Below are 101,262 nucleotides of genomic sequence, written 5' to 3'. Positions count from 1 at the left end.
AAACAGTACTTAGATCAGGAAAAAAATTTTTATTGAATCCAAGACAAATTACAGTTGTTGGTATAAAAAAATATATATATTGTCACTAAATGAAGTAGACATTTATCTCATTTAAACCATTTAATTGTTTTTTCTTGGATAACTTTAAAGTTGAAGGGTCAGAAGTTAAACATTTAATCAGAGTATCAGAACAAATTCAAAGACTTCAATATTACAAAGGAATTTGCAAAACAATCTTTGTTTACAAAACAATCTTTTTACAAAAGAATTTGTATACAATCTTTCTTTACAAAACAATCTTTTTACAAAAGAATTTGTATACAATCTTTCTTTACAAAACAATCTTTTTACAAAAGAATTTGTATACAATCTTTCTTTACAAAACAATCTTTTTACAAAAGAATTTGTAAAACAATCTTTGTTTACAAAACAATCTTTTTACAAAAAATTTACAAAATCTTTCCTGTGTCAACAATGTTACAGAGTAAGATATCAAAGTTATAGGAGACATCAAAGACAAATGTTTCCATTACAGTGAGTAGATATCAACTTGCTCAAGTTATTGAAAAACATTGAAATAGCTTCATAGGAGCATATCACTCAAACAAATCAATTTAAAGGAATTGCCAACAAACAAAAAGATGACATTTTAATAAAGTGATTAACTTCAAATTTATAAATTATTTCAATAAAATTTTTTAAAGGATTTGCACAAATAGTTGTAAATTAATCAAATTTTGCATGATTATTTCTCAGTCATTAATAAAGTTATTACATAACTCCTGCTTAGAAAAAAAATAATAAGGGGTCAGAAAAAGTTGTGCAATATTTGTACAATCCTTTACCCAACTTTCCAATGTCTTGTGGGGGGGGGGGGGGGGGGGGGGACTAAATATCATCTTAAATTCTTAACTTTCAAAAAAATTAAAAAAATGTTAACAAACTTACTTAATAGGTCCATGTACCATACCATCTTTCAGCATTTCACAAGTATCTAAATATTTAAAAAATATCATTCATGTCTTGAGAAAACAAATACCTTATATACTAAGATATAAGTCAATTTAGTGCATCAGTCATCTATTTTTAACTGAAAAGAGTAAGCAATGCTTTATAACTGAATTAGATAAGTATGTAAGTTGACTTGTTGTATAAGTCCAGGAAATGAAAGATTTGAAAACATTTATCCAATAAATACTCTTATCCTTTTTGGTTACACTCAAGACATTTGTAGTATAGATTAAATTATTTTAAATTTCCGGTCCTACAAATTAAACAATTGGCAGGCTGCAGAATGTTGCATTTGCTTCCTGTAGCTTCTTTTTATATGAAAGAATAAAAGAAATAAGAATAATGAAGAACTAAGAATATAGAAGAGCTCTGCTAACGCATAACTTTTTAAACAATTATGTAAACTCTTACACAGAATTTGTCAGGATCAAAAAATAGCATTTTCTTTCTGTAGCTCTATCACAAAAAAAGTATTTAAAGTTTTTTTTTTTTTAACAATTTCATTATACTACAGTTTTATTTCCATATGCTTTTCCCATATTGAAAAGCATGCTGTAATTTAATTATGTGGTTTACTGTTTAAGCTACATAGTTTAAAAAAGTAGAGTAAACCATTTTTTATGTGGTTTGCTCTTTACTTCTTTAAACTATGTAGCTTACTCTTTAACTAAACAAAACAGATTATTAGAAATTTTCTGATGTTAATTGAGCCATGGTATTTAGAAACTAATTTGCTTTAGTCATGCTTTTTGGAAGCTAACCTTTAAAAAATCTTTGCCCAACTGGTCCATATTTCTCTTTTGCTAAAATTTTTCTTGATCACTTGTGCATATCATATCTGATTAACACATGTGAATGATAACAAAACCCCTTTTGATTATTAGTCAACCCTGCGATGATACAGTGTTGCAATGTTGTAATTTTAAAAAATTCAGCTTCTTATTAGACTTGCAGCACTTTTTATCGGTTTCAGAAATAACAAAAATGCATTTTTTTTTTTTACTTGAAATTGTTGGTATTTTTTTTGGTAAAAGGCAAACTTTAATAAAAAAAAAATCAGAATTTCCATTTTCCATTTCCATTTCTATTCAGCCTGACGGTTTTGATAAACTTTGATATATCAAAAAATTTTTATTTGAATAATTGAAGTAATTGGGTTTTCAAAAAGTATGAAAACTGTGTTTTTATTGGTGCAATTATGATAGATGGTCATCTGACTAACGGTTTTGATAAACTTTGATATATCAAAAAATTTTTATTTGAATAATTGAAGTAATTGGGTTTTCAAAAAGTATGAAAACTGTGTTTTTATTGGTGCAATTATGATAGATGGTCATCTGACTAACGGTAAACTTTGATATATCAAAAAAATTTTCTTTGAATAATTGAAGTGGTTTGGATAATTGAAGTGTGACAAAGGGCAAAAACAGTAAGTATCTCAGATGAGCCCACTTTATGGGGTGAGACAGCTTGACTTAATTATTTTTTAATTTTGGAAAATTTATCTTTTTAATAGATATCGTGAAAGTACATAGCAAGATCACTTTTTTTCTATTCATAATTTGAATTTTTAAATTATTATTAAGATTGAAGTTGAGATCTGTATCATTTCACCCCAAATCTCAAAGCTTGTTTTTAAAGAGTATGTAGTATAAAAAAATTTAAGGATATTATATCATAACAACAAAAGCTAATATAGAAAAATCAAGTTTACAAGTAAAACAAGAAATAGAAATATCAAATAAATATAGAAACATTTCAAGCATTTCTTACCATACAACAATGAATCATATTGATTGACCAGCAACCTATAATATCCCTCCATAAAACTGCAAAAAGATTCACATTCTTCTTCAGATTCACAGAATAGAATCTAAATGAATTTGCCAAATGTAAAAAAACTTGAAAAAATACTTGAAACTGAACCACAAAGGATTGAGAATTAGACATTATGGATAGTGCTAAATATCATTTGATTGATATTTAATTTTGATTTTTAAAAAATAAGAGTTTTTAAATGTGTTTATGGTGTTTAGCTTGATGGCTATTTGATGCTTTTTTAAAAATTCTTTTAATAACTGCTTAAAAATGCTGAGAAAAATTGAATAAAAAGCATAAGAAATTCCAAACTTTAATAGTAAGAATGTAAAACTTTACTATATAACAAGGTTGATACCAAAATCCTTATATTTTGATTTTATTTGACTCTAAAAATCTCAAACTTATGTTGTCACAAATATGCCATGTTTTTAAAATTTTATCTTATGTTTTCAGGTGGCAGGAGAAAATAAAACATTTTAAGTTAAACAATTTAAATCAAAACCCAACAAGAAGAATTTTAAACCATATTATATATATATAAATTATACAAATAAAATATAAAAAACCTAACTAAAAGACCCTTGCTCATACACTAAATTGAATTTCTCAATAATGTAAATTAAGAAATCCTTAAAGAAGGATTCACCATAACTCAGAATACTTTTAATACTTGTTGATTTTTTAATGACCTTATGCAAAGTCATGACCTTATGATAGTCAAACTACAAAAAATATAATTGATGATTATGAGCCTAGATACTAGGCCGGTATATAGGGATTGTAATCTATATAATATCTAAAGCAAACATAATTTAACAGTAATTTATTTACACTGCTGACTCATATTAATTAATGGTTGATTATCTTTATCATTAAATTTGTTGAAAATTTATTTATACTTTAACAGTTTTTATGCTGTCAGTGTTTTTTATTACCAATTTATTCTTAACTTGATATTTCTTGGAAGAATTTTATATCCATGCACCAGCTTAGCCCAAGAGCATATTTATTTGCATTTCTGAAAGTATCAACTATTATTTTTTACACTTTTCACATTTCTAAAAGAATTAACTATTATTCTTTTATACTTTCAATCAAACTCTCTATTCCATTCATTCTTTTACCCCCAAATTGGAATTGTTTTCAAATGAAAGAAAATAATATTTTCTATCTGCTTTTATATTTATCATTGCAACATCATTTCACAAAAATATAACATTCATGATGATATATAAAATGAGCTTCTCAGCCCAGCATTTAACTATTCATTTCAAAATTTACTATTTCTAGAAACTTATTTCATTATTTGTTGTTTTATCTTTTACCTCAACTCGTTCATTTCGTCTAAGAATTTTAAGTTCCCTTCCTTTTCCATTAACATAATCCAGGACTTTAACACCACAAATTTCACTGTAAGGTGATTGCCATATGCATGACTATAAAAAACATTAACAAGTCATATTCAATTGAAATAAAAAAGTTTATGGAAATTATTTTATTTATACTTTTATTTTCAATTGAGAAAACTCAAAGTTAAAACAATAACAGTTTTAATTCTCAAAACGCATTTATAATTACAATTAGTTATCCACAAACAACTTTTTTTTACCCGGACATTAGATACAGTAAACTTGCAACAAATATTCGTTGGAGTTAAAAATATTTCTCTTTTAATAACTTTATCACCTTCATACTAAACCAAAAATTTAGCATTGTAAATGTTCAATATAAGATATTAACATTATACTCAATTAAGATCTAAATTTTAAAAGTGAAAAAGCAACTAAAAGCATATTTTGAAATTATACTTCATCGAGACAAATTAAATAAAAAGCGAACCTTTAATCCAATGATCAAATTTTTAATAATATTTATCTACATTTACTTCTTTGTTTACCTTTATCATACAAAAAAGCTCTTCTCTGTAATGTTCTAAGTGTTCAATTTCAATAATAAAATCATTCCCAGGGTCAGAAACATTTTTAAAACCTTCCAAAGATCTTTCAATTTTCTGCTTGCATTTAGAAATATCACGATCAACACCTCGGTTAGGATATTTTCGCAAGATACCATCAATGTTAAAGAGGTCTCTTAAAAACATTTTTAAAATATGAACAACTTTACATTTAAATTCTAAGTGCATCACTAACTTAAACAATAGAGATAGCAATAATCGTTTGAATAATGGTAGCAAGTTGTAAAAATATTTTTTATAAAATTTTTTCATATAATTAGCTTGAATATGTGGTGCACAGTGCAGGCTCCAAAATGGGACAAACCTAAACCATAAATACTTCCTTTTTATTTAGAAACACTCATAAATAACTTTTGCTCCGAATAAATCAATTGACTGGGATTTCTGTAACATATGATAAATAATAAGTTGGTGGCATTTAAGTAGTAAAAATCATAAAATCAAGAAATTATTACTTACTTTTTTTTATTTTTCAACAGATCTTTTAAAGGAACAAAAGTTTCTTGGTGGACAATGTACATTTCTAAGATAACCATTCTTAATAAGTCAGCCTCATTTTTACTTTCCACCAAATTAGCATAAACTCCATTTTTAAAATCATAGCGACACTAAATAGAAACAAAATTAAAAAATGAAGAAAAAACATAGTACAAATATTTTCTAAAACTACCTGTTATACAACCAGGTTACATTGGGTTGAAAAAAGAACCCCTTTTTTTTTCAGAAAAAAATAAAACATTTTTACACAAATAATGAATTTTATTCAAATATATATTTTCAGAATTCTAAGCTCATAGAATTCTGGTCTTTATTAGTAGAAATAGATGGTAATCTGATGGTGTATAACCAGAGCTTAATGGTGGATGTGGCATCCCAACCAAGCTGCAATAATACTTCATGAGTTACCAAGATATATGTGGTTTATGATTGCTTGCTCCATTTTTATTAGCTGTTGACAGTAAACTACAGAACTGATTACTTGGTTCTTTGGAAGCAGTTAAAATAAACAGCACTTAGTAATCCTATGATTTTTTTGATGCAAACTTTGCTATGGTTTATAATGAATTATTATGATATGACCATGTTTATTTGAATTGATGCTATTGAAGACCTTTTGATTTGATCGCATTAGAAATGTGCATCTGAAGTATTGCTTTGATGCATTAAAAGAATCTGTTTCTATTCATTTGGAATCCAAATATCAAGTTTTTAAAAAGTTTTTCAACTTTTTAACAAGACTTGTTAATAAAAGCTTGGTATTTGAATTTTAAATAAATAGATGAGTTGGCCATTTTAAATAAATTTTCAATTCCTGAAGGAGTAAACTTAACCATTCTACGATCTCTCATACAGTTATATGATTATCAAAATCAATTACAGATTTGGTTTAGTCATTATCATCTTTGGTAGATCAACTAGATTGTTGGTCATCTTTGAATGAAAAATCTTCAGAGCAGAAAAATTTAAAGAAATTCTGACACATAGCATTTCTTAAGCAATCAACATCATGACTTCATGTATCTTTTAGTGAGCCTCAGTAGCTTGTTTATCTTTACAGTATTAAAAAAGCAAAAAATATCAAAAATGTTCATTTATGCACTAAGGTTGACACATTCTTTTTTACACTCAAACTACCAGCTATAATGTAAGCAGCTTTAACAAAATTATGCACAAAAATCTTAAATAAGCTAACAACTATCAAATATTAAAAGTAAAAACGATCAAACATCAGAAGAAAAAAATTATATTGACAAATCTTATTACTAAACTTTCTTTCCAACTTTCATAACTAAAAAAATTTAATGTGTGCAGCTTCATCTTTTTCTATACTAAATTAATGGTAGATAAACCATGATCAAATATAAACTGGATTTTGATATTTTGACCAAAATAAATTTAAAGTTAAAAAAAAAAAGAAAAAAAAAGAAAACCAGTCAAGAGCTAAGAATATATATCTTTACATATATAATATTTAATCAGAAAAACCATATCAATGAGTTTTTTATGTTTAGTTGAATTGAAGAAACAATATTAGAAAAGATATTGTGAAAAGTTAAACATAAATTAGTATTCTTGAGTAAAAAAAACTATATTTATTTTTACTTGCATTGTTATATTGTTTGAAAATGTAAAATAGAGTTATAAAAAAAAGTATTAATAAAAATTCTTACTTGCATCAAGTAATACTGATAAGCGCTAACATCTTCACTTTGACGTAAACTTGAAACATTTAGAACTTTAAACTGCAATCGCAAAAAATATTTTAACCTCCTATCTAAATTTTGAACTTTTTTAGTTTGAATAATCCATTTTGGTGCAGATTTCACATAGGTTTTCAAGCCGAAAAATATTGCATTACACGGATGAATCTCACGAAGCCTGCATGCCTCTTTTATCAAGTCCTAAAAAATATGTCTTTAATATGGTTTCTACAAATTGACATAGAAAGAAAATGATAATCACAACATGTAGTTACTCAATAATTTGAGATTTTTGATTATGAAAATTTTGTCTTCATGAAACATTACTTATGAGAACAGCTATTGATTGCAATGTATTAGATTTTCAAAACTTTTGAATTAAATTTGGTTTGTGAAAACATTTTTAAATATTAAATCTGAACACCAATATCTGAAAAAAATATGATAGACAACAAAATCATTATGGTGAATTGACTGTATTTTAAAGCTGTACATAATGAGCTACAACCAAGTCAGTAAAAATATCGATGAGTTAAACATGTCTGAAAAAAAAGTAAAAGAAAATAATGCTCACTGTAACCAGTAGCTCTCTGGGCTTAATAAAAGATCTTAGAGAAGCTAAGTCTAATTGTTTTGATATTCCATCTATAAAGTGAATTTCCAACTTGTCTGGTGTTTCTTCTACAGTAGTTTTTTTTCGAGGAAGAAGATTTCGTAACCGATCATGAATAAAATTACCCGAATTATTATTACTGCTCATGTTTACTTCTTACCGCAAACTATTGTCTTTATTTTGATAAAATGACCATTAATTCAGCATTCATTTTCCAAGAATAATTGTAGATCTCCTTTCTGAGATTTCAGCAAAATGGACTTATGGGTAAAATTGTGAGTAAAGGTGGATTTCCACGGAAGAAATTTTACGTAGAAATTTTTTAAATTTGATTTCGATTTCGATTTCGGTTTTGGTTCGATTTTTTTTTACTCGATTTTTTTCGAAATCGATATTTCGATTTTCATTTAGGTTTAGATATTTAACTCATTAAGACTACTCAAGTGAGTATTGAAGGCAATAAACCAGCAATGATAATTTAAAAAGAAAGAAAAAAAGACAGGCGTGATTGAGAAGTAAAAATATCTTGATTGGCTAAGTAGATTCCATTTCTCAGTATTTACATTCTTGGTATTTCGGTTTTCCAAGACTCGTTTAAACATGCAGTTTTATATAATTTTACAAAGCTACAATAGTTTATTGACAGAAAGAGTTTTTGAATATATTTAACCATATTTAACTATGATAGGGTTACTCTTTTTTTTTAAGCGTTTTTGAAAGTTAGGAAGCTGACCTACTTTAGACCGTTTTTACGGAATTAAAAAGCTAAAACGTTGGCACCTTATCTTCTCTTTATCTTATTTTATCTCTTTATCTTATTATGCTAAGTACGTCCACCAAAAAAGTTGCATGAAAAGTAAATATCCCTGATCTCACTGAGCGTTTAATTACTTTTAAATTAACTATGCTTGACTCGAAAGCACCATGGACGTATAAGAGATGGACGTGCGAACCATGCTCGTTGTGCATTGTTACAAATCTTTCGTTTTAAACAATAGAAATTTAATTCTGTTAAAGTCTTTCTGTTTCGTCGAAAATTTTTGGTCTCATCTAACCAGTCACATCAACTTTTCTTTTCAGTTATTAAAGATAACAGTAATAGAACCAAGTTTTAAGCTTAATTTTATATAGATAGACATTCTTCATTTTTTAGGAAATAACGCTGATGATGATATAGATATTGAGATTATTTACTTAACTACTTTAGTGTATGTATAACTAGAGATATAATAAATAACACAAAATATCAACTAGTTTTGTAGCTACCTAGAGCACATTGGTTTCATGTCCAGGGAACTACTCCATCAAAAAAATAATTTGTCACAGTTTTAAAGAATTTAGCATAGCCAAATTATGGCAAACCACAACAATAACTAAGTATTTAATATTAACATAATATGATTTACCAGCTATATATAAACTAATTTTTATTTGACAAAAACAAAGGGCTTATTATGTGCTTTTTATGACAAATGAAATAATATATGAAATATGAAAAACGAAAGCATGAAATATCTGGCCGCATTTTGCAAGATAATTATAAATTTGAATAACTTTTTAAAAGGAATAATTTTTTAAATTTGAATAACTTTAAAAACCCCATTAGAAAATACACCAACTAAAAAACAATGCATAGCGGAGTATATATTATGGTGCTTATAGAGTAGTCGAGGCAAAAAATTGCGAAATATTGGAAAAATTACTAAAAAAATACACAAAATTAAGGCGGTGAATGAAGGACCAAGGAGTTGAATATAACCAGATTTTGATAAAAAATTTTATTTAAACTTTTTTTACATTTCGCTATACTTTTTTAGTCATTTTAAAATTAACCTTACAGGTCTATTAGGCCGGGTGAATAAAAATGAACAATTGCTTTTACTCAGTAATTGGTCAGCTTTACGTGAATTAAAACTTCAGCAGTTTTCCTCATATTTTTATTCAATTAAAGGTAAGCAATTTACTCAGTAATTGCTCAATTTTACGTGAATAAAAACTTAAGGAAAGTTGTTATTCACGTAAAGCTGACTAATTACTGAGTAAAAGCAATTGCTCATTTTTATTCACCCGGCCTACTTTATCATTAACAGACTTTGTTTACACAAAAAATGTTCCCAAATTTTCAAATTTTCATCTCGAAAAAATTATAAAATCTGTTCGAGCCGACAACTAATTTCCTTTACCTTGGTGTAATTTGTTTAGTAATTTGTCTACACGTGAAGTAGTTACTTTATCCTGAACAGTCTTGTTAAACAAATGTTATAAAAATTTTAACTAATATCACGTGATCAGAGTTTCTGTTTTAAACCTGTCGGCAGCTATTTTAATAGATTTTTTGTTGACGGGTGAAAATTTAGAGTTTGTCGGAAACTCGCATGCTTGCTAATTTTCGCGGTCTCTTTGATGTTAAACAATGAGTTGCACATCCATCTCTTATACGTCTATGAAAGCACCAATTTTCCTTAAACACCGGACGGTAAAGGAAACAAAAATATTAAAGCAAAAAAAGAGCTCTTTTATGACAGTTAAATTCTGCGGCGTTTTAGTAAAGTACCAGATCTTGCAAACAGATTTTCAATAGTCTTTAACAAACCTGAAAATTTTAAGCTTAAGAATTTCATACCTGAAGAAATTGATGTAAATTGAGAACTAAAAGACTGCATTAGCAAAAATTTTTGGCAAACAACTGTTCATATTTTCATCAAAATTGTAAAGAATTTAACTTGAAACATGGGAAAATGATCTTTATTATAAAAATATTCAAAACTTTTTGAAAAGATCAGCTTGTATTACTGAAAATCTTGATAGAGATGTTAAGTTAGAGATTAGCTTGTTCAAGGAGCTGGAACTGGTCAAACTACTTACAAAATAAGATTTAAAAATAAAATCTTTATGTAGAATATCTTTTTTGAAAAATAAAACTAATTATCAACATAAATAACTTTGATAACTAAAAGATTTTTTTTTTATCACGTTTTTTAGATTTTATAATAGCAAATTTTATAATAGCTAGTTAATATTAATTCTGTTCAACTTTCCTAAATATCGCTGTGTTACTGTAGCTCTCATTTTTACAGGGAGTTATTAGATTTTGCATAATTTATTAAAAATAATTAAATGCTCAGAGGTATCATGGAGATTTTTTTTTTTTTTTAAATTTCTTTTGTAACTTTATTAAATAATTTAATGGAATAGGAAAGTGAGGTTCAAATATTTTAATTTTTCTACACCTAAAATGGAATGGTATAGCCCACATATTCAACAGTATTAGTCTGCCTTGACAAGGCAATTTTTTTGAGTAAGCAATTCAAGGTTGAGTATGTTGCTTCTAAAAATTAATGTTTATAGTCATAGGATGCTACTGTTTTATTAAGTATCCCAGCAATTGCTGTATCAGACACGTCAGTTTCTAACTCAAATCGTTCATTCTCATTATTAGATCACATGACCTAATACTCGATATTTTTCTTGAGAGAAATAAATACTTTAATACATGAAGAGTCTAAACGAAGTATTTAAATTTTGACTAATGAGGCAACCTTCTTAGAAAAATTAGAAACCCAACGTGAATAGTAAGAGAACCAACTCAATGTTCGCTTCAGGGATTTTGCATCAACAGGTATAAGTAGTTCCCGAAATATGAGAAATTGCTCAGCGCCTGGTATGTATGTATGTATGTATGTATGTATGTATGTATGTATGTATGTATGTATGTATGTATGTATGTATGTATGTATGTATGTATGTATGTATGTATGTATGTATGTATGTATGTATGTATGTATGTATGTATGTATGACAACAAATATGTACCATATATATATATATATATATATATATATATATATATATATATATATATATATATATATATATATATATATATATATGGTACATATTTGTTGATAACTGACTTCGTAATCGAGAAGATTTAGAGATTTTTTTGAAAACTCATTTTTAGTTGTTGTAAGTTAAATTTTTCGTTTTAGCAGCTAAAAGGAAGCAGCTGTAGTTAAGTTTTTCTTGTGTCACAAATTGTCAAATTAATAAGATAACCAAAAGCAACTTTTAATTTTCTTTAGCAATAAAGTTATCCTATGTCCTAAACTGTGTCCTAAACTGTTACTTCGTTTGTTACACCAAACGGCATACGTTGTAATTTAGGAATGTTTACAAACTTTTTTGTCTTCAGCATTGTAATTACTATAGGTTTACAGTCAAGTGTAAGGTTTTCCAACAAGTTCAGAGGCTCTACACTTACTGTAGCAAGTCCAACCAAAGGAGGCTCTCTCACTCCACTAAAATTTAAGTGTTAAATTTCGGTGCTGAGACTGAAAATCAATATCTGGAATAATATCAGCGCACAAATTCGTCCATAACACGGAGTCTTATATTGGAGAAATTATTAAACTTACGCCTTCGTAACATGAATTTCGTAAAAATGTAAAACTGATCATAGTGCAAAAATATCTACTTGATTAAAAAGAAAAGTACAAATTCTTTAATTAATTATGCTGACTTTTGTTTTTTAAAAACATAAAATATTATTATCAAGTTAAGCATCGGTTTTTTTTCATGAAGTTCGAAAAGTACGTATGCAATACGTAAATATGAGGAGGTAAAATAATACAAGAAAGTTTATGTAAATGTGATCTGCACGAGGTAAAATAGAGTTTTGAAAGAAAAAGTCACAAGTCAGATAAACCCTCTACACGCCCCATGTGCAAGAAGTAAATGACGTCATTACTTTTTTTGTATATGTGTGTTTTGTTTTGAAATTAAAAAAAAAAATACTTTCAGATAACTTTTGATCTTTTTAATCAAAAATGTTTTTGAAGTTATTTGTATTTTTGTTTATACTGATTATTTCTTGCGAGACTGTAGATATTCTACGAACACGACCAGCCGTCGTTGCTGTTGGGACTGATTGGAACAGTGAAGTTTTGGCATTTCTTGCTTCAGATGGATTGCTTTATTGGACTGACGTTAAAAGGAAAGATGTTTTCAGTGAGACAAATTGGTAAACAGAAATACCGTAAATTATTTTACGCATACATTTATCAGGGAGTCATTTGTTTGCACCTTTTTTAGGAGATATATTGAGCTTCCTTCTGGTTTAAAGATTTGCTCAAATCCATTAGCGGTAATTACAAATCAGAGCGAGATTCTGTTGTTCATTCATGCCAATAATGGACAAGTGTACTATGCTCCTTTTGATCAATCATTTTCAAATAAACCGAAATGGATCAGCATCAATAATGATTTGCCTTTTGATGAAGGTAAAGCTTGTATAAAATCTAGTTGTTAATGTATTGCAATTTTGTACACCCAAGTTTTACTGATTAGTAAATAACTACATCCTTTTAGTAATAAAGTATTTTATTTCTACATGTAAATGAAAGCAACCTTTTATATTTAAATTTAAAATACCACATTTATAATTCAAAAATTTCTTTTTTCAAAGTTTTAGTTCTTTATTGGTTTAAGCCTTCAAATTTATATATTTATACAAATATATCTGATGAAAAGTAAGTTTTAATTGTTAAAACTATTTTAGATAAATTCTTACTAAAGTTTTGCTTATCTAAATTTCAATAATAGTCTTGTGAATCATATTCATCTACAAATCTATAATTTGCTCAGTCTAAAATATATTACATTGGTTTTAGGTAATGAAAAAACCAAAGTCAATTTATCCAAGCTGGAAATTCTTTTAACTTGTAATTTGTGAATTTTAAATTTTATATTTACATTTTATATTTATATTTCAATACGAGTAATCCTATTGAAATATAAAAAAATCTCAGCTCCTCAGATCTTATAAGTAAAATCAAGAGTAAATTCAATTTATTCATGTAACAATTGAAGAATTACTGCTATCCTCTGAAAAATATTCTTTCTGGGATTTTTAAGAACATGTACAAAATATTTTTTTTTTAAGAACATGTACAAAATATTGTTAATTCTTTCTTCTAGCATTAAATATTTTTGAAGGCTTTTGCATTAATTTTTATAGAATAATGTTACTCAATATATAAAAGTTAAATTTATGTATTATTATGTTAAAAAATTTTAACATAATGATACTTAAATTTAAGCTTTTGGGTAGAGAAACTTAACTTCAGGGCCAACTTTCTTTTTGTTCATTTCAGTTATAATGCACGTCCACTAATTAAAGACTACTGCCACATAACCTCTTAAAATGATCTTGTTGAAATACACCTTGTTGTTTTTTAAGTTTGTGGATTATTGTCTGTATTACGCTTCTATACCCCAATCTTGTTATCCCAAATATCTATAAACTGATAAAACCAACTGAAGTTGTTACATCATTGTACCTTTCTTGTTGTTCTTCAAGTTGCAATTGTGAGTTTAATCCTTTATCTAAACGAAGTAAACACCTTTTTATTTTCTCAGTACAAAATTTAAACATGGATTCTAATCTAAGTATTTGATTTTGGTACGGTCATTTCAAACTTTCTTGCACTGTCAACTATTTTGCAAATGAAATTCTGCTATTGATTGTTCAAATGAACTCTTTATAAACTATATAATTGCTAACATTTAAAACATAGTTTTTATATAAAAATAAAGCAGTATGTGTTTTTCAGTTATTAAATATTTATCACACCTAATTATAAAAGGACTTCTTAAAGTGTAGCATGATTTTTTTTTTCTTCTAAAGAGTCTATAAACCAAGTTTAACACTTATTTAGAATTCAAATTTAACACTTTAATTAGAATTCTATTTGCAAGTTTTTTTTTTAGTAATTTTTTAAGAAATGTAGTTTATCTTTGAAATTATAGTTCTATATGTTTCTGGTGTTTTTCCAGTTAGAGGTTTTATGACAAGGAAGATAATAAGAAACTAAAAATATTAAAGTAAAAGAAAATATTTTACATGAGGGTGTTTTGAGATATTTAACCTGGAAGTTGGGTTATAAAAAATTAGCAGTTTTCCTAATTTTTAACCTTGTTTCCTTCATATTTCTTTAATCTAAGTGCATTTTAGAATTCTGCATCAAAAAAAATTCTAAATGCATATTTTTACACTTTTGCGATTGTTATTTCTCATTTTATTAAGAGATTGAGTTGAAAAAAGTCTTGTGAGCATCAGGTCATTTTTGGAATGGTAAAAGAAGTTTAAAGAAAGTCTGATAACATATGGTTCAAAATTTCCAAAATTTTGTGTGCTTTTATGTGGATTTACACCAATATTAGCAGATTTTTTTTTTTTTTTTTTTTTTTTCAGTTTTTGCAATTGTTTTTCTTTGTGCAATATCAATATTTTGAATCTCTTGTTTCTTTGAAGTTAATAAATTTGATTTTATGTTTCTACTTGATACGTTGTTGATTGAAAATTTATTTAAGTTAAAATAATACCTCTACATTGATGATTTTACTTAGTTGGTATTTTCCATATTTAAAACATGTACCAGTTTAGTTGAATAGGTTCCTAAAATTTCATCATTCCATTTGACAGTCTCTTTAAAAGATGTGAATATATCAAAGCCATTGTCACTTTCCTTAACATTTTCATCAGTTTCAATTGATCACATTTTAATTCAATAAACTTTTGCTTAAGATTATGTCAATTTATAGTACCATTGCACTGTTGCATAATAATATATTATATATATATATATATATATATATATATATATATATATATATATATATATATATATATATATATATATATATATATATATATATATATATAATATATATTATTATTGCATAGTAATATATTTTTACTACTAGTTTTATTAAACATTTATGTTAGAGAATAATACAAATTATTTTAGGAACTGTATGTGCTGCTGGGGATACAATCTCAGTTTTTCCTTTTAACAATGGATTGCAAATATTTGGACGCTCAATTGGCAATGCATCACATCTCTATACCTCAATGATTTTTAATGGAAAATTATCTCCTTGGCAAAGGATTGGGGATCGCTCTCCTATACTGCTAACAGATGCTGCTGTTGCATGGAATTCTTTCACAAATGTTTGTAATAGAACTTATACTAATCTTTTTAATAAAACCTATATGTTACTTTACCTATATGTTACTATATATATATATATATATATTATTTAAGCTTAGCATTTTTATGTATTACATAATCAGGAAGACAATAATAAGATGTTTATAAGAATTTAAATGTCTAGTATAGGAATAGGTTTAGTGCTATCGAGTATGGCATATGTTTTGCAACTTCTTTTTTTTTTTTTTTTTTTTTTTTTTTGCAATATCACTTGATTGCAATAATGAAATTAAATAAAACTATTTCATGTAGTATATACATTTGTATTAAAAATAGCATGCATTTATTTAACATCATTTACTAATTAATTTAAGAAAAAAGTGAAAATGAAAGATCTTTAAAAGTTGGCTTTTTCCCACTATGAGGAAGGGAAAAAAGCTTCAGAAATCGCAAAGTTATTAGCAAATAAAGCTCATTGTTCAACTATATTTCACCGGGTTGACTGTTATCAGCAATCTGGCTCATATCTTTTATTAGAATTGTTTGCTAAGTTGATAAAAACTGAAAAACTAAAAAAACTGACAGATCCCAGGTGAATCTGAAACAGATCTAGTGAACAGTAGATCCTAATGAATAGAACTTGAAATCACAGATTGTTTGAAAGATATATCTAGGCTAATAGAATATTGAAAACAATATTCAGAAATTAAGAAGTTTTGTTTTTTATGGTCAAATCAAAACCATTTGTTTTTTACTTATTTTTTTTAACCCTTTAAATATATTTGTGGTTTGTTTGAGTAAATTTTATTATCTTTAAAGTTAATTTAATCACAAATTTAAAACAAAAGTTTTGCATGGTTGTATAGTCCTTGTGCTGAGTTAACCATTTGTGAATTGACAAATGGATTTTATAAAGAAAATATTTTATAGCACTAACATAAGTGCAATTTAAGAAGATATTCTGAATTAGCACTAGTAAAAATCTTAGTATGCACAATAGTTTTATTTGGAAAATTGAGACACTATATAATTACTTTAATTGTTTGTTCCCTCAAATTAAAAGGTTATTTAACACAAGAGTTTATAGACAATGAGATGAAGATGAAGATGCTGCATTCAAGCAATGGCAGAGTACTGACCATACAACACTAGTATTACAAAGATTGTCACTCAATGAGCTCATTGATTTTTTATGCAACAGAATTGACAACCTTACCACACGCTCCTATACAGCTTAAACAAAAAGTAGCTACCTGAAAAACTGTAAAAAAAAAATAAATAGAAAGAATGTTTATTTTGCTGAAAATTATTAATATGTTTTCCTGGATGAAGTTCAAATACACCACTGGAGCAAAAGTTAAAGCTCACTTTACCCCTTTGATCGCTGGCATCTTCAATAGGAGACAGCAGTTTAGTCAGATATTTTCATTAACAAAACCGGATTAAAGGGTTAAGAATGTATTTTGCTGTATAGTTAGTCTTTTACATTAAAATTGTGCAAATAAAAATTTATTTTATTGTCTATTGCTTTTAGTCATCGTGGCTAAAACTGTTCCTTTCAATAATACAAATAAATATAATTATTAAACAATTATCACATATAAAAAAGTATCTGTTCTCTAAGTACTAACAAAATCACCTTTTTAAATTTTAGTTCTAATCCAAAGGTCTAAAAAAAAAAAAAATTGGGGAAGGGGGTGGTTTAAATAGTATTTGAAAGAAATACAATTTTTACAAAACAAAAGCAAAAAAAAGCTTTTATTCACTAACTCCTCAAAATTTATTATCATATATCTGCTTCAAAATCTGAAAAACTAAAAAAAAAATTTTGACAAAAATATGCTTCATTAATCAGATTCTAATGGGTATTTACTGATTAAATTGGCATAGCTGCTGTAAAAATATCTTTTCAAATTACAATTTTTATACCAAAAGGCCAAGCTGACATGATAAGCATGCTGACTTTGTGTATGACCAAGAGTAAATATGTCTCTCTTTACATTGATTATTGTACAGTTGATGATTGTTTAAGCTTTCTGCAGTATGCATAAATTTATATCTAAGAATTTTTAGATTTCTTGCTTTTGCAGATGCAGTTAGAAAGATATTTAAAATTAAAGAATGGAGATATTATAAAGTAGCATATGCATTTTGTCTAGATGTTTGAGGCTTTTATTGTTGCAACTGATGGTTACATTTATCGAAGCTGGCAGTTGTCAATGTATAAGTGGTCATCCTGGGATCAGACAGGATTTTTTGCACCTTCCACACATTTTGCTCCAGTTGTACATGGTATGGCAACAAATATGTTTAATGGTAGGTTGAATTTGTTTGTGCATGGAAATGATGACATGTTATATCATATCTGGCAGACAACTTGTGACAAAGTTCCTAATCCTTGGGGATGGTGTACTTGGAGTACATGGAAGCAAATAGGAAGTAAAATGCCCCAAACGCCTAATCTTAATACATTAAGTATTGCAAACAATTTGCATTTAGGTATTGAGGTGAGTGTTAAACCAATATTTTTTTAACTATGTTGAAAGTTTTTAATTATGTTGAAAGTTTTTAATTATGTTCAAAGTTTTTAGTTATGTTGAAAGTTTTTAATTATGTTCAAAGTTTTTAATTATGTTCAAAGTTTTTATCTATGTTGAAAGTGATCTTAAAAAGAAATTTGTTGTTGCTGTTTTAATTTTAAATAGATATTTTTATCTGGAGTTGATGGTAAGCTTTACAAACTTTGGCAGAAAGAAAGAGATGGTGTATGGAATGGTTGGCAGTTGATTGATGCTCAAGTTGAATATAAATTGGCCTCTCTTTCTCAGATTATTAATGATGGATCTGGATGGTGGTGTGCTTATGCTGTGAGTCATTTGTATTTTAAATTAGTTGTAACTGTTTAATTTATAATATTTGTATCATATGTTTAATTTTTTTTTTTTTTTTTGGCTCATAGGTTGATTATAATAGAAATTTAGTTAAAATTCAGCAAAATCGTTCATTATCACTTTCAGCTGACTCAGTTATATCAGGAACAAGCTTTTATTTATCCTGGGATATGCCTGATGATGAAGTTACTAGCAATGATTGGATTGGTATGATTTAGTTAAAATTTTGTAAATATAAATTGGATCAAAATTGTCTCTGAGATAAGTTTAGCTAATATATTAAGGGATTATTTTGGCAGAATACAAGTCATTTCTAAAAATACTTTTCCATAAAACATGTCTAACGCTATATACTATTTTGATAATATGTTAATATTTTAACCAGAAAATGGAAAGCTAATAAAATTTCGCAAGAAAGATAGTTTTTTGCTCTGTATTTTACAATTTATAGATTTTATTTTGAAAACAATCGGAAAGTTGTCCATTTTAGAAAAATTGAATTGAGGTTCTTTGTGTCATTTGTGATTTGCAATGTCAAAAAAAGATGAAGAGTTAGATTACTAATTAGAATCATAGAGAATTTTTTTTTTAAGGTTTTTTTTGTTTTTTTTTATTGTTTTAGGCGTTTTTGACTTTTTATTGTTTTAGGCGTTTTTTTGACAAATACGAGCAATCAACTTTACTTGGATTATGTATATGTTGGAGGTGGTCAAAATCCTTCCTCAAAAGCAATAGCTCATGGAGAAATAAATATTACAACATATCTTCCTGATGGTGTTTATGACATCAGATACTTGTGTGTATATTGTGCTGTTTTTCATCCTTGTTTTTATTGTCTTTAAAAAAACTACTGATATATTGTTTAATGCAAGTTAGGTTGTTGTTGTTTTTTTTTTGTTTTTTTTTCATATAAACAGCATTAGCTAGTTTTAAAATTTCCCGAATTTTCAACATTACAGAATCGATAAACGGTTCGTAGCTGCTCTCGGGATTTCAATATCGGTCAAACAAGATTCTGTAGATATAGAGTGGGTTAAAATATTCCGTGGTATTTTCACTGGCCTAAACCTAAAAAATGTGAACGTCAGCGTTTGTGTAAAAGATGCACAAGAAATAGAGTCAAATTTTCTTGGTATGTTTTGTCTTACCACAGGTATTATTGGTGAAGAAGATTAATCGGTGCAAGATTTAATTTTTTTTATTCCTAGCTGCGTTTGAGCTGTTTGAAGAAAAATCCATATTTGGTGGCCTACAGAAATTGGGTGAGGCAGTCGGTGTTGTTGTAAAAGGGATGAGTGATTGTGGTGTTGAGCAAAACATCATAAGTCGAGTTTCGATTTTTGTGCAAGATTTAATTTCATGTGTTAACAGTAAATAATTTTTTTTTTTTTTTTTTAATATATAAATTTCTTTTAAATTCGATGTATGTCTGTTTTTAATTCCATCTTAGTACTCCATATGAGTTGCACTAGTATAAGTATATTTTTAGAGGGTTCATGTGCTCATTTTGTCATTGATATCGGAACGGAAATACTGGTGCTGTATGAAAATTCATACGAGATTTACGGAGATATCAAAGCATCGATTAATGCGTTCAAAGTAAAAGCTTATGAGCAAGGTAAGTTGATGTCAAGTTAAGTTGATGTCAAGTTAAATCTTTGAAATTATGCTTTTAATTGTTCTTTTGAAGCCTTTTTTTTTTTTTTTCAAAAATTCTGCTATGTTTTACCTTTATTTAGGGGGTGTTAATGTTGGTCGTATTATAAAAGCGTGCATTGATTTGCCTCGATAATCAAAATATATTTTCTCCGAGTATTTTTCAGATTTAACATTTTAAATTTTTTTGTTGTTGTTTTGTCTATGTGTAAAATTAATTTAGAAAATTTAAATATATATTACATCAGTTTTTATTACTTGTTTATATTATAACAAAATCACTTTACAGTTTTGCGTAAATTTTTCTTACTATTGTTAATTTCTTCTTATTTTTCTATTATTTTATCGTTCTTTTTGTTCTGAAGACAATGATTATGGAAACCGCGCCTGTCTTGAATACTAGAGTACGTTTAAACAGTCTTGTTAAGTTTGACTTTAACGTGCTAAAGCTTACTGAAGTCTTTTTCTTCGATTGGTTTAAAAAAAAGGTTTCCAGAACAGCTACTTTACCATAAAGCTATTGATTTTTATGTGACGTCATACAGCCCGTTTAGAAATATCTTTTTTTATGACCAACGTAGAAATTAAATGCAACTTCTTGGGCTGTTTGGGTTTGGAGTAAAGTACGATGGAAATTTGAATAAATGACTCAGATTAATTAGGGCCATTCAATAAAAATTCTTTCCTTTGACTACAGGTTATTGTAATCTTCATCAAAACCTTTTTTTGTAGCTTCTTACTTTTTGCAAGACGCAGCAAAAGTAAGAAGCTACCCAAAAAAGAACACAAAGAAAAAGTCAAAAAAAATGGCGTGCTTTGCGCGTTTCTTTATGATTCTTTATGTTTCTTGGAATTTTAGTTTACATTACCAAACTACCCCTAAGATATCTTATCAATAGGCTTTTTATCACTTTTTTTTATTTGCAATTGAGAAATGGTAAAATATTCTTTTGGGATATAAAATAAATATAGTAGATTTAGAAACTTTTTTTCGTGAGATAATATACATTATTTCATTTATGATTTGTATATTAAAATAGAGTTGATTTTCGTAAATAAACAATATACTTACATTTATGCTTCAATCAAGAATGTCGTGAAAAAAAACGTTCATGAAGTTATTTTTCTAAATAAGTTTTAAAACAAGGGTAAGATGGCAGTTTGTACATAGTGAGTTTGTATAGGTAATTTATATGGTGAAGTTCACGATGTGTAGCTTTTCTATTTATGAATAATGATTTTAAGCTTCCGCTACAAAGCATTCTCTTTTTGTTTTTTTTTGTTTTTTTCCTTGCGAGTGTATACTAGGGATCGCCGGTTACAGTATACGGTATAGTAACTTTACGGTATACTTTACGGTATACTTGGTATACTAAAATTTAGTATACAGATTAGTATACCTGTTTACTTTTATTTGTGAAATATTTTTGGACTGGCTTTAAAATTATATTTTCTTAATGAATTAAATTACTGCATCATGTCTATTATTTGACTAAACATGATTAAAGTGTTTTTTTTTATTCAATTTTTGTTTCTTAGATTTATTTAATAAAAACTTTAATTTGTTTAGTTGTTATATTTTTATACCAGGCTGTTTGTGCTGCTCTTCACCCTTTTAAGATTTAAGATTGTTTATTCTACAGATTTCTCTAATCTGAAATAAATAGTAATAATAGTAATCGAAAAAAAAAAAAGTAAAAAGTTTTGTTTACGTTAAACTTTACAGTATACTTTACGGTATACTGTACGGTATACTTTACGGTAGACTGTACACTAAATCTTTAGTATACCGTATACTGGCGATCCCTAGTGTATACAGAGTAAAATTTCCAATCACTTTAATTGGTTACAAAGTTCCAATCACTTTAGTTGGTTACAAATAGCAAGTTAAAACGGGTAAATTAGAAAATTTTGCTTTATCTAGTTTATTTAGCAATCAATTGTAAAGTTTTACACTTCTTAGAATCTGGCAAGAAAAATTTCAGAGACCTGTAAATTTCAGGTTTTCAAGTCTTAGAAGCGTGTTTAATAGATCAACGCCGAGCCTTCAAGAAAAAAAACAAGTTGTTCGGTAAAATAGTAAGGCATATTTTTCCGATCTTAGGTGTGCAAAATCTCTGCTCTGAGATTGTCTGCATGACACTGGCATGAGTATTTACCTACCTAATACATACCTACCCACTAGGTAATTGGGTGTATGATGCATTTTAAAGAAAACTTTCAACGTAATATAGTTACCAAAATTCGATTTGTATTAGCTTTGGTAGTTGTACACATCTTACCTTCTTACACCGAAAGAATATTATCCTCGATATCATCAGAGGTTGGAGCTGGGAATTATACAGTTTATAAACTTGAAGAGCCAGGAGATGTTACTATAATTTTACAGTCTATTCTTGGAGACGCTGATTTATATGTTTCTGAATCTGAGAGCAAGGCAAATTTTCTAAACTTTGATTTATCATCAACAACATGTGGAGTTGACATGGTAGGTATTCCACATTATTTTTCTAGACCAACGTTTATAGCAGTATATGGACATATTCACTCTCCTTTATCTAAATATAAATTGACAGCTGTTATGAACTACAGTTCTTGGGGTGATTTTCATGTAGAGTCAACTTCGTCTGATTTTTCTGAGATACAACATGAAACATCAGAGTTTAATTCAAATGAAGATTTTAATGACAAAAAGATAGACAATAGTTGGAGTTTTTCTAGTATTTTGTGGGGTATTCTGGAAACTTTTTTTAAAATTCTTTTAGAAGTGATGTTGTAAGAACATGTTTCTATAAATTTGATTAAACTTATAAAAATTAGAATAAGCTAGATTTTCCTATGTTTTTGTGCTAAGTTTTATAGTTTTATTTATTTTGATTAAAGCTCTCTAAAAATGTCTCATTTTTGTATGTGCAAGTTTTGTGTATTATCATTATTGGCTGTTTCATATTTAAATGTCAAACAGATCCAGAGACATTAAATTATTTATTTCAGTCATACAAACAGTATTATCTTTACTATTAATCTTAAATTGACAATTAGTTGATTGAAATTATGTAAATTCTTAAAACTATATTATCAATCTCACAGGTAGCTAGCATAGCTATTTAGGTTAGCAAAGATATGTAGTAAGTATACATATCGTAAGTTTTGCCTTATTCTTTCGATTATATTCAGAGTTCATCCTGTTATTAAATGTTTTACTAAATTCTATTTGATATAAAGTAAACAAGATCAAAGTCATTTTGTTTTCTCTACATCAATTTTTACAGTAATATTGAGTCTTGTCTGTTTCTTAAAAGAAGGTCACTTTGTTCAGTAAAGGAACTAGTATTTTTAATTTCTAATGTTAACATGGCTGGTATTTTTTTAAATTTTGCATGGCTATAAAAGTTTGATACTACAGAAAAAGTTGTAAAAACCCAATTGTTACTCTGATAATAAATCAGCTAAAGTTAATTTTAGTAATGTTACAGTTGGTATGCAAGTGATGTTCAAACAAAAAGTTTAATCCAACTCCCAGTGGAATGAACATTTTGTTTGAACATCACTTAAGTACTCTTTGTAACATTACCTATGAGTATATCATACTGTAAGTGTTTTTATGAAGTGAGATCTAGATTGGATAATCCGACTATCAACTTTTGTAAAAGATTTTTTTATTTTTTTACTGATTTGCATGATTTTTGACTGTATATGCACAGTTTTTTACTCGCCCTCTGTGGTATAAGATGTTTATGGTAGCAATGTTTTAGTGATTCACTATGTTAATATTATGTATACTACTTATTTATATATCTCAGCTAAGGCTGTACCATGATTTTTCCCTAACTTATAAAGACCCTACTATTTGATCTAAGTGATCAGTTTTTATTCCAAAGTACAACCCTTGGTTTTATCTTGGATCACTAAAGTAAATTTTAAGCTTGCTAATTAGGACAATTGGTCCTAATTTTAATTGATTGATTAACATTAAATGTATTTCTAAAGTTGTTTGCTGACACCATAGGTCTCTTCTACTTTTCATCTCTAGCAGCAACCTTCATATCATTGACATCTTGTTACTTTTTACACCTAGAGTACATCTTCCCATTTGAAAATTTTTACAATAATTCTTAATAAATTTTTTTTAGCTTTGCTTAAGCGCTAAAACTAAAACTGGTCTAAAATACTTTGCATAAATTATAAAAACGTCATGAGAATTTAGAATTTCCAACAATTTAATAAAAATCATTTAGGCTCCGAAAGTATTTTTGACCCGTTATGCTTTTTAGTTTCAATTAAATGAGTTTTTGATTTTAGTTATCACGATGAGCTATTTCATGTGACTGTTTGGATTTTTGCTGATCATATATTTTAAAGAGCAGAAGTTTTAATTTTTTTAAATTGCCAATATAATAACTAACGCAGTTAAACTATTTATCATCAAAATATGTTTGTTCACATATATCTCTAACCCATTCCTTTTTAACGTGCTTAGACTCCTAATTGGACAGTATTGAGCAAGGAATTAACTGACAAAAACGTGAAAGTAGAAAAATAAGGTTAAAAATTTAAGCATAAAATAAATCTGTTTTTGTAAACAGAATTGACAGGTTACCATAGATACAGTACTCTGGCATTGCGTTAGGTTTTTAATAAAAGGCACTAATCCTTTATTCTTCGGGTCTGGGAACCTGAAAGACCTGAAAGATAGAAGAAGAATATTATTACCTCTGTTTTTGCCTCCGATTTGCCTTAAAGAATGGGTTCTTGCATTATATACCCTTAACTCTTTTGAAATATTTTTTGGTTGGGGAGGATGGGTAGGAGTGAATGATTGATCCCTTAGCTAAGTAATTAAGGTTATCCAATTTTTTATTAGATGTCAGTGCTGGTGTCTGTGTTAACGGTGTATTTTACTGTTTTCTGTTCAAAAGTAAAATTTCCGTACTTTTTGAGAGTGCTTTAAAGAACATGCTGGCTATTTGAAGACATCGAAACTAACTAACAATATATTAACTAGGAAAAACTGTTATGCATAAACCGCGTACTTATTGTGCATCTAATATTTAATCCAGTTGGGGAGGATTGAGCCGTTCCTTTTCGGGTAGGACTTAATCGCGGCTTTTAAATTTAAAAAAATTTTGTCTTCTGCATAAAAACATTACTAAGTTTGAGGAAACTCGTATGTAACTTTAAAGTAAAGTTTATTTTTGCTCAGTGTTTTAATGTCTCGAGTGCATAGGAGAACAACATTAAAAGTAAAAAACTTCCAGTAAAGATATGAAAGAAGTTTTAATTTTAATTCAAAAAGGAAAAAGTATTAAAAAAACAGTAAAGACTTCAAATGTCCCATATGCAACGTTTCGTCGTATTGGAAAAAAAGCGTTGGTTGATGAAAGTATAAGACTGACTCAGAAATATTTATTTATATATATCTATATATTATTTAACTATTTTTTTATATATAGTTATACAACTTTTGATTATCTTAATATATACAAATTAATTTTTGCCATTTCAGTTGTTTGCTTTGTTGTTACATTAGAAGCACAGAATATGAGCAAATTATTTTTCTTGTAGTTTATACCTTTTGTTTATTACATTAAATGAGTTTGAGATGACGTTAAAACTTGTTAAATTATCACTTAATAATGCTATGCTTAAAGATAAAGTGTTTGCTACTTACCTAATTTTCAATTAATTAGTTTAGACAATACCTAATTTTAATTTTCTGGTAAAAAAAGCTAATGGTTCACTCCTATAATTTGCATGGTTCACTCCCCTCATGTATTATTGTTTAAGTCTGTAAAAATTCGGAGATATTTTGATATTTCTTTTATTACTATTAGAAACCCAATAAACTAAGCTGCCCCAGTCTCCATATCCTTTAGTTTTTTTCACTTTTTTGTTTCATTGGTATAACTGTTTAAAAAAAGAAGTGGTTCACTCCTACCCATTCTCCCCTATTATTTCAGCCATCTACTGGGCTTGATCAATTAGATTTGAAATGTAAATAAAAATTGCATTCGAATGATAATCGCTTGTCTAAGTTTTTCTTCACTAGTTCAATCATCTTCATTCCGACCAGAACTTTTTCTCGCTTATCTATTACCCAATCTTATCTTAATTTACACAAAGCATTAAATGGTTTAACTGTAATTTAGTCTTTTGAAGTTGTAGTAGAATTAAGTGCTGTTCCACTTCCTTTAAGCTGTTTCTGTGTTTTGGTAAGCTTTTTTTGGTATAGTTGTACGCGATCAATTCTATTGACGTACGCAAAAACGGGAGTATTAATTTTCAATTTGAGTAATCTATCAAAACTAGCTATGGACACTGCAGTCGTTAACAAAAGTTAGCCGAGCGATTCGTAGATTTAGAAAATCATTTCGTTTTAGTTTTTCCTTGCGAAATGTGGAACTTGGCAAAAAAAGTCTTGGATGTAAATTTGAACCCCGTGCAATAACAAATATTGGATTTACTAGTGTTTACAAAAACAAATAAGACAAACTACCTCGCGTATTTAGAAATATACTGAATATATCATATGCCTATTTGGCGCCCGGCTTGGGTACCCTTTCCGACCTTACACGGCTTGGGTACTCTATCAACGCTGCTAATTTTACAATCTTAACTTAAAGAAATTGTGGCTTTGAATAGGAAAAAGAGGTGCGACTAAGACTGTGTTTGAATCGGTTTTTAAAATATCAAACAAGATGAACTGAATATAATAAAAAGGAAGTGTCTTTAAAAGATTTTAAAATTTCAAAACTTCAAAATTATTTTCTTTTCTTTTTTTTTTTTTTTTTTTTTTTTTTTTTTCATGTTAAAATTTGATTAGTAAATGATTGCAGACGGATTCTCTTAATAATATGTTCAGGGATTTTTTTGTGCATAATTTTCATAATTATCAAGCATAATTTTCATTAAAGAAAATTAAAAAAATAATTTTTAAAATTAAATTCATAACTCCAGGTAAAGAGAGTTGAAAATTTAAAACAATTTTAGACTGAGAAATGCATTTTGCAAAGAATATAAAATAAAATGATTTTTTCCTTTTCAAATTATTAACTTTATTACTCATTAACATTTATTGTTGATTAAATGTTAGTATTATATTTTAAAGTTGATGTAGTTTTGTTGGGCCTGCTTCTAACATTATAAATACTTTTGTTTTAAGTTGTTTGTAAACAGCTTCTAAAAACCTACCCGCCTACCAAATCAACCAAAAATTTTTAAGGAAAAACAGTAAAATGAGAAATAATATTTACACCAATATTTTAAAACTCCTTGAGTCAAAAAGCAAGAGAGAGAGAATATTGTTTTTTAAAATCCCTTGACATTTATAAAACCACTTTATTTCGCCGTTAATACAAAATAGCTCTTGAATGAATTAATCCAAAAAATGACACTTTAAAAGAGTGGAGTTGAAAGTAATGGCAAAAGTCACAAGAAAGATCAATATTTGTAGATGGCAGTGTCATTTCAAGATCTTTAACGTGACTCTTTTGACTAGTTAAAGAAGGAGTAGCGTTATGACATTCCGAATTCCAAAAAAACTACTGAAGAACAAGTTTGATTTCGGTTTTAAGAAGGTTTTAAAAACAATTGGTCTTTTTTTTCTAATCGGTTTCTATCAATCAAGACAGTAGACCGTTATTTTATTAGTTGCTACCTAAGAGTTCTATATCGTACTTATTAAAGCATTTTGAAATCAAAATCAAATCTTTTTTTTGCACTTTATCATCAGTTTGTGGTGATGTTTCTGTTAAAAAAATTAACGGTCGATTTATTTTTTGCTTCACTAAAAAAAAATGAGATAAAACTTTTAAATAAGTTTTATAGAATATATCGATTGAATATATCAATTTAAAATATCGATAGAATAAATCGATTTAAAATATCGATAACAGAATTTACTGATGCAAGCGTAAGATTTTATCGGCAAATGTTGGTGCGGCAGTAACTAAATGAATCTTTAAAAAATGCTTTAAGGTTGTGGTGTTGTGGGTTGTGATTAATCAAACCTTTCTATATCTAAGTTATATTATTAATTGTGTTTATGCATAACGCTGATGTTCGTGAAAAAATTTCATTCAAAATTAGTTTCACAAAACATAAATTTATGTTTCACTGAGAAAATGGATTAACGCCGATACACCAAAAATGATCTTAACGTTTTAAATTTTTTACGTAAAAACCATGGCTTAATACATATCATATATATTAATACATATATGTTATGGATATATATGATAAGTATGAAATATTGCATACAAAACTATCAAAAAAAATTTTTTTTCAAACTTTAAAAAAAGCTTCCTACAGAAAATCATTTTTTATTGATATCTAAAACTTCCACCATTCTACTTTTATGCAATTAACGAATGTAAACCCGTGCAAAAGTAATTAGCACAAGTTTTCACTAGAAGTGTTTCTCCTTCAAATACAATTGGTTTTCACCTATCATCTACGCATGCGTGCACTTTATTATCTTAATTTCCTTATTATTAACTTCGTTTTAACCAAAAACTTTTTCTTTAATTTAATGATTGACAGAAACATTTGCTTAATTCTGTTTACTAAAATGTTTTTCTTTCTTTTGCGAAATGACGTATACTTCAAAACGAGGCAGACGTAGTTTAAATATACATTCGAAAAAGTAAAAACATTGTAGTTAAACAGGTTCCGCCCACGACGGATTGCAGGCGAAACATGTTAATATGCCTTGTTCTGTTTCAGAGGTGTTATCGTTGATCTGTATTCTTTTGGATGAATTTTATTTTGTAAGGTTCTCCTTTAAATTGATAATAAGAAAAAAAGATTTTCCACTACAGCCATCACTAAATTGACTTGTTTCTGGTATCTTTTCGGCTTCCCCAAAATAAATCCCATATACGCCTCTGATTGCATATATTATTCTGTAAGAACCGAAACCCCCTAATCGTAACCTACAAAGGCATATTAGTTCTTAAAAATTATTATCTCAACCTATTTTTATTTTACTGTTTGCCTAAAGCAAACAATTATAGTAATCTCGTCCATATTTATTTGCACAACTGTGCTCATTAAAAATTTCGTTCACGTTCTACATTATTATTCATATCAGTTTTCTTTAAATGCCATTAATTCTTACTTTAAGAGCATTTAATCATTGATAACAACTTTTGAACCAATTTTACCTACATGCGCTCAAGTCAATATAAAACACAAAAGTAAAGCAGCGATATATTTAGTAAACAACATCGACTGTTTAAGCGCTTTAATGCTATGGATTAAGTCGAGAAGAACTGGCGTTGGGTACGTCAATGTGTAAAACAGTTTTATTGAGAAAGGTCAACTTTTTAAAAGGTTTTTTTTTTTTTTTTTCTTCAACAATAAGTTGATACTAGAGAGACTCGTTGAACATTGAATTGTTTCTTCAATTTAACATGGATTTCCAGTCGTAACAAAATCTTATAATTAAGATCGACGCAATTTTTATGTCATTAATGCAGAATGTATGAGTTTGATCATTCTTGCATTTTGTACAAATCACATGAAAATAGCTTTGAATTTCTCATCCGACGATTTCTTTAACTCCCTAGATAATGCTTTCAGGTTTTTAAAGCATCCAATGAAAATATATTAAAGCGGATGGCAAACATTTCTGCGATAATCCTCTGAATCTTTAAACTTTTTGACAAGTATTTTATGTTTGCATTTCCGATCATATCATTTTTGTATAAACTGCGATTAAGCAGATCTTTTAAGCAGGTTCAACTTTACAATCTGTATTTTATGGCATTTTTTTTTGTCTCAGATATTGTCTTGAGCAATTGTCAAGTAAAGAAGAAGAATCAATAAATTGAACATTTAGTGGTGCGTCGTATGGAATGCGAAAACCTACGGATGAGACTAAGCTTGTAGTTTTCTTTATTTTCATGCATCATGTTGTTTTATTAGTTATAGTAAGATTACGAGAAGGAGCTGCAAAGCCAAGTAGTTGAACATAAAACTCTTTTTTTTTATCGATTTCTTTTTTTAAGCTGTTTTAACTGGTAAGAAAATTGAAGCAACGTTTTTTAAAGCTGGAATGCTAACAAGTGTCAAAAAGCCACCTGAAACTTTTACATTATTTTTTTTTCAATACACATTACTTGACAGTACTTACATGAGCCAGCAATATTTTGCTTACTGACAGCAGTACGCATGCGTTAACTGAGAAAGCAAACAATTGACACTGTTTGCCAAGCTCAACAAAAAAAGAAAGTGTCAAACACATGAATGTTTTCAACATTTGATGGTAAACTTTATTATTAGAAAATGTTATTTAATTATAATCAGACTCTGGAACATACTTTACTTTCGGCTGGCTTCCTATCCGGAGTATACAGCTTTGGTTTTGTAATGGGCGTATTCGGCAATATGCTAGTATTGCTCGCCACTTTAAGATACAAAAACCTTCAAATTTCTACAAACCTATTTGTTTGCAACCTATGTATTAGCGACATTTTGATATTGATCTCTGGGATACCTGTGTTTGTACTCTACGAAGGAAACAGCTTTATTGGGAAAATTAGATGCATGTTTTTGAAACCGATACTGAGAGTTCTTATGATGGCAAACGTTTTGACCTTGGTTACCATTGCTTTTGAAAGATATTTTGTCATATTGCGCAAAAAAATAGCATCAAAAATTACTTTTAAAATATCAATTTTGATTTGTATATTCGTTAATTTACTCGCGGTCTTGTTAGGACTACCGAACCTATTTTTATCGCGTGGGAACAAAATTAATTTTTGCGTTCAAGAATTAACAGAAAATTCAACGATAGTCTACGTATTAGTTGTTTTCCTTCTTCAATACATCTCTCCTTTAGTAATAATGTCATTCTTGTATATACAAATATGGTACACGGTGAGGTCAAAAAATAGGAAATCCATAAAGTTTTTTAACCGAAATCGAAAAACATCTGCAAAAAGCAACGCAATGCTTTTGGAAGAAAACAACCTTATCGGCACACAAAAAAGATCCAATTACGTTGATTCAAATGATTTTAAGAAATCACACCCAAGAATTACAGCTAAAAGAAGAAGCATTTCGCTGTCCAACTTTAATGAAAGAAGACCAATCGAAAGTGCAAAGCATTTTTCGCTGAAAGACGTTCGGTCATCACTTTTTAATTTAGAAGAATCTAGTGATAATAATTACAGCTCCAAAACCATGAAGACTTTAAAAAAAACATCGAGTATAAACCGAAGAAAAAGTAGTTCAACGCTTTATCGGGCATCTAGTGTGATGGTGCAAGAGGGGCGAAGCAAAAGCATGGAGAACAATTGGTTTGAAACCAAAGAAATCAGTCGGTCTGCGAGCAGCAGAAGTTTATCTAGAAGCGATTCAGAATTTAAAAGAAAATACAGCGGAAGACGAATAAGTGCCTGGTATGATAACAGTTTTCGTATGCCGATATCAAGAATGAGACATAGTTTGACCTCGCTTATTGCCGGAGCTGACTTGAATGAAATCTCAGAAACCTTTGCAGTTGTCAGGTTTAAGCAAACTTTAAAAACCTTAAAAGTTTTTGGTATACTTTTAGCTGTCTTTTTTGTCTGCATGCTTCCACATCACATCAGCGAGATTTTAATTGCCTTCCACATTCATGTAAACCCACTTGTGCATTATATTTGCAAAGGTCTTGTTTACTGCAATGCCTCGATAAACCCGTGGTTATACGGGGGTTTGAACGATTATTTCCAATTTGCATTCAAAAGTTTATTGACAAAAAAAAAGAAATGCAAGAAAATAGAAAAAAAGAAAAGCTTTTTAAGCAATTCACGTTCACCACTGCAGATTGAAAAGGAGGAACCTGCAACAAAGGTTCAACGTATACTGAGTCATATCTTCTCAAAATGTCTACCTAACGAATGCACTAACAATAATGTTGCTATCACTTCACCTGCTTTTACTGATAATACTTCACCAGCTTCTTTGGATAACACTCAGAAAGTTGTAAGTAAGAAAATTAGCTGCAGTCAAGTTGAGATTAACGTAATTCCAATTTGCGCGCCAATCATCATTGTGACGTGTTACGATGACGACATAAATTCACCTTTTGTTTAGTAGTATTTATTTTCAGGAACATTTAAAGATCAAAGTGAAATAAAAGATTAGCTCTATATTATTTGTAAAGTATGTATTGTAATATTTATCTTTTTTTGGTTTAGGGCACGTTTTTTTTTAGTTGTACTTTTGAATGGCGCGCAGTACTTAACACAGCTTTCCACTTGTATACGTAACGTTTAACGTAGCAAAATCAATTCAATTACACCGATTTTAATACCCTTTTTCATGGAGATTTTCACTGTGTGCTGTTGTTTAACAAACGTGTGCAACAATACCATGTATAGAAATAAATCATTGATATATAGATGGTGTAGTGCACAAATGTGCTAAGTATAAAAGCGATGTTTTTGAGAAATTCAAATTTGAAGTTTAACATAAAGTCAACGGACTTGCTGTACTTATAACAAACGCTAAATCCGTTTACACATTCAAACAAAGTTGGTTTTTAAGTAGAAAAAAAACATTGAAAGAATTTTTTGAAGTTATAATGGACACGCTGATACTCACTACTAAATCCAATACCATTCCCTGGAATTTTTCTTTCATGCGGTGTAGGGGCTGTTATATGTAATACAGGGGTAACCTCGATACCAAGGTTTCTATTGACTTGAAAATATTTCTTCCTCAAATTAGAATCCGTTCGTCAGATCAACCTCAAAATTTTTTTCACAGTGAAAACACAAAAAAAAAAAAAGGTTTTCGGCTTAAACGTTTTCACTGACGTCATCAAAAAAATCCTTTAAGTAAGTCATAAAGCAGACGAATGTCATTTGGCATAAACGTGCACAGTTTCAGCAAATCTTTTTTTTCGCTTTTATCAATACCAAAGGATTTGTTAAATGGTTGAAAAACAATAGTCTTTCAATTCATGTTTCTTCGCTTTATCTGAATTAAAAAATAAAATTAAGTTGACACTTGTTGTACTTCTGTCATATTGATAAAAGGCCCTAATGAATAACAAAATTATCCTAATGGATAAAGTATCTTGTAGTTTTTAAACGCAATTGTCTTGTACTTTCGACAAGTATAGTTGGTTTTCTGCTTAAAGGCTTATTTTAGAAAAAAGAAACTTAAAAAAAAAATTTTTAAGGATCTAACAAGGAGTTAAAAAATGTTTTATTTTTGCAATGATGTTGTAAATTATGTTGTAAATATATCCTAATAATAATACAATGTACAATTTTGTTTCTAGTAGTATTTAATCTAGAATATATCAGGATTTCATAAAATTATTTAAGCCTCCGAATTAATACAAGCATAGGTTTGGGTAAATCTGGGAACTTCAAAATGGCTGAAGCTCCCCCTTTTCCTCGCTTATGTTTTTGTTTTTTTTCTTTGTCTGAGTTAAAAAAATTGTTCTATACACGTGGGTGTTTCTAACTTCTCGATGGACTTCAAGAAATTACATAAAAAATTGAAATGAAATTTTGCAAGGTGTAATAAAGTACGCGTATAATAAAGTACGCGTATTAAAAAGTACGCGTGTTAAAAAGTAGGAGTATAACACAAGCCAACAAAAAAAACTTTCTCTAATGCATCATATATTTAATAAAATATTTTACATATTTTTTAACGCTGATTTATAATCTAAGCTTGATTTTTGTCGATATGCTCCTTTTTTTTTTCTGCAATATTTTATTTATAAGTTTTTTTATAATCAGCTTTTTCATGAGCATTTTCATTCAAAAATTACATAAAAAAGGTAACCCTATTATTGTTTTTTTTTAGATCAAATATATAATATGATTGTTTCCTCAAATAGACATAAGTACAAACACAAATTTGCATAATAGCAATATTTTTGGTTCTTTCCCAATTGGTCATTCTGTTTATTTGCAAGAGACTTACCATGACATTAACATGGCGCTTAACTTGATTAAATATCCGGCGCTAAACTTGATTAAATATGTTGTATAAGATTTTTACTCCGACATATTTTTACTCCCCAGAAAAAGTCTCATAATAAATCTTTACTGTCATTATGAGACTTTAACTCCCCATTAAAATTAAAATAAGGTAAAATTTTTTAAAACTGATTGTTACTTACAACTTCAAAGTGGATTCCAGTTAATTTGTCTAGAAATATAGATTACTCGTTTAACTTATTCAGCCTTAAACTGCATGGGTAAGTCCTTTTATATTAGCTGCATACTTGGATGTGTACCTCCATATATAAATCCAATTGTCTCCGCGTCAGTTGCCCGTATCGCATCATCAAGTATTCTAATTTCACAAAAATAAATCTCCACTGCCATTTTTTGCCAATTGTTTCCTTGTGTATTTCGTTGCACTTGTGACTAATAACTTTATCTCTTATTGACTTGTGTTCATAATCATCACGAGCGATGATGAAAGAAGCTACTCTATAAAAAGCAGTTTTTATCTCCTTTAGTGCTATGGAATCGTCTAGACAAAGAGTTATACTGAAACGTTCTACGGAGAGATTCCAAACTTTTCTGCACATGGTTTTCACGTATTAAAATATGCACATTTTGCAACTTGAAATATTTACACTGATTCTATGTTTGGTAATGTCATCTGCGTTGCTTGATTCATCATCTTTAATGTAATCAGCATTTGAAAATTTATCATTAATTTCTTGTTGAATGTTATCATGATTTACGGTTTTCTCTTTGTATAAGTAAAAAAAAACGTGCCATTTAAAATCTCATGTAACACCAAAACACAATTGGATTGTTTGCGTAGATCTAAAAATGACTTTCTCCATGGTCAGCAGAAAGTTTTTATTAAATATCCATGTTATCACTGTGCATGTGGGACAATCGATGCATAAAGTGTCCCATTCGCGACATTTTCGCAGTGAGCATGATAAAAATTAAGAATGAACCGATGGCAGAAAAGGTTTTTCCACAACTGCATCTTAAACTTGGCTTTATTACCAATTTGTTAAAAAACTAAAGACTGAAAGTGTTTGTTTTCTGTGCATAGTTACAACAGTTGCCAGGTTTGTAATAAAGAAAAAAAGCAGGAGTTTTTGACGGGCCACGAAATACTTATAAATAATAGAACAATGGATAGAAAGGAGAAAAAAGATTGGCTGTCGTTGTGGCTGTTGTAAAAAACTTTCATCGAAATAAAAAAAAGCAGAAAACTTTACAGATTTAGTTGTCCGAAGGTTGAAAGTCTTTTGTGATCTTGGATGCAAAATGACTATAAAGTTTTATTTTATAAACAGTTATCTTGACAAATTTTCTAAAAAAACTTACAGATCTGAGTGGAAGTCAAGGAGAGCGGTTTATCTAGGTGGAAGACTGTTAACGAGAACGTCGGGGCAAACACATGGCAGATTACTGTTGGAGCATCAATCGAGATGACTCAGGAAATGTTTCGAACGAAATAGCTACAGGTTAAGGTTTTTTCCCGATTGAGTATTTATGAATAAACGATATTGTCAGCAATCCTTTCCAAAACTAAAGTTTACAGTTTTTTTTAAAAAAAAATATACAAAAATTTGGAGACTGATAGGATTATGTTTATGCTCCAGTGTTCATTTTAAACATAGAAGTAATTTTTTTTTATTTATTTGTTATCTATTTTCCTTAAAATTTCGTAAAAAAAAACAAAGCCTTTTAAAACATATTCTAGCATTTCCAAATATCAAAAATAATGCAATAAATATTTTTGTTGGCCTGTGTAATTATATACAGTATTCTGTATATATTCATGTATATATTACTGTGTAATTATATACATGTAATTATATATAGAGTCTGGAGTCATAGCATGCCATGACATGAGCAATCAGCTGACAGGTGACAGCACACAGGCAGAATTTCGTTGACAAGTGCCATTTTGCAGCGGACAAAACAAGTACAACTTTTTTGGTTTGTTTCATTTTCTTAAGTCTGGTCCGTGTCAACGTCACGGAAGTTTTTTAATAATTAAAGGAAGTATCCAGAAGTTTCCAGAAGCATACAGAAGCTTCCAGAAGTTTCAAGAAGAAGCATCTGGAAGCATCCAGTAGCATCCAGAAATATTTATCATTTTTATGACTTCAAGTGCAAAAATGGCTCCCGACAGTCTTGGATTGGAACTAAGAAAGAAAATTATTGGCGATTACGTAAGTGGAATGTCACAAAAAAGTATTTGTGATAAATATCGCGTGAAAAAATGGACCGTATCAAGACTATGTTCCAAATATCGTTCTACGGGGATTTTGGCAGTAGATAACAAAGGTGGAAGACCGCGTTCCACCACTTCTAAAGAGGATTCTATGATCGTCAGATCCGTCAAGAAGGATCCTTGGATATCATCAGTCGAGATACAAAATCAATTAGAGCTGCCTGTATCGGATCGAACAATCAGACAACGTGCTGTTGAAGCCGGATTGTTTTCTCGAAGCCCTGCAAAGAAACCGCTGATTTCACTAAAAAACCAGAAGAAAAGACTCCTGTTTGCTACATCTCATATTGACTGAAATGTGAAGAAATGGCGAACTGTCCTGTTCAGTGATGAATCGAAGTTCAACATCATTGGGAGCGATGGCATTTGCCGTGTACGTCGACCGGCCGGAAAACGCCTCGATTTACGTTACTGCCATAAGACCGTGAAGCATGGTAGAGACAATATAATGGTCTGGGGGTGTTTTTCTGCTAACGGTCTAGGTCCAATAAATCGAAACGACGGAATAATGGACCGTTTCATGTATAAAAATATCCTGAAAGATGTTATGTTACCTCATGCTGAATGGACTATGCCAATAAAATGGGTTTTTCAGCAAGACAACGATCCGAAACACTCTGCAAAAGTAGTCAAGCAGTGGTTTCAAGACAACCACCTATCGGTGATAGATTAGCCGCCTCAATCTCCGGATCTCAACTCTATCGAGAACCTGTGGGAGATCGTCAACCGCAGAATTAATCGTGAAGGTGTTCGTAATAAGGATCAACTGTTTGAACAAATCCGAAAGGCCTGGGCAGCGATTCCACAAAGTTTCGTTGATCACCTGATCGAATCTATGCCTCGAAGATGCAAGGCTGTGATCGACAACAAAGGATTCGCCACGAAATACTGATAGCGAAATACAGCTTGGTCAACATTTTGTCGAGTTGCACTTGTTTTGTCCAGAAGGAAATCAACTTTTTTTAATACTTTTGATTAATTTATTAATTTTCGTGTACAAATAATGAACTTTGTGATGAATAAAACTTGAAGAACTTTTGTCTCTAAACAGTTACATAGTTATTTCTCTAAATTGAAAAAATGCAGCACTTTTATATAAAGAAACTAAATTAGCATTATTTGGTTGCAAATGTTTTGTCCAATACTGTATATGTACTTTTATCTATGAATTACTGTACACATGCTCAACTGCAAAAAACATTATAGGTAGCATATCTGAGTTGGAGGCCTCCTAAAGGTTTATCTTTCACACAGGCGAGTTGGACTGAAAAACGCAGGTGAGCGCCTTACCGAGTTCAAATTTTCGTACTCCATTTGTAATAGCTGTTGTCATTCTGCGTGTACAACATTTAAAAATCTTGCATATTGAAAATATGAAGTTTATAAATGGCAAAAACTAGCCGTAATCATATTACATTTATTTTTTTTTTAATTCCTTTTAAACAAATAAATTTTTAATATATATAAAATACAATTTTGAAAACAATTAAAACGAGGCTTTTTGTTGCATATCCACTTTATGTTTTAAAACTGCATTGATGAGAAGTACTGCCTAGATATAGTAAAAAAAAAATATTTTTTAAAATTTTATTAATGATTTTATAGTTGGTAATTCAAAAAGAAAGAGAGATTTTTTTTTTTGTGCCTCATTTTTTCAACGCATTAAAATATCTCCTAAAACAACCTTGCTTTTCGTTTCCAATCCTCACTTCAACACAATCATATTAGGCCAAACTTTGAATTCCATTCGTCAAATTTACTTAAGTTTTGCGCTGAAATGCTGGGTCGAATAGTTTTCATCGCAGAAATAAAATCAGAAAGCTTTAATCCACGCATCTAAAACAAATCAATTTTCCCTACAAACAACAAATAATCACATCATGAGGTTATAAAACCTTTTGCCAGCCTACATAATGAACGAATGACTGGCGCCAATTAGAAGTATAAAGTCATTTATATAGTCTTTTATATATATTACAAATTGAGGCAAAATAAAACAAAAAATTATTATATGGTATTTACTATATAAAGCATTTTACTAAAATCATTAACAAGTTACAATTACGCCACATGATTCATGGAAAGTTCATGGAAAAGTTTTAAAATTGATTTCATGAAAACTTGAACTCCCTGAAAATAGCCTTATTTTCAAGATTTTACTTTTTCGAGATAATATAAATGTAAACTCAATCAACCAATATATCGTATGATAAATAATATATACCAGTATGAGTTTGGTACAAGAAAATTGTCAATTTAAAAAAAAAAAAATTTTGATGTATTTGGAAAAAGTGGGCTAAAATTAGAGTTCAGAGCAAAAATCGTTTTTTAAAAATTATATTGTTTACTTTCTGAACTTTTACATTGTAAACAAAAAAAATTACGTATAATTACGTAATTCTATTTACGTAAATCAATTACGTAAATCAATTACGTAAATCAATTACGTAAATCAATTTACGTAAAATTGCTTACAATAAAGATATCAAAAAAATCTTTTTTTTTTATTTGCTAAGTTTTTTTAGTATTTTATTTATTTTGTAATTTACTTTAGTTTATATACTTTCATAGTTTAATTACTTATCAACTGAAAATAAAAAATCTGATGGCAAATGTAGCTTTCTAACAAACAATATTTCATGATGACAAATTTTTTTATGATGACAATGTTGCAACATTGTCATCATAAAAAAATTTGTCATCATGAAATATTGTTTGTTAGAAACATTATTTGATTGGATGCAACATGTTGCATGCAATCAAATAATGTTTCATGATGACAAATAATGTAGTCTGCTGACATATATGCTTTATTTTTATGTAAATTATAATACTTTTATGTAATATAATAATATTTCCTGTCATATTACATACTTTACTATAATGCTTTTAAATACCTTCTGTTAAGATTAAATTGTGCTTATAAATTATTTCAGCAACATGTAACAATATAATTTTAAAAAACAGAAATAAAAAAAACCTTTGCAGGATCAACAGTCTTTAGCTGTTCCATCTTCAACTCTATAAGCATAAAAGTTTTAGAAAAAAATGTTGAACAAAAAAAAAACATTAAAAGTGAATCATCTCTTCTCTACCAAATCTCTATCAAAAAACATTAAAAGTGAATCATCTCTTCTCTACCAAATCAAAAAAACTCTTGAAGTGAAACTTTTCACTAAATTAAATTTAACTTATAGCATATGGAACAAACCTCTAACAGGCATCAGTGCTGCATCCCTTGCTAATGCTGCTATATCACTGCCAGTGTATTGCTCAGTTAACCTATAGCAAGAAAACCCACATGCAGATAATTAAACTTAAAAACAATTTAATTTAAAAGCAATTGAGAAACTTTTTATTTTGCATTAGTACCTTGCCAACTTATCATAATCTTCTTCAGAGAGACAACAGTTAGACTCTTTTGACAACAGTTTTTTAAGAATATCTCTTCGTGTCTGAAATAAAAAAATTATTTAGTACTTTAATAAACAGATAATGACTTTAACATCGATTCTTTATCTCAATTAATATATGAGTTAATACTGGTAATATATACTTGACTTTAGAAGACTTAAGAATCCATATAAATTAATCAAAAGAAGTTTTATCTGGGTCACTTCTTTAAGAGTTAATACTCTTTCATAAGCTAGTTCAGAAGCAATCTATCAATAGTAAAATGATAGAATGGTTGCCAGATAATGAAACAGTCATCATAAACTTAACGAAGTGTTCATTAAAACCTCCAGGATATTTCAAACTTACAATGATGTCTGGCAATGGAACTTGCACACGTTTTACAAACCGCCTTTAAAAAAAATTAACAAAGAGCTTTAATATGCCATAAACCTAATTACATATTATTAATGTAAATTTGGAATAGTTATTATAATTTGTAAAAATCAATATACTAAAAAAAAATATTTCAAGATATGCTAAGTATTGTTCCTAAAGAACAAACCAAAAAAATATATATATATTTTTGAAAAGTAATTTCAATTGAATAATCTAAAGAAAAGGATGCTGATTTCTGATTTTAAAAATCTCAAAAATTTTAAATGTTTACAAATGCACAACAAACTGTTTTGCACTTGCATCATTTTGGGATCACTGTCTTTAAAATTACTTTCAAATCTTTTTAAAAAAAAATTTTGATTTTTTTTTAATTCTTGTTCAAAATGTTATAATGAAAAATAAACTGGAAAGTTTAACAGAAGCAAAATTTTAAATCAAACAACTTTTAAAAGTCCTTTTAAATTAAAACATGCTACCTTAATGCAGCATCATCAAGCTCCCAAGGTCTGTTTGTTGCTCCCATTATTAAAATTCTTTCGTTAGATTCACTTATAACCTAAAACAGTTTTTTTTCACTTAACATTTATTAAAATATATATTATAAAAAAAGTACTTATTAGAATATCATATCTTAAGTTACTTAATAAAGTTACCCAGGGTACAAAAGTAAAAATAAAATGGAGAAAAATTAAAAAAAAAAAAAAAAAGCAGCATACAGCAAATTTTAAAAACACTTTAATAAATTAAAAACTGTAAAAATTCCATCAGTCTTTATCAAAGTGTCACAGTTTATATTTGCAGTTGGTACCAATAATTTTATTGGTTCTAATCAAAATCTAACAAAGAGGAATCCTGTATACAATGTGAGATAGAACAATACCCCATCAAAGCCAACAAGGAACTCTGTTTTTATTCTTCTAGTTGCTTCATTTTCATTTTCTTTTCTCTCACACAACAATGAATCAACTTCATCTAAATGACAAAATTAAAAGATAAAAACAAACAACAACTTAATATTTAGTCTCAGTTTTATAAACAATTGGGTTGGTTTTAAAACATCCCCTATATTTGAGTTATGTAGAACACATAAGAACTGCTCAGGGATGATAGTTCTTCCTGCATGCAACATTTTAATTTTAGTAGATTATAAGCTTTGATTAATGCTCAAAAAAGCATCAGCAGCCTAGTGCTTGTAAAAGAATTGCAATTTTTTATTTAACCATGGAACTTGCTGCCATAAAGAATGATCATATTAGTACAATCTCAAAGGGAGCATAAGTTTATCACAATCATTGTGATTAATAATAATAGTTTAAACTAAATAAAAAGGAGTCAAGATGACTTTTAATGAACAGCCACTGTTTCTAAGGGTAGATATTTGATATGTTAACTTGGTCAAGTAACTCTTATTTCTAAGCTCAATTAAAAAGTCTTTATTCAAAAGTTTTTATTTAAAACAGAAACTAATAGTAAAAAGCAATGATAATAAGAAAAAAAGTTAATAAAACTTTATTAATGATACTAATAATTTTATATTATTAATCAATTTAATAAAAATAGTATGATTACCAATAAAAACAATAGATGGCTGCAATTCTCTAGCTACAGCAAACATAGTCTTGACCATTTTTTCCCCTTCACCAACCTATATATCAAAATGAACAATTGTTTTATAACTTCAGAAATTCATTGTTACTAACAACTGTAAACAGTTTTTAGTGATCAAAACAATGAAATTAAATTTCTTAAATATTTTAGAATATAATTTTCAATGTTTTATTTTGAATTTATAAGTTTCTCTACAATATAAATTTTATGTAACTTTTACAACCTTTCAAAACAAAAACAGTAAAAACTTTATGGTTTTTACATTTCGTTAGAATATATTCAACTTCAATTGATTTTAATGCGAGTTTTGGATTTCATTTTAAAAAATTTTTCAAAGTTCTGCTCTTTTCTTTTTAAATGAAACTCAAAACTTGCAGCAAATTTTTCTGCCCTGTAATGGTGTTAAAATAAAGTGTGTGTTCTTCATCAACCAACCAGATTATTTATTTAATTTTGCAATTTAAGACAAAAAATTTTAAGATAAAATAAATAAAAAGAAACACTTTTTTTTTACCCATTTTGATGTTAAGGACGCAGCACTAATATTAAAAAAAGTAGCTTTTGCTTGTGTTGCAACTGCTTTTGCTAAAAGGGTTTTTCCATTCCCTGGTGGACCAAAAAGAAGTAAACCACGAGCAGGAGCCCGTAAACCAGTAAACAGCTGAAGACAGAAAAAATCTACTAGTAAATACTACCTGTTTACAAACTAAAATGTAATATAAATAACTTTTGAAAAATAAAGTTGAAAAAAACCCTCATGGTTTCAGGTAATTTTTTTAAAAATAATCCTGAACCTTAGATTCTTACAACTCAAGATTGATTTATCAAGATTATAAGACAAAATAAAATTAGAGGTATCATGGATATATTTGCAATATAATTTCAATAAACAGAAATTTACCTCAGGTCTTAAAGCAGGTAGGATAACTATTTCATACAAAATTTGTTTTGCATTCTCCATTCCTCCTAAAGTTATACAAAATAAGAAATAAACCATCTTTTTTTATTATTTTTCAAATGATATTTCAAAAGTTGGATAGAAACTTCAAAAACATAGCAACTAAATTATATTTTTACAATAAAAAAAAACAATAAACAACCTATGTCATCAAAAGATACCCCTCTGCCCCTAAAAAGAAAGAATAAAAAAAGAAAAAATACTAAACTTAGTACTTGAATATTGTATTATAAGTGTATTACAGATTGTTTTAGAAGCAAAAAGTTTCTTTAAACAAAGACAACTGTGCTAAAGATACCAAAAGAACAAGAGATGAATATAAATAGGTAAAGTTAAATAGGTAAAGTTAAATAAGTAAAAACGTCAAAATACAACTTTTATGTTTAAAATATAAATTACCTTTCAACAATTTCATTCAGTATAAGATTTGCATGTTTACTATCAATATTTTTAAGATGGGATATTCTTTTTGCTTGATTTGAAAACACTTGCTCAGGAGTATTTTTATTAGCCACTTGGTAAGTCTGAAAATTATATATATATATATATATATATATATATATATATATATATATATATATATATATATATATATATATATATATATATATATATATATATATATATATATATATATATATATATCAAAGTATTTCAAGTGACTTTTTTTAAATATTTATATACTGATATAGTTTTTCATTTAAATCTTTTTGTGCTCCCATATATATGAAAAATTGTAGGTCATTAAAATATTTAGGGATCCCTAAAAAGTCATAAATATAGTATAAAGTTATGTTAACTAATGCAAGTTTGAGTTTTCTAAGTAGCAGATTGACAAACAGATTGTCAAGATTCCTGCTGTATTCTTTTCAGATACTTGTCATTCTTTCTTGAATTACATTTCATCAATCCAATATGCTAGGTATGAAAATCTTTAATTTTTTGAACAATAATAAGTCACAACTTTCAAACCAAACCTGGTTTGAAAGTTGTGACTTTAGTCAGAAGGACACCAGTTCATCATATATTCACTGTGCACTCTTAGAAATTGTTAATATTTGTAGTAAAATATTTTGGTTGATACTAACTATAGAGTAGCAATAAAAAAATTCAGAGTTTTAAAATGATACTTTTGATATATTTAATATCTCACTTATTTCTATATTCCATTAAAACTATTACTAATATTTGAAGTCAATAAAATATTTGTTAATAAATAAACAAATATTTTACCTGCAAAGTCATTTTTGACAAACTCAAAGACTGCCACAATAACTAACAACTTCACCATCCTATTTAACCAGAACCATATTGACATGTCACTTCTAAGTATTTATAAAAAATAAACTCTGAAATGAAACAAAATTATCATTATTACTGATGATTTATCATTATTACTGATGATTTATTTAACAACTTTAATCGTCTAGCTCAGTGTTTTGTTTATGTAGAGTTTATTGTTTTACAAAATAATTTGCATATTAAAAATTAATAATTTTGTTAGATTTCGGTCTTAGTTGCTATGAAAATCAAATTTGCATGAACAAAAGTGTAATATTCTTAGTAGTTACTGTAAAAACATTTTCTAGTAGCACTAAAAAAGTTGTAATGTTTGTTAATAAGTAATGTTTTAATTTAGAAATACTAAATTATCCCAACTTTAAATAACTTCAGGACGAGGAACCCTAAAGATTTTTTAAATGACCTAAAAGTTTTCTTTATGGCACTATAAAGACACATTTAAGACTAACTCCTTCAGTATCTTTGAAAGCAAAATTTAAACAGGATTTTTATTTAATGTCTGATATACAACCATCTAAGAAATATACTGTAGTGCCTTGTGGTATTATGCATCCAAGCATTTGGGAAGTAATGCTACACCATATTCAAAACACTGGTATCAATGCATGCAGTAAAGCTTAGTGTTTTAGGCTATTTTGTTGACTAAATAATTAAATCATTGCAGGAAATAAAATTATAAAGAAATTTCTCACTGATTTTTTAATCTTGTTCTGGAAATCCGATGTTTTTCTAGGTCTATTATCAGATATTTTAGGAAAATCATTTGCTTGCACAATATTTTTCTGTGATGACACTTTACTTCCATTTTGATATGATTTTTCTTTGTTCTCTGATTTATCTGTCAACGGTTTAGAAGCCATTTCTCCAATATTTTTAGCTAAAGTAGTTTTAAATACTAAAAAGTTAACCTAGCTAAGAGTTAAAAAAGTAAATAAAAGATTATCTCTTCATAGTGTCTATTAGTTCAATGTACTATCAAGTCAAAAAAAAAAAATTATCTAGACTTTTTTTAAGGAAAATAATAGCACAGACACCAAAATATTATTTCTAAATTTTGAGCCCAATACAACATAACTGAGAGATTGATTGTAAATTAAATTAAAAAAAGAAATACTCAACACCTACTTAAATAAATAACAGCCTTACTTAACTCCTGTATTCTTCCTTGAGCATGAGCAAGATTACTGGACATTTTTTCTTGGAGCCTCCTAGCTCGATCAAAATCAGAACCTAATTATTAACTGTAAAGATAGAGTAAACATGTAGCACAAGAAGAAAATACAGCAAATTACTAATTACAAAAATAAAAGTGAAGAATTTTTCAAAATTACCTGAACCAATTAAAGAAATCTCTATTCCTTTTTCTAATTCTTGCACACCTTTTGTATATTCATCTAATGCTCTTTTGGCATCTTCAGCACAGTTATCTTTGTAAAAAGAAACTTTTGCTTCTAAAACAATCTGTAGTGCATATTATAGTACAATATTCAAGTACTAGAAATTTAGGGCATTGTTAATTGATTGTAAATAGAGTTCAAGAGCAGGAAAGTCTCAAAGCACTTTTAATTGATTGTAAAATAAAAGCTGTAGTCTTGAGATAAAATACCTTCACATTCATCAATCTGCAAAGCATTTGATAGGTACGCATAAGCTTGCTTGTGATGCTTACGAACACTTGCAATACAATTTGGTATACTTGAGTTTTCTTTTTCCATCTTAACTTTTAACTTTAAATTCAAGAAAAAACTAAAGGAACTAAATTGAGGAAATGAAGCTCTTAAATTTAGCAAGTAAGCATCTTAATTTCCAGTTTCCAAAAAATTAATTAATTAAAAGTATAGCTAGAGTGATTTTGAGTTTCTGATTCTAGAAGTTATAAAAGACAAAAACATAAAAACCGACTAGCTTTTTCTAAAGCTAACTTCTTTTGGCTGGAAACTAAGTAGATTTTTTGTTGTTTAACCTTTAAATTTCATTTCTCAAAAGTAATATTAGTAAAATTTAAAAAAAAAATACAAAAAGCATAATTTGCATACACATTCGCTTTTATATTCGACGTTGTTTTGCCCGTACGGTACGTTTTGAAATTGAAAAATCTTAAAGATTTTGTTTTTATTATCTGCGGACAAGCGTTGCAAGTCCATAAGCGGACAAAAAGTAATTTTGTAAATATGCGTTGAATTGGTTGACCATCAATAAGTAAAATTAAATGCTTACTTCATATATTTTTAGGTTGACCGTTGAAAGTTTTGATCTTGAAGTTATTTTTAGATAAACAACTACAAAGGAACTATAAATCAGAACCGTAAAAGCAAATGAGTCTTAAAAAGTCCAAAAAGTAATTGTTAAAAACGCTTTTTGTTGTTTTGCATTGTGACTAATAAAGCATTCTCTGATTTTTACATTCTAGTTCTAGGGTTTAACCTTCGGTTTGATTGAATTTCACTTTGTCCGATTAAAGCATCAAGAACAAAATTTTTTCTATAGAATTTTTAGCACACCATTTTTAGCACACCATTTTTAGCACACCATTTTTAGCACACCATTTAGATGAGTTTTTAAAAAATCAATTTTGCATGACTCCTCGCGACCCCTTAAGATATCTTGAACAGGTCAAAAACATCGTTCTTTAATCCTTTTATTTATTCTTTCGTACCATTAGATGTTGTTAACTTCAGACAAGTTTTAGTGAGTTATTCTAACCATGTTTTTTTAGCACCTTTGTTTCTTCACTTCACTTACACTTTTTTAAAAAAGCTAAACACGAATTTTATAATAAAATTTGCATGCGATTAAAAAAATAAGCTTTTAACACAAAACGTCAGGTTTGGTCAGTAACAGAGCTAAAGAGTTAAAAAAAAAAAAAAAAAAAAAAAAAAAAAAAAAATAGCGCTCTCTAATTGAATTATTTTTTAAAATGAAAACCAAAAGAAAAGTTTTACGCTTTTGCCATTTCTAAGCCAGTTTTTACCTTCGACCGTTCAATCTTTCGCTAAACTGTTACTGTTGCTGCTGTATGGCCATGGAAAAAATATCCGGTTTTTTTGTTTTTATTTTGTTAACAACGTCCAGATGTAAACAAATAAGCTCGCGCTAAAAAAGGTCGGCGAGTTATACGCGTTAAGGTTGTTTGTGAATATAATAAATGTTATTAGTAGAAAATTCGAAGACGATTGAGTTATAAAAGAAATACTAACTTTGTTTTAAGATTAGTAAAAAGGAGTATGCTTAGACCGACCAATGAGGTTTGTAAGTACCATTTTAAAACTGTTATCATCCACAGTAAAGGTGATGTCTTAACCATTGTTTATGGAATAGTAACTGGAGTTATATTAATATCAAATTTACTGCTAATAGTTGGAGTATGTAGGGAAAGAAAAATCAAAAAACGATTTTCGCGAAATGATAAACTGGTCTTGCTTTTATCATTTATTGATTTAGTCATTGCGTTAGTGCAACTACCTTTGCAAATAACGTTGATAAAATTTTCTGAGAACATTAATTGTATGCACATTTCAGTTAGAGCGTTTTGGAACGTTTTTCCAATGTCGTTTTCAGGTTCCTTAATATTGCTGATATCATTGGATCGCCTTCTTGCTGTATATTACAACAACAAAATATGCGGAGTTCTTTTCAAAGAACTTTATTTGATACCTTGTGTTACAATTCTTCTGTTGATATCTGTTGGCCTAGCAACATGGTACGCTTTTGCTGCTATTTCACAAAATGCTTATAACCAATCTATATTTTTTTATAGCCTAGGTTCATACATGATTATTGTTCTTACGGCAGTGATAATGATAAATATCTCCTTATTGATTGGAACAAAAAAACACCTTAGAAATTACGATATACAACTTAGAAGGAGCACGCATATTGAAAAACGACTAACTTGGACAATTATGATTATCTCCATAACTCTTGTCATTTCTTACTTTCCATCCTCATTAGCTAGTTATCATTTGGCATCAGTAATGATTAAAAACCCTTCTAGAATCCCTTACGCAACAACTATACTTTTATGGACTCTTGTTTTTTGCCAACTTAACTCTGGCTTAAACGCTTTGATTTATATGGCCAGAAACAGACGTGTCTCGCAAATGTATATAGTACGTTTTAACGTCTTTCTCAACAGCATACGAAATAGAGAAATGTCAGTCAAGGTTACTTAAAGTAGCTACGCTCATGAAAATGTTGAAGATAAATATTCTCGGAACAACCGATATCGTTTCTATTAATGAAAATGAATAATAGCAGTTCTAATAAATTTAGTGTAAAATTTGTCATAAATGTAACTAATTTAGTTATTTTTATGAAAATGAGATTTTTAAATGTTTTTTAATGTAATTTTAAATAATATAGTTAAAATCTCAATGTATGAAAAAATTTAACAGAATCACGATAATTGAATAGCGCAACTTGAAAAACGCTAAATATTTTTAGAACAAATATTAAATAAAAATGAACTTTTTTCATTAAAGCTTTATGAGAAAACTTTTTTCATTAAAGCTTTCATAAAAGTTTTATGAGAGAAGTTTCAAATATTTACTCGAATTATTAAATCTTTTCTTTCTTCGATTTGTTTTAAAAAAGCAAATGATTCGTGTAGTTTATCGATCAAGTTGGTTCAAAGATTTATATTTTGAATTAAATCGTTGCGAAATCTGTGACGCATTTACTTTAATTTCAATTTGCTTACGATTACGACTTTACGTAACGATTACGCACTGGAAAAATATGACGTAAGTAAAGCATTCGTTTGTTGGATTTGCTTACGCTCTAGATAAATACAAAACATTACCCAAGACAGTTGTGCACCTGATTTACTAAAAAAACTAAAATAGGTTGATGCTGGAACTAATGATTTGGTGTTTGAGATGTTTTTCGTAATCAGATCGAGATGTGATTGAAGAAAACCAACAATGAGAGTTTCAACAACACGAAACGGTGAACTGCGTGGATGGTCGAGAAAATGATCGAGAAAGAACACAATTTGATTGTGAATGAAGAACTTCAACCTAATGTTGGCAGGTAAAATCTTACTCACTTGGGTTTACGAGTTGTCGGAGCAACTGGATTACTTCGAGCACAGATCTTACTCACATGGGTTTACGAGTTGTCGGAGCAACTGGATTACTTTGAGCACAGATTATTACTAGCACAGATTACTTCGACACCATTATTTTAAGATAAATCAAATTTTCTAAAGTTTATTTCTGAAGTTTATTATTAAAAACAAAAACTACTCGAAAAAATAACGAAAGTTTATGGTGTTTTCAACGGGTCTAATCGAGTAAAGTTTATGGTGTGAGAAGTTTATATACAAAATTAGTTCTTTCTGTAAAAAAATTCAACGGGTCTAATCGAGTAAAGTTTATGGTGTGAGAAATTTATATTCATACAAAATTAGTTCTTTCTGTAAAAAAATTCAACGGGTCTAATCGAGTAAAGTTTATGGTGTGAGAAGTTTATATTCATACAAAATTAGTTCTTTCTGTAAAAAAATTCAACGGGTCTAATCGAGTAGCAATTCTGCGCAACGACTGAAAGGAATGAAACAAAATAATACAGCGTATGTGGTTTAACATACCAACCCACGATTTCACAGGACCAATAGGTAAAATGACTAATAAAGTATTGAGCTTAACTCAGGTATTAGCATAGATGTTTTCAAGTCTTTATTACTTGAGTAATATTTGAAAATAGAAGTTTTAGATAAATTTAATATTGATCAGAGACTGATATGTGAATATTGAGTTGAAATTGTCATTAGAAATATTTTCCATACAAAAATCTTGTGCAATTTTGTATGGAAAAACGGACACCTGGGTTTTGATGTACATATTAATAAGAACAGATGATAATAACTTAAGAAAAAGATAACTATACCTAGAAAATAAAGACTATTGTTAAGAAAAGGTAATTTTTATTTCAAAAATAAATATGTTTAGACAATAATAAATAATTTTTCATATTTTTTCATAGTGTGGATAGAGCCAATGAAGGAAATTTTAGATTTTCAAAAAGAGGACAAGAGTTAAAGTGAAAGTGCGATGATTGTTGGAAGCTCAAGACAATCATTTTCAAATGTTGTTAAGTATTTTACAGTATTTTTTTTATTTTAAGTATTTTAAATACTTTGTATTAATGCGATCAATCGAGCGAAGGCTTAGCAAAAACAATCATGAATGTCTTAATGTAAATGCATCGAAAATAGATCCTTTCAAAACTGCTAGAAAGACTAAAATCGAAATGGAAGATGGGTAAGATGTTTTTTAGTATAGAGTTACCATTGCGCATCGCATTCAAGAGAACGGACCATTTGGACGAATGGCTCGAGAAAACACCTCACTTTCGAAAATAAAAGTTCGCTAAAAATTTGTCCACAAAAATAGTTATTGGTCAATTAAAAAAAAACATTAAAATATCTTTTCAAGCAACAAATCCAAAATGTTAATGTTTGGAAATGGTTGAAAAGTTTTCAACCCATTAACTCGTCAATTCATCCAAAAAACTGTAAAACATGAAGATTTTAATATAATGGTTTCGGTGTGTTTCTCCTTGCATGGTGAAGATCTAATATATTGCATAGGATTGCATTTCTTTAAGCATATTTGATGGAATTTGAATATTTAGCACTTAGAACATCAATTAAAAAAAGATTTACTTTAAATTCTAAAGTTGATTTAAGTGTATGCAAATCTTTTTTAAAGTTAAGTTCATAAAAGTCTTCTAGAAAATTCTGTATTTTTTCCCCATAAGATTCAATCTTATGATCATCATACTGAATTGATGGATTAAAACAAATCATCTTCATTTGAGAAAAACGGTTAAAGGTTTCAATTAAAATTTAATTGAAAAAGGGTATTTTTAAAAAAAAGTAAACATTATCTGAGCACAAATTGATATATACTTTTTTTCCCCTAAAGAGAAAAATTCAGATTTCAGAGTAAATTTTGTATTACATCAGTCAAAAAAAAAAAAAATTACATCATTAAGAATTTCAAAAATCTTTTACTTTTCAATTAAAGAATATTTAATTAGTTCTAATAATTCTACAAACCTTTAAAAAAACATCATTACTTGAAAGCCACCTCACAGCACAGTAAAACGACAGGTCACTTGGTTTTTCAGCGAGATCCAATTATTTAGCAAAATTTAAAAAAAAAACCTGTAATTTTTTGCATTTGATTGATGATAATTAACAATAAAAACATAATAAAAAAATACAATGTAAAATAAAAAAATTGCTCAAGTTGTCAAAAAAACAATTTAAAATTACGTTGATTAAAACAAGTGAAACAAGTCAAACTTGTTCCTTGAGGACGAATAGAGAGTTTTGGATGCCTCTTATCGGATTTATCGTGTGTTATTGATGACATATTTTAAAGCAAAAATTTAACACTTCGATATATTTCAAAGAAAAATTTTTTCAATTTTGGGATTTTTTTATGTAAGAAATCCTCATTTTCAAAAAAAAACCATACTATTCTGAGTGGTAAAAGTAATCACTGCGCTGATTTTATTGTCTTTTTAACGAAAAATCGCTATATATCTTGTCAGTATTAAGATCATTGATAAAGATCAATTAATACTTTTCACTTTATCTTTTAATCTAAAAAATTAATCTCTGAAAACAGTTAATCAAAAGATGAAAATATAAAGCAAATTTAACTGCGTTTGTTGCAGCGGCATTTGATAATTTTATGCTTGATATAATTAACATAGTTTATTTGAAAAAAAAAAACATGACGGACGCTTTCATCAAAGATAATTTTTTTCAGTTATTTTAATTATTTTCATTTGCTGTCTGCCTTACTAAAGTTGTGGCTGCTAAAAACTATAAAATCCGTTCAAAGAATTCAAAATGTAAATCAGTAAAAAAGCAGACATCAGTTCAAAAAAAAAAAAAAAAAAAAAATTAAAGAATACAAGGTTTAAAATTTTTTTGCTTTTTTAAAATCATAAATTTTTAACCATTGCAATTATATTAAAAACTTATTATCTCTGGAAGAGCTAAATGAGCAGCTTAACACAGGGCTCTAAAAGTTCAATAATCAAAAAACTAAATTCTTAAAATTGAATTGTGCATAAACAACTCTCCAGAGGTTGAAGGTTGAACTTGAATTTGAAGGCCTGCATAGAAAGGTAATTAGGTTCTTGAACTGTAGTAAACAGAAACCTAATAAATTTAATGCTGACCCAAATTCCTGACAAAACTAATTTTTAAGTTTATTTTTATTGTTTGTACTTTGCAATTACATACATAATTAATTACACTAATAAAACTTCAGTTTACAAATGTTCAAATTTCTCCTGAACAAAAGCAGTCTCTTTTGTAAAACAAAAGATAAGATGACAGGTTGCATTTGGACTGTTTGGATTGCAACTTTTCCATATTACTTATTTCCACTTTAACCGGACAAAAAATATACTATACACAATGCAACCATCCACACCTCTCTTTATAGTTACATCATTTTGAAACTCAGATTGGTCACTTTGACCATCACCTCCCACCTTACAAATAGTATGTATGCTATCACGTTCCTTCTGTGCTAAACCTCTAGTAAAATAATCTTCATCCTCCGAAGATACTCAAACAATTTTAAGAAAATATGCTTTGGGGTAACACATGTATTAAAAGTTGATGAAGAGTGGAAGTACTACTTTAATAATTTATAAAAGCCATCGAAAGTCAAAACTTAAAACAGAGTCCTGAGACTGAATCATGCACCGTATGTTATTGAACTATGGAATTTTCATTTACTACAAAGAATTCAGCCGGTTTTTGAATTATACTCACAGTAGTAAAAGTGATTCTAAAGCATGTGGTCACACAAGTCGCCTGAATATTTTTGCATGGCAATCAAGTCAATTCGCAGCAGCTATATTTTATTTTAAAAAAAACGAGGCGATCTCGTATTAGTTTATTTTTAGCTCTATAAGAGTAGTTGTGATCAAATTTAGATTCTAATAATTTAATTGAAACTAACAGGCGACCACTGATCTCAAAATATAACTGATCTCAAAATATATTATATTTTATAACTGATCTCAAAATATATTATATTCTCAAAATATATTATATTTTGAGATCAGTGCAGGCGACTTGCAAAATCAGCATGCAAATTCCACAAAAATTTTAAAAGCTATGTTCCAAAATCCCAAGCAATTATATTGTAAACAAGAACTTTTAAAGCCACCTGAATGTAAATTTGCATTAGTAAACATGGTTCTGTACTTTCTTTTACTATTATTTTGTCTTACATTCAAAATATAAGCAGTTATTTTTAGCATCTTTTTATGTATCAAATAACGAAAACCTAGGAAAGTCTTAAAATAGTAAAAACTCTCTTATTCTATTTCCTTAGTTTAGAAGAAAACTGTAACTAGAGCATAAAGCACCTAAGCTTAAAAATTAACCTTAAGTGTTTTGTGCTCTAGTTACAGTTAAAATGAAGATTTAATGTGGATAAGTATAAGATGAAGATTTTAGATTGTAAGCAGCATGCAATCCTTCAAGCGAAGTTTTAAAAGATTAGTGGAGGATTCTGCAGGAATTGCTACAGAAATGGTTGACTCATCAAGTGTTGTTCTAAAATTTACTGATAGGGTTCCAGAAGAGACATCAAATTGGTTGTGTAAACTCATTATGAAGCCAAGTATGATTAAATAATAATAATAATAAAAAGAATGTTTCTGTGTTAATTTCTATAGATTTTAATAAAAACCTATTTTTTGTCTGTCTGAAAATTTGTGTTAATGTTTTCATAGTTCTGTATGGTGGTGCAGGTCTTGAAGTGAAGAAATATGACTGTGATGTGACAGAAGTGAGTAACCAAATATTTTTGGTATCTGGAAATCTAAATAATCTATTAGTAGCAGCTGAAAAGTTTGAATTACTAAAAAAAGCAGTATCAGGCAAATTTATTCCCTTCACAGTAGATAATAGATATGAGTTTGAGAACTTTAAAGATGGTGATGAAGATTTCTTTACTTCTTCTGAAAAACAATGGCTGGTGTACAAATCACTTTCTTGTGTAGTTTGCGGTGATGATCAAGTCAAGAGGTTGCCTGGATTGCCAAATATAAAAGTCTACAATAATAGGCCTCTTCGTGAGTTCAAAAATATGGTCTTATTTTGTTTCAGTCTTTTAATGCTTAAGCTCTTAATAAATTAAAATTTATTAAGAGCTTAAGCATTAAAAGACTGGAACAAAAATCTCCTTATTTTCAAAAACATTATTACATAGTTAACAATATTTCTGTCAATATTCCCTTCATATAAGTTAATTCAATTTTAACTTTTTCTACTTACAAATTTTTAAAATTCTTTAACATTTTTAATTTTGCAGTACTTCAGCATTCAATGCATAAAGTTGTTCAAGTTTACCCTCTGCATCACACAGAGAGTTTAAAAAGTTTGGAACGACAGTGGTATTCAAAATGGGAACAACCAATCAGTAAATAAGTTTTAAACATTTTGAGTAATAAAAGTGTTACAAAGAAACTTCAAAAGTTTTAATTTTTGTAGTAAAATTTTTGTATCTTTGATAAATTATTTTAGACGCTATAAAGAATTATTTTGGGGAGTCTGTTGCTTTGTATTTCACATTCCTTGGTTTCTACACAAAATTTTTACTGCCAACAGCTCTTATTGGTATTTTTCATTACCTTTTCATTGTTGATGAAAATCAATCAGAGAATGTTTGGTTTGCTATCTTGAATGTAGTTTGGGCCACCGTGTTCTTGGAGTTATGGAAGAGGAGATGTTCTGTTGCTGCATTTGGTTGGGGTCATCTTTCTAATAATATAAAAGGTTGTTATTACCCTAGAAAATTCAATTTACTAGAGAAATAGATAGTCTTTTACATTTTGCTAAATTTATCATCAAAATATTGATTTTAAATGCATCATTTAAAGAGAGTTCTTTAACTATTTTATAGATGGTTTTGGTATTCATGAAAAACCTCGTGCTCTTTTTAAGGGTAAACTGCAAATGAGTCCAATAACAGGATCGCTAGAATTTTATTACCCTTCATGGAAACGTCAACTAAAATTGTATTTTGTTTCTTTTCCTCTCCTTCTAATCTCTCTGATGTTGGTTATTATTGGAATGCTTTTCTATTTTCATTTCAATGAGCAAATGCAAAAAATGTATGAAAATCAAACTGGTTTTTGGGTAATAATTGCTAGAAAAGCTCCTAGAGTTGCTTATGCTATATTGGTTTGGATATGCAGTAATGTTTATGGAAGAATTGCAGTTATCTTAAATGATTGGGGTATTTATATAGTTAATATTTTTAAAACAGTTTTTGTTCTAGGAAGAATATGACTTGTCTTTTTTTGATCAATAAAGTTCAAACATAATTTTTTTAAAACTAAGGAACAAAGAATTCCCTAATTTGTTAACAAGTAATTGAAATGTCAGATGTATCATCACAAATTCAGTAATCGTGAAAATTGTACGTGATGGGAATCTCCAAAATTTGCTATTGTAAAGATAAAAATTCTTAAGGAAGGCAAGTTATAAAAAATATTCAAAGCTTATTTTATTTAAATGAAAACATAGTTATACCATTCAAAGTCCTAGATCTATATATTCAAGTTATAAATCTCAATTCTGTTACCCATTGTATGTAGCTAGGTTCAAAGCTTATTTTGTTTAAATGAAAACATAGTTATACCATACAAAGTCCTAGATCTATATACAAGTAATAATTCTCAATTTTGTTACCATTTTTGTTTATGTAGGTTTTGCTGAATTGTGCACTTATTTAAATATTAAACAAGTAAAAAATATGCGAATGGTGGAGCTCAAAAATCTGTTCAAACTGAGTCAAATTTTGTTGAAGTGTAGCAATAGGAAAAGAACTCAGAAAATTTAAACAAAGATTTAAAAGCTGTTAGGCAGATCTTATACATATGTATCTGAAATTCTAAAAATTGTGCGACATTTTGTTTGTACATTCTTATAAGTATTAGGTAACTTGAGACAGAAAATGCAAGCTTGGTATAGAGTTTTTTCTCCTCAGAGGATCCATAGTCCATGTCATTTTTAATTCTGAAGCTTTTTTGATATAATTTTAATTTGATGTTTTACCTTGAGCTTTAAAAAATGTAATTTTAAGTCAACATTTTTACAAATTTTTCAACTTTTTTTTCAATTAGTAACAGTTTTTTTTTTTGTTCAATTTACAAAACTGTATTTTAATAACAAAAACAAGATATATATATATATATATATATATATATATATATATATATATATATATATATATATATATCTTGTTTGTAACATGTTTTGATGGCAACAAAACAAAAATGTTTGTCACATAAAATAAAAATTTTAATCAAGATGTTGTCCTGTTTTTCAGAAAACCACCAAGTTCAATCATCATACAACAACCACTTGATTGTTAAACTTGTTCTTGTAAGTAAACAAACCTAAATTTCAGTTAAAATTAGTTTTGGTGCTACCTTTGTTGGCACTCCTCAATAATACACACTTAATGTCTGTAAATATTTAATATTATATTAAGTTACAATTTTGTTTAAATTAAATCTGCATAATAGTATAAAAGCATTTGTGGTAACTTGTTCTTTCTGTTTGTTTTCTAGTTTAACTTTGTTAACAGCTTTTTATCATTGTTCTACATTGCGTTTTACCTTTGTGATATGGTTATGTTAAGGCAGGTAAAAATAAGTTTATTAAAAATTTAAAAATTTCTCTTTGGTAGAATATTTTTGTAACAAGATGTTACCATTAATTTTCTTCATTAATGAAGAAAAAAAAAAGAAAAGTTTAAAAAAATAGTTTTTTAAATATTATTTTTATCATAAAATCTTTTACAAATTTCACATTCATTTCAGATTTATCTTATCTATTTAAAAAATATATCCATTTGAAGCTTGCATACTGTGAGTTGGGTCTCTATAAGTGTTTTCTGTGATTTCTAACTATTTTAATATTAGGATTATAGGGTAGGGTGTTGGGAGTTTGGAAGATTGGATGTTTAAGGATTTAGAAATGTTTCCATGTTTTTAGTAATGGTAGCACTCTGACTTAATTCTAAAACATTCATACTTTTGTTTGTGCACTTCTTACTTTCTGCTGTATTAACAATCTACTATTTTAACAACAATCTTTTCCGACAGATGATATTAAGCAAATTTCACTTTAGGAGAAAAAAAAATTTTCAATAAACTGAAAAAAATTTTCATTCAGTTCAAATAACTTAAACATGTGACTAAAAACCGTTATTATGAATATGTAAACAAAAACCACATTGATGAACTTGTGAACAATAAGTCCATTTTTTAAGAATTTAAACTTCATGCAAAATCTTTTTGTTGGCTGTGCAGAAATAAAATGTCAAAATTTGTCAAATTTAGAACATATGTATTCATCTTTACTAATGTTTGAGTGCATTAAAATTAAATCCTACTTTAGAGAACTCCCTTTATAAAAGTAATTCTCATTTTAAAAATGAAAGTTACAAAAGGCTAACCCATTGCTAATACAAGAGTAAACCCCATACAATTTAATTGTAAATGATAGTTATGTGATAGATATTGAGGTTCGTATATTTGTGGTAAACAAAAATGCTTATTCTAAACAGATCTCATTAATATGCGTAAAAGTCGTGGTAAATTTTTTGTTTTGAAGCTTTTAGTAAGACAGAAAAGCACCTTGAGGAAAAATAAATCTCTTACCTGCAAATGTCAATTACAGCAATATAATACAATAAACACACTTTTTTTTTTTTAAAAAAAAAAAAACTGTTGTACTAGTTAGTGTTTCTATTTTAATTTCAAATTATTTTTGTAATATTATTTATTTGTTTGGGGCATCTTTACCTATAGTAAATTTGTTAAAACTATTTTTTTAGCAACTTGCCACTTTACTAATTATCCAACAATTGGTTCAGCAAGTTCAAGAATCTCTAATACCTTTTATAAAGTATAAGCGTCAGTCTATCCAAGTAAAAAAGAAAGGAAATTTTGTCCATATAAAGCAAATTCAGGACCAAAAAAGCCAGGTCATAAAAGAAGGAAACATGCCTCCTTACAATGTTAGTTCTATAAAAATGATAATATAGAGATTATATTGTGTTTATTATTTAGATATATTTTTATTAAACATTTGAACAGCAAAGCTAATAAAATAAGAAAGACATCATTTTTACTGTCTTATTTATTCTGCTACATTTAAATTATTCTGCTACTTTTAAACTTTAAATCTTTAGAGTACCTATAATGATTACGTTGAGCTGTTCTTACAGTTTGGTTATGTGTTTATGTTTTCTGCTGCATATCCATTGGCTGGATTTTGGGCGTTTCTTAATAATATTATTGAAATACGAACAGATGCTTTTAAGCTCTCTAAGCTTTATCAAAGACCTTTCATTGAGAAAGCATCATCAATAGGTGCTTGGCAAGTAAGTTTATAAAGAGATATTTTTTCATTTAGGACTTTGTCAAATAAAATATTAAATGTGTCAGTTATTATTCTTTATGAATAGATTTTTAAAAAAGTTGTGGTGTTCTTTTTTTGTTTTTTGTGTCTTCTCTTTGCAAGAGAAGAAATACATAAATGTGCAGCTATTTTTTTTTATTAAAAAGCAAAGTGATACTTGTACTTTTAGATGGCATTTGAAGCAATGAGTATTATCTCGGTAATTACCAATTGTGGAATTATAGCTCTTTCTAAAACCACTCAAGACTGGTTGTTGATTAAACAAGGGCCTTTGAAATATGCTTTGATATTTGTTACTATTGAGGTACAGATTTATTCTTCTCAAGGAACTATATGAATTTGAATTTCAGAACAATTATTTATACATTTTTTTATTTTTTAATTTTCCAACAATCGATTTTAACAAAGTTCTTTTTTGATAACATGAAAAATCTTTTTTTTGAAATGGTGATCTTTTTTTTTTTTAACAACTTTTTTATTACAGCATGTATTAATTCTTCTGAAGATTTTTATTGCATACATCATTCCTGATGTGCCTGGATTTATTTTACAACAACTTGCACAAGATGAGTATAAAATACAGCAGGCTATGAAGGTTAGACCTCTTAGAATTTTTCTCTAAAAACTTGTGATCTTGTGAACTTGTGAGTTATGCCACTCTACCTGTAAATAAGCTGTTTACAGATGTTCTCTATGTAAATGTTAATAGAAAAAAATATTTGAAATGAAGCAGTGTTTCTTGCTATCATTACTCTATATATTACCACTATTTGGTCACATCCAGGACCATGATTTAAGTAACATTTACTTATATTTTTTCATTTTAGGAAAAACAACGTAAATGGTTTGCAATGGAAAAATCTGTAGAGGAAGTAAAAGTGTATAATTAATATTTCTGAGAATTTATAAAATATTACTATATTGAATGGCCATTTTATGCTTTGTAAGACTATTTGATATGCTGCATTATATGCAGTTTTTTGTTGTTTTTTTTTTATTACAAAGGGGTTTATTAATTTTAAAAATTGATAAAATTATAGTTAGGAATTTTTTTGAATAATCCTATTCATTTTCTAATTTTTTGCTACATTTAAAATCATCAAAATACACTTAAGGTTTTTCTCAAGACAGACTGGATCCACTTTTAAATTTAACATTTTTCTTTCAATTTTTTATCTTATGCAACAATTGCTTCATAACAGATATTTATAAATTGTTTGTAAATATGCTTAGTTGTAAATATGCGTAATAAAAATAAGATAAAAATGTTTTTCTTGTTTTTTGTTACTTGATATTATAATTGTTGGTGATGTGATTGCTGCAATTTTCGTTATATTTGTTATTTTCAAGGGCTTCCTAATTATCTAATTAATATAATTATCTATCCTAATTATCTAATAGCATCCAAATATTATTCACATATTATAGGAGTTATTCATTAAAAATGTCCTACACCATTGGAGTTGATGTGGGTGGAACAAATACAGATGTTGCAATTTTATCAGATAGCGGTGATGTTATTGCTTGGAGTAAAACACCTACAACACATTGCATTACTGCTTGTGTTGTTGATGCCGTCAAACTTGCATTGCGCAATGTAGCAGAGAATTGTTTAAATGATGTAATAAAAAATGTTAAGGTAATAAACATTGGCACTACTCATTTCATCAATGCAATTATTGAGCGGCAAGATTTAGCTAAAGTTGCGTGTATTCGTTTGTGCGGTGTAAGTTCATTGAGTTTACCCCCGTTTTGTGATTTTCCTGATGATTTAAAAAACCAAGTATATGGTGGAGTTTATTTTTTAAATGGCGGATTTGAGTTTGATCAAAAAGTTATAAATGAACTAGAAGAAAATCAAATTGTAGATGCATTTAATGAAATAAAAAAGAATGGCATTAAGCATGTGGTGGTGACTGGTGAGTTGACACTTTGTAGAATTTTGTAAAAAATTTCGTTTTTTAGTTTTTTAGTGAAAATTTGTGAAAAAAAAAAATAGGTAAATTATAGCTTTTTTTAAGATCAAAGATTTAAACACAAAGCATCTCCATCATATACTTAAAGTACATTGAATAAATTATTTTAAAACCTCATACAAACCTTTGGATTGCTTTATAGCTGTGATTGCTTTATCATACAAATGCTGACCAACTTGATTATTCATATAAATTTGTAAACTTCATTATACCCAAGTGTCAAACAAACTGTCTTGCATACATGCATGTCAAACATACAGTACAGAAATGTCTTCATATGCTCAAGTCATTTTTTACAGTATAAGTATATCTTCTGCTCCTCTCTGTTTCTCTTTAAAAGGCTTTTCTTAATGAAATAATTTGTTGAAATCTTAATAAAATTTTCCCTCTTTTACCTATTTTCTGCCATTTTTATGCTCTTATTGAAAAAGATTACAGCTACATCTAGATTCAGCTTTTATTTGTCTTACTATGTCAACCAGCTTTTATTTGTCTTACTATGTCAACCAGCTTTTATTTGTCTTACTATGTCAACCCTTTCTTTTTCCATCTATCTTGTTATGTACTTCTTTTTTTGTTGGATGCTATAAATAGTTCTTCTATTAACAGGTGTCTTCTCACCAATTAATTATTCACAAGAAGAATATGTGTACCAGCTTCTTAAAATGCAGTATCCAGAGTTTTCATGCACTTTGTCTCACCAACTTGGTCCTCTTGGTTTACTTGAACGAGAAAATGCAGCCATTTTGAATGAAGCACTAAAGCCATTGTGTAAAAAGACAGTAAGTGGATTAAAAGAAGAAATCAGAAGTATGCATCTTAACTGTTTGGTGTATTTTACTCAAAATGATGGAACTTTAATAAAGTATAAATAAAGTATATATCTGCTAACTACTGTTGAATGCATAAGAATGTTTTCAGGGATTTTAGCATGGTTTTGTCAGTGTATGTATTGCAATATTGATAAGTTGCAATATTTGTCATTTTTTATCCCACATTTAGAAATTTTATTTAACTTTTAAATATATTTTATTGTAATAGTATATAATAAAACATTTTTAGTATTATTATTGAATAATTATTTGCTTTTTTTAAATCATTTTTATTTTTATAGTGAATGTGAAGTTCAGAAGTTTCCTATTTATACATTTTCTTCTGGTGCTACAAATAGTATGCGTGGTGCAGCTTTCCTTGCAAATTTAACTGACGCCATCGTTGTTGATATTGGAGGAACAACTATGGATGTGGGAGCAATAGTGAAAGGTTTTCCTCGTGAATCATCTAACAGAGTTAAGGTATATTTTAAATAACAAGAAAATTCTAACTTACCAGATATCTTAAATCTTTTTATTAAACCATGAATATTTTAAAAATCTTGTGTTGAAAAATGTCTTGGTTACAAAAGATGAATTTGTTATAATAATGTAAAAGGTTTCAATGTACTTTAGATTGAAGGTGTGAGCACAAATTTCAGAATGCCAGATGTAAAAAGTTTTGGGCTAGGCGGTGGATCCATTGTGATTTTAAATCAAGACCAGGTATATCCAGGCTTTAGTATTGTACTGTTTGTATATCTTTGTTTGATTATATATGCAATTTTTCTGTCTAAAAAAGTACATTCCATTTTTATTTACACAAAATTATTTTCATGTGTTTAGAGCAAGTTTTGTCAATTTAATGTGCACAATTTCTAATTAATATCAAGTTAACTTTGAGTTTCTAGAAAAATGAATTCAGGTTAATTTTAGCAAAGGTTGAACAAAATTGATTGCCATTATAAAAAGCTTTGTGTTATTCTCTAACTTCTGTTATCCCAAACATTGGAATTGCTTTTTGATGTGGTCTTTTTTTAAATTTTGTTTATTTAAGTAAGTTCCTTAAGTTTAATAAAGGTAAAAATTTTGAATATAAATCTTTTTAATTTTTATTTAATTACTAAAAACGAAAAAATTCTAAGTTTTTTAAAGTGTAGAATTTTATTTGTATTTTTTTTAGAGTATTTCTGTTGGACCTACCAGTGTGGCCTTTGAGATATATGATAAAGCATTGATATTTGGAGGTCAAACAATGGTTGCTACAGATGCTGCAGTGCTTTGTAATCATGTTCAAATAGGGGAAGAGAAATTTTTGAAGCATATACCTAAAGAACTAGGTCAGAAAATCATTCAGTATATAAAAGAAAAAGTTGAAAATGCAGTAGATCAAGTTAAGGTGCACTTTTTTCTCTCTTTTATATTTAAATAAAATCATGAAGAAGGCCATTTGTTTTTAATATATTTAACCATACTGATATGGTTTCATGATTGTGCTGATGGGTTTGCTGATGGGGTCTAATCGTATGGAAGTTATGCAGCTAGAAAATCAGCTGTTTTTTTATTCTTTTCTTTAATTTTTTATTTCCACTATTTCAAAATTATCATATGATATTTTTCAGTGCTGGGAATAAAAATTCTAATAAACTTCATTTCTAAGTTAATTAGAAAAATGAGCTTTTTTTTTTATGTTTGACACTTGATAAGCTCTCAAAACATGTAAATATAAAACTATTCTGAACAAAAAATTTAATGTTTGTCATTTTACTATAATTAAATTTTAATCATTGAATTTTTCTTCTATAAAAAGTTTGGAATGATTCAAGATTATCATTTTTTTCTATACTTCATGGGGTACTAGCTTATAAGATGGCAATTTGAACTAAATGCAAATTAAAGAAAACAAACTAATCTCTTATATTTTTGATTCCTCAATGGGAGTTTATAGTAATTCAAATAATAAAGCGCTTTAAAGTTATGTAAACATTGAATCTGTTTTTTGCTGCATTTTAACGGCAAAGTTTAAATTTTGCATAAAAAGATATTTGAAAACCTTTTTTAATTAAAAGCAAGTTAAGTGGTTTATACTGTAATCATTGACAGTTTTGTAGTAGTGGAAGTAATAATTGCCACTTTATTTCAAAAATACAAGAAGTGTGTAATTCTTTCTCTAAGGTTCTTTCTGAAACTTTTTGCCTAGCAAAAAGATTTAGAAAGAACCTTAGAATTGATGAGGAATTGAAACATGCTCTGTTATTTTTTGTTCTTGGACAATCATTAATGCTCATTTCATTAAAGTCATCTGAACCTGTTGCTAAAAAAAAATGTGGAAGACCAGCTAATTTTTAACTTATTTATTAATTTTTTATTAAATTAATTAAACTTTATGTTTTTAGTGTAATTTTGAGTATTTTGAGAAACCTCCAAAAGCTGAAGAAAAAGAAAAAAAAAAAAAAATGAAAACATATAAGTTTCAGAAAGATTAAAAAAAACTGAAAAGTGCAAATGTTTTATTTACAAAAAAAATGTTTACATTGTCTTAAAAAATTTTCAGTAAGTTTTAAAATGAACTGAAAAATTTTAAAATGATTGTAAACCTAAATATTTTACTTTTTATTCCCATAAAAAAGTATTTCAGTTGTAACTATATTTCAGTTGTAACTATAATATAAATTAGATTACTTTTTACAGCACATTTTTTACTTTCCTTATGTATTCCAAAAGGATTGCTATATTGCTATTATACTTTGTTATTTTCTCTCAAAATATTTGGAATAGAATTGCTCATTATAACAACATTATTGAACTATATTCTTCTGTTAACTTTGCTCGCCACATTTCTTCTTACTGTTATAAGGAAGATTTTTGAGTTGAATAAACCTTGTTTTCTACGAAATCTAGTTTTGTCACAATGAATGTTGTGAATTGTCAATTCTCTATGCTAAATATATTTATCATTTAACTACCAGCTAAAAAAATTACAAAAAAAATTACTAAAAAAATTATTAAAATTCTCACTATCATTAAAAAAAGTTTCAGCTGTTATCTTTTTATTTAACTCTTAAATCAAAAATTTTTTCAGCTGAATTTAAATTTTTAAGAAAATATAAAAAAGTAGAGTATAATTGTTATAAAAAAAAACAACACTTTTCCTTTCTTTTAATATAGCAGTCCAAACTTAGTCAAATAACAATTTATTAAGAAATTTCAATTGAATTTTTTTTTATTCTTGTTTCTTAAATTTTTAATTCAAGTACGTTATGTTTCTTTAAAGAAAATGTAAATGAGTAAAATATATATTATTATAAATTTTCAAAATTTCACCTTTACTATATACATAGGTGTCTCCAGGAACTTTTTTTGAAGGAGCTTAGCAAAATTTTAAAAAGCTTAACTTAAACTGTTTAAAGCACTTTAGTGTATTTTTCAAAACTCCCAATCTATGGAGATGAACATTTAACGAATTGAAATTAATAAACATGCATTCAAGTGCAACAAAAATATTTCAAGATTGAAATTTGAATAAAATATTTAAAAACTCAAAAATTTTTAGTGTTTTTAAAACTTTTTTTTTTTTTTTTTTAAAGAAATATTTATAAAAATTCAGGGAGAGCAGCTGGGCAGCAACCTCCCCCCTCCCCCGCGCTCTTGCCACTTCCTTATACCTATGACTAAATAAGTCCTAAACCATTCACTAAATTATTTTTAAAATTTAAAAAAGGTTCATTTTAACAGATATCTCTCTTTTTTTTTTTTTTAATTTTTTGATAAAAGGAAAAAAAAAAAAAAATGAAATTGATTGAAAGTCAAATAGACTTTTAAATAATATAAGTTTGTGTTGATATTATTTGCTATTAATTAGTATAACAATGCAGATTATGAATAAGATCTATCAATATCTTTAAAAATATTGATATGTCTTTGAGCATTTTGGTCTTTAAAGACATATCAAAGAAAGTTGTTTAAAATGCTGAAAACCTGTTATTTTTGAGTGCATACTTTGATAAAGTATTTAGAGACTTGAAGTATGAATGCAATTTTTTTCAGTAGACTTAAGATAAAATGATGATATACAATTAAACATTTTGGCAGTATTTTGGGTGACAGACTTCATTTCTGCTCCAAAAATTAATACTGGACAAATTAATATTTTTGAATGAAATTTGATGAGACATTTCTTGAGACTATCAATTCTTTAGAGTTCTATTTTTGAGGATCCAAATATTAGGAAATTTCCTAGATATCAGAAATTTTTTTTACCATGTTGCCTCTTCACGTCATTGCTAAAATACTGAATAAAAAACACAATTTCAACTGACAATATCTCAAGATTTAATTGTTTTTTTAGTTAAATTTTTTTGAACTGCAAAAAAATGATTTTATATGGAATGACCTTATGATTTTTTAAAATCTATATACTTATTTTTACTTACTAAGTGTATAAGTTATTACTAATTTGGCTGTAAAAATATAAAAAATAACTTCTTCATTCCCTTTAACATAGATTAGCAATCAGCTGTGTCATGTTGTATTAGTTGGTGGTGGAAGTATTATTGTTGACCATAAAAAACCTTTTACAGGTGGTTTACTTGTAAAGCCGCCATTTTATCAGGTAGTTTTTAAGTTTTTAGTTTTAATCAAAGGTTTTGTTTTTGTTTCTGTTTTCTTTTAAACTGATGAAAAAAAAACTAAAACAGAAAAAACTTCTTCAATTTTTATTTCATGCAAGGTAGCAAATGCTGTTGGAGCAGCCCTCTGTCAAGTTAGTGGTACTTTTGACAAATTGATTGCTATGCATAAAAATCGTTTAGAATTGATTGAGGCTGCAAAGAAAGAAGCTATACAAAATGCAGTCTTAAATGGAGCAATTGAATCAACATGCCGTATTGTTGATGTTTCAGAAGTCCACATGTCCTACATGGCTGTACCTTTTGTAAGGCTTAAAGTAAAGGCAGTGGGTGATATGAAGATTCATGCGAAAAACACTTTCTCTGGATACAATATTGCTGATGATGAAAAGGAATTTGAAACAAATCATGTTATAAACCAGGATTTAAACCCTCAGTATTTATGTGCATAGTTTAAAGTTTGTTTATGTATTTGGTAATTTATAAGTCAAAGTTTTTTAAAAAAAGTTAAAAGTCAAAGTTTTTTAAAAAAAGTTAAAAGTCAAAGTTTTTTAAAAAAATCTTTTGTTTATAATAGATAATGCATTTATAATTACATTTTGTTGTTATCTATGTGTTCAGCTGTGTTTATGAATTCTTATCTTTGTTCTTTAGGTGTTCAAAAGGATACTCATCCAGTCATGAATCCACCTATCAGTTCACCTGAAATTGCTACTAATGGAGACTGGGTTGTAAATGAGTGGGATGTTAAGTGTTTGTCAATTGGGGCTGGAATTCTTGGGTGCGGTGGTGGAGGTAGCCCTCATCTTGGTAAATTACGATTAAAACTATGCTTAAAATCTGGTAAAAGACCAATAATTAGAAGTCCTTTAAGGTAGTTAGACATTTGTAAATAAAAAAGCTATTATATTATCATATATAACATTATAAATCAAAATATGATTTGTTAAAAATGTATTTTATTTATTATTTAAAAAAAAAAAAGACTTTCAGGTATGCAAAACATATATGTTGTTGGTTATATGGGAGCACCTGAAATAATTATCGAAAGACTTCCGCATGGTTCAGAGCTACTTGATTCTTTGAAACAATGCAGTTTTTTATTTGAGATGGGATTTAAAAGATGCTTAAGCATAGATGAAGTTGTTCTGATTGCCAAAAGAAAAAGTTTGGAATTAATTTCTGATGGGAAGACATTGGTAGGTTTTTTTGTTTAACTTAACTGAGACGAATAGTTCTTCTAGTGCCATGTCTCTGTCATGTTATACATTTATTAGGTTTCTAGCATTAATAAGATTGCTCTTAATTTCAATTTTTTTCTATTTTTCTTAGTTAATCGTTTTCTCTGTAAAACAACAAACTTAATTATCTTACAAATACAAAATCATAAGATATATAAACTAATGTCTCTTTCCTTTTTTTTTTAACTCTTTTCTTTTTTTTGTTTGAAGCTCTGTTATTTCTTCTTCCTTATTTGTTAAATATAATTATTTTCAGCCGACGAGTAATGATCTCATTTCTTTTCAGAGTTTTAAAATGTCTTCTCCATCTAGTCAAAACTTATGCAACGTTGCTGTGGCTCCGGCAGAAATAGGTGGCTTAAATGCGCTTGAACCTTTAATAGCAGCTGCTGATCTTGGGATCCCAGTATTAGATTGTGACGGCATGGGTAGAGCTTTTCCCCAGCTGTATCAATTTGCTCCGTTTATATACGGAAAATCCTTTTATCCGGCCGTTCTCACCAATCACCATGGAGAAAGTGTGTGCTGCGTGTATGCCGAATCTCCGGTTGATCTTGAGAATTTTTTTCGAGAGCAATGCGTTAAAAATGGGTGAGTAACATTAAGTTTTCCATTCTATTTAGTAAATCCATAAGTTGACATGCTATATTTAAGGTAATGTGTCGTGTTTGGAATATTCTACAACAATATTTCTTAAATATCTCAAAAGCGAAATGTATTCATGCGTTGTTTTTTGTAAAATTTTACTAGATATATATTTACATTATATAATACCATAACAATTTTTGATTTATAATTATATAATGCCATAATAATAATTTTTGCCATAATATTTATGAAAAGATTTAGTACGAAATGCTATTCTTTTACTAATAAGTTTTTAGGTCTATCTGTTTTAATTAAATAAAAAAAACCAATATTTCTTCAAGCTATTTAGTACTATTTTATTTTAACTTACAGCTGTGCTGCATCAGTTTGTTTTTCAATTTCGCAAGAAGATGTTATGAAACATATGTGCCATAGCACATTAAGCTACGCTTGGCATATCGGAAACGCTGTTTTAAACGCACGAAAGAATTTTTTCTCACCAGTAGACGTCCTTCTTTCACGAACCAATGGGAATTTGCTTTCAAAAGGAAAAGTAACTAAATGTTTAGTTCTTAAAAAAAAATTTTTTTAATTTGCGTTAAATCGTTTTATTAGCGTTCTTTGTAATTAATAAGAGATTGTTTATTTGTTTTTAAACCCTTTTAAAAAGATTATTGACGTCAAGAGAACAACTGAGAATGGTTTTACACGTGGAAGAGTAAGCATTGAAGGCTCGAGCGGGTATAAAAGCATACTTGTTGACTTTCAAAATGAGTATCTTGTCGCGTATATAAGTGATGCGCACAGTGTTATTGCAACCTGTCCTGATCTTATAAGTCTGGTAGATACTGATACAGGGGAACCAATAACTTCTGAAGATATTAAGTATGGAATGCGTGTTTCAGTTATTTTGCTTCCAGCTATGCCTCTAATGGTTAGTGAGCTTGCATTACACTATGTTGGTCCAAAAGCATTTCAATATAGCGATTTAACATATCAAAGAACTTGCGATTTTGTAGAAATTGAAGCCATTCCTCAAAACAACTGATGGCTTTCTTTTCACTTGGATTTCAGAATTAAAACTTTAAAAAAATGTTAGACAAATTAAGAACACATTTTTTTTAAGTTGGAAACTCAAAGTTTTTTTTAAGTTGGAAACTATTTCATTCTTGTTTTAAATATTTTTATTAAACAATTTATTTAAAATATTTTTAAAAAATAATTTACTAAAAGTCAGAAATCAAATCTTTTGTGAAGATTTTTTTGTTTTTGAGTTTTTTTATTTTGAAAAACTATATTTATATATATTATTTATATATTTATTGTTCTGATGTATTTCAGAAACAAATTCTTAAAAAATAATTTTCGAGTTCAGTTGGCTAAATCATATCTTTTTTGCTAAAAATAGTTGTCTTTTACATATTTTAATATTATTTTCTTTCTTTCTTTTTTTTCTTTTTTTTTTTTTAGTAGAAAAATCGTAAAATATTCAGCTTACTTTTTTTTTTAAACTGAATTTCAATTTAAACGTTCAGATCACAAATCATGAAGCGCTTATTCGCTCTGTATTTTTGTCAGATCTTCGAATAGATGTTTTGTTAAACGCTTCTACCCTATTCTTTTTTTCCCTCTGTATTAGAAAAAAATTTATAAAATGCCAATTTTCTTCTATAGGAAAAAAAATTTTATATTGAAAACAACTAAATACCAGCTTTAATAACAATATTTACAAAAATTTCAACAACCAGAATGTCGAAAAAAGCGCTAGTAAAGTTATGCATGATCGGGCAATAATATTTTACTGGAACGTTTTCATTGGTTTATCTCCTTCACGTGATAATTCGATTTTGAAAGTTGTTCAATGAAGTTTGTTTATTTTCTGTGATAATTGAGTTTGCTTTTTTCAAATATGATTTCAAAAAAAGCATGAGTTTGCAGTATTTCTCTGTTGCTTTTTTGTTATTTACATCATTCTATAAAGTCAATTGCAATTATTATCCCATCGTTCCAATCGTTCAAAACAAAAGTTTAGAAATTCTTCAAACGCCCTACACTCAAGAACAAATTGCTTATTATAATAATGGCGGATTTTCTAACTATGGAGGAAGCTATTATTGGGTAGACACTCCATCTAATCAGATCTACAATCCATTAAACAGTCAACAACCTTCAATATTACAGAACAATTATATTTATAATGCAGGTTTTACAGGTGCTGGTGTAAATCAAAACAGCCCGTCAAATTTTTATTGGAAAAGTAAGTACCGACTTAGCGAAAACCCAAAATGGTATCCCACTCAGCCGTATTTCTTTAACAAAAAACTATGCCAAGAGCGCAAGCATCGAATGGATTGGGTTAACATGCTTAAACCATGCAAATCCAGAATGGAATTTGGTATGCATATGTATTCTTATTTAAAGACTGAAGCCAACTACAGCTTTGTTAGCGATTTACAAGTACGAAAGACTGGAGATTACAGTAGTTTTCGAATAAAAACTTACGACACGCTTCGCAATCCAAAAACAATTGGAGGAGATACTTGGAGAGTTTTTCTCAGAGGCCCGGTTTACATTGAACCATACGTTTATGATCTCAATAACGGTGAATACGAAGTGCTTTTTTTTACATTAGATGCTGGCATGTATCACGTTGAAGTTATTTTAGAAGGCAGTTTATGTTCATCATATGTAAATCCACCGTATGATTGGTTTAAAAAAGGTATGTTGAACCCTCCTCCCCTTCTCTTTAAGTATTGGGGAGGGGGCTTACCAAGTCTTAACACTTTCAGTATTTCTTTTTTTAATCAAATCAATTTAAAAGCAGCTTCACTTCAAGTATGGAGTAACATTTTAATCTTGGATGAAGGAGAGGCCTTAGCTTATTTCAAAGTATTATCGGATACCGTTAAATTGTCCATAAAAGAAAGGTATTTTTTCAGGTGATTTCAATGGACATTTTCAAAACGAATACATGTTCAAAGAGTACAAAGGTTTTCCATTTCTTTTAACTTATCGAATATGGAACTCATTACCAAACTTCACAATATATATTCACCAAGGATTGGACTCTAGAATTAAAGGTAGAACTAATGTGTAAAAAGTGCAGTGTAAACTAATGTGTAAAAAGTGCAGTGTAAACAGAAATTTCAAAATTATTTGGCAAATATTTTACTTTTACTGCATATTATTTACATTACATGTTTATTCAGTGGTGGAGCTAATTAGGGTTGCCAACTTTGGATTAGAATGTCAGGAATTTCTAGTCTGAAGTTAGTTACCCTAGAACGGGCGGGGGGATAAAGAGCTCTCACCCGTTCTAGGAAGTTCCTTTCCCCCCCCCCCCCCCCCCCCCCCCCTCCAACCCTATCAGCTACAACATTTAAAAAGCAAGCTTTTGCCAAAGGTAAGTTTAAAAATTACCTTTACAAGAAATTATTACCATGCGATATGCATTTTTCGGCAAGTATTCGGTGGTCAAATGTTAAAAAACATACAGGGTATTTTACATAAGATATTTTCTTTGTAGGATCCAATCATTTTATACATATTCCCGTAAGCTTAATACATATTCCTGTAAGCTTTATGATTTCAATCCTCACTAAAAATTGATTAAAGTTTTGAAATTTTGTAATTTTCTTTTACCTTAACTGCTCTGCCACTGTATATGATATATTTGTCTGGAATGTTTACACTTTATGTTTTTATGGTACGTTAACACATTATGTTTAAACTCTTCGACTTTCAGTAAACTTAAGCAAAATGAAAAATTGGCAATCGATTTGTAACGTCAAATGTAACTTTTTGACAGATGGATTCGGTAGATGGAAGAACCAAGTTTGGGTTCCTTTTGTGCAAAGTAAGAGACGTATGAAATAAAAAAAGAAATTCGTAATTTTTGTTAAAAACAAACAGAAATCTTTTCATTTTTTTTTATTTACAAATTTAAAAATTGATTAATCAATCCATAGAACCCGTCAAAAATAGTTTGGCGTCCCGACATCGACTACGGCGTAAACAAGGGCTGCTCTGGATATACGGTGATTGTTATGCTTATAATTTTTACCAAAGCATTTGGAATACGACTATATGTACGCAACAGTTCAAAGAGTGCAATCGGTAGGATTTTTTCAGTACCTTGAATAAAAAAGTAACTATTAAAACTGAGTTTATTGAATAAAATCATCATCGCTTGACGAGCTTTGATAAATATAAGGTAAAGTATTTGTTTTTGGTATAAAATGTTTGATCCAAAAAAAAAAAAAAAATTTGGTTTCCATAGATAATCTGTTAAACAAGACGACGTATTATTAAAGAACAGAATATTTAAATCTATATGTTAATAAAGAATATTTAGATTTAAATATTTCTTAATCAATTTTTAAAAGAAATTAAGAAAAGATAGCCAAGATAAAGAAAAAGAAAAAAAACTTTATTTTACAGTACTTATAACTGGATTTATCCACGTTGGCATCCGGACAATAAAAAAGATAAATCGATCCACTTGAAACACGATTATTTTATCAATCTTCCGTGGTTAGTGAAATACTTCACTAAATTACTAAATAAAGTCGAGCTTAATAGGAATGACAGTGGTATGCTTTTGAATGTAGGTTTGCATTACATTCGTTCAACGTCTTTTGAAATTTACAAGCAGCTAATAGATGGTTACATTAAAGCTATTAAAAGCCATCGAACTGATGTTGTGTGGCGAACGACAACTGCAATTCACAGAGCAGAAAAATTGACGCATAAAAGATTCCAGACTAACCAAGTAAGTTTAGTTACGAGTTTTATATCGCATTCCAACAACTAATATGGTAATACAAACCGTTTGTAATTGCAGTATACAATCTAACTGTGAGTTAACAAACTTTTTATCTTTAAACTTTATGAGATAGTCTCACTTTCAACTTGTTTTTTGTTCTTTAATGAATTAAACTTTATGCGGTAGCCTAGCTTTCAATTTGTACTTTAAGAATTAATTAAAAACATTAAATGTAATAAACAAGTCATAAATAAACAAATAAAAGTATAGAATTTAATCAGACAGGATTGGTTTTATGAAACTATGTATGAAAACATAATTTACAATTTTTTATATTGATGAAATGAGCTTTGTAACTCAATCAAAAGGGGCTTTTGGAAAAGCTTAACAATCAGTTCTCAAATAATTTCTTTTTTAAAAAGAAGACCTATTAAATAACTTAATGTATGTGATTTTAAACTTAATTGGTAATGAGCTTATAGAGAAAATTAAATCAATAAAAGTTATGCTCTCTTCTTTCAAAATTGATGATTGAAAAAAATTCAAATTGAAAAAACTACCTCTGCGCCTTTTTTTGCGTAATAAAAAATCTAAGTTTCTTAAAAAGTTTTGCAAAAAAAAAGTTTTTGCGTTTTTTAAGAAACTCCTCTTTCTATAATATGATATACTATAACATATAATATACTGTATAATATATAATTACATATAAAATGTAATATAATATATCATAACATCATGGAATACATTATATAACAACGTTGCCTATCAATTGTCTGTGTGTGATGCAAAGCTTTATTTCTTCTTTAAAGCGTGCTCTACTTTTCAATGCTTACTCTATGTCAGCCATGTGTCTAGCAGGAATACCAGTCATTGATATATTTCCTTTGACATCTGCTATTCAAGAAAAACCCGATGATGGAATTCACTACGACGTTAAGGTTTTTGAGTTAACTAAAATACTAGAAGAATATTATAAATACTTGTAACGCATTTATGAAAATATTGTAAATATTAGTTTATTTAATTTCAATCTCAGCTCAAAGCAAGGTTTAAAAGAAACTTTCAATCAAGTGGTAACCTTTTTTTTTTTTAAAAAAAAGTTGAGTTTACAGTCTAATCTTTTCAAATAGAATGACGTTGTAAATAGTTATATAATATAAATATTGAATATATATACCATATTTGTATATGCTTTTAAAAAGAAAAGAGTTTTTTATAATTTTCATGTATCATAATTAAACTTCATTATTATTAAAAAATACCATATATTTGCTAACACAAGATTTTCTCCACCTAATAGAGGCAAATTATAGTACCAAGCAATGTCTTTTTTATGCTACATTTAACACTGCAGTATAAAGATCAAATTCTATACAAAAGTATTGCACTTCACGCTTAAATAAAATTGAGCTTGATGAATGAAAACTCGTACTCCTTCACATTATATCCTCTTATTTACTTAAACGAATACGAAAGAACGAAGTGTTTGTAAGTTTTTTGCAAAACTACAACTAAGTCAGTGATCTCGTAAATCTACAAAATAAAGTTATCACTTTTTGCTATGACATGACTATGCCGCCAATATGAAAGGCGTAACAATTTCGGATAAACATTCCGAGACTGAAAAAATAAAGCTGAGCAGACCTATTTCATTAGTAAGACCAATTTGTTAAATAACGTTCAAGTAATAAGTAATTCAAGTAACTCCGCAAAGGGAATTACTAACTCGGTTGATTCCTCTCATTTACTTTTTTCTATTTATTTGTTAGTAGAAAAACGAAAAGAAGGTTGTACAACTTCGGACCCACAAGCAACAACCTTAAGGCAAAGCGCAGTTGTTCACAGTTTACCAGAATGTGGGGTTAACCTCACCTTATGTTTCCAGAGAAACCCTTTGGTGGGATGTTAGCTGACACCATCCTGGTTACTCAACAAAAATTTTCAACATCTTTTAATTACGTCTTCAAGAGATATTAACATTTTTACTTTTGACTCATAATTTTCAATATAAGCGTCATCAATTATTAGTCTTATTTGTCAAACATTTATTATAACTCGGTGCTTTTATTTACATAGCCAATAAAAAGTTAGAATATTCTATATCCTAGTAGTGTTTCCTACACATCTATCCATCCTATAATTACGATTCTTGAAGTAATGAAAGAGGTTAAAACTCTAATAATTTATTTTCATAAAACATATTTATATTCAATATAACTTCACAAACGACTTTTAACATATAACAAGATACCTGTCTCACTTCTTAAACGTGTTGCAATCAACTAGACAGTTTAGCAAATGCTCTCATAGTCAGGGTGAGTTGAAATCTTTTTGAACCTTTGCCAATGTCTTTTGAAGTTGCAGTAAATGGCTTCAGTTGCCTGCTCATTAAAAAAAACTAGGGGATGTTTTTCTTTCTGTATGAAATGTTTAATATGAAAGAAAACTGTGCATGTTTTTGGTATAACTGTTACAGGTAGTGCAAGATACGACTTTTGAAATTCATCAATCTTTGCTTCGTAGTATTCATGGTGAAGCTTCTTTGTATGAAATAACGGAACAATCAACCTTTTGTCAAAAAGAGTGGGAAGTGGACTTTGAATAATTCTCTGGTCTCTTTTCTGCAACTGAACTCGACATGCATTGCTAATGCCTTGTGGGATTCTTTCATCCTCAGTTCAGGTTGACATTAAAGAGTTCAGAAGCTCTATTAATAATAAAGTATGTAAGCTCACAAACACTCCTCTTCATACACAAGAACAAATAGATTTTCTACACTTCTTGTGATTTTTTGGCATGGTTATGCATTTTTTGTTGATTAACTTGGCATTATGACAACAAAAAAAATGAGGACCGCACAAATTCTCGTAAAAATAACGTTTAAATAATTTTTTTTTTTTAATTAAAAAATTTTAAATAAGAGTAATCAAAACAACTTTCATTTACAAAAAAAAAACCGAAAGATATTTCGATTACTCATTAGCTGATTTTATAATCACTTTCTGAAACTTTGTATAAGATGCATGTTAAAAAATTTTTATGCTAAAGTGAATCAAAAAGAGAAAAAAATTTATCTATTTAGTAAATTAATATGTAAAATAAAGAATCAAGCCATAATAAATGCTTGTGAAATCTGGCAAATAAGACTAATAATTGATGACGCTTATATTGAAAATTATGAGTCAAAAGTAAAAATGTTAATATCAGCATTTTTTGTTTCTAGGGTTTCTCTAGAAACAAAAGTTGAGGTTCCCCTCATTCTGGCAAACTTTGTTAAGATCTTAAGAGCACTAGAAAAAGAAAACTAGAAGACTGGATGAACGGAGCTTGGTCGAACTGAGGCCGGCAGGAAAGAAATTAGAAATAGATGAAAAGCCAGAGTACAAGGCTGAGACACAGGCAGGGATACGCATCTGCTAAATTTGGACCAGGTTTGTGATTGAAAACACATTTGTCTGCTTGTAAAACAATTACAATTTTATATTTCATTTGTTTAAAAACTTTTTTTATTCGTAAAAAAAAAATTCAGACAAATTTTACTTATTATGATTATCACGCATGAAAACTTCGAAGTAGCAGACAGCATTTTTTTTCGTCAAACGGATTTAAAAACTAGAACTGTGTCTTCTTTGAATCAAAAATATGACATAGAGATGACGTTGTAAGTCTGTAGAGACCTCATAAAGATATGTATGGTTTTCCTGAATCAAATTTCTCTAACTAAACTACTGAGCCCAGTCTGTTTGCAATCCTCTTTTTCCCACCCGTACCCCACAATGTAAAACCGGTTTAGAACCAATACTCAATAACAAGATAAAAAAAAACCACAGTATGAAAAACTAAAAATGCTACTTTATAAAAAAATAGGCAAACTCCAAGCATAATATAAAATAGGAATTACATCTGATAACATACATTTTTTAAGTGATTAATTACAAATAATATTTACACACTTATATGTAGCAATTCACCAAGATAAATGGTTTTGATCAGTCATTCTTAAAAAAACAAAAACAAAATACAGTTCATTTAGAAACAAGTTATTTAACATTCTAACTTTTGTAATTAATTTTTGAAATATAAAATTAAGGAGAAATTATTTGAAGTAGAAGATATTAGTAAATCTAAAGTACCCATTCACTGTCTTCGACTGCTGCACTGGCACTAGTAAGATGATGACCAGCCTCTTTGTCATCTCTAATTTGAAGAACCTTATCAGTCCATGAGCTTCCAACACTATCACCAGTACTATAATTAACTTTAGTTGAAAGCTCTTTATCCAAAGATACAACAGATTCTAAAAAGGTTTCAACTAACATTTAAAATAATATTTGCAAATGGAAGATATAGAAACATACATGGCCTACTTTATACACGGCCGGATATGTTGCATAAATAGGCCGAAAATTAGAAGGCTAGTTTTTCAGAGTTTTCTCGCCAAGAACGTCGTGCTGATCAAGTTTCCAAATTAGTTGTGAGAAATATGGTAAATTAATGCGCTGTGGTTAATTGTCGAACTGGCTATAAATTTAAAAAAAGTGAATCTAGTTCTCTTTTTGCAAGTAAAGCTGTTTTTAGTTTTCCCAAAGATACTAATTTAGAAGAAAAATGGATTAAATTTGTAAACAGGGACGATTGGAAACCAAGCAAACATTCAGTTATTTGCATGGATCATTTTGAAGAAAAGTATTTAAAATATGGAAAACGAGTTACTTTAAAACACGAGTTAAAACCTGCTCCATTTATTTATTCTGAAGAAACTTGTATTCCATCTTCTGTAATGCCTAAAGTTTCTAACTTTCGTAAGCCACCAACTAAACGAGATTCTACTATCCCAAATGAAATTCATTCATTTCAAGAAATGGATAAAATAAAAAACATTGATATGCTTCATGAACCTAACTTTCCAAATGGATTTAGTTTTCAAAGATATAAAAGTTTTGTTTTATATTATCGTTTGTTTTTTGTAGACTCCACTCCTATTATTGAATCAATAAGTGTTGATAACAATTTGCATGTAAAACTGCATTATAAAAGTTGTCCACTTCCACTTCCTCATTGGTTTAGAATTATCAACAATTGTAAACTCACAAGTTTATCTATTTTAGATAATTTGGTTTCCTATATGCACAACCTTGTTGAAGGAAATTCCTATTATTTATTTAATGAACTTTCAAAACTAATCTTTTTTAAATCTAAAGGTCGACCTTCATATTCTTCAAAAATGTTGTGTTTTGCACTAATGCAAAGATATTCATCATCTCAGGCTTATTCGTATCTTCTGGAACAACTTCCTTTACCGTCAAAGTCACTATTGAAGAAGTTAGAATCAGGTGGAATTGATTCCATAAAATCATTAAAGTTATTGTTAAATGAGGACAAAATAAGCAATGATTATGTTATTCTTTTTGATGAAATGTATCTGCAGCAATCTTGTGAATACCACAGTGGTAGATTAACTGGACAAGATAAAGAGGGTAATCTCTACAAAGGAGTTATTGTCTTTATGATTGTTGGCCTCAAGAAATCAATACCTTATGTAATTAAAGCCATCCCAGAGACTAATATCACTGGAGATTTCATTAAAGATGAAATAGAGCAAAGTTTAAATACATTAAGATCTGCAGGTTTTAACATTTGAGCATTGATTGCAGACAACCATCCAACAAATGTTTCAGCTTATTCAAAATTGCTTAGCATTTATGGGTCAGATAAGCCAGAAGAAAATTCCTTTTTCACTTATAATGATCATAAAGTTTATCTGATGTATGATAGTGTTCATTTGCTTAAAAACTTAAGAAATAATTTGATTAGTACTAAAAAGTTCATTTCCCCACCATTTCAGTTCACTGATCACAGTTTTAATATGAAAGTGTCTGCAGGGGATATCTCTTGGGCTTTGCTTCATAGAGTACATGAAAAAGACAAAACTCTTTCAGCAAACTTAAGAAAGGCATATAAATTAGGGGAAAAGACTCTATATCCAGGTAACAATAAACAAGATGTCAACTTGGCATTAAATATATTCCATGAAACAACTTCAGCTGCAATTCAAAATTATTTTCCTAATGAATACTCAGCATCAAAATTTTTAAAACTCACTAATTTATGGTGGGTAGTATCCAACTCAAAAATGAAATACTCTAATAATGTTAAAGGAAATGCAGCTGTTATGGGGGATGGTAAGCCACAATTTTTACATGCACTTGCTCACTGGGTTCAAGAATGGCAAAATTTACAGTACAGTTCCACTGAAAGATATTGTCTCACAACTCAGACTTCTAGTGCACTGAGGTTAGAACATAATAACATTGCAAAGTACTTCTAGTCTAATTGAAGATCTTCTATTTGAAGGATATAATTATGTTTTAACCTCACGTTGAAATGTGAATTGTGTACTTTATTGCTAAAAAGTGATGTTGTTGACATAGATACAGAATATATTGACCTAGTATCCAGAGGAGGTCTCTTAACTCCCTCAAAGTAGTTAATTGCAACTCATGTTATTAGTTGCTTTGCTATGCTTGATGCAGTGAAACAAAGTCTACTTACGTTGGAAACTCTTGAGATCAGAAAAGTTAGCGAAAATATTTTGTATGAATATAATTTGAACCAAAAATTGCTTTGTGATTTTAAGTGGGGACTTTCTCTTGTTAATCGAACAGTAATAAATATTTTTTATAATAATGAACAAAAGATTGTAGGTGGGAGTAAGAAATGTAGTGATATATATATATATATATATATATATATATATATATATATATATATATATATATATATATATATAATGTTTATACTAATAAATTCTTTATACAAATAAATTGTTTTAACTACAAATTTGTTTATAACTTCAATATCATTAATATCTCAACTCCAAATGCTATTTTATAAATGCATCTGTTACATTTTAAATGTTAAAAATTATATATTTGAAATGAACTGTAAAATATAGTTTTACTTAATATTTAATAATTTTATTACTAATTTAATATTTAAAAAAGATGAGTTAACCTAAAAAATATTAAATAAGGAATACTTAATAAACTTTAAACTTTGGAAACGTTAAGCATTACTTTTAAAACTATTTTACATTTTAAAACACAAAAACTTAAAATACTGAAAAACTGGCCTTCTAATTTTCGGCCTATTTATGCAACATATCCGGCCGTGTATAAAGTAGGCCATGAAACATATACAGTTTCATTAAAATCCAAAAGATTTTATTGGAAATCTAAATAAACTGCATTATATATATATACACACACACACACACACACACACACACACACACACACACACACACACACACACACACACACACACACACACACACACACACACACACACACATACACACATACATATATACATACATGCATACATACACACACATACACACATACATATATACATACATGCATACATACATACAACATACATACATACATACATACATACATACATACATACATACATACATACATACATGCATGCATGCATGCATACGTTAGTACGTACGTACATATGTGTGTGTGTGTGTGTGTGTGCAGTTCATCATATTTATATCTTTAGGTAAATTCAGCTTCCATTAAAAAATCATCATTTACCAAGGTATGGTCCACCTCCCTTTGTTCTTAACCTGACAAATGCATTATCAGATAGATCAAATCCATCCAGCACACTTTCTTCACACCAAATTCCTACAATATTATCACTTTTAGATAACAAAACCAAACTATCCAAAGTTTTATTTCTAAATATATCAACGATTTTGCTTGGTGGAATGACATCTTCACCATCTTTAGATGCAATTTCTTAAATGAAAAATAAAATGGAAGTAATTCAAACATAATATCTTCTGTGTGTTTGTCTATATATATATATATATATATATATATATATATATATATATATATATATATATATATATATATATATATATATATATATATATATATATATATATATATATATATATATACACTACCGTGCAAAAGTCTCCGCTCATTTGTAATATTTCAATAAAGTAACAAAAGTTTGCAAGAAAATTGCGTTTATTTTTAATTGTTTATTAAACAATGAATTAGACAGTAAATACAATACATTTTAGGATGATTTTAAATATATAAAATCAAGAAAATGGTAATATACAAAGTTGTAAATGTTAAATTTTATTTTCATCAATATGAGACCCCTTGGAGCGTATAACAGCAGCACATAATCTTGGCATTCGGGCTAATAATTTATTCATGGTTTCCGCTGTTATCTCATTCCAAGCTTTTTGCAAACGTTCCCATAGCATTTGCTGATTAATAAAAGATGTTTCACCTGCTTCTCTGATCTTCCGATCCAGTTCATCCCACAACTTTTCGATGGGTGATAGATCTGGTGATTGAGGAGGCCAAGTCATAATTTTGCAAACTTTTCCCCTTTCTTTTAGTTTCAAATAATTTTTGCATAATCCAGATGCATGTTTTGGATCGTTGTCCTGCTGCATGATGAATCCTTTCCCAATTATACGAATACCAGATGGAATCGCGTGCTTAACCAAAATATTATGGTACATGTGTTTATCCATGGTAGATGTGATTTTAACTAAATCTCCAGTTAACCCATTGCCAAAACATCCCCAAAGCATAATATTACCACCTCCATGTTTTACAGTACTTTGTATACATTGAGGAAGCACTCTTTCATTAGGTAAACGCCTAACATGCACGCGACGTTGGGTACCAAAAAGTTCGAACCTACTCTCGTCTGTCCATAGAACTTTCTTCCAATCTTCTAATCCCCAATTTTTATGCATTTTTGCCCATTCCAATCTTTTCTTCTTATTTACTGCCCTCAACAAAGGTTTACGTGCAGCAATGCGTCCAATTAAGTTGACTGATCTTAGTCTTCTTTTTACAGTATCAGTTGATACTGGCTTTACCCTTGTTTTGTTGAGTTCTGCTGTTAAAATTGTGGCTGGAATTTTTCTATTTCTTTTGCTGGACACAACAATAAACGTATCTTCTTGCCGTGATGTAACTCTTGGTCTTCCAGAACGTGATCTGTCACTGTTGGAACCAATATCATGCAATCGTTGTAGAGCATATCTCACACCTGATTCGGATATTTTTAACCTGGAAGCAATTTTTCTATATGAATAACCTTCTTCACGTAAAATACATATTTTGCCACGAAGTTCTTCACAATATTCTTTCTTTACTTTCACCATTTCTCAAATTCTTTATTAAATTCAAGACATTAAATGCGCACACTAATGCCATTTTCAAGTATAAATATAAACATAAGTCTATTAAAAGCAACCAATTAAAATTACTGAAAACATCCTTACCATGCCGGAAAGTATCATGCTACTGTCAAACCTAAGCTTACAAAAAATATTTTGGTTAAAACTTTTGTGCAGTTTTAAATTTAATAAAGAATACTGAAGAACTTTATATGTATTTTACGTGAAAAAGGTTATTCATATAGAAAAATTTCTGCCATGTTTTTAGCAGCAGAACTCAACAAAACAAAGGTCAACAAAATTATTTGAAACAAAAAGAAAAGGAAAAAGTATGCAAAATTATGATTTGGCCTCATCAACTTTTTATATTAACATTTTTTTCTTTTTATATATTTAAAATCATCCTAAAATGTATTGCATTTACTGTTCCTTGCAAATATTACACATGAGCGGAGACTTTTGCACGGTAGTGTGTATATATATATATATATATATATATATATATATATACAAAATTTAAACACCTTTAAATAATATATAGAGGGTGTGATAAAGACAAACAGATTATGCTAAATGGTGCTTTGAACCATGCCTTAACATATACTTGAACAATCAAAGATGTCATGGAATCATTTTTCCTCCTAACTTCTAAGCCTAAACTATTCCTGAAGTATTCATATTTTGAAACTGAAAATAACTTTAACCATCTTGCATGATGTGTCACCTATCATTTTTAAATTTTAATCCTCTTGAAGGAAACTCCCTAAAAAAAGAATGCTACTAATTCAAAAAACTCCATAATAACAGCCTTGGGTTGAATATCTTGAAGTTGCTTAGTAGCAAAACTGATAATATCATCTCCTACATACTTTAGTGCTTTATTTAACAGTGTTATCTGAATATTGAGACATTTATGGTAGACAACAAGAACCTATATTTTGTTGAAAATTGAAAATATGATAACAGGTGTAAAAATGCCTTATTTAACTTCTGCTTTAATAAAAAAACATGCTTCGCTTAGTCTTGATGTGTTACTAGAGATTGTATCAAAACACATTGCAAAGGCACTTTCTTCCTCTCTGATTTATGGAACAGCTGATGCTAATATCTGATAGGTGCTTTCCTAGGCTTTGAACTGCAGGAAATAATACATAACTAGCTTTTCTATATATTTTTTATAAGTGTGTTGTCTAATGTAGCAACTATCCCATGTTTTACAATTTTCTTTGCCTGTGTTTTTTGACAAATTAAAGATTGTAAATAGTCTTTAACTATTTCAGTAGTACTTCATGAATGAACTTAACAATCAACATTTTGAGATTAAATAGACACAGATCACCGATTTTCATTATTTCCATATAGTTTGGAGTTGAACACATTAAACTATCCAGAATGGAAATAAAAAATCCTCATGAGAAAACTTTAAGTTTTCCAAAAACTGTAACTTTTTTGCAACCTCTAAATATTATCTGATTGTCTTTATATTTGAAACTAGCTAGAATACACAGCAACATCTGGAAAAACTGTAAGTCATTGTTTACATGAGTGCAAAAATCTAGATTCTAGTTGAACTGTCAGGAAACCTCTACTACCAAAGGTCAACATATAGGCTTCGATGGTGCAGTGCACATAAATACTGGACTATTGTCCAATGGAGACCAGTTGTTCGGTCACATCAATCTCCTTTTTTGGTTTTAAATGTGCTTGAAGATTTCATGTTTGGAGGCATGGAAATGAAAAGCATCATCCTGAGTGTATTAAAATCACTGTTAAGCATCAAAAGAAAATAAACAAATGGAGATGCATTCAGCAAGATAATGATCCTAGGGAAACTACAAAATGTAACAAAGCAAATGTTGAAAAAAACATGCTTAACATGGACTGGTGGTTGAGTCAGTCACCTGACCTAAATCCAAGTAATAACCTATGGTCAATAGTCAATTATAAAAGTTTAAAAAAAGTTTAATGATGAAGCTTGTCTTTTCAATTGCATTCAAAAGGCATTGAAACCAGGCAGTTTGATATTTCTGATGTTTCTGATTCTGATTGATATTTCAATTTTTCAGCATTTCTGAACCTACCATGCAAATGTACTTTATTATCAAGTTATTTGCATAAATTCTCAATAGAATTTAGGCCAGGAGATTGTACAAGCAATTGCAATACAGTGATTTTATTTGTATAAAACCATGATTTAATAAGTTTTGATGTGTGTTTGGGATTATTGTCCTGTTAGAACATCAACCAGAGGCATATTTTCAATAAATAAATCAATTATGGAGTTCAATTATTTTTTGATACCCTATAATGAATTTATATATGCATTTGTTATTATACTTTCTATGAGGTAGAGTAGTACCAATACAGAAAATCCTAAATAACACCCCCAAATCATTAAGCTTTAGCACCCCCAGGTTCCATGGTTCCTTTTTTTACATTAGTTTTAGTTGTTTGCCAATTGCCCTTCTCACATTTAGTTTGCCATCTAAATCTCTCAGGTTAAACTTTGGTTTATTCCACCATAATATTCATATCTTACCATGCATCATTCAATAATTGCCATAAAGTATTTTCTGAAATATTGTGTTCCAGTTCAGAAAGTGTAACTCTTGTACTAACATATAGATTCTTTTTAATGAAACAAATATCTTTACAATTAGTATGATGAGTACTTTTCTTTGGTCATGCACCTAAGTGCTCAGTTTCAACACCATCTTTAGTTTTATATTTATTAATTAAATAACTTGTAGCCAATTTTGACATCTTATACTTGTTGCACAAATCACTTTATGTAGTTCCAGAAATGTAATCATCAATTTCTTTTTTTTTTTCTTTTTTTTTTTTTAAATTAATATTGTATTTATTAGGTACCATTTTTCATCTTTCAGCTGTGGTTTTACTGTAAAATTCTACTAAACAAGATTTGTAGTGTTTTTTGTACTTTTATGTATTCATATGTAAAAACAGTAAAAAAAACAAATCATGCAAGTGAGAATCAAAGAAGATTATTCCAGATTAGTTAGTAAATTTTCATATAATAAAGGTATACATAACAACTTTTAAGTTATGATTACTTTAATTTTTTTAACATTTTGTTATTTCTTTAGCATTTTCCTTTAGAGTTCCCTAAGTTTTTTGAGGATAGCGTATATGTAATTTTTGAAATTAATTATAAAACAAATGGAGTGAAACAAAAATATTTCTTAAGCCATTATTATACAATAGTGTAAGAGTGGAAGTACAGAAAAAATGTACTACAGTTTAAAAAAAGAAATCAAATACAATTTAAAAAAAAAGAAGCATACTGTAAGATGATGATAAATACCCAGTGTTAACCTTTTTATTCTGTCCAAAATCAGGTTCAATTTCTTTACCAGAGATATCAAACTTGCGTTTTGTTACTTTTTTAACTTCTATATGTAGACAAACATATCTAAACTAAAAAAGATAAGTAATTATGTACATTCTACTCTACCAAAACTGTGACCAGTTAAACATCTCTTAAATCTTATGACATGATAAAGCTAAATGTAAGTAAATTTGGTTTTTTTTTCTCCAGAGGAAGTGGGCATATTTAATAAATTTCCAACATACAAACTTCAGAAGATATTAAAATTAACTTCCTAAACCTTTAAACTATTGTCAGTTCCATCTATAATTGTATGACGAGATTTATTACATATTTTTCCTTCAATGATGTATCCAGAACCACTAAATTAAAAATACAAATTAATTTGGTCTAATACATATAAAAACCAAGTTTAGTTATTTCATTAGTTATTATTTTTAAAAAAATAAAAACTATAATTTTTCTTGTTTAAGTACATATACAATAGTATAAAGTTTAAGAGGAAAAAAGGAATTCTAAATGAGTGTCTACCTTTCACTAAGAAAAATTTTATCAACATGCCATGGTCCTTTCCATGTTGTTATTGGCACAGGAATGGTGTTTAAAGATTTGTTGTCATATATCATATGAGCACGACTCATCTTAAAAACTAATCTTTTTTTATTTAATCTATTTTTAAATTGTAAAAACTTATAAAGTAAAATGGCGAACAGTTAAGTTATAGCATGAGATATGATAATTTATTATTAAATAAAATGTGCAATTAAAAAAATATAAATACAACTGTTAAATTTAGAAAAATTGAAATTAGGAAAAACATTTAAATTAAAATAAATTTAACAACTGTATATTTATCAAGCTTTAATAGCTATGATAAGTAGCAAATATAAGTGGTTCTAAGAGAGCCTGTGAATTTTGCTTACCATTAAATATGATATACGTAATAATCTATTTTAATTGTTTTACGTCGTTTTTTTGAGAACCAGGGACGCTGTGAACAGAACTGTCAGCTCATTTTGATCTTATACTTGAATGCGTTTTCTGTCAAAAGATGAACGACGGCGCTCAGATTGACTAAAATTGTCTACATTGTAGTACTTTCATCTTGGTTTTGACAATACCTGTTCAATCGGAATGGCATCTTGTAGATTTTACAATCCGTGTAAAGTTTCATTACAGAGAGATTATCGTTAAACTTTGTAATTAAGGAAAATATTGACACATATTCAATATTTTCCTTATATTTATATCAACAGTTCTATATCAAAACTATTGAAAATATTTATAAATATCTTTAATTATTTCTAAATTATCTTTAATTAGCTTCCCTAATCTTTCGCTGATCACCTTTTCCCAAATACTCAATGTTTTGCATTGGGTTTATCTGACATTAAACAACAATAATACATACTCTTTAACTTGATCATCGGATCTTTTCTCTAATCGGAAAGATTAGCTCTTAAGATCCATTATAAACTTACTTTGCTCAATTTTTAAAATAAAATGAATAAATTACACGAAGAAGTTTCTTTTATTCTGGAAATCTAATACATAATCTGTTAATTTTTTGAAAATTGTTTTAAAATTATCGATAATTAGAAGCATTCCTTCCAATTATTGATACATTCTCCACAAATCTCAAAGAAAGAACTCAAAGCTTGCTGCGATATTGTATTCCTTAATAAACTCTAAGTTCATTTTTATCAATATTTTTTCTAAAATCCTTTTTCTGATCTTGGAGAACAAAAATTATTATAATTAAAAAAAAAAAATTGAGAGCTTAATTTCATGGATTCTATTTGTACCTTGTTTGTAAGGTTGTAAGATGAGCGTCATTATGTTTCACAAAAAAGAGATATACGACTTATCATCGGCAATATACCTCTACATCATGAAAAAATGTAGAAATATTATCCATTGACATACTAATTAACAAGAAATTTCGACCGTAATGGATTAACATTGACAGGCAAACTTAATCCTCTATGATTAATTGAAGACATAAGTGGATGAAGGCGTTATGTCGCAAAAATACAAAATTCAAAAACATGTACAACACACTTTTTTTCATGAAATTAAATATTACATACACAATCTTAAGTGTTTGGTCACTATATCCCTCCATAAATATTAACATATCTTTGCTATATAAAAATATCTAGAACAATGTGTTCAAAAATTTAACTCCTGATATTTCAGTTCCATATTGGTGCAACATAACACCTTCATCCACTTATGTCTTCAATTTTCTTTTTAAAATCACTATACTTCTCATAATAAATACGAGTCAACTGACTATGCACTCGTTCCCGACAACATAACCAGCTATGTAATTTAAAAGTTATGAATAATGTAATTTTTAAAATATGTAAATTAAAAATTTATACTTTTGAGAGTTTTGGTGTCTTATTAGCTCATCAAAATTAAAAAGAGCGCTGTGAAGTTCTCATGAGTTAATCAAAACTCTTAAAAGAATGACGAAATATACTAAAAAATGGACATTATTTCCCATCATTTTGAGTATTAACTTTTAAAACTATTTATTTTGATTAAAAATATTTTTTTTCTTGCTTAACAAGGGGGTGTAGCTCAGTGGTAGAGCGCTCGCTTTGCATGCGAGAGGCCCGGGGTTCGAAACCCCGCTCCTCCACGATAGGTTTTTGATATGTCAGTTTATAATTGGCTATTTGCTATAAGATTTTACACTAGTCAGCTAATTTGAGGCATTTGTAAAGATCAAAGGTATTTACATGATGGCACAAATTGTCTGTTAGTCACAAGGGAATAGCTTTTTAACATCCTAAATTATTTCACTTTAGTTTTTGTAAATAATAAAAAGTTTTAAACTTTTACACCAAAATTATCTGAAAAAAGGACAAGTGTAAATGTACGAATAGCATTTTCAAAGACTTGCGACATACCATTTTTTTATCAGGTCTCTGTTGTATGTTGAACTAACTCGATATAGTTATCTATCTTATGACTCCAAAAATATTATGATAAACATTCTTAAATGACTCCCATGCAATCAGTTCTAGAGGATTGAGTTTTGATGTGAAATCGGGATTACAAAAACAGATCTTTTAACTTGTGGCTCAAAGAATATTCCAGCTTTAAGTTTTGAGTTTATCCCGATCGCTAATTTTACAACTGAAATAATGATGATAGGCAACTCTGACACTATGAGTTATTTTTTTGCGTTGATCAGCTTGCTTGTACTTGCCTCATATATAAAAAAACATATTGTTCAATCGACCTCGTCTATTCATATTTATCTGAAATATTAAAAACAATAATATAAAAATCAACAAAACCAATACAACAAAACGACTACTTGAATTTTAACAATTATAACCACTGATGACATAATCACGGCGCAAAATAAATATTAGCAGTAATAGTACAAGAAAAAGTCTAATAAACAAGATATTAGTACAGAAAAAGTACACAATATAATTTTTACTTTCGGAACTGAAATAATGCTTTCTCGTTAATATGACGTATTGCGTTATCTTTGCTTTATACACGTGCGTTGTCCAAATTATTTGTCAATTTTTCTTAAATAAGAACGGTTTCTTTTTCGCAGTTTATCTTCATTTTCAGCTTCCCAATGTTTTCATAGGTGTAGCTTTTAAGGATTGACCAGAAATCCTCATTAGGGGCCAATGCTATAAACATAAAAAACGAAGTTTTTTCCGTAAAACACGAAGTTTTTACCGTAAAAAGCGAAGAAAAAAAAAGTCCATTGCTATAAACATTCAAAAAATTCCGTTTTTAAGATAAAAACTTCGTTTTTAAATCCAATGCTATAAACGAACAAGGGAATCGCCTTTTCAGATAAAAAATGCGTTTTTTCGAAAAAAAACTTCAGATAGATTTTTGATCTCAATTTTAGATATTTTCTTCGTGATTTTTGGCGGCCATTGCTGGAACAACGTTAGCGCTTCAAAATCATTGAACATTCTTTGTTTGTGTTTTTATGTAGATATTTTATAGATAAAACTGAAAAGGATTTTGGTAACTCCATAATAAACTAATTACTTAAAATCTGCATTTAATCGATTATTCAGTTCCTTGTTGTTTTTCCTTGTTAGGTTTTCGATAGTAATTTTGGTTAAACAAATTTTTCATAATGTTTGACTAAAGAAAAGTATAAATAGTCAACAAATATGCCATATAATACACAAATACACAACAAAATAATACACAAATACACAACAAAATAAAAAGCTGTCTAAAGAACTTAAAATGATACTAGCAATAAAGATTAGAGAAAACAAAGAGGTTCTTCTTGGGAAGCTTGGTATGTTCTAATTAGCAAACTATTTAAATAAAAATATGTATAATTGCATTATATTTTATATATATATATATATATATATATATATATATATATATATATATATATATATATATATATATATATATATATATATATATATATATATATATATATATATATATATATATATATATATATATATATATAGGTAAGCTTTTTTAGGTATGATTCCTATTATAAAATAATATATTATTATAGAATATTTAGTATTTTACTATATAAGACTATATTATACTATATATTGATTATTTATTTCATCTACTTTTAGGTCCATCTATTACTATGAGGCATAGAAATAGAATTTGGGAAGACATAATGTCACATTTAAATAGTTTAGGGGCAAAAATTGAAGATATCAACCAGCTACGTAGTAGAGAGTGGAATTATTTGCGAAGAGCTACAATGCAAAATTTTGCTAAGAGTCTAAAAACAGGTATAGTTTTGTTATATATATATATATATATATATATATATAGATATATATATATATATATAATTAAATATTTTTGTATATATATATTATATATACAAATATATATATATAATTTTTTTTTTTTAAGGTGCTGCAGGGAGACAACTAACAGAATTAGATAATGTTGTTTTAGACATTATTGACAGGAAGTCAATAAATGTATCTGGAATCGATGTTCCTGATTTTAATATCTCTTTTTGTACAACAGATGATGCATTGTCATCCACTCCCAACCAACTTTCCACTCCCACTGCCACCCTTTCTTCATCAAGTAAAGAAGTAAACTTTACTTTGAAACAATCTTCTGATACAGCTTCTTTTATTTCGTCTATGTCTGGTATATTTTTCTTTGTTGGTTAAGACTAGTTGTGTTATAAAATACATATATATATATATATATATATATATATATATATATATATATATATATATATATTTCTATTTCTATAGTTTATAGAGTTAATTGATTGTTTATATTAGATGCAAGATTTGATTGTATGTCCTCCCCTAATTTAGACAATACCACTCTTGTTAGTGACAGTTGTCAGATACTTCAAGGTAATGCAATTTATAAATTAATTTTTTTAAAATCTCAGTTGTTTAATTTAGTTAATTGTAGGTTTTAGACTTATAATTATATAACAGACAACATCAATTTGTGCTTAATTTTTACACAACTAGTATTTCCAAAACCATTAAAAACTTCTTATTTTTAAAGGAATCTAAACCACCTTTCTTATTATTTTAGTTAACTGATCTTGTTTTGACACCTAGAATTAAATTTTAGATTCAATTCAAAATAAACCATCAAGGGGGGCATTAAAAAAATTAAAAAGAAAACAAGCTAGAGAAAGTCTCCTGGTAGATGGAAGTTTTAAAAAATTGAAAGTAAGTGTTTTACGGTTAGAAAAAGAAAGATTAAAAAAAGAACAAGAATTAAGAGTAAAACTTCTGAAATTGGACGTTGCTCTCAGACAACAGCAAATTCGAAAAGAAAAGGCTTTAACAATATATTACACAACAGCAACAAAGCTAATGAATGAGAAATTGCAACCTTCAAACCAGCAACATTTTGTAAATACAGAAACGGTATTTTAAAATTAATTTGTAATAATATTTAGTATGACTTTATCATTAACAAATTTTTTGTATTTAGTATAACTTGTAGCTTGTATTTAGTATAACTTTATCATTAACAAATTTTTTTTGTTTTAGGAGGAAATTCTTGAGCATTAAGAGAAGAGCTACATCATAATTTTATGTTAAATTTCGAAAAATGTTGTATAACTATATTTAAACATTCACCTTGAAGGTATTTAACTGTAAAGCCATGACCAATTACATTTTTTAGTAACAATAAAAATATAACTTCAATCTGAAATTGTTCTTGTTATTTCATTTTTTTTATCACCATTACCTTACAGTAATAAGTTCTGTAAAACTTCACACAAACATTAAGACCAATGCTGTTGCGATGTGAAATAGATACAAGCATCACAACTATATATAACTATATATAAGGTATTGCATTGGCTAGTGGTTGATTTTAAAATTTAAACAAAACAATATCTTTCATATTTTAAATTTATTTTGTAATCTAGTTTAATATTAATACGATCATATCTTAATTTTATGCTATTAAGCATTTTTTACCTTTTTAAAATACTCTTAATAAGAATTGCTCCTAACAACAAAAGCTAACAAATCTCCTAATTTTTTTTTAAGCGTGTTCTATAAAAAAACAAAATACACATACTATATAAAAACAGATATAAACATATATTTTTATGGTCTAATATTTTATAAAAATTTCTTGCATTTATTAAAAAGTCATTGTGTGAATTTTTTTCCAATTTTAATTCAACTAATTTAGGCACAAATCTATGATCCATGTCCAAACTATTTTGATAGATCCTATGCTCTAGAGCAAATTGTATATGAATTTTTAAACAATACTTTTAAGTAAAGTAGTTAAGTAGCTGTAATCGTCTATTCAAAGCTCCATCATTCTGATTTTCTTGAGCTAGATTTTCATCAACTTGTTCTTCTTCGCGTTCTTCAAAGTCATTACCGTTGTCTCCATGTTGAATACACAAGTTATGGATAACAAATCCACACATGATAAGCTTAGAGGCATCTTCGACCTTATGCAAACGAATTCCAGTTTTCAAAGCATAAAACCTGTTTTTGACAATGCCAAAACATCGCTCAATTATGTTTCTAGTTTTTCTCTGTGCTTTGTTGAAACGTTTTTGAGCTCCGTCTGGATCACCAGGAAAAGGTGGAATTAACCATTCTCGACATGGGTACGCAGAGTCAGCCAAAATTACAGCTCCATTAAATGGAAGCTCTCCAATTTCAAACTTGTTCCATAGGTTACAATTTCTTAGAACCTAATAGTAGTAAAATCACAATATTTAAATTTACTGTAAGTTACATTATAATACATTATATTAGTTAGTCTAAGTTACATTTTAATTAGCAATCATAATAGTTCAAATAGTATGTTCAATATGAACATACCGAAGAATGTCACGTACTAGTTGAATACCCAGCATTAGTGAACTAACAGTTGTAAAATATAACTTAGTGACAGGCTTACATGTGCATCATGCCACCTTTCTGGACTGTTGGTCGATGCATAAAATATGGACGTGTCGGGTCCACATACTGCCATTGCATTTATGCTATGGACATGATGGCGATTGATTAGAGAATCTTCATCTGCTTGAGGAGGGTTAGAAAGGAGTATATGAGACCCATCCAGAACACCACATACGCACGGAAAACCTCCGATTTCCATAAACTTTTGTGGAAGAGTGGAGCAATCATTCGGCCATTTTATGATCTCTTGTCGAATCTAATCTTATAAGATAACAATTTTTCTCTTTACTAAACTTAGTTTTTAATTTTCACACTAAAATAAAAATAATAAGCAACTTTATATGACATTGTAAAACTTCCAATAGTTTTATTAACTTAATACACTAACATTGAAAATAGCTTCTCCTACACTGTATAATACTATAAATTGTGTTGGTAAAGATTCCATGACAGTCTCTGAGAACATGAAAAAAAATATTTGTGCCAATAAAATGAAGAAATACCATTATTTGGAAAAGTACTGAAATGCTTTTATTTCGCTTAGTATAATGTTGCAAATCATCTTTAAGCCTAGTTTCTAAAAAATCTAATACAGCTCTTGGGACTCGATACTGCTCTCGAAAAACGTTGTCAGAAACATCTTCGTTAAAAAAGCGACCATTAAACTAAAATGATATTGAAAAACAAAACAAAAATATAATTTCTGCGCCTATTTAGTATGATTTCTGATTTTGTTCGATAAAAAATCATTAAAAAAATATATATAGTAATTTTAAGTAATGTTTTAAACACCAACCTCTCGAGGCAATCGGTGGCGAAGCTCATTTTCTGCAACTTCGAAATCTAAGTCTTCATCCGAAAAAATTAAATTCATGTTTCTACTTTAATTTTACACAGATTTTTTAAACACCAAATACTAGAATTTAAAAATATTCATAAAAATAGAATAGACAGCACAGCATACTTAATGACTAATTAAATTCATTAAGTAGGCCTAATAAATAAAAGTTACAATAAAAATTACTATTATATTACTACTATATATTAAGGATAAAAAAAGTTCGTGAATTTCAGTGACGTTTACGTTTTATGCTTTATAGCAATGGCCGAAAAAAATACAAACAGCGATAAATTCTTCGAGATTACGAACTTTTTTTCGTACGTGAAAAATTGCGTTTTTACGAAAGATTTTTTTTCTCGAAAAAAACTTCGAATTGTTTATAGCATTGGCCCATGGTTTGATTAAATGCCAGTCCCCCAAGAACGATAAATGGTTAAGAGACTCCACGAGGGGATATGCCAATCCACACTAGAATTTTTTTTTTTCAAACTTGCTTTTGCGCTTATAATTTATATTTTTTGGTTCAGCTGAGTAAAACCCAGCGTCAGAATTTTTATTTGTATTTTTAAATGTAAAATACCGCTCATCATCAATGATAGACCCAAGGTTTTTGAATTCGCAACTAGTACTTCACTATACGTTTACAACTGTTCTAACTGTTTGTAGGTATTTGATTTTTTCATTAAATAACATTTGTTTGTTTTTTCTAATTTTTTACGATGCAAAAATCGCACTTGAATTTATTTGTGATTTTTCTTGTCGAAGTTCGAGACCGGTTGTTCAAGAGACCTTTCAGACGATTGCTGTTTCTAGAAGTCATAGTTTTAAGTCTTCTGCCTAATAGAGGCTTGCGAGAAATTGGTTTATTATTCTTCCACTTCGCCACACAACGTTCTTTAGGAGTGATTAGAGGCAACAGAGTTCAATGTCCTTAGTTATAAAGTTAGGATGTAAATGATAATTGTTGTACAACTGCTCAATTAAATTATTCTTTATTTTGCGATAATTTTTTTATTAATTCATGAAACTAAACAAGACTTTCAGTGAAAGAAAAAAAAAAACAAACTTTATAAACAATACAAAAAAAAGAAAGTGAGGTTGGGTATTTGCAAATTCAATAACTTTTAATTGCTCAAAAATTGAGCGAAATTTTTGGTTAGCATGGAAGAAAATTTTTATCATGGGATAAATTTTTAATCTAACGCGATAGATGAGAACTGTAAAGATAGATTCAGTCCAAATTTATAACAATCAGTCATTTCATTAGCAAAATTTCAGTTAAACATAGGGGCAACCTATAAATTCTTTAACACAACCTTTGATAAGGCACGGTAATGGTGTCTCTCCGCTTTGAATTGGTTTCTACAGCCCTACTTAATTTAATCCTTCATAACGGACTGCTAATTATCGTGTATCTGCACGTTTTATATAAGTTTCCTGGTAGTAACATGAGTATTTTTTTTCTGCTATTAGCTGTGATGAATACACATCTAATAAAAAATGATTACCTTTTTGTGTCTGATTTTGTGATTAAATGTCAAGTTCAAGTTTACGAAGATTTCACTTCGTTTTATGAAACTGTTGACACTATAGCTGGTACTATCAAGTTGCCAGGACATAACATCTAAGATTTTTTTGGGACATAAGCGGGATTATTTGTGGCCCTTACCCACAACACCATAATTTCATAAAACTACCTGTGCTACCTGTGCTTTATGATTATTGACAAAAATCTCACCTACAATATTACATTTTAAATTTATAGTGAGATTTCTGTATTTTTACGAAAGAAAAAAACCTTCATAAAAATTTGATACAAAAGTATCAAATTTTTATGAAGGTTTTTTAAAGTATCACCAAAATCTATAAAATCGCCGAAACAATTGTCACGGGCAGAATGTAGGTTATCCTGAGAGATGCACAAAGATTTAGGTAAAGCTTTCATCTAATTTGAATATTACAGCATTAAAAAGTGACTTTTAGCAAACCGTGTTAATATTTAATATTTGGGGATATATACACACACAACATTAATCTATCGCTTAATTAACTTAATGGCCTTCATGATCAAAAAAAGAATTTCAATTTTATCTGTGTCAATCAATGATCAAAAACTGATTAGATCAAGCCAATTCTGGAATGAGAAATACTTTTAAAGAACCTTTCAAAGTAAATCCCCCTACACACAAATCTAGGTGGTATAGGGTGTGATAACATTATTTTAATAAAAACTGTTTTTAAAAATATCCACTTTAAAAACTTCTATAATACTATTAAAAGTTGCTATTCTTATAAGCATCTACATCTTGGAAAAATGCTTTGTATAAATATAAAAATGCTTTATCTTTATGAATCATATTTATATACCTAATATATTTTAATAAATAAAGAAGTTAAACATCTTCTGTATATTTTTTTAAAATATTTTATGAATTTGGGGAAAAAAAAAACAAAAATTGCCTAAATAACCATTAGGTTTTGGGTTTTGTAGTAATAACTCCACAGCAAAACCTACTTTGATGGTTCAGAATAATCTTTCAAGACATCACCATCCAAGTGAGAATTTAATAATTTCATGTTTTTCTTTCTTTTACCACCCTTTCGTTTTTCGGGACGTTTCTGTAGTGTAGAAGAAATTCCTGTCATTGTACTTATTCCACTATTGCTCAAATATTTCTCGATATCTGGCTCCGCTAATCCTTCAACTGCCACACTTCTCCAATGTTTTTGATTTTCATCATCTACTTGAACAGCATAACTGGAATCATAATAAAAAAGAATAGCTTTCTTGTCATTGCTACGCGTGACAAACATAATTTTGTCACTTATAGATTTCACAATTTCATCAGCATTTGGTAGACCTTCTCGAATATCATCTAACAACACTCCCCCTAATCCAGATTGGTCATGCTTTTCAAGTAATCGAATAAGTGACTTTTTGTCACGTAAGGCATATTTAGGTTTAAAAGAATACTTATTGTCCTTGAACAAAATTTTTGGGTTATTTTTTAATGACTCCTCTGCTAACCATTCTTTATCAAAAGGTTTGATATCAGTGTTTTTTGTAAGATCTAATAATTCATCCAATCCTAGAGGATCAAACTCTTTGTTTTGATATCGGTTTTTGACTAAATCAACAATACTTGATAAAATTGAGAAGCGACTTTTAGTTCTTATCTGTGTATGAGTTTTATAATTAAAAGATTGATTGGCAGCCTGCTTTTTTGATTGTTGTAGTAGTTGGGCAGGTAATTCAGGACGACGTCGCTTTTTTCCTTTACGAACTGGTGCTATTGGTGCTGCATTTATGACTTGTTTCTTTGATTCAACTGCTGGTTGAGTTAAACTTCTCTTTTTGAAAGCATGTAAATCTTTCAACAAGGATGGATCCATTTCCAAATTAAATTTATACTAAAAATTTCAAATACTTAATAGTAAAAAATTAACCAATATTCATAAATCAGTTTCAAAAACCACCATCTATTTTTAAAACTATAAATGTAACAATGGTTTAATTAATTTTACTGCAAGTAATTATAGATAACTATTAACCATAAAAAATGGTTTGCCCAATTTGAAACTGAGATTTGGAGTTCCAATGAACTTTAAATCCAAATATCAGTTAGACTTTGATAAAGGATAACTCCTTTTGCTTTAAGTTGACTACTTGACCTTTTACTACTAATTTCCCTAATATATTCTTTAGTTTTTTTCATGTAAATTGATTTATATGTATTTTAGTCTAATTTAAAAAAAAATTAAACAATCTCAAAATGTTGAAATACAGTTAAAAAATTACATTAGGAATGAAACCTATCAAAGAAAGCATTTTATTTCATTTTGGATTAAAAATGTAAAACATGACAAATATACATGCTAAATAAAAATTTGTTAAACATTACCTAATGAGTTTTGAATGAACTTAATTGAATTTTTACTTGGTACAATTGTCATTTAACTATTTGGCAAAATAGTTAAATGACAATTAAATTAAAAACTTAAATTTTTTAAAGACATTCAAAAATAAATATTAGACCAGTTTTTTTTTCGAACAACATTTCTTAGACAAAATATGCAGCTAAAAGTGATCTGTGTTTATCACCTACGAGATGACTTCTGTTGAATCGCTGTTTTTTGTTAACTAATTAAATGCTTTTTTGTTGAGATTCTGATGGTACTGTAAAACTAATTGATCTTATAAAAATGTTTACTGTTCTCTAGAGAGTATAAACGTTCTCAAATTATTTGCGATTGTCCGCTAATTTCAGTTGAAATACTTTTTACATACGATCTTATGTAAAAAGTATTTCAACTGAAAATTTTCGGTATCCGTAAAATTGATTTTCACATGAGTCCAACTGTACCTGATGTAGGGAGTCAAATTTGTTCAATACATTTCCACCATTGTTATCTTAATAAATTACCACTCTTTGCCACTTTTAATAAATTGCCACTCTTGATAAACAACAATTGCTACTCTTAATAAACTTCCTCTGATAAATTACCATCATTGTTCCAAAAGTCCTGTCACACTTTCATAATACTTCCACCGCTAATTTTTATTCTTTAAATTAAAAACTTCCCTGGGCACCCAGATTAAATTTCCCAACATTTATTATTGGATGATGGAAAGTAATTATCATGCTGTGTTCAGCTCAACAAATAACGTCTTTTATATATAATAGTCAGCTAATATTTTTTCAAATAACTTATTAGTAAAATAAATGTTTCATTAATAATCGAGTCATAATTTTTTCCCCCAAAAAAGTTTTTTTATTCGGAAACTAACAAATAAAATTTTCATAAGATTAGTTACATAAGAACGTATTTCCCCATGACAGTAGTATTATGCTTATCATGGTTATTATGGTATATAAGATGTTCTAGTGCGTTATTATTAATTTAAAATTCCTCTCTGCCTAAACTCCAATAATTTTATGAAAGTTACCCAAAGTCGGCCCAGTGATATCAAGTGAATAAAGCGCGATTGTTTTGCGAATTCTTGCCGTTCATTACTTAATTTTATTCTTTTTCTAGTTTCATTAGTTGATGAATTTAAGCATCTGAATTGTTTTGGTCCTTGGAAGTAGCTCTCCGCCGGAGAATACCGAAATATTATGTATATTCAAAATCTTCTAAACACGAGTACGAAATAAAAACTGCATTCAGTAACTTAAATAACCAATCAATCTATTAAGGTAAAAAAATAAATATTTTTTTACAAAAATTAGTTCAATTATAAAAAAAAAACAACGGAGTAACATAAATATTTCCACTAAAAGATTCCACTAGAAGATTCCATTAAAAGATTCCACTGAAGACAACACCTAAATTGAATGTTTTACACTGTAAAAAACCGCTGCTAAAAAAAATTTTTTTAAAAAAAAAATTGATTTTTTTTTCTAAATTTCTCTTCGTTTTGAAGAAAATGTTAATAATAAAAAGTATAGAAAAGTATTGAAAAAGTGTTTAAAAAAAAGAACTTTGCTCTACTAACCATAAACAACCAAATTTTTACGCGCTCTCGCTGTGCAACTAAAAAATTAAATCAATCACTTATTCATTTGTCTTCAAGTTCATCCTTATTTTTTCTAGTTTTAGTAATAATGTCTGATATAAAACTGAAGCAGCGTATTTATTTGAAGGTTTTATTATTACTATTAGTATTTTGTGAGTGTGAAAGTATATTTTTATTAAAAAAGAATTTATGAGCACGAATGTACTAATGTTTATCAAAGTTTTTTCCTTGTGGTTTCTATCACCTTCATTTGGTGCATGGTAGATATGTAATAAATCATATTACTTTTTAATGACACTTTATAGCTAGAATTAAATACTAAAATGATAAAAAAAAACTTTAATTTTTTTTTATTTTGTAGATTTTATTTATTATTATCATTATTGACATAATGTTGAGATAAGTAATATCGATAGAAACCAGGACTTTTCACATTACTGTTAAAGTTTACTTTTGCTGAAGTACAAATGAAAATAATTTTTTTTTTAACTTTTGGATTTTGAACATGGGTTATTCGGATTGTTTACTGGCTTTAAAAGCGAATAATGCATTATTCAACTTTATTCAGCAAGGAACAATTCTTCTCATGTTTTCCTCTTCAGTGTTGAGCTATTTTGCATTTTCTGCAAAAAATCAAGAAACGAAGAATATGATAAAAGAAATTGGTTACATTGCTTATGGAATGTGGAGTTTGACGTTCGTAATAAGCTTAATCGTTGTGCTTTGTCACATTGAAGAACGCAGGTTTGAAGTGACGAGAAACGTCTGGGGAGAGATTCGTTACAAAAAGAAAAAATATAAATCAATTTTTAAAAAAAAACAGCCGAAGGAAGGAGATTTTTTACAATTAGTGCCATTATCAAATAGCAACAAAACCATCGATGAATATCTTTAATTCCTTAATGCAGCGTGCGTTGAAATTGACTATCGTAAGCATCCACGCATGAAATTAAGTTTTTCATTTAGGAAAAATTCTCCCAAATATCATTCATTTGAAGAAAGTCTCTTTTTTGATGATAGTTGCGATGAAAAGTCATAAAAATAAGAAAACCACTTTATTTCCTTGAAAAGAAAAAAAGCTCCAAAAGAAAACAAAACAAAAAAAAAAAAAACAGTGGGTAAATCAAGAAAAATTGCTTTAAATCATTTTATATTAAAGATTTATGATTCAATATTCATATTTATGATATATTATTTAATTATTAATTTATTTAAGAGTAATGGCAATGGTTTAAATATTTTTTTATACTTAGTGTCGTTAACCCTTTCATGCACCAATTATTTTTCCATAACTAACATTACCCATAAAAAATCATCTACAAAATGACAGCGGTACTATGAAATGTTAAAGTAGACTTTTTCTACAGCCTTTTTCAACTTTCATTTTTAAAATAATACTGCTTTCGATCGGTTAGAATGCACCATTTGAATTGGGGAAGCTTAGTTTAATTTGTTGTTATAAAACAACCCAGCGCATGAAAGGGTTAAAAACTCATTTTAGTCATTTAATCGGATTAGATCGTGTAACATATGCCTAGTTTATGTTCTTCATGAAGCAAATGTCTTTTATTAATTTGTTAAGGGTATTTTCCTATATGCCATGAATATTGGACCGTAAATATCATACTTTTATGGGTATTGCATGAAGTGTATTCGTTTTTTTTTTTTTCAAACAAAAGCAAAGAACCGTTTCTTTGCTTTTGTTTTCGTTTTGCTTATCGTAACGGCCGAAAGTAACTGATATTAAATAATATATGAAATAATAAATAAACATTAATTAGTTAACTAACCTTAGCACAATTTTTATAATAAATCTCCGTCAACATTAATTTTGAACGCAATTTTTCTATCATACATTCAAAAAAAAAGAAATAGAAGATGAAAAAAAAAATTATCAAAATATTGTTGAGAGTATTATAAAAATTGTGCCAAACAGGTTTTTTCAGGTTGGTTAAAGTGGGGATCAACAAGGGAGAGGTTTATTTAAACTGTATGAGTTTATACTTTGAAGATCTAACATGGATTGCTTAAAAAATTTTATTTTCCTTAATTAAAAATGAAAGGACAAAAAAAAACTTCTATAGCGGAGTATCAACCTTTCGTAAATTTCTACTTTGAAACTCTTTTGGATAATCTCCACCCCTAATTTTATTGAATAGGAACGTAACCAGTTTTTCAATTTTCGTAGTTAGCGCAGTTTAAATAAAGATTGATGAGAAACGAGCATAAAAATTAGAAATAGATTCGAAACCAACAATAGAAAATACAAGAAAGCAATGTAAATTTTAGAGCAATACAAAAGTTTTAAGAGCAGTTTAACGAGTGTTTGAAAAAACGTCATTCAAATCGCAATTTAA

General features: G+C 28.4%; 12 protein-coding genes and 1 non-coding gene across 39 annotated transcripts in view; 9 read left to right on the top strand and 4 right to left on the bottom strand.

Annotated features, from left to right (window-relative positions):
- The window catches only part of LOC145183681 (uncharacterized), a 32,057-nt gene extending 24,155 nt beyond the window's left edge, over window positions 1-7,902 (bottom strand). Inside the window, exons 1-8 of one of the 3 annotated variants that reach the window (XM_090074626.1) lie at window positions 7,583-7,902; window positions 6,979-7,209; window positions 5,267-5,415; window positions 4,730-4,922; window positions 4,442-4,525; window positions 4,158-4,268; window positions 2,785-2,884; window positions 949-994 (exon numbers count right to left, since the gene is read on the bottom strand). In XM_090074626.1, the coding sequence (XP_089930752.1) occupies window positions 949-994; window positions 2,785-2,884; window positions 4,158-4,268; window positions 4,442-4,525; window positions 4,730-4,922; window positions 5,267-5,415; window positions 6,979-7,209; window positions 7,583-7,768 (1,100 nt within the window). In that variant the 5' untranslated portion in view covers window positions 7,769-7,902. Of the gene's footprint in view, window positions 1-948; window positions 995-2,784; window positions 2,885-4,157; window positions 4,269-4,441; window positions 4,579-4,729; window positions 4,923-5,266; window positions 5,416-6,978; window positions 7,210-7,582 lie in introns of those variants that run through there. The other 2 variants (XM_090074627.1, XM_090074629.1) reach the window with 2 other exon arrangements.
- Window positions 7,903-12,247: 4,345 nt separating this feature from the next.
- Window positions 12,248-20,413, top strand: LOC149877102 (uncharacterized). 2 transcript variants are annotated; one of them, XM_090074733.1, is made up of 11 exons: window positions 12,248-12,641; window positions 12,713-12,900; window positions 15,430-15,632; window positions 17,772-18,119; window positions 18,318-18,479; window positions 18,572-18,710; window positions 19,152-19,299; window positions 19,463-19,635; window positions 19,712-19,873; window positions 19,993-20,121; window positions 20,243-20,413. In XM_090074733.1, exons 1-11 carry the CDS (start codon window positions 12,448-12,450, stop codon window positions 20,293-20,295), a joined length of 1,899 nt encoding a protein of 632 aa, XP_089930859.1. In that variant the 5' UTR covers window positions 12,248-12,447; the 3' UTR covers window positions 20,296-20,413. The 2 variants fall into 2 exon arrangements, with proteins under 2 accessions (XP_089930859.1, XP_089930860.1); XM_090074734.1 differs by having other exon boundaries at window positions 12,314-12,641; window positions 15,430-15,636.
- Window positions 20,414-22,221: 1,808 nt separating this feature from the next.
- LOC149877101 (UPF0669 protein v1g209471-like) lies at window positions 22,222-23,935 on the top strand. The gene has a single exon (XM_090074865.1). The coding sequence runs from the start codon at window positions 22,357-22,359 to the stop codon at window positions 22,936-22,938; it is 582 nt and encodes a 193-aa protein (XP_089930991.1). The 5' UTR covers window positions 22,222-22,356; the 3' UTR covers window positions 22,939-23,935.
- Window positions 23,936-29,249: 5,314 nt separating this feature from the next.
- On the top strand, window positions 29,250-32,452 carry LOC149877100 (uncharacterized). 3 transcript variants are annotated; one of them, XM_090074678.1, is made up of 2 exons: window positions 29,250-29,441; window positions 29,944-32,452. In XM_090074678.1, the coding sequence occupies exon 2, from the start codon at window positions 30,447-30,449 to the stop codon at window positions 32,241-32,243; it is 1,797 nt and encodes a 598-aa protein (XP_089930804.1). In that variant the 5' UTR covers window positions 29,250-29,441; window positions 29,944-30,446; the 3' UTR covers window positions 32,244-32,452. The 3 variants fall into 3 exon arrangements, with proteins under 3 accessions (XP_089930804.1, XP_089930803.1, XP_089930802.1); XM_090074677.1 differs by having other exon boundaries at window positions 29,250-29,476; XM_090074676.1 differs by having other exon boundaries at window positions 29,250-29,492.
- A 5,300-nt stretch (window positions 32,453-37,752) lies between these two features.
- LOC149877099 (spastin-like) lies at window positions 37,753-46,132 on the bottom strand. 4 transcript variants are annotated; one of them, XM_090074587.1, is made up of 18 exons: window positions 46,086-46,132; window positions 45,656-45,776; window positions 45,381-45,476; window positions 45,196-45,279; window positions 44,742-44,926; window positions 43,147-43,271; window positions 42,890-42,918; window positions 42,691-42,755; window positions 42,304-42,450; window positions 41,751-41,826; window positions 41,062-41,153; window positions 40,658-40,737; window positions 40,152-40,194; window positions 39,762-39,844; window positions 39,601-39,671; window positions 39,370-39,410; window positions 38,074-38,225; window positions 37,753-37,941 (listed from the first exon to the last, which is right to left on the bottom strand). In XM_090074587.1, the coding sequence occupies exons 2-17, from the start codon at window positions 45,762-45,764 to the stop codon at window positions 38,109-38,111; spliced, it is 1,443 nt and encodes a 480-aa protein (XP_089930713.1). In that variant the 5' UTR covers window positions 45,765-45,776; window positions 46,086-46,132; the 3' UTR covers window positions 37,753-37,941; window positions 38,074-38,108. The 4 variants fall into 4 exon arrangements, with proteins under 4 accessions (XP_089930713.1, XP_089930714.1, XP_089930716.1 ...); XM_090074588.1 differs by lacking the exons at window positions 45,656-45,776; window positions 46,086-46,132 and having other exon boundaries at window positions 45,196-45,290; XM_090074590.1 differs by lacking the exons at window positions 45,196-45,279; window positions 45,381-45,476; window positions 45,656-45,776; window positions 46,086-46,132 and adding an exon at window positions 43,981-44,072 and having other exon boundaries at window positions 44,742-44,844.
- Window positions 46,133-47,222: 1,090 nt separating this feature from the next.
- Window positions 47,223-48,248, top strand: LOC149877098 (uncharacterized). The gene has a single exon (XM_090074591.1). The coding sequence runs from the start codon at window positions 47,274-47,276 to the stop codon at window positions 48,219-48,221; it is 948 nt and encodes a 315-aa protein (XP_089930717.1). The 5' UTR covers window positions 47,223-47,273; the 3' UTR covers window positions 48,222-48,248.
- A 317-nt stretch (window positions 48,249-48,565) lies between these two features.
- On the top strand, window positions 48,566-59,610 carry LOC149877097 (anoctamin-10-like). 6 transcript variants are annotated; one of them, XM_090074580.1, is made up of 13 exons: window positions 48,566-49,666; window positions 50,035-53,714; window positions 53,827-54,168; window positions 54,408-54,515; window positions 54,620-54,871; window positions 54,999-55,334; window positions 56,430-56,485; window positions 56,674-56,748; window positions 57,945-58,127; window positions 58,302-58,493; window positions 58,701-58,835; window positions 59,016-59,126; window positions 59,359-59,609. In XM_090074580.1, the coding sequence occupies exons 2-13, from the start codon at window positions 53,561-53,563 to the stop codon at window positions 59,419-59,421; spliced, it is 2,007 nt and encodes a 668-aa protein (XP_089930706.1). In that variant the 5' UTR covers window positions 48,566-49,666; window positions 50,035-53,560; the 3' UTR covers window positions 59,422-59,609. The 6 variants fall into 6 exon arrangements, with proteins under 6 accessions (XP_089930706.1, XP_089930712.1, XP_089930709.1 ...); XM_090074583.1 differs by having other exon boundaries at window positions 48,597-48,791; XM_090074582.1 differs by having other exon boundaries at window positions 48,597-49,080.
- Window positions 59,611-59,884: 274 nt separating this feature from the next.
- Window positions 59,885-68,954, top strand: LOC149877096 (uncharacterized). 9 transcript variants are annotated; one of them, XM_090074667.1, is made up of 12 exons: window positions 59,885-60,450; window positions 61,117-61,372; window positions 61,622-61,802; window positions 61,956-62,045; window positions 62,503-62,718; window positions 65,824-65,931; window positions 66,049-66,391; window positions 66,602-66,821; window positions 66,933-67,146; window positions 67,475-67,779; window positions 68,149-68,329; window positions 68,447-68,954. In XM_090074667.1, exons 1-12 carry the CDS (start codon window positions 59,976-59,978, stop codon window positions 68,822-68,824), a joined length of 2,967 nt encoding a protein of 988 aa, XP_089930793.1. In that variant the 5' UTR covers window positions 59,885-59,975; the 3' UTR covers window positions 68,825-68,954. The 9 variants fall into 9 exon arrangements, 5 of the variants coding, with proteins under 5 accessions (XP_089930793.1, XP_089930797.1, XP_089930794.1 ...); XM_090074668.1 differs by having other exon boundaries at window positions 59,931-60,450; window positions 61,117-61,452; XM_090074669.1 differs by having other exon boundaries at window positions 60,241-60,450; window positions 61,117-61,383.
- A 475-nt stretch (window positions 68,955-69,429) lies between these two features.
- LOC145183191 (uncharacterized) lies at window positions 69,430-73,622 on the top strand. 2 transcript variants are annotated; one of them, XM_090074848.1, is made up of 6 exons: window positions 69,430-70,495; window positions 70,716-70,856; window positions 71,522-71,632; window positions 71,745-71,892; window positions 72,217-72,547; window positions 73,351-73,621. In XM_090074848.1, exons 1-6 carry the CDS (start codon window positions 69,703-69,705, stop codon window positions 73,525-73,527), a joined length of 1,701 nt encoding a protein of 566 aa, XP_089930974.1. In that variant the 5' UTR covers window positions 69,430-69,702; the 3' UTR covers window positions 73,528-73,621. The 2 variants fall into 2 exon arrangements, with proteins under 2 accessions (XP_089930974.1, XP_089930975.1); XM_090074849.1 differs by lacking the exon at window positions 70,716-70,856 and having other exon boundaries at window positions 73,351-73,622.
- A 2,751-nt stretch (window positions 73,623-76,373) lies between these two features.
- Window positions 76,374-86,258, bottom strand: LOC149877095 (arpin-like). The gene is made up of 6 exons (XM_090074735.1): window positions 85,660-86,258; window positions 85,409-85,490; window positions 85,085-85,217; window positions 80,152-80,358; window positions 76,675-76,838; window positions 76,374-76,539 (listed from the first exon to the last, which is right to left on the bottom strand). Exons 1-6 carry the CDS (start codon window positions 85,767-85,769, stop codon window positions 76,531-76,533), a joined length of 705 nt encoding a protein of 234 aa, XP_089930861.1. The 5' UTR covers window positions 85,770-86,258; the 3' UTR covers window positions 76,374-76,530.
- Window positions 86,259-87,706: 1,448 nt separating this feature from the next.
- Trnaa-ugc (transfer RNA alanine (anticodon UGC)) lies at window positions 87,707-87,778 on the top strand. The gene has a single exon. It is a non-coding gene; the product is annotated as a tRNA-Ala (tRNA).
- Window positions 87,779-88,901: 1,123 nt separating this feature from the next.
- Window positions 88,902-91,316, top strand: LOC149877094 (uncharacterized). 5 transcript variants are annotated; one of them, XM_090074720.1, is made up of 6 exons: window positions 88,972-89,431; window positions 89,739-89,903; window positions 90,031-90,279; window positions 90,423-90,500; window positions 90,730-91,031; window positions 91,158-91,316. In XM_090074720.1, the coding sequence occupies exons 1-6, from the start codon at window positions 89,377-89,379 to the stop codon at window positions 91,176-91,178; spliced, it is 870 nt and encodes a 289-aa protein (XP_089930846.1). In that variant the 5' UTR covers window positions 88,972-89,376; the 3' UTR covers window positions 91,179-91,316. The 5 variants fall into 5 exon arrangements, 4 of the variants coding, with proteins under 4 accessions (XP_089930849.1, XP_089930848.1, XP_089930846.1 ...); XM_090074721.1 differs by having other exon boundaries at window positions 88,982-89,431; window positions 90,459-90,500; XM_090074723.1 differs by lacking the exon at window positions 91,158-91,316 and having other exon boundaries at window positions 88,902-89,431; window positions 90,031-90,221; window positions 90,730-90,966.
- Window positions 91,317-95,636: 4,320 nt separating this feature from the next.
- LOC145183654 (general transcription factor IIE subunit 2-like) lies at window positions 95,637-96,815 on the bottom strand. The gene has a single exon (XM_080059082.2). The coding sequence runs from the start codon at window positions 96,778-96,780 to the stop codon at window positions 95,899-95,901; it is 882 nt and encodes a 293-aa protein (XP_079915208.2). The 5' UTR covers window positions 96,781-96,815; the 3' UTR covers window positions 95,637-95,898.
- Between the last annotated feature and the right edge of the window lie 4,447 nt (window positions 96,816-101,262).

This window comes from Hydra viridissima, unplaced genomic scaffold (genome assembly GCF_058129835.1).
Source record: "Hydra viridissima isolate aposymbiotic clone 2 unplaced genomic scaffold, HvirCarnegie_v1 scaffold_17, whole genome shotgun sequence".
Classification (NCBI taxonomy): Eukaryota; Metazoa; Cnidaria; class Hydrozoa; order Anthoathecata; family Hydridae; genus Hydra; species Hydra viridissima.
This window is presented reverse-complemented; position numbering and strand designations above follow the sequence as displayed.

Excerpts from the sequence above, each read along its gene's own strand:
- LOC145183654 (XM_080059082.2), bottom strand. The coding sequence starts at position 96,780 with ATGGATCCATCCTTGTTGAAAGATTTACATGCTTTCAAAAAGAGAAGT.
- LOC149877100 (XM_090074678.1), top strand. The coding sequence starts at position 30,447 with ATGTTATTTAATTATAATCAGACTCTGGAACATACTTTACTTTCGGCT.
- LOC149877094 (XM_090074720.1), top strand. The coding sequence starts at position 89,377 with ATGATACTAGCAATAAAGATTAGAGAAAACAAAGAGGTTCTTCTTGGG. Across the intron at positions 89,432-89,738 it reads GGTTCTTCTTGGGAAGCTTG|GTCCATCTATTACTATGAGG; the intron begins GTATGTTCTAAT and ends ATCTACTTTTAG. Across the intron at positions 91,032-91,157 it reads ATTTTGTAAATACAGAAACG|GAGGAAATTCTTGAGCATTA; the intron begins GTATTTTAAAAT and ends TTTTTGTTTTAG.
- LOC149877095 (XM_090074735.1), bottom strand. The coding sequence starts at position 85,769 with ATGAGTCGTGCTCATATGATATATGACAACAAATCTTTAAACACCATT. Across the intron at positions 85,491-85,659 it reads AAAATTTTTCTTAGTGAAAG|TGGTTCTGGATACATCATTG; the intron begins GTAGACACTCAT and ends TTTTTAATTTAG. Across the intron at positions 76,839-80,151 it reads GGGAGGTGGACCATACCTTG|AATCTGTTGTATCTTTGGAT; the intron begins GTAAATGATGAT and ends AAACCTTTTTAG.
- LOC149877096 (XM_090074667.1), top strand. The coding sequence starts at position 59,976 with ATGTCCTACACCATTGGAGTTGATGTGGGTGGAACAAATACAGATGTT. Across the intron at positions 60,451-61,116 it reads TAAGCATGTGGTGGTGACTG|GTGTCTTCTCACCAATTAAT; the intron begins GTGAGTTGACAC and ends TTCTATTAACAG. Across the intron at positions 62,046-62,502 it reads TGATTTTAAATCAAGACCAG|AGTATTTCTGTTGGACCTAC; the intron begins GTATATCCAGGC and ends TATTTTTTTTAG.
- LOC149877098 (XM_090074591.1), top strand. The coding sequence starts at position 47,274 with ATGCTTAGACCGACCAATGAGGTTTGTAAGTACCATTTTAAAACTGTT.
- LOC149877101 (XM_090074865.1), top strand. The coding sequence starts at position 22,357 with ATGATGCATTTTAAAGAAAACTTTCAACGTAATATAGTTACCAAAATT.
- LOC149877097 (XM_090074580.1), top strand. The coding sequence starts at position 53,561 with ATGCAATCCTTCAAGCGAAGTTTTAAAAGATTAGTGGAGGATTCTGCA. Across the intron at positions 56,749-57,944 it reads ATATGGTTATGTTAAGGCAG|CAACTTGCCACTTTACTAAT; the intron begins GTAAAAATAAGT and ends CTATTTTTTTAG. Across the intron at positions 58,836-59,015 it reads TGATATTTGTTACTATTGAG|CATGTATTAATTCTTCTGAA; the intron begins GTACAGATTTAT and ends TTTTTATTACAG.
- LOC149877099 (XM_090074587.1), bottom strand. The coding sequence starts at position 45,764 with ATGGAAAAAGAAAACTCAAGTATACCAAATTGTATTGCAAGTGTTCGT. Across the intron at positions 42,451-42,690 it reads TACCTGCTTTAAGACCTGAG|CTGTTTACTGGTTTACGGGC; the intron begins GTAAATTTCTGT and ends TTCTGTCTTCAG. Across the intron at positions 41,154-41,750 it reads GCCATCTATTGTTTTTATTG|ATGAAGTTGATTCATTGTTG; the intron begins GTAATCATACTA and ends TTTGTCATTTAG.
- LOC149877102 (XM_090074733.1), top strand. The coding sequence starts at position 12,448 with ATGTTTTTGAAGTTATTTGTATTTTTGTTTATACTGATTATTTCTTGC. Across the intron at positions 18,480-18,571 it reads GATGGTGGTGTGCTTATGCT|GTTGATTATAATAGAAATTT; the intron begins GTGAGTCATTTG and ends TTTGGCTCATAG. Across the intron at positions 20,122-20,242 it reads AGTAAAAGCTTATGAGCAAG|GGGGTGTTAATGTTGGTCGT; the intron begins GTAAGTTGATGT and ends ACCTTTATTTAG.
- LOC145183191 (XM_090074848.1), top strand. The coding sequence starts at position 69,703 with ATGAGTTTGCAGTATTTCTCTGTTGCTTTTTTGTTATTTACATCATTC. Across the intron at positions 70,857-71,521 it reads ATTGGACTCTAGAATTAAAG|TAAACTTAAGCAAAATGAAA; the intron begins GTAGAACTAATG and ends TTCGACTTTCAG. Across the intron at positions 71,633-71,744 it reads TTGGGTTCCTTTTGTGCAAA|AACCCGTCAAAAATAGTTTG; the intron begins GTAAGAGACGTA and ends ATCAATCCATAG.